General features: G+C 60.1%; 11 protein-coding genes and 1 long non-coding RNA gene across 15 annotated transcripts in view; 6 read left to right on the forward strand and 6 right to left on the reverse strand.

The window, feature by feature from the left end:
• Positions 1–763, forward strand: part of LOC308663394 (beta-1,3-galactosyltransferase 4-like) — a gene marked incomplete at its 5' end in the record, with an annotated part of 1,432 nt that extends 669 nt beyond the window's left edge. Inside the window, one exon of the mRNA XM_081319771.1 lies at positions 1–763. This exon is cut by the window's left edge and continues 669 nt beyond it. Coding sequence (XP_081175897.1) covers positions 1–387 — 387 coding nt within the window. The 3' untranslated portion in view covers positions 388–763.
• Positions 764–950: 187 nt separating this feature from the next.
• On the reverse strand, positions 951–6,816 carry WDR46 (WD repeat domain 46; the record flags this gene model as incomplete). The annotated part of the gene is made up of 16 exons (XM_081319228.1): positions 951–1,199; positions 1,487–1,600; positions 1,716–1,811; positions 2,028–2,122; positions 2,206–2,353; positions 2,431–2,584; positions 2,665–2,764; positions 2,857–2,992; positions 3,406–3,556; positions 3,841–3,945; positions 4,043–4,104; positions 4,213–4,300; positions 5,608–5,720; positions 5,812–5,895; positions 6,218–6,352; positions 6,595–6,816. 16 exons carry the CDS (start codon positions 6,814–6,816, stop codon positions 1,089–1,091), a joined length of 1,914 nt encoding a protein of 637 aa, XP_081175354.1. The 3' UTR covers positions 951–1,088.
• A 720-nt stretch (positions 6,817–7,536) lies between these two features.
• LOC308663397 lies at positions 7,537–9,294 on the forward strand. Its single transcript, XR_014025385.1, has 2 exons — positions 7,537–7,647; positions 8,787–9,294. It is a non-coding gene; the product is annotated as an uncharacterized lncRNA (long non-coding RNA).
• Positions 9,295–15,519: 6,225 nt separating this feature from the next.
• Positions 15,520–23,039, reverse strand: TAPBP (TAP binding protein). Its single transcript, XM_081319765.1, has 7 exons — positions 22,852–23,039; positions 22,244–22,471; positions 21,820–22,125; positions 19,401–19,733; positions 17,710–18,036; positions 17,084–17,173; positions 15,520–16,988 (listed from the first exon to the last, which is right to left on the reverse strand). Exons 1-7 carry the CDS (start codon positions 22,925–22,927, stop codon positions 16,828–16,830), a joined length of 1,521 nt encoding a protein of 506 aa, XP_081175891.1. The 5' UTR covers positions 22,928–23,039; the 3' UTR covers positions 15,520–16,827.
• Positions 23,040–26,149: 3,110 nt separating this feature from the next.
• ZBTB22 (zinc finger and BTB domain containing 22) lies at positions 26,150–27,840 on the reverse strand. Its single transcript, XM_081319763.1, has one exon. The coding sequence runs from the start codon at positions 27,829–27,831 to the stop codon at positions 26,269–26,271; it is 1,563 nt and encodes a 520-aa protein (XP_081175889.1). The 5' UTR covers positions 27,832–27,840; the 3' UTR covers positions 26,150–26,268.
• A 140-nt stretch (positions 27,841–27,980) lies between these two features.
• Positions 27,981–35,727, reverse strand: DAXX (death domain associated protein). Its single transcript, XM_081319753.1, has 7 exons — positions 35,122–35,727; positions 31,028–31,823; positions 29,834–30,069; positions 29,245–29,449; positions 28,548–28,896; positions 28,246–28,459; positions 27,981–28,134 (listed from the first exon to the last, which is right to left on the reverse strand). Exons 1-7 carry the CDS (start codon positions 35,287–35,289, stop codon positions 28,075–28,077), a joined length of 2,028 nt encoding a protein of 675 aa, XP_081175879.1. The 5' UTR covers positions 35,290–35,727; the 3' UTR covers positions 27,981–28,074.
• Positions 35,728–35,955: 228 nt separating this feature from the next.
• On the reverse strand, positions 35,956–41,013 carry KIFC1 (kinesin family member C1). The gene is made up of 16 exons (XM_081319752.1): positions 40,483–41,013; positions 40,255–40,390; positions 40,101–40,151; positions 39,960–40,001; positions 39,640–39,847; positions 39,354–39,552; positions 38,387–38,533; positions 38,144–38,272; positions 37,843–37,959; positions 37,580–37,753; positions 37,244–37,411; positions 36,935–37,073; positions 36,657–36,796; positions 36,455–36,528; positions 36,245–36,320; positions 35,956–36,140 (listed from the first exon to the last, which is right to left on the reverse strand). The coding sequence occupies exons 1-16, from the start codon at positions 41,008–41,010 to the stop codon at positions 36,096–36,098; spliced, it is 2,373 nt and encodes a 790-aa protein (XP_081175878.1). The 5' UTR covers positions 41,011–41,013; the 3' UTR covers positions 35,956–36,095.
• A 287-nt stretch (positions 41,014–41,300) lies between these two features.
• PHF1 (PHD finger protein 1) lies at positions 41,301–47,795 on the forward strand. Of its 4 annotated transcripts, XM_081319757.1 has the most exons (14): positions 41,301–41,516; positions 41,622–41,703; positions 41,825–41,920; positions 42,034–42,119; positions 42,300–42,448; positions 42,667–42,762; positions 42,851–42,919; positions 43,670–43,793; positions 44,500–44,567; positions 45,315–45,431; positions 45,579–45,717; positions 45,795–45,901; positions 46,005–46,064; positions 47,104–47,795. In XM_081319757.1, the coding sequence occupies exons 1-14, from the start codon at positions 41,322–41,324 to the stop codon at positions 47,405–47,407; spliced, it is 1,692 nt and encodes a 563-aa protein (XP_081175883.1). In that variant the 5' UTR covers positions 41,301–41,321; the 3' UTR covers positions 47,408–47,795. The 4 variants fall into 4 exon arrangements, 3 of the variants coding, with proteins under 3 accessions (XP_081175883.1, XP_081175881.1, XP_081175882.1); XR_014025384.1 differs by having other exon boundaries at positions 42,034–42,448; positions 45,590–45,717; positions 47,104–47,274; XM_081319755.1 differs by having other exon boundaries at positions 42,034–42,448.
• Positions 47,796–47,936: 141 nt separating this feature from the next.
• CUTA (cutA divalent cation tolerance homolog) lies at positions 47,937–49,404 on the reverse strand. The gene is made up of 6 exons (XM_081319773.1): positions 49,331–49,404; positions 49,041–49,222; positions 48,890–48,949; positions 48,743–48,788; positions 48,203–48,252; positions 47,937–48,110 (listed from the first exon to the last, which is right to left on the reverse strand). Exons 1-6 carry the CDS (start codon positions 49,349–49,351, stop codon positions 48,008–48,010), a joined length of 462 nt encoding a protein of 153 aa, XP_081175899.1. The 5' UTR covers positions 49,352–49,404; the 3' UTR covers positions 47,937–48,007.
• A 13,422-nt stretch (positions 49,405–62,826) lies between these two features.
• On the forward strand, positions 62,827–97,091 carry SYNGAP1 (synaptic Ras GTPase activating protein 1; the record flags this gene model as incomplete). The annotated part of the gene is made up of 19 exons (XM_081319745.1): positions 62,827–62,848; positions 70,569–70,690; positions 71,499–71,604; positions 77,056–77,153; positions 78,918–79,039; positions 79,714–79,867; positions 79,955–80,053; positions 85,406–85,960; positions 86,055–86,199; positions 86,542–86,686; positions 86,860–87,096; positions 87,973–88,174; positions 88,276–88,457; positions 88,692–88,733; positions 88,976–89,867; positions 94,195–94,368; positions 94,483–94,694; positions 95,024–95,111; positions 96,936–97,091. The coding sequence occupies 19 exons, from the start codon at positions 62,827–62,829 to the stop codon at positions 97,089–97,091; spliced, it is 3,753 nt and encodes a 1,250-aa protein (XP_081175871.1).
• A 2,029-nt stretch (positions 97,092–99,120) lies between these two features.
• ZBTB9 (zinc finger and BTB domain containing 9) lies at positions 99,121–101,373 on the forward strand. The gene has a single exon (XM_081319766.1). The coding sequence runs from the start codon at positions 99,298–99,300 to the stop codon at positions 100,735–100,737; it is 1,440 nt and encodes a 479-aa protein (XP_081175892.1). The 5' UTR covers positions 99,121–99,297; the 3' UTR covers positions 100,738–101,373.
• A 332-nt stretch (positions 101,374–101,705) lies between these two features.
• Positions 101,706–121,188, forward strand: LOC308663084 (uncharacterized protein; the record flags this gene model as incomplete). The annotated part of the gene is made up of 12 exons (XM_081319229.1): positions 101,706–101,982; positions 102,771–105,620; positions 106,565–106,658; positions 107,053–107,202; positions 107,784–107,901; positions 109,093–109,228; positions 114,796–114,852; positions 115,347–115,471; positions 116,491–116,688; positions 117,940–117,988; positions 118,379–118,540; positions 118,691–121,188. The coding sequence occupies 12 exons, from the start codon at positions 101,706–101,708 to the stop codon at positions 118,798–118,800; spliced, it is 4,326 nt and encodes a 1,441-aa protein (XP_081175355.1). The 3' UTR covers positions 118,801–121,188.
• Between the last annotated feature and the right edge of the window lie 2,769 nt (positions 121,189–123,957).

The following is a 123,957-nucleotide window of genomic DNA, read 5'->3' on the forward strand; positions in this document are numbered from 1 at the left end:
CCGGCCTCGCTCTACCCGGAGGCCGCCTACCCGCCCTACTGCAGCGGCACCGCCTACGCCCTCTCCGCCCCGGCCGCCGCCGCCGTGCTGGCCGCCGCCCGCCACCTGCCGCCGCTGCCCGTGGAGGACGTCTTCGTCGGCCTCTGCGCCCGCCGCGCCGGCATCGCCCCGCGCCACCTGGCCCGCCTGGCCGGCGCCGCCCGCTACCCGCCCGACGCCTGCTGCTACCGGGAGGTGCTGCTCAGCGCGCACCGCGTCACGCCCGCCCAGATGCTGGCCGTGGCCGCCGCCCCCGAGCCGCCCTGCGCGCCCTGGCAGCGCCTGCTGGGCCTGCTCCGCTGCAAGGCCATGGCCTGGCCGGCCCGGGAGCCCGACGGCGGCCCGTGAACTCGGACGGACTCCCCCCAGCCTCTCCGGACCACGGAACTCGAGCCGAGCGGCCGCCACGCGTGGACGGACCAGCCTCCCGGTTCGGTCTTTGGGGCTGCCCACCTAGTGCGGGGCCACCCTCTCTCGGGTCAACCAGCTCCCGAGTGGATTTTTGGAGGGCCCCCCCCCGTGGTCTGAACTGGTTTGGGGAACAGGACTTTGTGTGATGTGACGGAGGAGAGAGCGAGCGCGTCACACCAAGCCACAATACAGGGCGGTTGTGAAGGTAGCGACTCTGGCCAGGTCTGTGGGACACAAAAGGAGCCTTGCGGTCGCCCAGATCCACCTCTGCACGTTGGGGGGGAGCAGCTACAACCCTTGGGGAAGGGAGGCCCTTGGTGGCGGGGTAACCCCCCCCCCCAAAGTCCAAGGCCCAGGAATACTGTTGGGGGTGCCACTTTGGCCCTTCATCCCAAGGATGTTTTTTGGGGGGAGCCCCCATTCTTTGCCCACTGGGAGAGAGGGAAGCGGGGGCAGCCCCTCCTCCTTCACAGGGCCAGAGAGACGGTGCACAACACATCTACAAATCACAAGTGTGTATGTATTCGAAGCTCAAGAGTCCAAATGAAGCCGACAGGGGTTTCGGAGAAGGTCCACGGGGCCAGCCGTCCGGCACGTGGCAGGGGAGACCAATGTGCCCCGCCAGCCGCCTTCGCCCGCTATTTCCGGAAACGATCCAGCGCTGACCTGCCGGCCGCAGGGGCTCCGGCCTTGGGTGTGGCCGGCTGCCTCGTCTCTGCCTTGGCAGCCAAGCTCTTCCGGACCAGGGCCTGCCGGGAGGAGGGTGGGTGGGTGTGAACTGGAACTGGCAGAAACCCCCCCTCCCCCAAGGGCCCCCTTCCAAACTCCAGAGGCGGGACCCAGCCAGGTTAACAATCGGTTCAGACGCATACTCCTGAATCGAATGGGAGCTTTTTCTTGCCCTCTGATGTATTAAAGGAAACGTTTGGCAACCACCTTGTGGCTCAGCAGGATTGGGGGTGGGGGCAGGGGGGGATCCAGGGAGGAGGGGCAGAAGGAGCTGGGGAGGAGCAGTCAACCTCTGGAGGAGACTCACCCGCTGTTCCTCGGCCGCCACCTTCTTCCTTCGCTTCAGCCTGCTGCCCGCCGAGTCCCGGCCCTTCAGCCTCCGCCGTGGGGAGAAGGGCGCCTTGGCCTCCGGGTCGAAGCCCTGTGGGGAGGGGGGGCAGGGAGTCAGCGTCCTCAGACCCGGAGCCCTGCAAGGCCACACCTCGTGCCTCCTCCTCCTCCTCCTCCATCGGTGCCCACCAGCCCGGGACACCTACCAGCCTCTCCGCCCGCTCCTTCTGCTGCTGGTCCAGGGAAACGGGGTCCACCCTGCCCAGCTCTGTGGGGTCCAGGGTGATCAGCTCCGACGGGATCTGCGGGGGAGAACCGGCCGTGAGGAAAAACAAGGGGGCACGGGGTGGGGTTCCTCCCCCAGAGCGCCCACTTTGGATCCGTGGCCTCTGGGGGTGGCTGAAGGGCCAGGAAGAGCAGCCTCGGCTCTGGAGGGAGCCAGCTGCAGGCGGGGGGGGGGGTTGAGGGGGGGCTGGAGTGGGGGAAGCAGGGGCACGGTCCTGGGGGGGGGGTCTCACCTTCTCCAGGAAAGCTTTGACCTCCCACTCCTGCCTCTGCCTCCGGCTGCGGAAGGGATTGTTCTCCAGGGCATCGAAGTTCGGCTCCCCGGCACCTGTGGGGCAACCGGGCTGAGGAAAGTCCTCCCCGAAAACAGGCGTGGCCCATCCCCCCTCCGAGCCGCCCCCCTCCCCTTACCTGGGACCAGAAGGCTGGCAAAGCCCTGCTGGTGCCCCACGCCCAGCACGTCCTCAAAGGGGCAGAAACGGAGGCCGTGGGAGGGGCCGGGCAGCCCGTGGCACAGGTAGGGCTTCTGCGACGGGCGGGACGAGAGGTCCTTGTACACCTGGCGGCAGAGGCGGCAGCTCGTGAGGGGCCGAGGCGGGGGGGGGGAGAGGGCCAGGCTCAGCCCGCCTGACTCACCTGCACCACCTCCTGGCAGGCGGCCCCCAGCAGCCCCCGCTGGCTGAAATCCAGCAGCCCAGCGCCGGAGGGCAGCAGCAGTGAGTGGAGGCGCCGGTACGCCCGGAGGTCGTAGATGTGCAGCTTGTGGTCCAGTCCTGAGGTGGCCATGTAGCTGCGGGAGAAGGCAGGGAAGGGTCCCTTCTGCGCTTCTGCACGTGCCCTCCCCCCCCTCCCGGCTGCCCCTCTGCTCACCTCCCGGAGGGGTCGACTGCCACGGCCCTCACGGCCCCCTGGTGACACAGCAGCCGGACCAGCGGGGCCTGGGCGCTGGGGCTCCAGAGGGTCACCGTCCCTGCAGCGGAGGAGGCAAAGGGGGAGGGGGGCGGTGGGTGGAGGCGCTCCGGACGAGGGCAAGGGGATGTCCATGTGGCCGGCCCCACTCACCATTGCTGTGCCCCAGGTGGACGATGGCGTTGGAGGGGTTGTGGGTCATCACCGCCAGCCTGCCGGCCTTGGTGCGGATGGTGGCCACCTCCTTCCCCACCGAGATGTCCAGGTACTGCAGGAACCCTGACTCACTCTGGGGGGAGGGGGGAGCAGAGAACAGTTTCAGGGGGAGGTGGAGAAAAGTGACCCCTGACACACACACACACACACACACACACAGACTGGGCTTTGAAACCTCGCTGCTCTCCGTCCCACCTGACTTCGGTGGATGGCTTAGGGGCTCTGGGTTTGGCAAGGGGTCAGTCTAGATGAGCATGGGGTTCCCCCCAACCCTCAAATTCAGGAACTCACCGGTTGCCCCTTTGGTGTCGGGGTGGGGTGGGGTGGGCTTCTCTGCCCAGTTGAGCCCAAGCCGTGAAATCAGACAGACTGGGTGTGTGCATCCGGTGTGTGTGTGTGTCCGTCCCACCCACCCCCGGTCAATGCCCCCAGGTAACTCCCCCTTCAGAGAGGTGGCCTGGCCTGTGGGGCCTGGTGCCCGCTCACCGCTGTGGCCAGGAGGAAGTGGTAGGGCAGGAACTCCATCCGCTGGACGCCGTGAAAGCGCTTCAGGCAGTTGAGCTCCACGCCCTGGTTGTCATACACGTACAGCCACTTGCGCTGGGCCACGGCAAACATGGTCTCCGTGTGCAGCCACCTGCAATGCGCAGGGTGGAAAGTGTGCCCGCCTGCCCCCCCAGAGCACGGCGGTTCCTTCAGCGTGTGTGTGGGGGGAGTGAGAGGACACAGACACCCCAGCCAAACCAAGGTGGGTGGGCCGGAACACTCGCAAGTTGCGATTGTCGCAGTGGAACCATCCTGTCAGGGCTTGGCCGATAGCTGCAGCCCCTGCTGCTGGGTGGGGGGACCTTCGGGCTTCCCCCCCCATCCCTCATTCCCACCCGAGAGGTGCAGCGTAGAGCCGCTCCGTGTGGGACTCACGTCAGGTCCGTGACGGTCTCCATGACGTTCATCTCGCACATCAGGGCCTTCGTCTGCCAGTCCAGAGCGGCCACGTGGCCCCGGCGCCCCCCCAGGAGGAGATGCCTGAAGTGGGAGCAAGGCAGGGGTGAGGGGGCAGCACGTGGGAAGACGCCCCCCCTCCAACCTCAGCGGTCCAAGACCCTCCACAAAGCCCGCTCACCGGCCATTCCGTGTGTAACTGAGCCGGTAAGGGCCAAAACGGTCCAGCCGCAGCTCAAAGTGCTGTGGGAAAAGAGACAACACGGCAATAAGAGTTGGGGGCCCCAACCTCCCCCTCCCAAACCAGCAACTGCCAGTGCACCCCAGTCCGGAGCGGGGCCCCCCTTCCACCTTGGCACCGGCTGCGAGGTCCACGGCAGCAGCGATGTCGGCCTGGGCGACGGTGCAGGTGTCCTCCTCCTCACTCCCCTCCAAAAACCTGGCACAGGGAAGAGAAATTGGGGTGAGGGTGGGGAAGGGTCAGCGTTGCCCTCCAGCCTCCTTGTCGTCGAAAGAGCAACACGAGACCCCTGAAAAGTTAGTCCTTGCAACGAAAACAATATTCCGTTTTCGAGGCCACTTTGAAAGGCGTCGAGATGTCGGACGTTGGGGCTCCAAACCCCCAACGGGGGAAAAAGACCTCTCCCCGCACCCCCCTGTTCCTTCCCCTTTTGGGCTGGCCCTGCAAGTGTGCAGAGGCCCCTGCAAGTGTGCATGCCCACCCTGTCAATCAGCATCACAGAAGACAAGAAGACCCGGGAATTGGGGCGCGGCGGCGGCATCAGCCTGTCGTAACACGTCTGCAGGGTGGCGCCCCAGGTGGGGAGAAGGTGCTGCCGGCTGGCGCCTCCCCCACTTCCTCCCCCCAGGCGGAGGACCAAATTATGTGTGAGGAAGGGGATCGGCTGAGGGGGAGAGCGGAAGCCTCACCCGGGGCAGGAGCCCTCCCGGGGCCCCACAAGAGAGGCGGAGGGGGCCCCGGGGACTGGAGGGCCGCCCCCTTCCCCTCCGCTCTGGGCAGGTCTCCGGCAGACGACCTAGGGCTGCAGCCGCTGCGAAGGGGTGGAAGCTGGGCCTGCAGCAGGGAGGCTGCGCCGGAGCGCCTCCCCAAGGGCTGAAAAGCTCAGCAAGCAGCAGTGCAGGGCGACCCTCCTCAACACAAGAGCACCAGGATGCAGCTGCCCAAAAGACAAAGGGGGGGTCGGGGGAGGGGCCTCCCGTTCCACCCAGACCAGATCTCCCCCCCCCTTGAAGGGTCCGGTTCTGTTCCTCCCAATCAGGAGGCACCGGGGGGGGGGGGGCAGCGGAACAGCCTGCCACAGGATGCGTTCGCAGGTGGGTGGGGTATATAGGTAGATGATAGATTAGAGATAATAAAGATACAGATAGATAAGTAGAGATAGTGACAGAGATGATATATCTACATCTATATACATACATATGTAAATTAAAGATATGATTAGGCAGTGATAGATGACAGACACAGAGAGAGAGAAAAACGGGCTCCTTGGCGCCCTCTTGAGGAGGTTGGTTCTCCTGTAGATGTTTCCTGACCCAACTAGGCAGCCTCATCAGGGCTGAGACTGGCAGGACCAGCACAGATGGCGTTCCCCAGTTTGGGCTCTGGAGCGTCTGGGAGGGGACCTACTGGCTCAAGAGGGCACCAAGGGCCCCTCCCGCCAGAGACTATCCTCCGCAGGTGGGGGGGCGCTCTGCGAGCAGGGCCGGGGGAGGGGAGGGGCTCACCCGGGTTCCTCCAGCAGCAGCAGCTCCATCCGGGCTGCCTGGCGAGCCGCCGCTCGGGCCTTCTCCTCCTGCGAGGCCAGCCGGTGCTTCAGCCGCTCGCTGGACACGGCCTCCTGCGGGAGACGGACGCAGCATGAGAGGGGCAGCGGGGCAGCAGCCCAGGGGCAACTGGGGGGTGTGGGGAGGGGTCCCCAGAAAGCTCACCAGCTCCTGCGGGTCTCCGCGCTGGAACCTCTGCACCCGCTCCGGTGGGACTGGGTCGCCGGCTCCAGGGAAGGGGTCGGTTTTCTGCAGGGGGGGGGAAGAGAAGCCCAGAGCACCATGGGTGGGCGGCCTGCCCACCAGCCCCTCCCCCCTCTGCCCCTCCCTCTCCCCTCCCCCACCCCCTTCCCTATCCTCCCCTCCCCACTCTGCCCCTCCCTCTCCCCTCCCCTCCCCCACCCTCTTCCCTATCCTCCCCTCCCCACTCTGCCCCTCCCTCCCTCTCCCCTCCCTGCCAGGTCCTCCCCCTCCCTGCCCACCACCCGTTCCCGCCCGCTCCGCCCTCCCTCCCTCCCTCCCCCAACCTGCCTGCCCCCCCCTTCCACCCCTCCCCCGCGAGGCCACTCACCCCGGAGATCCGCTTCTTGCCGGCCGGCTCCGTCCTCCGCGGCCGCCGGGCCCTCTTGGCCTTCGGAGGGGCTGCCCGCTCGCCTTCGCCCGGGCCCGGCTCCCCGTCCCAGTAGCGCCGCTGCCTCCGCCCGGCCTGGGAAGGAGGGAAGGGAGGTCGAGAGGCAGGCGGGGAGGAAGGGGTCGGGGGTGGGGGGGTGGGCGCTCCCCCTCCCCGCAGGCTTCCAAGCAGTGGCCGGAGCGGCAATTGATGGGGGGGTTTCCCCCGCTCGGGCAGGGGGGTTGGTCTAGATGACCTCCAGGGTCCCCCTCCCAGCTCCGTGAGCCCTGCCAGCGCCCCCTCCAGCCCAGGGAGGGGGGGAGGGAGCAGCGCCTCACCTTCCTCCTGGCGGGAGGGGCGGCCGCCCCCCGGGACCCCCCCGCCGCGCCCCCCGCGCCCCCCGCCATGTCCCTCGGCCGCCGCCCCACGTGGAGGAGCCGCCGGACGCCGCTTCCGGGATGCGCTCGGCTCTCCGCCGGAAGTGACGCACTGGGAGGCGGGAGGCAGCCGCCGCCGTTCGCGGAGCGGGTGGGGGGAGGGCAAGGGGCGGCGGCGGCCATTTTTGAGAAGGGCAGGGCCTCCCGCCCGCGTCCCTTCGTCCGCCCGGGTGAATTTCGGGCCGTGAATGCCGTCAGGCGGTTCCCCGGCGCGGCTTCTCGGCCCGGCCGGCACTGCGATACCGCGCCGAGGATAAAATAAGAAGCGGTAGAAGAACAGGAATCGTTGGCTGCCCTCGAATGCCCCAACCTAAGATGGCTGCGGCACCCTCCTCTGCCCTCTCGCCCTGCCTTAAGATGGCCCCCGATGGGCGGGGCTCCGCCCGCCTTTGAAAGCAGCCCTTTAATGCCGGGTGAGGAGGGGGATTCTGGGAGTTGAAGTCCACCCACCTCAAAGTTTCAAAAGAAAAAAAAACCTGCTTTAACATAACCAGGAAGAGAGAGAGAGAGAGAGAGAAAACGCAGGGATCCAACTGTAGGATCCCGAAGAGAGAAAACCAGATAAAAAGGCAGAAATCGTAGGAGCTCCTCCAAGGTCCCTTCCAGCTCCTATTCTATTCTATTCTGTTCTTCCATTCCTATTCCTATTCTATTCTATTCTATTCTATTCTATTCTATTCTATTCTATTCTATTCTGTATTTTCTTATTCTATTCTATTCTTGTATTGTATTACATTACAAATATTATATATTATATTATTATATTATATTGTATTATATTTATATTATATTATTAGATTAGATTAGATTATTAGATTAGATTAGATCATTCCATTTTCTATTCTACATTTCTATTCTCTTCTAAGTAGCAAGTTGCTCCATGGTGAACAGGTGCCAGCTTGTCGTGATGCAACAACCGAGGTCAGAAAAACAGCTGCCTGCCAGCAGAAAACGGTAATGTTAACCACACATAAGAATTAGCCCAGATGTGTGCTGGAAAATGTTGCGGGCAGAGACCACAGAACGGTTGTCTGTCTGAGGAGCCGATGTGGCTGGGGGACGTTTCAAAGAAATGTTATTGGAAGGAAGGAAGGGGCAACGTGACGCGCAACTTCAGCTTCCTGCTGCAGGCTGTGAAAACATTGAGCATTATAAAAATAACAGAAGCAAAGGCAGAATATAAGGAAAAACAGCTGGATGACAGATTAAATAGATGGAAAACCAAAGCTTTGCATGGACAGCAGCTGAAAAACATTGAAGGAAAATTTGATAACAACTTTACAGGGGCATGGCTTAAGATGGGAACCATCAAGAAAGAAACGGAAGGCTTAATGCTGGCTGCTCAAGAACAAGCACTAGAAACTAATGCCATGAAAGCAAAGATACAAAAATCCACTGACAATCCAAATTGCTGACTTTGCAAGGACAAAGTTGAAACTGTTTCACATCCAGTATGTGAGTGCAGCAAAATTGTGCAGACTGATTACAAAGCTAGACATGATTGAGTTGCTAAAGTAATCCACTGGGCATTGTGTAAAAATACGACTTGCCTGTGTCCGAAAAGTCGTGGGAACATAGGGTGGAAAAAGTTGTCAAGAATGAGAGGGTGAAGATCTTGTGGGACTTTCGAATACAAACAGATCGCCATTTAATAATAATAATAATTTGGAAGGGACCTTGGAGGTCATCTAGTCCAACCCCCTGCTCAGGCAGGAAACCCTATACCATTTCAGACAAATGGCTGTCCAGTCTCTTCTTAAAAACTTCCAGTGTCAGAGCATTCACCACTTCAGGAGGCAGGTTGTTCCACTGGTTAATTGTTCTGTCAGGAAGTTTCTCCTTAGTTCTAGGTTGCTTCTCTCCTTGACTAGTTTCCATCCGTTGCTTCTTGTCCTGCTTTCAGGTGCTTTGGAGAATAGCTTGGCTCCCTCTTCTTTGTGGTAGCCCCTGAGATATTGGAACACTGCTATCATGTCACCCCTCACCCTTCTCTTCGTTAAACTACACATACCCAATTCCAGCAACCGTTCCCTATATGTTTTAGCCTCCAGCCCCCTAATCATCTTTGTTGCTCTTCTCTGTACTCTTTCTAGAGTGTCGACATCTTTTTTACATCGTGGTGACACAATTTGGAACACAAAACACCAGATATCACAGTCGTAGAGAACCAGGAGATGCCAGAGTCGAAGAAAAAGAACTGGAAAAAATTACGAAATATCTCAACCTGGCCATCAAAACTGCACGAATATGGATGAAACGGGTTATAGTGATACCCATTGTCATCGGGGCACTGGGAACTATGTCCAAAAACTTTGCAAAATACATCAAGAAATTGCAGCTTCCTGCAATAACTCCAGCAAAGCTACAAAAAACTACACTACTCGGAATACCTTATATTTTATTTATTTATTTATTTATTTTATTTTTATTACATTTATATCCCACCCTTCTCCGAAGACTCAGGGCGGCTTACAAGCTTAGCAGTAAGGAGATACCTGGTTGATACCTAGGATGCTGGCAGCAACCCGTGTCAACCATCAGCACCAGTCGATTTGAATGTTCAGTTGACTGAGGTTCATGTCTAATAAATTATTATTATTATTATTATTATTATTATTATTATTATTATTATTATTATTATTATTATTATTATTATTACCTTGGAGGCCATCTAGTCCAACCCCCTGATCAGGCAGGAAACCCTATAGTACCATTTCAGGCAAATGGCTGTCCAATTCTCTTCTTAAAAACTTCCAGTGTTGGAGCCTTCACCGCTTCTGGAGGCAGGTTGTTCCACTGGTTAATTGTTCTAACTGTCAGGAAGCTTCTCCTTAGTTCTAGGTTGCTTCTCTTTTTTCTCTCTTTCTTATTGACAGTTCTTAAGTCCGGAGTGTTATGTGGCTGGGGCCTCTTCGTTTTGGATTCTAAAGTTGCAGAGCAATTTAATTTAATTTGGTAGGACTTCCTCTATTTCATGGCCCCGCCAGTTCTTGCTTGCAGGCAAATTTCATTTCTTCTGTAGCGCAACCCCCTCGGTGGCCGCCATAAGCCCAGGCCCTCCTAGCCCCCCCCCCCCGCTTCCAGCACTCTCAAGGCGTTGTTAGGGTGTCCCTTTTAGCGGGAACTCAGGCGGAGCGAAGGGGTGGCAGCTTCTGGTCAAAGGGGTTGATGGGAACCAAGATGGCCAACCTCTAGCCACGGCAGTCCGTGTGTGACAGTGTTTATTTATCAACTCCCTGGCAGTCGTGACAATAATAGTCAATGGCTTGCATAGCAGCCGCGTGGAAAAACGGGGAGGGGAGGGGGGAGGCCCTCCGGCTCCAGGCAGCCCCGCTACACTTGCATCACATCTTCCTGAATAGAACAGAACAGAACAGAGAAAGAATAGAATAGAGAAAGAATAGAACAGAACAGAATAGAGAAAGAATAGAACAGAACAGAATAGAGAAAGAATAGAACAGAACAGAGAAAGAATAGAATAGAACAGAACTGGATAGGAAGAGAACAGAACAGAACAGAACAGAGAAAGAATAGAACAGAACAGAGAAATAATAGAATAGAACAGAACAGAGAAAGAATAGAATAGAGAAAGAATAGAATAGAACAGAACAGAATAGAGAAAGAATAGAATAATAGAATAGATTAGAAAAAGGAATAGAATAGAATAGAATAGAATAGAATAGAATAGAATAGAATAGAATAGAATAGAATAGAATAGAATAGAATAGAATAGAAGCTGGAAGGGACCTTGGAGGTCTTCTAGTCCAGCCCCCCACTCAAGCAGGAGGACCTATACCGTCTCAGAAATCTTCCTCCTCTTTTCTCCAAAACAACAACCCTGTAAGGTAGGTTGCGCTGAAAGAGAATGACTGACCAAAGTCACCCAGCCGGCTTTCATGGCCAAGATGAGACTTGAACTCAGGGTCTGTGGCCTTCTAGCTTGGGGGCCCTTAACCACTAGACCAGCCTGGCTCTCTTTATTTATTTGGGGGGGGGGGCTTGTGCTTTTAGTGTGCTAATGGTGAACCTTGTTTCCCCTGCCTGGACCCACAGCTGAAGTTGCGCGTCACGTTGCCCCTTCCTTCCTTCCAATAACATTTCTTTGAAACGTCCCCCAGCCACATCGGCTCCTCAGACAGACAACCGTTCTGTGGTCTCTGCCCGCAACATTTTCCAGCACACATCTGGGCTAATTCTTATGTGTGGTTAATATTACCGGTTTCTGCTGGCAGGCAGCTGTTTATCTGACCTCGGTTGTTGCATCACAACAAGCTGGCACCTGTTCACCATGGAGCAACTTGCTACTTAGCTCTGACTGGAATAGAGTAGAGTAGAGTAGAGTAGAATAAAGTAGAATAGAACAGAATAGAATATTGAAAAAATAGAATAGAACAGAAGAGAAACAGAGAAGAGAAGAGAAGAGAAGAGAAGAGAAGAGAAGAGAAGAGAAGAGAAGAGAAGCTGGAAGGGACCTTGGAGGTCTTCTAGTCCAGCCCCCTGCTTAAGCAGGAGAACCTATATACCATCTCAGACAAGTGACTGTCTAGTCTCTTCTTAAAAATCTCCAGTGATGGAGCGCCCACGATTTCTGGTGACAAGCTGTTCCACTGGCTGATTGTCCTCCCTGTCAGGAAGTTTCTCCTTCATTCCACGTGCGCAGCCTGTTAAGGACACCTGTCCTATTTCCATTCATTAAAAAAAGCCTATTTATAGGATGATTTTCTCAAAGGGTCCCTTTCTCACAGACTCTGGTAAGCATCTGCCCAGTCTAGCACATTTCACCCCAAAAACGTCCTTGAACAAAATTGTTGGAAAATGGGATTGTTTGCTACCGTAGATTAGACCAGCTCTTTTGTAGGTCTATCAGGAACCCCGTTTTAATAGAATAACAAGAGTTGGAAGGCACCTCAGAGGTCATCTAGTCCAACCCCCTGCTCAGGCAGGAAACCCTGTACCATTTCAGACAAATGGCTGTCCAGTCTCTTCTTAAAAACCTCCAGTGTTGGAGCATTCACCCCCTCTGGAGGCAGGTTGTTCCACTGGTTAATTGTTCTGACTGTCAGGAAATTTCTCCTTAGTTCCAGGTTGCTTCTCTCCTTGATTGGTTTCCATCCGTTGCTTCTTGTCCTGCCTTCGGGCGATTTGGGAGGATAGCTTGACCCCCTTTCCTCTGTGGCAGCCCCTCAAATGTTGGGACACTGGCTATCATGTCACCCCGTTCCTTCTCTTCATTAGACTACTCCAGGGGTAGGCAAACTTGGCCCTTTTATGGCTCGTGGACTTCAACTCCCAGAATTCCTGAGCCGGCATGGCTCAGCTTGGAAACCTCTCCCATTCCCCTCAGCGTGGCTGGCTCAGGAATTCTGGGAGTTGAAGTCCACCAGTCATAAAGCGGCCTAGGCCTAGGCCAGGGGTAGGCAAGCTTGGCTCTTTTACGACTCGTGGACTTCAACTCCCAGAATTCCTGAGCCGGCATGGCTCAGCTTGGAAACCTCTCCCTTTCCCCTCAGCATGGCTGGCTCAGGAATTCTGGGAGTTGAAGTCCACCAGTCATAAAAGAGCCAAGCTTGCCTACCCCTGGACTAGACAGACCTTATTCCAGCAAACGTTCTATGTTTTGAGGTTCTCCTTAGCTGTGCCCGGGCTTTTGGGTGCATGTGTGTATAAAAAGCTCATTGGTTGGGTCACCACGATGGTTCCTGGCTAGCCAGGATCCTTGTGTGTGTGTGGGGGTGTTTCCCGGCTCAGAAAAGGCCTTGGGAGACCCCTGGCAGGGAAATAATGCCAGCTGGGGGGAGGGAGGGAGGGAACAAGGACCCCAGCCCCACCGAACCACCCCCCCACCCCCAGTATGGGAAAGGGCAGCCACGTGGTCTCCCTCCCGCCCTGGGTGGCCAGGGGTCTGCCCTCTTCCCCCAGGCTCGGTTGCAGCAGCCTTCAGCCCAGCGCTCTCTGCACGGAGTGCGTAATAAGGCTTCCCGCCTCGGGCAGGAAGGCGGGTGGGCTAGAAGGCCTCTGGGGACCCCTTCCGTCCACGTCTCGCAATACCCAGAATGCTGAGCCAGGCAGGGCATCCCTGGCGCCGCCTTCCAAGCCTGCCAGAGGCCAAAAGCTTGTGTGTGGGGGAGGGTGTCCCCCCTCCATGCTGGCTCAGGAATTCTGGGAATTGAAGTCCACCGGTCGTAAAAGAGCCAAGGTTCCCCACCCCCTGGTCTGTCTAGCCAGAGTTACCACCTTTGCAGCATCTCCAGGGTCACGTGATCAAAATTCGGAGGCTTGGTGACTGGTTCTTACGACGGAGGTCACGTGACCCCCTTTTGCGACCTTTGGAGCGGCAAAGTCAGTGGGGAAGCCTTTTAGCAACCAGGTTTCTAACTTAAAACAACTGCAGCGATTCACTTAGCAACCGTGGCGAGGAAGGTCGTAAAGCGGGGCAAAACCCACTTCGCAAATGTCTCACTTAACGACGGAAACGTCGGGCTCGTTTGGGGTCATAAGCCGCCTGTACGTTCCTTTTCCTCTCTGGGGCCTCTCCTCCTTAGTTGCTCCGCCCCCCCATCTTTTACGGGAAGGGGCCCCCAATGGCTATTTTTTTTTCGTTTGATCTTGGTCACCTCCTAAAGTTTCAGAACCGAGGCCGTAACACCCCCGTTAATCAAAATGGCCCCCCCAGTGATTACCCTCTTGGTTCCATCCTCTCGACCACCTCACGGGGAGATTGTTCCCCCCCCAACAAAAACATCTGCTGGCCGGGGTCTCCTTGACGTGGGAACTGGAGCGATGGTTTGGCACCTGCCCGCCCACCCGGCTACATCTGGCACCTGCCGGCACTCGGGGCGCTTCTTCCCACAGCCCACCAGTGAAGGGCAGACGTCTACACCCAAGTGGGGAGGGGCAGCCAGCGGCCCTTCAGCCCCCCCCAAGAGGGCCACTCCTGGCACCCATGGCCACGGCTGCCCCTGGCAGAAGCCCGGGGAGGACCCTGGAGGGGGGTGCAACCCAACCCAGAGGGGGCTTTCAAGGAGCCTCCACAATTTGCAGGATTCAGCACAGCCTCTCTGGACCCCCCCCCCCTGACGATTCAAACCACCACCGGTGTGTCCCCCCCCAAAAAACAGGCAGCTTGGGGATGGTGGGGGCGCCCCCTGGGGAGGAGAAGCTCCCTGTCTCGAGGAACACGCCGGGGTCAGCAGGCAGGGAGGGGCCATGCCGAGCCAGGCTACCCTCGTGCCAAGTCCTCGGCTGCCACAGAGCTGACCAACACAAAAGCTTTGCTCCAGGGATTTGACTCCCCCCCCTCCTGCCCCTCAGCGCTGGGTAGTGCCAGCAATAAAGGGCTCTCACCGTCTGCCAAGGAGCGAACCCCAAGTTTCCGTCTGAGGGTGGTACGGTAGAGGCACCCCCTCATCCTGCAAGGCCCCCTCCCCCCGTTCTCCTCCCACACCCCAAAGACCTCCATTCACACGACACGTACAAAAGGAAACCTTTATAAGCCGATGCGCAGAGCAAGGGAAGCAGCCGACAATCTTCAGCAGGCGAACCCTGACAGGCCTCAGGGGTGGGGTGGGTGGGCCAACAGCGCCCCATGGCCCAGGGGGCAGCGGCCAGGAGCCCCACCACCTCGGGAGGGAGGATGGTCTGTGGGTGGTCACACCGCAGGGGGGTGTCCGTCTCCTTCCGGCCAGGGTCTCCTCCAAGCCTGGCAGCCTGGAACTGGGGGGGGCTGCTTACCCCCTCTGCCAGAGCCTCTTCCTGGGCCCAATCAGCACGCCCAGCTCCCCGAGGACAGGGAGCCAGACACTTCGGTTGTGTGACCACCTGTTGTGATTCCGTGCCAGCCAGTGGACCTGGCAGCTGAGTCCGGGGAATCAGAGGAGGAGGAGGAGAAGAGGCCTGGAGAGCCATCGGAGGAAGGCTCTGATGAGCTTCAGGACTTACAATCTGATGAAGAGCCTGGCCCCTCCACTCGTGCTCAGGCTGAGACCCAGCTGTGCTGGGAAGCTGAGTCAGACTCTGAGGACTCACCACTGGAAGACATCATAGACGCAAACGCCAAAAGGCAACAAGAGCATAACAGAGGGAGGCAATGGGGCGGCTCCAAGGGAGGAGGAGAAGGCATTGAGAAGCCACGCCTTGGGGCTGCATAATAAAAAGGGAAGGTGTGTGTTGGAATAACCATGATCTCTGTTCCTATACATGTAGCTGGCTAGTACTTTTCTGGCTAGTACTTTTCTACCATGGAAAGTCTTCAGTGAACCATGTGTAAGGAAGTAAGCCATAAACCCAGAAAACAAAGAAACCTAGGAGAGAGGCCATTTGGCTACAGCCAGATAAGGGCATAATCACAGTATTCCTCCACACCATTGGCTATTCCATTTAAGGCAAATTCTGACGCCTCCTGCAAATGATTGGTCATTACTGTATTTGAATCTACCTCTAACACCTATGTCCATTTAGGATAGTTTAGAAGAACACATGTGTAACCATGATTGGTCAATTTGAATAATAATAAAATGTGATTGGTTGCTTTTGCTATAAATAAACAAGGTCCACTGCTCCTCGTGGTTCAGGGTCCAGTGTTCAGTGTGCATCCCAGGAGCAGCGGGGCCCTTCCCCCGAGAGATCTCTGTGTCCTTCTTTCATGGGCGCCAACCCTGGGCAGGAGCAGCCTCTGCCCAGCTTCACCAGCAGCTAATTTCTCAACCCGGCTGCAGCAGCAGCAGCATCCCAGCAACAGCAGCTTCCCAGCATCCCTGCAGGTGTGGGACCATCCCAGATTGCTTCTAGGACTACCCCTTTATTCTTTTTAAATCAATAGGCTGGAAAAAACCAACCCAAATTTATTTACAGTTCCACATCGTAAAGTCCTTCAAACAAAAAAGAAGCAGCATATTTTCCTTAACAAAAATAAATGATTCAGGCATCAAACAGGAGTCAAACAGGAAGATCAGCAACAGGAGGCCAGGATTTTCTTTGGATTTCTATGAACGGCTGCCTTCAGCAACCACCACTGCCCACACCTTCCCCTTTTATTAGCAGCCCCAAGGCCTGGCTTCTCAACGCCTTCTCCTCCTTTCGCTGAGTTGCCTCATAGACTTCCTCTGCTCTGCTCTGCTCCACTGCCTTCTGCTTCTAGCCCCTCTGAACAGATTCAGCTGTGACTCCTCTGAGTCTGAACCCTCCTCCTCACACAGCTGAGCCTCATAACGAACACAACTGGAGGGGCCCGGCTCAGAGTCCTGCGATGCATCAGAGCCCCCCTCAGACACCAAAGTCTCTCCAAACCCCCCCTCCTCCTCCTCCTCCTCAGATCCCTCGGACTCAGCTGCTGGGAGCACAGGCTGACACGGAATCACAACAGCCGTTTGCAAAGGACTTAAGTTTCATGGGATCACGTTCGCATCGCCTTGCCTGCGAACAATTCTCCGTTTGAATCGTGTTTTGTTTGCCTTTTGCTTTGGGGCATTTTGCAGGTCTGGAAATACTATTAAAAAGGGGGTTTGTTTTTCCTGCATTTCCAGCCCACTTGTTGAAAGAGGGGTTGGTCCTTGTGAGTTAACAGGGACAGAAAACACCCACCCACCCCCGGCCAAGTCGGTCTTGCAGTTCTTGGGGGCGGGGGTGTCAGGCAGAAAAGCCCCCCAGCCCAACTAAGGGAACCCCTTCAGCACTTGGAAAGCAAAACGACTCATGCTGCAGGGGGAACCAACATATGCGGGGGGGGCCTTGGCTGGCGTTTCAAGGCCTCCCCCCTGGGGGCCCAGAGCAGGCCAGGCTGGCTCCCTTCTTCTAAGAGCTGCCCTGGATCCAGCATGTGGTGGGGGTCTGCACGAGGCCAGCTGCACGGGACCCTGCTCTGAAAAGCCGTCTAGGGTGGGGGGGAGAAGTGAGGGCAGGGGCCTGACCACCCCAGGGGCCCCGGGCACAGGGGGGTGGGACGGAGAGGGAACGGGGACCCTCGCTTCCTACGGGTGGGAAGGACAGACAGACACTCTAAGCAAATTCAGCACCCCCTCCCCACATTGCCAACTAAGATCCGCAGGGGGGAGGGGGGTCTCCCAACACCAACACCCCCATTCACATGCAGCCCTTCCTGGAGGATCCAGAGTGAGGCTCCACCGCCCAGGAGGACGGTCACTTCGGGGCGGGGTCCGGCGATGAGGACCCGGCTCCAGAGAGCTTCCGCTTGCCGTCACCCTGGCCCTGCTCGGGCGGAGACGCACCAGCCGGTGACTCTTCAGGCAGAGGAGAACCCTGGGCGCTCGGCTCGGCCTTCGCCGCCTTCTCTCCGAAGACTGCCAGGGAGAAAGCCGGTGGGTCAGAGAAGACATGGGGGGAGGGCTGCCCTTCCGGGGGGGCGGGGCTAGGGGGGCAGCCGTGGCTGACTCACCTCGCTGGGAGAGCACCTGAAAGAAGCCCAGCAGCGCGAAAGTGACCAGGAAGAGGCCAATCACATCCTCCATGGCGGGGAGCGAGGACCCTGCAAAGAGAGGGAGGTGGAGCAGTCCCGGAAACGGACATTGGCTCCCCCGGCCCTTTGCAGGGGGGGAGGTTCCCCCAAACACCCCCTCCCCTCAATGCCGGCCCGTTGACTCCAGGGTTCGGTCTGACACACACACACACACACACACACACACACACACACACACACACACCGGCAGATCATGTTCTCACAAACGCTGCTGCAGGCAGGCCAATGCTGGCACCCCCTCACGTTTCGGGGCGCACCCGAGATTCATGGCCTGCCTCTGGTGCCAAGAGGGGAGCAGTGCCACCAACACCCAAGCCACTTTTGCTACTTGTGGGCGAGTTGCTGTTCTACCCCCCCCTCCGGATTGGGGGCGGTGGGCCCCGGGGCTGTTTGTCTGACCCTGGGTCCCCCCTCCCCTTGCTTTGGGTGGGGGCCCGGAGTTGCAGTCGGCCCTTGTGCTCTTTTTCCAAGGGGGGGGAGGATACCCTCCACACACACTCCATGCAGCCCCCCCCCACGTGGCCGCGCCCCTCCCCTGCGCCTACCTGCCACATTCAGCTTCATGGTCTTCTGGATCCCCCCCTGGCCCAGCCCCACGTGGCTCACGTGGCAGCTGTACGAACCCCCCTGGTCCCCCGGCTGGACGGCGGGCAGGCGGGCAAAGCTGGTGAAGCTGTAGGTGCCGTCCGGCGCCTGCCGATGACCCGATTCCCAGGTGTCCAGGAGGGTCTGGTGGGGCGCACCGGGCCCACGCCACTTCCAGGCCACGGAGATGCGCTGCGGATAATAGCCGGTGACCTCACAGGCCAGGTCCGTGTGGGTGTTGAGGGGCACCGGGAAGGGGACCGGGCGGAGGGTCACTTTGGGCGGCTCTGGGGGGGGACAGAGAGAGGAGAAGGGTCAAGAGGATCAGAAACAGAAACAGGAATGGAATAGAATAAAATAGAACAGAACAGAATAGAGCTGGAAGGGACCTTGGAGGTCTTCTAGTCCAGCCCCCCGCTTGAGCAGGAGAACCTATACCATCTCAGATAAGTGAATGTCCGGTTTCAGCCATGAAGCGCCCACAACTTCTGGTGGCAAGCGGTTCCACTGGTCCATTGTCCTCACTGCCAGGAAGTTTCCCCTTAATTCCAGGCTGCTTCTCTCTTTGATCCGTTTCCAACCACGGTTTCTCCTCCTTCCCTCTGGGAAGGCCTTGGATCCTCTTAGTCGCCTGGAAACAGCAACTAAATAACTCGGAAACTGCAGCTTAGTAACTGGGAAACAGCAGCTGGAAGATTTCTAAGCGTGGCATAGCATGCAACAACAACCCTGTGAGGTAGGCTGGCCTGAGAGAGCGACAGCCTCGTGGTGCCAGGCCGAGGGCCCTTTCTCTCTCCCAGCCCCCAACATGGTCCCTGACCCCACCTGAGAACCAAGCCGGCTTCGCTTCCGAAGCGCCACCTCTCCCGGTTAAGCGCTTCCTTCAGCGGCACCGGAGCGGTTGCGAATCCCCAGAGGGAGTGGGGTCCTCCATTGGCAAGATGGTGGGGGGGACCCCTCGTGCCTCTGTTCCCAGCCATTCAATCCAGGCAGGGAGGGGCCAGGCTGCCCGGTCCTTGGGGAAGCTGCCCCCCCCCCGTATGAACAGCCCCATCGCCACCAGGGAGGGGGGGAACTGGGTACGTCCAGTTAATGAAGAGAAGGACGGGGTTGGACTAGATGACCTCCAAAGTCCCTCCCAGCATGATAGCAGTCTTCCAGTATCTCAGGGGTTGCCCCAAAGAAGAGGGAGTCAAGCTATTCTCCAAAGCGCCTGAATGCAGGACAAGAAGCAACGGATGGAAACTAGTCAAGGAGAGAAGCAACCTAGAACTAAGGAGGAATTTCCTGACAGTTAGAACAATTAACCAGTGGAACAACCTGCCTCCAGAAGTGGTGAATGCTCCAACACTGGAAGTTTTTAAGAAGAGACTGGACAGCCATTTGCCTGAAATGGTATAGGGTTTCCTGCCTGAGCAGGGGGTTGGACTAGATGACCTCCAAGGTCCCTTCCAACTTATTATTATTATTATTATTATTATTATTATTATTATTATTATTATTATTATTATTATTATTATTATTATTATTATTATTATTATTATTATTGCCATCACCCCACCACCACCACCCCAGAGACCTATGGGCCGGTCTCACCCAAACTGGGGGAGAGGCGTGCAACAAGGGGGGGGGTCGAGGGGGGTCCACTCACGCACGATCCTGAGCTCCACGGCCTGCTGGGCCTGCAGGTGGGGCAGGTAGACGGAGCAGATGTAGGTGCCCTCGTGGCGCACCTGGGCGGCCTGCAGCTGCAACGAGACGTTGCTACCCTCGGAGTCCAGGAAGAGCCGGGCGCCCTCCTCGGACACCGCGACACGCTGGGTGGCTCCGTCGTAGGCCAGGATCACCCGGCCGGCCCCGCCGTGCTGGTGGCGCCACTCAACCGAGAAGGCCGTGGGGGGAGCAGAGAAGCCGCAGTCCAGCAACACCTCCTCCCCCAGGCGGGACTGCAGGCGCGGCGTCCGGGTGAAGACGGAGAGGACGGCTGCGGAGGAGGAGGAGAGGCCCCATCAGCCAAGTACCCAGCCCTCCCCCTCCCTCCCTCCCCCCCCAGGAAAAATGGCGCCCTTCCCCCCCTCCAGACGGGACTTCAAAATTCCGTTCCGTTCCTTCCCAGGCTTTAAAATCCTTTACTGTTCGCTCGTTTTAAGCCTCTATTTATTTATTTCTGCCCTGCCTTTATTATTTCAGCAAATACAAGCAGTCCCCGACATTCAACCGCAGCCGAGCCCAAAATGTCCGTTGCTAAGCGAGTCGTTGGAGTTTTGCCCCGTTTTACGACCTTTCTTGCCACCGTTATTAAGTGAATCACCCGGCTGTTACGTGGATCTGGTTCCCCCACCGATGTTGCTCGTCAGGTGGTCACAAAAGGGGATCATGTGACCCCAAGGGAGACGCTGCAACCATCGTAAGAATTAAGTCAATCTCCAAGTGCCTCAATTTGTTTTTGGCTGTTCCTGGGGCTGCTGCAGTGATCTTAAGGGAGAAAAACGGTGGTCACAAGCGACTTTTCTGTGCCGTTGTAACTTCAAACGGTCATTAAATGAATCGCTGTAAGTCGAGGACTGCTTGTAATTGAAAGTGGTGAACGTATCCAACACGTTCTCTTCCTCCCAATTTTCCCCGCAGCAACTTTGGGAGCTGAGTATGTGTGACTGGCCGGAAGGCACCCAGTTGACTTTCGTGGCCAAGACGAGACTTGAACTCAGGGTCTCCGGCCTTCTAGCTTGGGGCCTTAACCACTAGGCCAACCTCTGGCTCTCTTCACTTACATCTGTGGTTGCTTTCGGCTCTGATTTTAATTTGCGCTCGTAAACAAGCCCCACTCCTGCAGGAAGGAAGGAAGGAAGGAAAGAAAGAAAGAAAGGAAAGAAGGAAAGATGAAAGGAAGGAAGGAAAGAAAGAAAGAAGGAAAGAAAGGAAGGAAAGAAGGAAAGATGAAAGGAAGGAAGGAGAAAGGAAAGAAGGAAAGATGAAAGGAAGGAAGGAAAGAAAGAAGGAAGGAAGGAAAGAAAGAAGGAAAGAAAAGAAGAAAGAAAGGAAAGAAGGAAAGATGAAAGGAAGGAAGGAAAGAAAGGAAGGAAAGAAGAAAGGAAGGAAGGAGAAAGGAAAGAAGGAAAGATGAAAGGAAGGAAAGAAAAGAAGGAAGGAAGGAAAGAAAGAAGGAAAGGAAAGAAGAAAGGAAAGAAGGAAAGATGAAAGGAAGGAAGGAAAGAAAGAAGGAAAGAAAGAAAGGAAAGAAGGAAAGATGAAAGGAAGGAAGGAGAAAGGAAAGAAGGAAAGATGAAAGGAAGGAAGGAAAGAAAGAAGGAATGAAGGAAAGAAAGAAGGAAAGAAAAGAAGAAAGAAAGGAAAGAGGGAAAGATGAAAGGAAGGAAGGAAGGAAAGAAGGAAGGAAAGAAAGGAAGGAAAGAAAAGAAGAAAGGAAGGAAAGAAGGAAGGAAAGGAAAGATGAAAGGAAAGAAAGAAAGGAAAGAAGGAAAGAAAGAAGGAAGGAAAGAAAGGAAGGAAAGAAGGAAGGAAAGGAAAGATGAAAGGAAAGAAAGGAAAGAAGGAAAGAAAGAAGGAAGGAAAGAAAGGAAGGAAAGAAAAGAAGAAAGGAAGGAAAGAAGGAAGGAAAGGAAAGATGAAAGGGAAGGAAGGAAGGAAGGAAGGAAGGAAGGAAGGAAGGAAGGAAGGAAGGAAGGAAGGGAAGTTTCCCCTAGCCGCGTATTCTCAGCAACCAAAGACGAAGGTTCAAGAGGGTGGGAAGGACAAGGGCGCTTTCTTCCTCGGGAGGGGCTTCGTTGGGAGACCTCGAGCGGCCTCCTCCGGCTGAGATCTTTCCCACCCACCGCAATCCACCAGATCCGTTGCACTGCAACTCCCATCCTCCCCAGCCGGCTGGGGAACGGATCTTGGGTCAGCCCCCCACCCCCCCACATCGACATCGGGGCGACCGCTTAGGACAAACCCTGCGAATCAATCCAGGGTTGCTCCGGTATTAAAAACCAAAAAACCAGGTCACTGCTAAGCCCAGATAAGGCAGCCCTCCCCCCCATCAATGCCCCCCCCAACAGGTGGGTCTGTACCTGTCGCCACGGTGACCCTGGGGACCTCCGGTGTCCCGGGCAACGGCCTCTCCTGGTGCAGGATGCTGCTGACCCCGAAGTCCGCCTCGGGGTTCTGGATGGTGGCGATGACCCAGCGGCCCTCCAGGCAGCGGGGGGAGCCCTCCCGCCCCGCCAGCCCCGCCGCCCAGGGCACGTGGGCCTCCCGCGGCTGGTACGGGTTGATCTCGCAGGCCACCTCGGCCTCTCCGGGGCCCGGCAGACGGGAGCCCTGCCAGCGGGGACGGGCGCCGGCCTCCTTGCCGCTCCAGAGGCTGCCGGACGGGTCTGCGCAGAGGGGGGAGGGAGGGAGGGAGACGGGCAGGGGGTCAGGCCGGCCGCCCCCCTCCCGGGACCCTCCCGCCCCTCCCCTCCCCGGAGAGGGCCGGTCCCCCCCCCCACCTACCCAGCAGCTGGAAGGCCAGGCCGGCGTCCACCTCGGCGGGCAGCTGGGGCTCCAGGGCGGCTTCGGACAGGCGCTGCCCCGGCGGCGGCAGGACGAGCAGAGCGCGGCGCTGGGTGAGGTCGCTGGGCATGACCGAGCCGGCCCCGCCGCGGCCGCCGCCCGCCTCCTCCACGAACCAGCAGCCCAGCCGGGCCGCGGCCGGCGGCGGGGAGGCGGCCAGGGGGGCACCTGCGGGGGAGAGGGAGGCGCTCAGCCCGACGGCCCCGCCCGCCCGAAAGTGAAAGCGGCCCCGCCCGAGCGGGAATCCCCGGGGCCGGAGCGGGAATCCCCGGGCCCCGGAGCCTGGCCGCGGAGGGGCTCCGGCCGGGCGGGCGGCGGGCTTGGAGGGACCCTCGGGGGGGGGCAGGCGCGGCAGGACCCTCTTTCCCTCCCCCCTGCGCCCCGGGACCCCACCGCCCGCCCGCACTCACCGAGGAAGAGGAGGAGGAGGAGGGGGCTCCGGCCGGGCGGCCGGCGGGCTTGGAGGGACCCTCGGGGTGGGGGGCAGGCGCGGCAGGACCCTCCTTCCCTCCCCCCCTGCGCCCCGGGACCCCACCGCCCGCACTCACCGAGGAAGAGGAGGAAGAGGAGGAGGAGGAGGGGGCTCCGCTGGCGGCGGGCGGGGGCGCGGGAGGCGGCGGCCATGGCGAGCTGAGCGGGAGCGGCTGAGCGACGCTGCGCGATCTGCTTCGGCCGGGGCCGCTTTCACTTTCGGCGGAGGAGGAAAGGGAGGCGCCCGCCAGGAGGCTCGGTCGCCTCCCCCTCCCCCCCCCCCGCCGGCCGAGGGAGGCGAACCAGCCCCGCCCGTCGTTCCACGCCCATTTACAAGGGGGGGGGCGTGCTCCTAGGGCTCATATGGTGCCAGCTAGCCTGATGGAAGAAGGACTGTGCAAAAGTTGGGTTGAAAGTAAACATTAAGAAAGCCAAGATCATGGCATCCGGCCCTCTCAATTCCTGGCAAATAGATGGGGAAGAAATGGAGGTAGTGACAGATTTTATTTTCCTGGGCTCCAAGATCACCGCAGACGGGGACTGCAGCCAAGAAATTGAAAGACGCTTGCTCCTGGGGAGGAAAGCCATGACAAATCTAGACAGAACACTAAAAAGCAGAGACATCACCTTGCCAACAAAAGTGCGTATAGTCAAGGCTATGGTCTTCCCAGTTGCAATGTATGGCTGTGAAAGCTGGACCATAAGAAAGGCTGAGCGCCAAAGAATTGAGGCCTTTGAACTCTGGTGCTGGAGAAGACTCCCGCGAGTCCCTTGGACTGCAAGGCGATCAAACCGGTCAGTCCTAGAGGAGATCAACCCTGACTGCTCTTTAGAAGGCCAGATCCTGAAGCTAAAACTCAAATACTTTGGCCACCTAATGAGAAGGAAGGACTCACTGGAGAAGAGCCTCATGCTGGGAAAGATGGAGGGCAAGAGAAGAAGGGGACGACAGAGAATGAGGTGGCTGGACGGAGTCACTGAAGCAGGAGACGTGAGCTTAAATGGACTCCAGAAGATGGTAGAGGACAGGAAGGCCTGGAGGAACGTTGTCCATGGGGTCGCGATGGGTCGGACACGACTTCGCAGCTAACAACAACAGCCTGATGGGATCTTCCGCAGAGGTCTGGAAGAAAAAAATCTAGGGCAGGGGTAGGCCAGCTTGGCTCTTTCATGACTCGTGGACTTCAACTCCCAGAATTCCTGAGCCAGCCTTGCTCAGCTTGGAAACCTCCCCCTTTTCCCTCAGCCTGGCTGGCTCAGGAATTCTGGGAGTTGAAGTCCACCAGTCATAAAAGAGCCAAGCTTGCCTACCCCTGATCTATGGAGCCGGGGTCCAGCCTCTGCCCACCCAATTTCATGCTGGCAGTGACCGCCAGAGGGCCGCGGCTGGTCCCGAGACAAGGGCAGCCAGGCCACAGGATGGGAGACCACCGGGGGATCCTGGGATTAGTATAACTAGGAAGTCAACGGAGCATGCTGGAGAAAGACGGCACAGGAGTGGACCGAGAGCGAGCCGGATGAGAATTTAACGAAGAGAAGGGTGAGGGGTGACATGATAGCAGTGTTGCAATATCTCAGGGGCTGCCACAAAGAAGAGGGAGTCAAGCTATTCTCCAAAGCCCCTGAAGGCAGGACAAGAAGCAACGGATGGAAACTAGTCAAGGAGGGAAGCAACCTAGAACTAAGGAGAAACTTCCTGACAGTTAGAACAACTAACCAGTGGAACAACCTGCCTCCAGAGGTGGTGAATGCTCCGACACTGGAAGTTTTTAAGAAGAGACTGGACAGCCATTTGTCTGAAACGGTATAGGGATCCCTGCCTGAGCAGGGGGTTGGACTAGATGACCTCCAAGGTCCCTTCCAACTTTATTATTACTACTATTTATTATTATTATTAATTATTATTGTTATTATTATATTACTATTATTATTATTGTTATTATTATTGTCAACGCTGCTAACATTGGATGTTCTTGCTTTGACAACAGATGGAAATGTAGCCATCATTTATCTTTCCCTTTTAGAGTTAGATGATGCTGGGAGGGGGGACGTGGATGAGAGTCCAGTTAGTCATAACAACAAACTCTTCCTTTGAAGAGTTTCATCTGTCAGAACCATGACATTAAGCCAGAAATTGATTTTTTTACTATTACTATTATTAACAATATTAATATTATTATTATTGCCATACTATGCGGGAAGTCCTTGACTTATGGTGGCCAACATTTCTGTCGCTAAGTGAGACAGTCAAGTGGGTTTTGTCTCATTTTACAACCTCTCTGGCTACAATTGTTAAGAGAATCTGATTTCCCCCTTGACTTTGCGCAATAATCAGAAGGTAGGAAAAGGGGGGGACCCCAAGGAGCCAGTTGCCGAGCGCCTGAACTTTGGCCCTGTAAACCCTGGGGATGCTGCAACGGTCGTAAGCCTGAAAAACGGTCATAAGGCAATTATTTCCCCAAGGACGTTGTAGGGCTGAATGAATGCACTGCCTCTATCACCCAGGAGCTAAGAATCACCCGACGCCTGGAACTTTTCCCCCTTCTGCTCTGCACCGACCGGAGCCAAGAAGGCTCCCCCAGAGGGGGGGGGGGGGCGGGGAGGCTCAGATCCCTCAAGGCCGGACGCAACCAAGACTGGAATGGGGGGGGCCTTCAGGGGCAGTTCCCCAGATCCAGCTTAAATTGAAGGCAGAGCATCCTTGGAATAGGGGGGGGGAGAGCCCCCCCCTGGACTCCACCCCACGCAGCTCACCTGCACCAGTGTGCCCCCCCCGTACCACCTCCCCTCAGCGCAAGCCACAGCCCCAGGACGGAGCCAGCACAGATCCAAGCCAAGCAGGGCCTTATACAGCAATAAATATTTATAGAGAATTCGTGGCTTCCCTTTAAAAAAAGGCCAAAAAACAAATTGAAGGACGTTTGTCATTGCGACCGAAGGAACCAATGGGGGAAGAGAGGGGGGCTTCTCCTTCTCTCCAGAAACCCCCCCCCCATCCAAGCTGTGTGTGTCTATGTCTGTTTGTGTGTCTTCTCTGGGCACACAGGCATCCAGCCATCTCGGAACTGTCCCCTGCAAAACCCCTCCTGGGGTTGGGGGAAAAGGGGGGGCTCGTGCCAAAAAGTCTGCACCCTGAAGCAAACACAAAGTGGGGAGGGGGAGAAGGAAGCAGGGGGAGAGGAAGCGGCTGTTACATCCACGAGAAGCCCCCTCCTTTGCAAATGGGTCTGGGGGGGGTCATTTAGTGTCACCCTCTTCTCCAGGGCTGCAAGGGAGGGCCTGGGGCAGCCCCCACCTGGCTGTAGAGGCAAAGAGATCCACTCCCAGGGACGGGCCCATTGCACGATGGGAAGATGGGCCAAACGGGGTGTGTGTGTGCAGGTGAGAGCATGAAGAAACCAGACATCCCCCCCCTGGGCGAGGGTTCAGGGCCCATCCAGGGAAGGAGGCTCCTCCGAGGGACGGAGCCGTGGAACTTCCGTGAGTTCCACGGCTCACAGCTTGCCGCCGCTGGCCGCGAAGCCCAGTTCGCTGCGGGGGGATCGGCCCGTGGCCCACTCGGCCTCCCCGGGCACGCGGGAGGGGGACGCCTCCTCCTCCTCCTTCCGGGCCCCACCACCGCAGAGGACGGCAGCGGGGGGCCCTCCTCCTCCTCCTCCTCCGCTCAGGCGGTGGCGCCGCTCGCAGTGGCCCTTGTGGCGCATGAAGCTGTCGCGCCACATGAACTTCTTGGCGCAAACGTGGCACTCGTAGGGCTTCAGGCCGGTGTGGGTCTTCATGTGCTCCGTCAGGTGGTGCTTCATCTTGAACTTCTTGTTGCAGACGGGGCAGTCGAAGGGGCGCAGGTTCAGGTGCATGTTGACGTGCCGGTCGCGCATGCTCTTGTGGGAGAAGGCCTTGCCGCAGTGGCAGAGGAAGATCTTGCTGCCCTCGCCGGAGGCCCCCGACAGCTGCACCGCCCCGTGCTCCACCGACGGCGGGGCCACGCCGCCCGACGGGCCCCCCGACGCCGCCGCCGCCCCCGGGAAGAGCAGCAGCGACGGGCCCCGCACGTCCAGCGGCAGGAGCGGGCGGGGGGGCGGCGGCGGCGGCGGGAAGGGCTCCTCGAAGGCGGCCGCCACGTCCTGCGAGGACTCGCAGAAGTTCACTTGTTCCTCCGGCGGCGGCGGCCCCGCGCTCAGCGTGCGGACGTCGCTGATGCTCAGGGCGGCGGCGGGCTCGGGCGGCTCCTCGTCCTCCTCGCACGTCAGCACCAGGTCCTCCTCTTCCTCCTCGTCTTCCTCCTCCTCCTCCTCCTCCAGCCCGCCGCGCTCCTTCTTCACCGGCAGCCACTGGCGCTGCGGGAGGGCGCCGGGCCGCAGGGAGGACGGGCGGCGGGCCTCGCTGCTGCCGGGCTCGCCGCCGCCGCCGTCGTCCGGCTCGGGCGCGCTCCTGCCGGCGCGGGCGACGGGCTCGGGCGGGCGACGTCGGGGGGCGGCCCGGCAGAGCCCCTCCTCGTCCCGCTCGCCGCCGCCGCCTCCCCGGGGCTGCTCGGGCCCGTCGCGGCGGGGGCTGAAGTAGCTGCTGCTGCTGGGCGACTGGCTCTCGCCCCCCCCGCGGCCGCCGGAGCCCTTGCAGGAGGAGGAGGAGGAGGAGGAGGCGGCGGCGGCCTGGGCGGCGCGGCCCGGGCGGCGCTGGCGCTCCTTGAGCAGCTGCGTGCAGGTGTCGACGATGTGCCACATCTGCAGGACGCTGCCCACCGTCAGGAAGTTGACGATCTCGTCGCGGGCCATGCGGAGCCGGCCGGTGTAGGCCGAGCCCAGCACCAGCTCGAAGGCGGCCGGGTCCATCACGCTGGGCAGCACCACGCGGCTCATGTCCTTCAGCAGCACCTGGTCGTGGAAGTAGGGCGAGCAGGCGGCCAGCACCGCCCGGTGGGCGCGGAAGACCCGGCCCTGCACGTGGATGGCCAGGTCGCACAGCTGCCCCTCCAGCCGCTGCTGGTTCAGCGCCTCCAGCAGCGCGCTCGTCGCCTCCGGGAAGGCCACCTGCACCGCCCCGGACTCCGCCGCCGCCATGCCGCCCGCCCGCCCCGCTCGCTCGCCGCGCCTCCTGCGCACGCGCGGCCCCGCCCCCGCGCGGCTCAGACGGGAGGCGCCGAGCCCCCCCTCCTTCCCCCCCTCCCCTCCTCCCCCCCGCGGGCAAAGAAGGCTCCGGGCGGGCTCCGTGCAGAAAAATAGTCGCGTTTATTCTCCGTCCGCTTCCCGCCCCTCCCCCTCCCCTCCCCTCCCCCAGTAGAAAGTTCCGCCGGCCGCCCGCGGCTACTCCGAGTCGGAGAGGACGATGATCTCCTCCGGGTCGCACTGGGTGGCCACGCTGGTCTGGAGGGGGGGGAGAAGAGAGGGAGAGCGGTCAGCGGGGTCCCCCCCCGCAAGGGGGTCCTCCCCGCGCCCCCCCCCCGCTTGCAGCCCCTCCCCCAGCCCGGCACCCACCCTGGCGAGCGGCGGCGGCGGCTCCTCCTTCTCCGGCGGCGGTGGCGGCGGGGGGGCCGGGCTGCTGCTGGAGACCAGGCCCAGGCCGGGGGAGTCCGGGCGGGTGGAGTCGGCCAGGGGGGCCGGGCTGGGCGGCCAGGCCTCCTCCTCCCCCTCCGAGCCGGAGCTGGGCACTCGGATGCAGCCCTGACCGCTGCTGCTGCTGCCGCCGGTGCTGCGGCCAGGGAGAGAGGCCGGCGTGAGAGGGGGGGGCGGAACACCCCCCCCCCGCCCTTCCCTACCCCCTCCCAGCCCCCCCATACCTGCTGGAGACCGGGGGCTGCCCCCCTGCGCGGCTTTTCTTGCTGGGCGGCTGCCCGTTGAGCCCCCCGTTCTCCAGCCAGCGGCTGTGCTTGGGGGGCAGGGGGGCCCCGGGGCCCGGGCGGCCGGCCTCCCACTCCTCCTCCTCCTCCTCCTCCTCCTCCGGAAGCGGGGAGGGGGCTGGGCTGCTCTCCCCCTCCAGCAGCCCGGCCGCCTTGATCTGCAGGAGCAGCTGCCGGGGAGGGGAGTCTTCCTCCTCCTCTTCCTCCTCCTCGGAGGACAGGACCACCTGGGGCACCTCCAGGTCCATGTGCTGGTCAGCGTCCGCGTCCGCAGCAGGGGGCTCCTCGCCTGCCAAGGGGGGGGAGAGGAGGGCAGGGGCGGGCGAGGTCAACTCCCCGACAGGAGCGACCCCCTCCCAACCCCCTCGCCTGGGGCAGCCAGGTTGGGGAAAAGGGCATCAAAAGGAATTTGGGGGGGGGTTCCCTAAATGTCAGGAAGAGGACGGCTGGAAGGCCAGCAGGAGTTTCCCCCCCCCCCTTCTGCCCGGGAACGGTGGGGCTGGCAGAAGACACTTCCAGGCCATTAATGCGGATTGAACCTGCAGAACTCATGGCCACAAGAAGGAAGCAGGAGTCTGCGAGAGGAGGCAGCCCCCCCCCCGGGGCCGCTTTACCCCACCCACCCCCAAAAGGGTACCTGCCGCTGCAGCCGCTTCCTCTTCCTCCTCCTCTTCCTCCTCCTCCTCTCCACCAACCAGGCAGTGGGCCAGCTCTGCGTCCAGGTCTGACTCCGAGGAGTCATCGTCGTCTTCCTCCTCCTCCTCCTCCTCCTCTTCCTCCTCCTCGTCTTCCTCTTCACACGACTCCTTTTGCTTACTGGCCTCCTTGGGGCCTGCGCTGTCCTAGTGCAGAGGTCGGGTGGGTTCGCACTGAGCCCGGATGACCCCTGGCGACCAGAGGGGCTCCCCCTCCCCCACAGAACAAGGGAATTGGATCCGTTAGCCCTGCGAGGCGGGCAGGCCGAGGGGTCTGGGAAGAGCCAGACTCATCCCCTTTCTTCACACCATCTCTACCCTTTGCAGCCATTTTGTGAGTGTTCCCCGGGCTAAAGAGGACTGGGATACTGGGCCGGACCCAAGAGCCCCCCCCTTGATTTGACCCCTCTGGTGAGCTCTGCTGGCCCCTCAAAGGGATGGGGGGGCGGGTCCCCCACCCACACCGAGCTGCCCGGCCCTCTGGATGCCTCCAGGTCCCCACAGGGGCCGCAGAGGGCTCCCCCCCATTACCTCTCTGGCGGCTGCCCCCGAGACGGACTCATTCGGGGAGGCCGGCTCCCCCTCCGCGGCACTGCTGGGCTGGGCCCCCCCTCCGCCGTCCTGCCGGGGGGGCCTCCCCGCCTGCTGCTCCTCCTCCTGCAGCTGAGCGAACTGGGAGATCACCTCCTCCAGGCGCTGCAGCCCCAGCGCGTGGTTGCGTTGCAGGCACCGGGCCAACTCCACGTCCCCCAGCGCCGGGTCCGTGTCTGCCGGGCAGGAGAAGGACAGGTGCTGAGGGGGAAGCCCGCCCACCCTGGGACACGGTGCTCCCCTCCGTGGAGGATCACGGCGATGCCCTTGGAAAATGGCGGGTGGGGGAGCGTCAAAGCCCCCCCCCAGAAGGCTGGATTCCCTCAAGCCCCTGGAGACTTGGCCCCAATCAAAGGGCCCGGGCCAGCAAAGCGAAGCCGGAAAACCAGCCCTTCCCTCACCTGACGGGCTCCTGCCCGCTCTCTGCCCGAACCTCACCCGCTGAGGTCTGTCCCAGCCTCTGCCCACCCACCCACCCCACAGCCAAGGTGCCTTGGTGGGGCATGGCTGGGTGCCTCCTATGCCCACTTTTGTGGGAAACGGCTGCAAAGGCCCCACCCGGGATCTTGCCAGAAGCCGCCAGGTGAAGCACAGCACCGCTGTACCTCCCCTCCCAGACACGATGGGCAGGGTGGTGGTGTCTAAGAGGGAGAGGTGGGTGTGTGGGCCCAAGCTCCTGTGGGGCAGGGATTGTGGGCCCCCCTGCCTGGGATTATCAGCCAAGGGCAGGCTGCCCTACGGTCAAAGGCCCAGCTTTTGCAGCCTTAGCCTGAACGAACGTGAGGTGCTCGTGCAGCCCTTGTTTCATCCAGGGCTTGTTTTGGCAGAGTGGGTGAGCCCGGAAAACAGGTTTAGGCAGAACCCACGGCAGCCCCAGGCAGGAGTCTAGCCTTTTTTTCCTTCCCGACAGCCGAAGGAACCAGGAACCAGAGCTGTGGGGTGCCTCCTTTGTGTGCCCAAACTGGGGGCTCCCAGAAACTGCCTTAAACAAGATCGGGATTGGCATCATCCAAGGCACCAAAATAGTCCTCACAGGGTTGAATTTGGGAGCGACAACGGGGTCACCCTGGGTGGAACCAGGGGCCGCCAAGAGTCCCCTCGGGCCCCCGGCACCCTTCCCTCCCCAGCACTCACTACGCCGGTACTGATCGGTGAGGTGGCATCCGAAGTTGTAGACCAGGTCGAGGTGACGCCGCTCTTGCAGCCGGGGGCCTACGTCGCGGAAGGCGTCGGATGCCATGACCTCCATCTGGCGCTTGGGCAGCCCCAGGCTGTGACGGGCGCTGGCCTTCTGCACCGCCTTGAGGATGTCGGCCCAGTTCGGGAAGGCCTCCGGCTGGTTGATCAGCCGCTCGATGCTCCGGTTGACCTCCGGGTAGCGCGTACCGCGGTAGGGGATGCGCTGCTCTATGACGCGGCCCGTCAGGCTGCTGCAGTCCTTCAGCTGGCAGAGGCGCTTGAAGACGTGCATCAGGCGGCGCTTGAGGCGGCTCTCCTGCAAGTAGGCCGAATCCTGGCTGTCCAGCTCCGTCAGGTCCAGCTCCTGTTCCTGCAGCCGCTGGATCTTATTGGCGTAAACCCGCAGCAGGTTCTCCAGGTAGCGGATCTGCCGCTTGGAGCCCGGGCAGGGCTTGGCGGGCTCGGAGGGTGCCTGGGAGGCAGGGGCGGTAGCCGGGGCATCCTGGGCGTCTGCGGGGCTGGTGGCCGCGGCCCTTTTCCTTTGCGAATGGGCCCGGAAGATAGTGCAGAGTTCATTAATGTAGACATAGATTTTGTTTCTCCTGGCTTGCACCCGGGTCAGGCAGCGGCTCAGAACGTTGTGGAACTCCACGGAGGCCAGGTACTCCGGGCTGGTCTTCTGGTGCCGGCCAGACAGGTAGGAGATGACCTCCGGGTGGTCCTCGGTGTGCCTGGAGCAGAAGGCCACGAACTGCAGGGGGAAAAGGGGCAGGATAGGCATCGCTCAAGGAAGAGCCGGGCTGGCCTCCGCCTGCTCCGCAGCTTGCCACCCGGAAGGAAATGGGAGCTGGGCTGGAGCTGGAAGCTCCATGAGGAGAAGTCTGCTCGTCAGGATGCTAAATTGAGTTGCGGTCGATTGGTTGGAGACCGCTGGCTCCTGCCTGTGGCAATTTGCACTGTGATTGGTTGCTGCGGGTGTAAGGGGGGTGGTTTTTTCCCGCCTTTTTTTTGTATGTGTGCTCTGTACGCTGCTTGAGATTTACCTCAGGACGTTTCTGTGTTCCTGAATATCTTTTGCCTGCTGTAAATGTTAAATTCACCTAACCATACAATACGCGTTCGTGTCGTTGTCTCCGGCTTCATTCGGGCAGCTGCTGCCCAACACCCTGACAGAGTGAAAGGGCGCAGAAGCCCCTGTACCCTGCTAGGGAAGGACAGCGGCCATCGGGGGTGGTGGGGAAGGTGGTCAAAATCCCACAGGGAGAAATTTGGAAGAGACACCAACAGAGAAAGGAGGCTCTAAAGTGGGGGTGCGCCTCCGGAGCTGGTGGAGTGCTGAGGACGGAGGAGACCTCCCTGTCAGGAGGCGCCATTTAGTCGCCGAAAGAGCAAAGCGTATCACAGGCCCGAACCACACGCCACGGCAGTTGATGGGTTGGAGGGTGGCTGGCTGGCTCTCGCCTGAGGCACCTGGTTCCGTGGAGAGGGGCTTTGCCATGGATCTCAGGTGTGTGTGTGTGTGTGTCTGTGTCTGTGTGTGGCTGGTTTCAGGCACTGCCTGCATCCCGCAGGAGTGGGATGCTCTGCTTGTGCGGACTGGTTCCTGGCTGTGCTGCCGGTCCGCGGACTGGGGTGGTGGTGGCCAGGGACCCCTGATCTGCACTATGATTGGTCGCTGCGGGTGTAAAGGGGGCCCCCCACCTTTTCCCTCTGCTGCGTGTTACGTGTGCCATCCGACACCTCCCTCGTGGTGTTCTTCAAGAAAAAGAAAGCAAAAAAAAACAGACCCAGGAAACTGCAGACCGATCAGTTTTACTTCAATACCTGGGAAGATCTTGGAAAAGATAACCCAAAAACAGGTCTGCGAACAACTAGAAGCAAATAAAGTCATAACTAGTAGCCAGCACGGGCTTGTCGAAAACAGATCGTGCCAGACCAATCTTATCTCATTCTTTGATAAAGTGGGTAAACTAGTAGAGCAGCGAAATGCATTGGATGTAGTATGCTTAGACTTCAGCCAGGCAGCCGACAGAGGAGACCACGACCTCCTTCTTGGGAAGAGAGAAACAGGTGGGATAGACAACATCCCCACCAGGTGGATTTGCAGCTGGCTGAGAAGCCTTACTCATGGAGTAGCCCTCAATGGCGCCACATCTGCACGGAGGGGAGTGAGCAGTGGGGAACCACAAGGCTCTGTCTGAGGCCCAGGAAACTCCCCAACATCTCCATCCATGAGTCAGAGGAGGGAATTTATTTATTTATTTATTATTTTATTTTATTTTAATTCCATTTATATCCCGCCCTTCTCCGAAGACTCAGGGTGGCTTACAAGCTTAGCATTGAAGGGAAACTCATCAAATCCGCAGAGGACAGACACCAAACTGGCCGGAGCAACCAACACCCCAGAAGACAAGCTCAGGATCCAAAAAGATCTCCACAGACTTCAACAAAGGACCCCATCCAACAAAATGAGTTTCAAGGTGGAGAAAAGCAAAGTTTTACATTTAGGCAGGAAAAACCAAAGATAGAAGTACAGGCTGGGCAGGACCTGGCTCAAAATCCAGCCACTGTGAGAGGGACCTCGGAGTCCTAGTGGACGATCGCTTGACCGTGAGCTGACCGTGTGCAGCAGCCGCCAAAAAAGCTAACACAATCTTGGCTTGTATAAACAAAGGTATAGAATCAACATCACACGAGGTATTAGTACCGCTTTATAAAACCCTAGTAAGGCCACAACAGGGACGCGGTGGCTCAGTGGGTTAGGACGCTGAGCTTGTCGATCAGAAGGTCGGCAGTTTGGCAGGTCGAATCCCGAGTGCCACGTAGCAGAGTGAGCGCCTGTTACTCGTCCCAGCTTCTGCCAACCTAGCACTTCGAAAGCACGTAAAAATGCAAGTAGAAAAATAGGGACCACTATGTTGGGAAGGTAACAGCGTTCCGTGCGCCTTTGGCGTCTAGTCATGCTGGCCACATGACCACGGAGACGTCCTCAGACAAGCACTGGCCCTTCGGCTTTGAAACGGAGATAAGCACTGGCCCCTAGAGTCGGAAACGACTAGCACGCATGTGCGGGGAAACCTTTACCTTTTACTAAGGCCGCAACAGGAATGCTACAGCCAATTTTGGTCACCTTATCACAAAAAAGAGCTTGAGTGTTTGGAAAAAATTCAGAGAAGAGCAACTAAGATGATCAAAGCCCTGGAGACTAAAACATACAAAGAATGGCTGCAGGAATTGGATTTAGCTAAAGAAAAGAAGGAATAGGGGAGACATGATAGCAGCGTTCCAGTATTTGAGGGACTGCCACAAAGAAGAGGCACGTTGTTCACCAAAGCAACAGAGGGCAGGACAAGAAACATTGGTTGGAAACCGATCAAAGAGAGAAGCAACCTGGAATTAAGGAGAAACTTCCTGACAGTGAGGACAATTAACCAGTGGAACCGCTTGCCAGCAGAAATTGCGAGGGCTCCATCGCTGGAGATTTTTAAGAAGAGGTGTCTGAAACGGTATAAGAGGTTCTCCTGCTGGAGCAGGGGGCTGGACTAGAAGACCTCCAAGGTCCCTTCCAGCTCTATTCTATTCCTGCATTCCTATTTTGTCTGCTGGGAATATAAACGTTATATGTATATTAAACTACAAAAGTTGGCCTCTCTGACTTCCATTCAGACAGCTGCCCTGGAGTTCCCTGACCAGAACAGGCCGAGTGCCGTGCATGTGTGTGTGTGTCTTTGTGTGTGTCTGTGTTTTCTGGGAAATGGTGGGGAAGAGAGGAGGGAGTGTTGGGAGGGTGGTGTCACCTCCCAGGGAAGCCCCCAACCCCTCCACCCACCGGCTGTTCTGGGGGGGGGCAGCTCTCCCTCCCTCCAAAAAGTGGGGGGGTGGGTGGGTGGCGGAAGAGAAGAGATTCCCGAGCGACCCTCCGGTGGGTCTGCCTCCCTGACGGAGGGAGCTGGACTGGATGACCTTTGAGGTGCCCCCGGAGGAGCAGCCACGGGAGGGGGAGGGACCCCGGACGGGGCCTCCCTCCCTCCCTCCCCCCCACATCTCACCTCCCGGAAGAGCCGCTGGTTCTCGTCGCGGAGCCCCTTCTCCCCGGCGCTGCCGTTCAGGGGTCCCGCGGAGGGCTCGCCTGCGGGGGCGGGGGCGGCGGCGGGCGGAGGGGACGGGCCGCTGTCCTCGTCCAGGACGATGATGCAGGCGGGCGGCGGGGAGCTCATGGCCGGCGGGGCGGGAGGGCGGCGGGCATCGCCGGGCGGGGGGCGGCGAGGCGGGAAGCGTCCTAGAGCGGCGGCCCGTCCGGTCTCCTCCTCCCCCTCCTCCTCCTGGCGGGGCGCGAGCGCGGCGGCCGCTCCTCCCGCGCCTCGACTTTCGATTCCGCTCGCCTCGCCCCGAATCGCCTCCTGACGCCGCGCCCACTGCGCAGGACCGGAAGCGGGCGACCCGCGCCGCCATGTTCTTGTACGGATCCGGGAGGAGGCGGCGGCGGCGTCCTCCTCCTCCCCGCGCGCGTCTCCTCGCCGGGAGGCCGTCGGCCCCGGCCTCCCGCTCGGTCCCCGCCGCGATGGGGTGTCGCCATCTTCCCGTAAGGAGAGGGGAAGGGGGGGGAGAAAAAGCGCCGCCCGGCGTCCCCCGGCACGTGACCGGATGTCGACGGCTGAACCTCGGAAGCCCCGCCCCCTGGAGGGGCTGCGCTCTCCGTACTCTTCAAGCACGCCGGGGGGGGGGAACAAACAGCGCCGCAGCCGAGCACTGCGCATGCGCCTCCTTTCCCGCCTGGCCGCGGGAGCCGAGAGTCCGGCGCTTCGCCGCTCTTCCCCTCCCCCCACCCCCCCCGGTGCCCCCCCGCCCCCCCACCCCGGGAAGGAAAGGCGGAAGCGCCGGGCTGGGGCTTGGGCAGCGCGCCCGTTTTTATTCAAGAAAGTCACAGAAGACACACAAAACACACAGACACGCGCGGGACGTAAAAGCGGCGCAACAATTAAAAACACGAACACGGGTGGCCGGGAGGGGCGCGCAGGGACCCTCACTTCCGGTTGCTGGAGGCCGTGCCGATGACGCACTCGTTCACCTGCAAGGGAGGGGGGGGAAAAAGGGGGTGGGTGTCCTCAGCCGCTTCTGCCCCTCCCCCATCCAGCCCCCCCCTCCCCCCCCACGCAGCCCCCCCCCACTCACTTTCCTGGCGAAGCGGAGGGAGTTCAGGGACTCGGCAAAGTTCTCCTCCAGAGGGGAGACGTTCACAAACATCAGCCTGGGGGGGGGAGGGGGGGAGACTGTGAGTGTGTCTGTGCGCCTGTGTGTTGGGGGGGGGGGTCCCAGGACAGCCCCCTCCCTCCTGGCAGGGGTGGCAAGAGCCCTCCCCTCCCCCCCACCAAAGCCACTCACATTTTGGAGCTGCCGCCCAGCGAGTTCTGGAGCAGGTAAGTCAGCTTGCTGTTGCGGTAAGGGATGTGGGCCTCCTGCATGGGGGGGGGGGAGAGGGGAGGGGCAGGCATGAGGGAGGACCCTCTGGACCCCCAGCCGCTCCCTTTACACACACACACACACCCCACACAGAGAGAGGGGGGGGTGTCCGCGGGGTTGCTACCTTGTTGCTGAGGGCGGTGATGACCAGGCCCAGGCTGGAGAGGCTGGTGTTGATGGCCTGGGTCTCCTTCAGCCGCTCCCCCGTGGAGAGAGACTTGTCCAGCCGCTCGCTGCCCGCCAGGTCCACCAAGCTCAGCATGGCTGCAGGCCCAAGGAGAGCAGGAGATCAGGGATCCGAAGCCATGCATGCGTGCCTCCGTGCGTGCGTGGGTGGGTGGCCCCACCACGGGGCCCGGACCTCTTGGCATCTGCCCTCTCCCCGCCCCGCCCGCCACTCACAGGAGGTGTGCAGCCCCCGCCTGGCGTTGCTGCCCTCCACGCGGAGCTGGAAGAGGCTGTGGCTGCGGGAGGAGCGCTCGTTCAGGTGGGTCCTGGCCACGGAGCGGTGGGCCTGGGCCGTCAGCAGCAGCTTCTGGACCTGACAGAAAAGGGGGGGGGGGAAGGTGCAAGGGTGAGGGGTGCTGGGCTGGTTGCAGAGGCCTTGCCGGGGAGTGGGGGAAGGAGAAAGAGGCACAGGAGAGACCCCCCCCAGAGCCCGCCTTCTGTCTCCTTTGAGGGGAGAGTGTGTGCGCGTGTGTGTGATGGTACCTCCTCCTCAGAAGAGACGGCCACGTAGGACAGGTTGGGGACGTGCAGCTCCTCCGTGAACTGGCTCACTCTTCGGATCTCCAGCTCCCCGTTCTGCTCTGGCCGCAGCGACAAAAGATCCCGCAGCGTCTCATTGTAGATCTCCAGGAAGTTGGCTGTGAACTGGTACTGGCGGGAGAGAGAGTGGACGGGGAGTGGGCCCAGCCCAGCAAACTCGGGGTTCGTTTTCTGATTTTGTTGGCTGGGGGGGGCGAGGATTTGGATGCGAGAGACCCCCGTAAATCAGACAGACACAGACCCCCCCTACACACACAAACACACGCTTGCCCCCCTCACCTTCCACCCCTTGGTCTCCATCTCACGGGAGGTGGCGAAGATCTGTCGCACGGCCCGAGGAATCACGCCTGCCGCCTCGGGGCCCAGGTCGCTGCGGCCCTCCATCGTGTACGTCTTGCCGCTGCCCGTTTGCCCGTAGGCGAAAATGCAGACGTGATACCCGTCCAAGGCAGACTGGCGGAGGAGGAGAGCACCCAGGAGGGTGAGTGCCTGGCCAAGAGCTGGGGGAGGCCCCCCCTACCCCCCTGTGACGCCCCCCCCACCTGAACAAGCAGGGAGATCTCCTCAAAGACGCTCTCTTGAGAGCTGGACGGGGGAAACACCCGGTCAAAGCTGAACTCGTAGCTGATGTCCTCCTTGCGCTCGCGGCCAACGTGGGACTGCGGGGGGGGGGGGGGAGAAAGGGGCCGAGTCGTGAGAGATGCCCCCCCACAAAGCATTTCTTGAGAAACTCAGCTGCTCGTTTCTCCCCCAAATGCCACCCCTGCCTCCCTCCCATGACATTCTCGCTCTCTGTGGTGGGCCTCTACATACACCCGTGTGTTGGGGGGGGCGCAAACTGACCTCTTCCGCCCTGGAGAGCACAAGGCCCTTGTTGTTGTCGGCCGGGAAGCGCAGGTGGCTGGGGGGCTTCTGAGCCTGCCTCTCGCTGGCCAGCAAGGGCCGCACTCGGCAGAAGACCCGGATATTGCCCTGGAACAGAGCGAGAGTGTGTGTGTGTGTGTGTGTGTGTCTCAGGCAGCCCTTAGGGACAAAAGGAACACCCCCCCTTCCCCAATGCTCACAGGGGGCTGCCTGCCTCCCCACCTTCAGCTCCTGCAGGGCGTTGTGCAGGCCGCGTCGCTCCATCTCGCCCGTGTGCAGCTGCTCCTCCAGCACCGCCAGGCGGGCCGTCAGCGTCTCGTTCAGCTGCCGATGCTCGGCCAGGCCCTCTTCGGCCAGCAGCAGCTCCCCCTGGGCAGGCGGGAGGGGAAGAGTGAGGGTGCGCTGAGCCTCGCCGCACCCCTCATGAAAAGGGTGGGGGGGACCTTCACACCACCAGCCTCGGCCAGAGGGAGGGAAAAGTGACCCAGCGGCGGGCAGAGTGCAGGCCAGCGGAGCCGGGCAGAAAAGGGGCACAGACTCTGGCTTTAAACCTGGATCTGAGGCAACTGGCCGGCTTCCGCCCCCCCACCCCCCAGTGCCAATCTGGGCCACTTTGCAGCATTAACCAATGCCTGAAGCCAGCCAGCTGACCGGGCCAGAGGGAGGAGAGGATGAAAACATTGCGCCCATCGCCAAGGCTTGCTTGGCCCAGGAAAGGCAGTGAGCAGCAACGAGGCTCAAGAGGGGTGGCGAGAGGAAGAGGAGGAGGAGGAGCACCGAGGGCCAAACGGGAAGCGGGTTCAGGAAAGGGCAGCCCTGCGTGCAGCGTCTGCCTCCCTATCCTTCCCACCTGTCACTGCTTGCTAGCAAAGGGCCTGGCGAGTTCTGCGCATTGACGGCGCTTGAGCAAAACCCGGCTGCCTCGTGCTCCGTAAAGCCAGAGCAGCGAACAAACACAACTGCCCTCGATTCTGTCATCTGGCTGAAGGACGCGGATATGGTGTGTGTGTGTGGGGGGGGGAGTTCCTGGCTGACGACCGGGGCACCTCTCCACCGTCTCAGCCCCCCCCCGACTTTGCCAGGCATCGAGAGGGGTGTCCTCGTGCCTTGATAGGGGGGGCAAAGGGCAGCCGCGGACAGTAAGCGGGGCGCCAGGAGTGGCCGGGTAAGGCCCAGCCCGTCCTCTTACCTCTCGGGCCTCCAGCCGGACGGCCAGCTCCCGGCTGCCCTCCGTGGCCTCCCGGTTGAGGGCCTCCAGCTGCCCGATCCTCTGGGCCTGGCCCCGGCACGTCTCTTCCAGCCGCCGCTCCTCCTCCAGCAGCTCTGAGACTTTCTGGTTGCTCTCCCTGGCCTGGTCTCGGCAGGCCTGCAGCTCCGAAGCCAGCTGGCTGCAAAAGGCCGTGAGGAGGGTCAAGAGCGGCGGCCGGGCCCCTTCAAAGCCCCCTCGGCCGCCGCCGCCTCCTCCTCCTCCTCACCTGGCCCGGCCGCTGAGCTCCGCATTCTGGGCGGTCGCCTCCTTCAGCTCCTGCTGCAGCCCCCCCAGCTGGCTCTTCAGGGCCTCGTTCTCCCCCAGCAGCCCCTGGAGCCGCTCCTTGTAGGCGCCCACCTTGGCATGCAGGTCGCTGATCTGCCCCTTCAGGTCCCAGGGGGCTCGCCTCTTCTCCTGCCCGCTGGCCGGGGGGCCTGGGCAGAGGGGGGGGGGTGAGGGAGAAAGACCGGGTCAGGAGGAGAAGGGGGGGCCTCAGCCCCTTCCTCCCCCCTCCCCGAGAGGGAAGCGGAGGGGGGGTTGCCCTACCTTGTCTGGGCGGCGCTCCAGGAGCCGTCCGGCCGTTCAGCCCTGCGGAGGGAGAGGGGGGGGAGAGAGCGCAGGGTGAGACCCTCCGAAGGGGTCCCGGGGGAGTCTCCCCCTCGCCCTCCCCTCACTCAAAAGCCCCACCTGCTGTCGGGAGGGCGGCGATGGTGGCCCTGGCCGAGGACCCGCGTCGTCCTGCGGGGGGAGAGAGACGGAGCGCCGTTCAGGGACCGGATCCAGCGATGCCGCCCCCCCTCCCTCCCTCCCTCCCGGGCTTGGCGCCTGAGCTGCTTCTTACCGGAGACGCGGAGGAGGAGGCCGCGGGGCGCGGCGGGGGCCGCTCGGGGCCGGGAAGACCCTCCCGGGGGGGCCGCGCTCGCCGCCTGGGACGCCGCGACCTTCGATGCCGGCGCCGGCCCGGTGCGCGCCCGTTTCTGCGGAGGGAGGAGGAGGAGGAGGAGGAGGAAGGGGGTGAAGAGACGGGGCGGCGACCCTCCCCCTCCTCCCCTCCCCCCGCGAGGCTGACCTGGGGCTCCGGAGGCGCGTTCTCGTCGGCGGCCGCGCGCTTGCCCCGCAGTCCGGGCCGGGGCAGGCGGGAGTCTCCGGCGCCCGCGGCGAGGGGCTGCCGGGGAGCCGCCCGGTCCGTGGCCCGAGTCTCCGAGTGGCGCATCGGGGCCGCGCTCTGCACACGCTCAGAGGACTCCCGCCTCTCCTCCTCCTCCGCCTCCTCCGCCTCCTCCTCCTCCTCTCGCCGCCCGGCAACGTCTGGGCGATTCGAACGGGCTCCCGTCCGGCCCCGCGCGCGCCGCAGCCAATGGGCTGGCCGGAGCCGCCTTCGGGCCCCGCCCCGCCCGCCGACCAACCGCGTTGAGGGAGCCGTCGCCCCGCCCCCGAGACCCCGCCCCTTCGAAGGCGGGGACCTGACGGGCTCGCGCGCGGGCGGGCGGGCGCGCCCCCGCCTTCCCCGGAGGAAGCCCCGCCCTCTCCGCACGGGCGCCAGGCAAGCCGGGACGGAGGGGCGGGGCCCGCCCGGGGGCGGGGCCGGAGGGCTCATTCCCCGGGGCTCCGCCCTCTCGACCGAAGAGGGGCGGGGCCGGCGGCGTTTGCGCGCAGCTCAGCCAGCAGCCCCACCGGTGCAGCCCGGGCGCGCCCCCCCATCGCACCCCCCCCCGCGCAGAGCAGCAGCAGCGGCCCCTCCCCCCGGGGCGCCCCCCGACGGCTGGCCCGGCCGCCCGAAGGTCCCTGCAGGGGGCGCCGGCGGAGCTCCGGCAGCTGCGTCACCCGCGCCGGGCCTCCCTCCGCCGCCCTCCGGAGCCCCTCGGGGCTCCCCCGCCCTCCCTCGGGCCCGGCGGAGGGGGCGATGCGATGGCGAGCGCGCCCCCCGCCGCCCTCCCGCGCGGCACCCGCAGCGCCCGCCTGACCTCCGGGCCCGGGAAGCGCCCGGCCCGCCCCGCCGCCCCGCCGCCCAGCGCCGCCGCCGGCTGGCCCCGCTTCTGGGAAGGGCAGGACGTGCTGGCGCGCTGGACCGACGGGCTGCTCTACCTGGGCACCATCAAGAAGGTGGGCGGGGGCGGCCCGGGAGGGGGGAGGCGGGAGGGGGAGGAGGCGCCCCCGGCCCGGCCGGAGCCCGCTGACCCCGCCGCTGACCCCCCCCCCCCGCCGCAGGTGGACGCCCTCCGGCAGGTGTGCCTGGTGCAGTTTGAGGACGACTCGCAGTTCCTGGTCCTGTGGAAGGACATTAACCCGGGTTGGTGCTGCTTCGCCCCCCCACCCGCCCCAGAAGGAGCTGCCTCGGCTGGCCGGGGAGGCCGAGGGTCCGTGTGCCCCCCCCTCCCGCCCGGCGCCCCCTGACCCTTTTCCCTCCGCAGCGGCCGTCCCGGGCCAGGAGCCCTCCTGCTGCGTCTGCCGCTCGGAGGCCGCCGGGCCGGAGAACCGCCTGGTCCGCTGCGAGAAATGCAGCCACGGTGAGTCCCCCCCCCTCCCGGGCGGGGGGAGGAGGGAGCAACAGCCGGGCGGGGGGGTGGGGGTCGGGCAACCTTCAGCTCCCCCCCTTTAACCGCCCGGTGCCCCCCTGCAGCCTACCACCAGGAGTGCCACCTGCCCCGCGTGCTCAGCGACGCCGCCTGGACGTGCCGGCAGTGCGTCTTCGCCGTGGCCACCAAGGTGAGGAGGGGGTGTCCAGCCTGGTCCGCTCGCCCCCCCAAAGCAGGGGCTCCTCGGGGGTCTTCGGGGGTCTCCTTGGCCCCGGACGCTCCTGCTCGCTCTTGTGTGTGGGGGGGGCTCCCGCTTCTCCCTCTCCCCCCCCCGGAACTGCCCCCCCTGCTTCCCTCTCTCTTCCTGCAGCGCGGGGGGGCTCTGAAGAAGGGGCCGTACGCCAAGGCCATGCTGGGCATGAAGCTGGTGCTGCCCTACCAGCTGACGTCGCTCGAGTGGGACGCCGAGCACCTCACCAACCGGCAGCAGTGCTACTGCTACTGCGGGGGCCCCGGCGAGTGAGTGCGTGCCCGGCTGGGGGGGGGCGGCGGAGGGCAGGGGGAGGAAGGGGGACTGGGGGGGGGGTCTGGGCGATCCAGGAAGGCTCAGTGGAAGTGGGACGGGGCCCCCCCGATGGGGGAGCGCCCTGGGCTGGGGGCTGGGAAGGGGTGGGGGGAGGCGATTCCCCCCCCACGCCCTGGTCTGACCCCCCCGTTCTTCCCTCCTGCCGGCCCAGGTGGAACCTGAAAATGCTGCAGTGCAGCCGCTGTGGGCAGTGGTTCCACGAGGCCTGCACCCAGTGTCTGAGCAAGCCCCTCCTCTACGGGGACAGGTGAGACCCCGGCCTGAGAGACCCCGGGGGGAGGGGTGCAGTGGGAGGGGGGCAACCGGGCACTGCTGACCTCTTGAACCCTGGGCAGGTTCTACATCTTTGAGTGCTGCGTCTGCACCGGGGGGCCCGAGAGCGTTCAGCGCCTGCCCTTGCGTTGGTGAGTCTCGGGGGGGGGACTGGCTGGGAGGGGCTCCTCGGCTAAGGTGAGGGCAGGGGAGCCCCTGGCCCTCCCCACTGCAGCGTGTGGGGCTCCCACCTGGCCGGGGGAGGCATTGAAGCCCCCCGGCGAAAGAGGTGGGGACCCCAAAAGCCCCTCAAGAGGGTTTTAAGGTCCCCGACATGAGCGGCTGCTCTGCCTCGGTGCAAAGTGAGGGCCTGTGTTGGGGGGGGCGTTCCTGGGCTTGTCCCAAGGGGGGCTCTGGGCTTTTGCACTCTTGTAGACCCTCCCCAGGTGCTGCCCTTCCGGCAGCCTCGTTTGCCTCCTTTGCGGTCAAAGTCTGCCTGGGACGGGGCCCTTTTTTCGGGCTCCGGGGCCACAGGCTGATGGCAGCTGTTCTCCTCCCCGGCCAGCAGAGGGCGCTTCTGTCCGCCACGTTCGCAGCTTTGGGGGTGCCCCCTCTGGACATCGGCCTCTGGGTGACCCTCTCCGGCCTGGGGAGAGAAATTGAGCCACATGGTGCAGGGGAGGCCGAGGCCGGGCCCTGACCACAGCGGGGCTGCTGGCCTGCAGAGGAGTTTTAAGCCTGGGGGTGGTGTGTGTGGGGGGGGATTCCTCTGGTGGGGGTCGCAGAGGGCAAAGGCTGGCCCCACGTGTCCTTCAGCTCCTTGCCGGGGGGTGGGCTGGTGCCGCTACGGCCTTGGCCCTGGCCCGGCGGGCGTCTTTCAGGCTGGCATTTGCGCCTTGCAGGGTGGACGTGGCCCACCTCATCCTCTACCACCTCAGCATCTGCTGCAAGAAGAAATATTTCGACTTTGAGCGAGAAATCCTGCCTTTCGCCAGCGAGAACTGGGACAGCCTCCTGTTGGGAGAGGTCAGAGCAGGGCGGTGGCCGGGGGGGGGCACAAAGGGGCACCCCTCGGCTTTCCTGGCTGGTTTGCGTCGTGCTGGGGGTGGACATGTAGCAGATCTCCCTGCTCCTGACCCTTTTGAAGAAAGGAGGGCAGCGACTTCCTGCGTCCTCGTGGGCATTATGCAGGGGGGAGGGGCTAAATGGAGGGGGGGGGCGCTGAGAAGCGGATGGGTGTTGCTAGCTACCCCTGCCCCAAATTACGTCCCTGGCTCGGGCCCTTTCCCTGTGGGAAAACACGGAGCAACTGACAGCGTGCTGGGCAGCAGTCATTCGTGGTATAAGCACGGCTGCTTGGAGAAGCCTCTCCTTCGGTCCCCGGTGACCTTTGACCCCAGCGGCCACTCCTTTGGAAGCACGGATTTCATACCTGCCGTATATCCACCCCGGGGACCTCAGCCAGGCCAGGGATGAGCGTAGCCTTCGTGGCCGAGGTTTTTCCCTCTGGCTGACCGGGGTCTTCCCGCCGATTCCGCAAGGCGTCCACCCTGGGTGGTGGGGAAGGGCAGCCCGAGGGAGGCCGTCATCTTACGGGGGCCCCTTGGCTAAACCTGACCCTTTTCTTCGGCTGCGGAATAGCTCCGTTTTTTGGGGAAAGGAGGCTGCGTTTCGCCTCAGGTGGTTGAGCAGGGCTGTGGCTTATTGTCTTTGTCCTCCTTGGCCCCTGCAGCTCTCCGAGACGCCCAAAGGGGAACGCTACAGTCAGCTGCTGAGCGCCCTGACCAGCCACAAGGACAGGTAGGCCTTGATCAGGGCTGCTGGGCGCCAACAGCTGGAATTTTAGCAGTCCTACTTTGTTGCTCCGTGCCCGTTTTGCAGGAATCTTCCCAGACCGGCAGAACCCCCTGGGAGGGAAAGGCCTTCAAGGCAACTCGGATCTTGTGCCTGCGTAGACTCCGGGCTAATTCCCCGTTTGACCCCCCTCCTCCCCGATTGGGATTGTTGCTCCCCAACAGGGTTGACCCTCCCAGCTCAGATGAAACCCCCCCCCCGTTTGCACAGCATCCCGAGGGAGCTGCTCTTTTGGGGGGGGGGATATGTTCAGCCTGGTGTACAAATGCAGCCCCTTTGTTTTCACTGAGGTTTTGTTCTGCGATTTGAGCCCCAAAAAACGGGCAGCTTGTTTAATTGCCTTGTGCAACTTACTCCATTTTTGCACCTGATTCTGTTTGGTCTGCTATAAATTTAGGGGGGGGGGTTAAGAGAAACGGTTTAGGGGTGTTTCAGGGCCCTGTGGGTGCCTCAGGCTGGGCCGGATTAGTAACCGAGTGGGGCAAATGTAGAGGAGGTGGTTGTTTTGGCGAAGGGGGCCCAGAGGGGGGGGGGCGAGGCAGGTGGTGGGCTTCTAAACCCTCAGGTACAAAGCCACCCACCCCATTCAGGGGTGTGGAGGGGGGGTGCCACCCACAGCATTTGGGACCGTGGCCCTGATGGTGGCCTGGGCTGCCGGCGGGCTCCCCATCCCTTCCCTCCTCTGCCCCACAGATTCATCTCCGGGAAGGAAATCAAGAAGCGCAAGGGGCTCTTTGGGCTGCACCTGCGAGTGCCCCCCCCTGCCCCGGAGACCCCCGGGCCGCCCCTCCTCCTCCTCTCCGAGAGCAGGTGAGCAGCAGCCCTCCCCTCTGCCCCACCCACCGGCCTCCCGAGCTCCGGGCCTGGGGAGAGAAGGAAGCTGCCCCTGCCCCGCCCCCCAGCTCCTTCCCCCCCAGCCCCCCTCCATGCTGCACAGATAAGGAGGGCCCCTTACAGCTTGCTTTCAGGGCAGGGCAGGCGTGGGCCGGGGCCCAGGAGGGACAGGCACCGTCGCCCGAGGGCCCCGGGGGCAGCCTTCAGCACGGAGCAACACAGCGCCGGGCAGAGGGAGCGGCTGGTCAGGGTGCTCACTCAGGTAGGTGGAGGGGGGAGGGAGGGGGGGTGAGGAGGGGGGGTTTGTGCTGCTCCTGAAGGGGCCCTCCTTTCTCGCAGGAGCTGGCGCAGAGCCCCCCAGTCAGCCCTAACCAGAGCTACGGCGGCTACGGCGGCGCCTGCAGCACGTACAACTTCCGCCACACCGATGCCCGTTGCCAGGACAGGTGAGGCTGTGGCCGAGGGGGGGGGGCGTAGAGGGCAGGCGGCCGTCACCAGGGCGGCTCCCTCTTGATGCTCTGCTTTCTTCCCACCCCTACTCCTCTGCAGCACCCCGATCCGGATGTTCGCCTCCTTCCATCCCTCGGCCAACACCGCAGGGACCTTGAGGTGAGCAGGGCAGCACAGAGCGGCGTGGGGCTCCCCACAGTGTCCCTCTGGCGCCAGATCCCACTGGGGGGTGGCATCTGGCCTAGAGGGGCTCCCGTGGCTGGTGCTTCTACAGAACTGAGGTTCTCCGATGGGTGCCGGGCCCCTGCTGCCGTGGTGTGACGAGATGTGGATCGGCAGGGCCCCTTCCCCATTCAGGCGACCCCCCCAAATGATTTTTGGCAGGCCAGTCTGAGGGACGGCTGGCCGTTGGCCTCTGTTCCCAAGGGCCGAGGTCAGGGGGCATCGCAGGGGCGATGGGCAAAGACACCCCTCCCCCCGTTGAGGGAAGCTAATGGGCTGGGCAGGAGCCCCAATGGGCCAAGTCTGTGGGCAACCCACTGGAGCTTCTGGGCCTCCCGTGGGGCTTCCTTTGCCCCCAAAGCAGGGTGCCCCCTCTGTGCACAAAGAGGGGTGCAGAAGAAGTAGCTTTTCCCAGGGGTGCAGGGCCCAATCCCCACACTGGCCTCCTCCCTGGTCTGAGCCGGTCAGGTGACACCCCCCCCCGGGTTAGTGCTTCTGCAAAAGCAGCGCGCAGAGCTGGGGGGGGGGCATTCCGGAAGTCAAACAGGCCAGAACTGCCCGGCCTGCTGGTGGTCTCTTCCACGGGCTTCTTCCCCAAGTCCACTCAGAGGACCCGCACCCCATCTGGGCAGGAAGGTCCCCAAAGCATCTTGGGTGCCCACCGCCACTTGCCCCGGTCCTGGCAATGCCACGCAGGGCACAGAAGCTGCCACAGGATGGCTGTGGAGCTGGGCCACCCGTGTTCTGGACGGGATGCACCCCGACGGCTGACGGGGTCTCCGAGGTAGATCAGAGATCAGCCAGACACCCCCCCCCCATCTCCTTCTCTTCCAGGTTGGGAAACCTCCAAAGGAGGGGGGAGGCCTCCAGGTGGGATTTGCCCATCAGGGGCCACACCACCGGCCCTCGGTGGTGGGGGGCAGGGTTCTTGGCCTGGGGGAGGGGCCAGCACTAATTGCTCCCTCTTCTCTTGCAGCAGAAGCGGTGAGCCCCCCCTCGACCCCTGCGTGGCAGCCACCCCCGCCGCAGAGCAGCAGAGTCCGGAGTGCCCCGCCCCTGCCTTCCTGCCCTGCCCAGCGCCCCCCCTCAAACGCCAAGCCACGCCTCCGCCCCCGCCCCCCACCCTGCCCTCCTCCCTCTGCGCCCCAGCCAGCACCAGCTATTTTGGGGTGATGGGCCGGCTGGCGCGGGGGGAGGCGGTCCGCATCCTGGCCCGTCGCATCGCCACGGACGGCAGCGTCCAGTACCTGGTGGAGTGGGACGGGCGAGGCATGTTCTAGGCTGGGGGGGGGCAGAGCGCGGGCCCTCCCCCCGCCTGCAGCCGTGAGCCCTCCCTCCCGATTTCCACAGAAGGAAGGGCAGCAGGGGGAGCTGGGAAAGGGACCCCCGGCCGGAGGACCCCACCGCCTCGCCGCCTGCACTCACCCCCTCCCGCCCCACACCAGCCGGCCCACCTCGCCGCCCCCCCTTCGGAGCAAAGGCTGAGTTCGTTTATTTTTGTACTGTTTCTGAGTAAAGTTTTTAGGGAGACTCCCTAAGAGGGACAGGATGTGGCTTCCTGGGGGGGGGGCGCCTGCCTCCTCCCCCCCCACTGCTGACTGTTCAAGATGCCGCTGTCCCCCCCCTGCCTGTTCACAGCCAGAGGCCGAATAAAGAGCTTCATTGAGACTCGGCTGCCGCAGTTTCTTCCAGGGTGGGCTCCCAGGCACGGGGACAGCAGCTGCCAGGGGGGGGGGAGGAGTCCGGCCCTACACAACCCCCAGGATCTGAGGAGCCCCCCCCAGGACAAATGCAGACAGAAGCGAGAGCCTCGCGGCCTGGGCCTCCCCTTCAGGCCTGGGGTGGGGCTTTATTTGGGACACAGGCTGCTCAAGGGCCCCTCATTCGGGGGGGACGGCCTCTTCCACCCACCGCAAGTACGGGGGGTTTCCCTGCTGGATGGGGACGGCGATCACCTCGGCCACTTCGTAGGGGTGCACCGACCTGCAAGGCAAAGAGCGGGGGGGGGGTGATGTAGATGCTGTTGACCCTCCCCCATCATCCACTGCCAAGGGAAAGGGGGGGGTCTGCCTTACCGGACATACTCTGCCAGCGCGGAGACCCGGGAACTGCGTGTTTTGATCATCTGGGGGGGGGGAAGAGAGCAGCAGTGAGGGAGCCCCAAATCGACGAGCAGGGCTCTTGTGTGAGGCTGGCCAGAGGGGAGGGGAAGCCCCCCTCCCCAATTCCTTGGCCAAACTGTCCCTTTTGCAGCTGGTGCGGCAGGAAACAGCCTGGCATGCTCGGGGTTCGCCGAGTCGGGGTTCGAGTCCCCTCCAGCGTGCGAGGGATCCGGTCCAACTGGAGAGTTCAGGATGTGGATCCACAACTGGGTTGTGAGGGGGGGGTAAAGGGGGGTCTTCCACAGCCCTCTTAGGGGGGGACCTCCAGAGTTGCAACCGGGTCCTCCAGAGTTGCAACCGGTTGCAGTGCCGGGGTGGGGGGGAGGTGCAAGGCTGGTCCCCCCCTTCGAGCAGCCACCGGGCAAGAGTGAGGGGGGCAGGTGGAGCTTGGGGGAAACGACCCCCCCCAGGAAAGGCCCACCCCCTCTGCTCCCCCCGCGGCGCCCCACTCACCAGCAGCACCTCTGCGTCCTCCTCGACGGCGCCCTTCCACCGGTAGCTGCAAGGGAGGCGGAGGGGGGGGTAGGCTGAGCCCGGGACGCCGCCGCCCCCTCCCCTCCGAGCCACCGCCCCCTCCTCCGCCCCCCCCGGGAGACTCACATGGAGGTGACGCCGGGCAGGACGTTCACGCAGGCCGCCAGCCGCTGCTCCACCAGGGCCCTGCGGAGACCGGCCGAGGGGGGGCGCTCAGCAAACGCCCCCCCCGCGGAGACCACCCCCGTCCCCCCCCCGCCGGACGCCCCCCGCCCACCTGGCCAGGTCCTTGGCCACCGTCTGGTTGGGGCAGGTGACGAAGGCGGCCGAGAGGCTGCTGCCCGCCGCGGGAGGAAGAGGAGGCTCGGCTGCCATGGAGGAAGAGGAGAAGAGGCGCCCGGGAAGCCGCTGCAGCGCCGGGAGCATCAGCAGCAGCGCCGCCGCCGCCACCGCCGCCACCTGCGGGGGAGGCAGAGACGGGGCGGTCGGGGGGGGGGCGAAAAGGGGGGCACCCTTCGGACCGCGGCAGCGCCCCCCCCCCCCACACACACACATGGCCGCCCTTACCCCGAAGGCGGCCGCGGGCATCTGCCCCCGGCAGGGGGCGCCCCTCCGGACGGGCACGGAGCCCGCCCGCCCCCCCGACGTGATACCCCCTCCGGACCCGCGCCCGCCTCTCCCACGCCGAGTGTGTGTGTGGGGGGGGGGTGGGGCGGTGTGACTCCCCGCGCTGGCCCGTCCGGGGCAGAGGAGGCTCCGCTACCTGCTTCCTGTCGCGTCCGCCGCGCGACCCGACGGTGCCCCGCCCCGAGGTGGAGACGTCAGGCGGAAGTGCGGCCGGGGAAGGGGGCGCCGATCCGCCTCCGACGCGCCCGCCCCTTCCGTGCGCCCCCCCGCCCGCCCGCCCGCAGGCGCCGCGGAAGCCCCGGGACGGGGATTGCGGGGAGGGGGCGGGGCTCCGGCCGCTTCCCCGGTTGGACGGTTGCCTGGCTTGTGGGGGGGAGCCCCGCCCACTAAATCAGCTGAATGCGCCCCCGCCCACTGCTTCTCCGGGGCTGGGTGGGTGGGGGGCAAAGGACCCCCCCTCGTATTCCCCCCCCGAGGGGTCCGAGGCTGCCCTGGTGCCCAGGCTCCCCGGAGGCCGCCAAGGGAGGAGCCGCGTTTGGGGGTCTCTCTCCACGGGGGGGGCTGAATCAGACACCCCCCTCCCCCCCAACAGACTGGCCCTTCCAACGCGGCTGGCGGGCAGTCCGGCTCCCCGGTGATTTGGGTCGATGCCGCGGAGGGGGGAGGGCGTGTCGTGGGGATGGCGAAGGTTTTGCCTCGCTCCTTTTGTGGGGCTGTAAGGGGCAGAGGGACCCCCTCCCCCTTTGAGAACAGGGCTCCCCCGTTTCCAGGCTCCCCTGGGGGGGAGCAGCTTCTGCGCCTGCCTTCCTTCTAAAAGTGGGGCTGGTGGACGGTGCCCAATGCGGATGGTCTCAAAACAGGATTGGGGGAGCCCCCCCCCAGCAACTTCCGGGGGCAATAAGGCTTCTCCCCCCTTCTGGGCCAAGGACCCTTGTCCTGAGCAGATCTCTTCTGTGCTCAGGGCGGCTGGTGGGGGCTGGCTTGAAACCCCCCTGTGGGGAGGGGGTCTCCTAGGAGGGCTTAGGAGCCCCCCCCATTCCTAGAACAATTTTCTCTTGGGGTTGCAGCTGGGTCTCTGTCATTTTAGGTCAGGGGTCTTCAAACTCGGCCCTTTGATGACTTGGTTCACATGGTGTGGTAGGATGGAGGGTTTGTTCTCACGGTGTGTTGGGGGGGAGAGAGCAGGGGGGTGGAGGCTCAGCTAATCTCAATGTACACATGTACTTTGACAATAAAGGTTTATTATTATTATTGTGGACTTCAACTCCCAGAATTCCTCAACCAGGCAATTCTGGCAGTTGAAGCCCGCAAGTCATAAAAGGGCCACGTTTGAAGAACCCTGTTTTGGATTGTTTTAGCTGGGCTGTGTTGGTGGTTTTACTCTGGGTTTTACTATCTATTTATGTGTCTATGTGCCTTTATTATTTTTACAATTAACTCAAGCCGGTGAACATATGCAACACTTCTTCTTCCTCTTATTTTCCCCACAACAACCCTGTGAGGTGGCTTTCCCTCAGCAGGGACTACTGGCCCAAGGTCACCCAGGGGGCTTTCCATGGCTAAGGCGGGATTTGAACTCACCGTCTCCCGCTTTTGAGCTTGGTGCCTTAACCACTAACCCAAACAGGCTCTGCTTTTATCTGTTTCTAAAGATTTTGTCCAGAGTCTATTGGAATTGGGTGGCTATAATAAAATAATAATAATAATAATAATAATAATAATAATAATAATAATAATAATAATAATAATAATAATAATAATAATAATAATAATAATAATTAATAATAATAATAATAATAATAATAATTAATAATAATAGTAGTAGTAGTAGTAGTAGTAGTAGTAATAGTTGGAAGGGACCTTGGAGGTCATCTAGTCCAACCCCCTGCTCAGGCATGAAAACCTATACCATTTCAGACAAATGCGTGTCCAGTCTCTTCTTAAAAACTTCCAGCGTTGGAGCATTCACCACATCTGGAGGCAGGTTGTTCCACTGGTTAATTGTTCTAACTGTCAGGAAGTTTCTCCTTAGTTCTAGGTTGCTTCTCTCCTTGACTAGTTTCCATCCGTTGCTTCTTGTCCTGCCTTCAGGTGGTTTGGAGAATAGCTTGACTCCCTCCCTCCCACTGCTATCATGTCACCACTCACCCTTCTCTTCATTAAACTACACATACCCAATTCCAGCAACCGTTCCCTATATGTTTTAGCCTCCAGTCCCCCAATCATCTTGGTTGCTCTTCTCTGTACCCTTTCTAGAGTCTTGACATCTTTTTTACATCGTGTATTCCAGGTGTGGCCTTACCAAGGCATTGTAAAGTGGTATTAGTACTTCACGTGATCTTGATTCTATCCCTCTGTTAATGCAGCCTAGCACTGTGTTGGCTTTTTTGGCAGCTGCAGCACACTGCTGGCTCATATTGAAGTGATTGTCTACTAGGACTCCGAGATCCCTCTCACAGTTACTACTATTGAGCAAGGTACCACCTATACTATACCTGGGCATTTGATTTTTCCTGCCTAAATGTAGAACCTTACTTTTTTCACCATTGAATTTCATTTTGTTAGATAGTGCCCAGTGTTCGAGTCTGTCCAGATCCTCCTGTATTTTAAGCCTATCTTCTGGAGTATTGGCTATTCCTGCCAGCTTGGTGTCGTCTGCAAATTTGATGAGTTCCCCATCTATCCCCTCATCCAAATCATTGATGAAGATGTTGAAGAGCACTGGGCCCAGAACGGAGCCCTGGGGCACCCCACTACACACTTCCTTCCATGTAGATGCAGTTCCATTGAGGACCACACGCTGAGTATGGCCTGTCAGCCAGCTACGAATCCACCTGGTGGTGATGCTATCTAACCCACATTTTTCAACTAGATGCTGTTGTACTGCATCAGCTACCACACCAGTTAGCAATTCGAAAATTGTTGGTAAGCAGGTAATTGGCCTGTAGTTGCCTGGTGTTGCCCCTTTTCCTAGATCTTTCATTATTAGGTAGGTTTTCCCAGTTGTTAGCCACTTTTCAATTTCTCCTCCTTGTAGTATGTTGTTGAACTGCTTGGCAATGAGTGGGTATATAACAGATGTTTCAACCAAAACCCATGCAGTTCATCTTCACCTTGTGCTGACCAATTCTTGATCTTCCTTGCTCTTTTCTGTACCATTTCTGCTGTTATTAATAGTTTTTTCATTTCAGACTTCCGGTTTGCTAACGCTGCCGCTATGGACCTCTGGAGGACGGCTCTCGTCTTCCACGTCCAGTTTTGCATCACTGGGGGGGTCCTAAAAAGGCCTAAGAGTCACCCTGGAGGGGCGACCAGCAAGAAGGGGCTTTTGCAGAAACGCGGGGGAGTCGCACCCCCCCCCCCCATTAGTGCCTGCATTCCCTGCGGACGAAAGACCGGCCATAGCAACATGGCCGGTTACTAGGCTGCAGACAGCAGAAGTCACACTTACCACCAGGCAACATTAAAGCAGTGTGGAAGAGACTGGGTAAGATTCCTCTCTTATACTCCAATCTTCTTCCTTTCACCTAAATAAGCTGCTAAGTACTTTTCCCCCCTGTGGAGAGGGAGGGGGGCAGTTCAACCTTCCCTTCAAAATAGCAGTGATCAAGCCTCCAGGGGTGTTTTTTAAAAAAAAAAGTTGAAAAAACGAATTGACCTCAACTAGAACTTTATAACCTGTGGACTAAAACCTTTTGACTACCTACTCCTTACTTCCTACTCTTATTTGAAAATTTACCTCTGCTTTCTAAAACAGAAGAAATAATTGAAAAGAGATTAACAGATTAAAAGAAAAGAATTTTCTAAGCACTTGGGGGACACCCAGTGGCTAAACCTGAAATTGCAATCTGCCACTCTTAAATAAAAAAGAGAGAGAGAGAGAGAGAGACTTGGCTGATTCCTTAGAAAAACAAGATAAGGCTAACCTTGAACACCAGATGTGAGACTCCAACATGGAAGAATTACAAAAACAAATCCATGCTATGATGAAAATAACCTACCAAAGTTATCATTTCCTGTCTACAGACAGCAAAGAAATAAGAGCTTTTGGGGGGGAAACTAGAAAGTGTCTTGGAGAAGCAAACTCAAATTGTGACTACAACTAATAATTTATCAGGACAGAACATAACAGAAGAAATTGAACAATCAAATACATTGACAGAAGAATTAACTACTCAACAAGCACAGACATTTGAAGATCAAAATGAGAAACAGATGGAAGAAAAAATACACAATCCAGGACAATTATATCAAGAGGTGAAAACAATGAGAAGATTTGGTGCTTTTATTAGACCCCTCAGCCCTTCAAAAAGGAAGATGGGACGGTCAATACGATACAATAACACAAGAATTCTTTGATGACCCTGAAGCAAAGAAGCGAAAAATGATATGGCAAAGGAAAAAAGCAAGAATCTGATTGAAGAAGGACAGATTTAAGAGGCCTGAAACGGAAAATAGTAAAATAAACAGGATTGTACTTGGATTATGAGAGATTGTTTTGATGAGTAGATAAAAATACTGGCTAATTAAATAAAAAAACTCAGTTAAATTGAAATATTGAGCTGCTTAAATGAAATTGATTTAGATGTAGGGAAGGTAGGTTAAAATCCCCCAGCACCAAAAATCTGGGGAATTCCACCGCCAACCCCGAGAGAGCGTTGAGTAGCCCGGGCAGAGCCGTTGCCACGCAGCTGGGAGAGAGGTACGTGAGCAACAGGCCCAACTGACCACCGGGGCCCCACCTTAAGAGGAGGGACTCACATCCGCCTATCTGAGGGGCAGTGGCCTCCCGCAGACAAAGGGCCTCCTTAACAACAACCGCCACCCCACTGTCCCTACCCTGAGCCCGAGGCTGATGCAGCACACGGAAACCTGGAGGGCATAAGTCAATCAGGGAGACTTCTCCCTCCGAGCCCAACCAAGTTTCCGTAATGCATGCCAGGTCTGCGTCTTCCTCCTTAATCAAATCACGGATGAGGTGAGCTTTATTCATAACAGACATGGCATTCAAATAAATCAGTGCATCTTCATTGTTGTCCTTCAGATATTCTTCCAAAGCCATTTTTTCTTCTTCAACTGTCTGATGTACTTGTAGCATTCCACGCGTACCTATTTGCCTTGGTAGATACAGAATGTCACTGCATGGATGAAGGGCATGATTCATTGTCATTATTTTTCTGGTCTTCCTATCCATTGCTTTGTTGTTGTTGTTGTTGTTGTTATCAAATGCATACAAAGCCAGAACCGAGAAGCCACAGATAACAAGTGCCACCTCTGCAAAGGAGCTGAAGAAGCAGCAGATCCTCTGGTAAAGTGCTGCGAGGAGATCACCCAGAGTGACTACGAACAACAGCAAGAAATATCATTGGCCTGAAAGCAAGAACTGGCGGGACCACAAAACAGAGAAAGTCAGAGAAAATAAAGAAGTTAAATTGCCCTGGGACTTTGGAAGTCAAACACACGGCCACCTGCCACATAACACCCTGGACTTATCAACAGCTATTGATAAGAAAGACAAAAAAGTCTGGATAGTGGATGTGGTGGTGCCTGGACACAGCAGCAGAGGAAAAACGCCACGATGTAAAAAAGAGTTTGAGACTCTAGAAAGGGTGCAGAGAAGAGCAACGAAGATGATCAGGGGATCGGAGGCTAAAACATACGAAGGAAGGTTACAGCAACTGGGCAGGGCCTTTGAACTCTGGTGCTGGAGAAGACTCCTGCGAGTCCCTTGGACTGCAAGGCCATCAAACCGGTCAGTCCTAGAGGAGATCCACCCTGACTGCTCTTTAGAAGGCCAGACCCTGAAGCTAAAACTCAAATACTTTGGCCACCTTATGAGAAGGAAGGACTCACTGGAGAAGAGCCTAATGCTGGGAAAGATTGAGGGCAAGAGAAGAAGGGGACGACAGAGAATGAGGTGGCTGGATGGAGTCACTGAAGCAGTAGGTGTGAGCTTAAATGGACTCCAGAAGATGGTAGAGGATAGGAAGGCCTGGAGGAACGTTGTCCATAGGGTCGTGATGGGTCGGACACGACTTCGCAGCTAACAACAACAAGTCTAGTGAAGAGAACGACCAGGGGAGACTTGATAGCAGTCTTCCAATATTTCTGGGCTGTCAGAGAAAGAAGGGGAATCAAGCTATTTTCCAAAGCCCCCACGGGACAGATGAGGAATAACGGATGGCAACTGATGAAGGATTCCTTCAACCTAGAAGTAAGGAGAAATTTCCTGACTGTGAGAACAGCCAACGGAACAGAAGTTGCCTTCAGAAGTTGTGGGAGCTTCATCACTGGAGGTTTTTAAGAAGAGACTGGACAGCCACATGTCAGAAATGGTGGGGTAGGCAATCTTGGCTCTTTTATGACTCGTGGACTTCCACTCCCAGAATTCCTGAGCCAGTTTAGGGGATTGGGGACCCCCTGTTCTACGGGCTGGGCGTTTGGCATGAAACGGTCATGTCTTTCGGCCTTTGGCATCTGCGCACCAACTGCGTGCCACTCTCCTTTTCAGCCAGGAACTCTCAGCGATCGGCAGAGGCTCTTTGGCCAGACTGTCTGGAGGCCATTCTTCCAGGTGCCTTCAACCAGCGAAGGCCAGAGAGAGAACTGTCCACTCGGCATCCAGCATCCAGTCTGTCATTCAGAGCCCGGAAAAGCACCCGAGACGGTGCAAGTGAAGAAGAGGTGGAAGAGGACAGGGCTTGGACACAGCCCTGTCTGACCCCACTGAAGAACTTCTACGGCGGTTCTCCGTCATGGCTGTCCCAGAGGTGCTTTTTCAAGAGGCAACTGGGCTTTCCGTTTTCTCTTTGAAGACGTTTCGCTTCTCCTCCAAGAAGCTTCTTCCGCTCTGACTGGATGGTGGGGAGCGAAAGATCAGTTCCCAGTCAGCAATCCTGGCTCAAAAACAGCAACCGTCAGAGGGACCTTGGAGGTCTTCTAGTCCAGGGCTTTTCAACCTTTTCACCCATTGCACCACTTTTAGGATATGGCGACATCCGAGTACCACCAGTCGCCTAGCAAGGTGTCAAAAACTTGATGACTAAAAAAAAAAGGGAAAAAAGTGATGAAGTACAGGTAGTCCTCGATTTACAACAGTTCACTTAGTGACTGTTCAAAGTTACAATGGCACTGAAAAAAGTGCCCCCCAAGCCACAGCCGAGCAAGACGCCTGCCTGCCTGCCCGGTGGCGCTCTTCCTCCTGTCCGAGGTTTTCATTGTTGTGAACATTTCTGTTGAGGATTGGCAGCGGGGTGGGGGTGGGGTGTTTGGTTTTTATTCCCCCCCCTCTGCTGGGGGGTTGCAGCAGGTTTTGGTCACTCCACATGACCCTGGGACACTGTGACCGTCATAAATATGAATCAGTTGCCAAGCATCTGAATGTAAATCACAAGACCCTGGAGATGCCGCAACATTCCAGCTGATCGGCGCTTCTTCTGAGCTCAGCAGAAGTGCCAGGATCAGCGCTGAGCTCCAGCTGGATCCTGGCGCTGATCCTGGCACTTCCGCTGAGCCCTGACAGCCCTGCAGCTCCAGCCGTCTCTCGCTCAGGCTTGTGCCACTGGTTCAGCTCATTCCCCTCCCCTGCTACCACTTTCCTAGGATGGTCGTGTACCACCTGCCAGGTGCCAATGTACCACAGGTGGTACCCGTACCACTGGTTGAAAAGCCCTGTCCTAGTGGACGATCACTTGACCGTGAGCCAGCCGTGTGCAGCAGCAGCCAAAAAGGCTAACACAATCCTGGGTTGTATAAACAGAGCCATAGAATCCAGATCATGTGAAGTACCGCTTTATAAAGCCCTAGTGAGGCCACAACAAGGAATACTGCAGCCAGTTTTGGTCACCACATCACAATAAAGATGTTGAATGTTTGGAAAAAAATTCAGAGAAGAGCAACTAAGACGATCCAAGGCCCGGAGACTAAAACATACGAAGAACGGCTGCAGGACTTGGGTTTGGCTAGTTTAAAGAAAAGAAGAAATAGGGGAGACATGACAGCAGTGGTCCAGTATCTGAGGGGCTGCCACAAAAAAGAGGAGGGGGTCAAAATATTCTCCAAGAGGGCAGGACAAGAAACAACGGTTGGAAAATAATCAAGGAGAGAAGCAACCTGGAATTAAGGAGAAATTTTATGCTGAGGTTAGAAAAACCAAATGCAGAGGTATAGAATAGGCCAGTGGTTTTCAACACTTTCTTGACCACGGATCCCCCTTTAAATACTTTCTGTGGCCACGGACCACAGCCACGGACCCCCAGAACTCCAGATTTAAATCCTAACAATTCTTCAAGGCTTTCCAGATCCCTTACGATGACATTGTAAGGCCACACCTGGAATATTGCATCCGGTTTTGGTTGCCACAATATAAACAAGATGCTGACATTCTGGAAAGAGTGCAGAGAAGAGCAACAAAGATGATTATGGGGCTGGAGGCTAAAACATGAGGAACATTTGCAGGAATTGGGTGTCTCCAGTTGAATGAAAAGAACGATACGATAACAGTGTTCCAGTATTTGAGGGGCTGCCACAAAGAAGGGGGGGGGTCACATTATTCACCAAAGCACCAGAGGGCAGGACGGGAAACAATAGTTGGAAACTGATCAAAGAGAGAAGCAACCAGGAATTAAGGAGAAGCTTCATGACAGTGAGGACAATTAACCAGGGGAACAGCTTTTGCCTCCAGAAATCGTGAGGGCTCCATCCCTGGAGGTTTTTAAGAAGATACTGGACAATCACCAGTCTGAGATGTTATAGGTTCTCCTGCTTGAGCAGGGGGCTGGACTAGATGACCTCCAAGGTCCCTTCCAGCTCTGTTCTGTTCTTTTCTGTTCTGTTGTTCCGTTCTGTTCTGTAACAACCTGCCTCCAGAAGCGGTGAATGCTCCAACACTGGAAGTTTTTAAGAAGAGACTGGACAGCCATTTGTCTGAAATGGTATAGGGTTTCCTGCCTGAGCAGGGGGTTGGACTAGATGACCTCCAAGGTCCCTTCCAATTATTATTATTATTATTATTATTATTATTATTATTATTATTATTATTATTATTATTATTATTATTATTATTATTATTCTCTAGAGCCGGGATCTCCAAACTTGGCAACTTTAAGACCGATGGAATTTAAACTGTGCCGACTGGGGGATTCTGGGAGCTGAAGTTCACCACTCTTAGAGTTGCCAAGTTTGGAGACCCTTGGCCTGAAAGGAGGAAGAGGGGGAACTGGGGAGACACACACTTATGGTCTACAACTCCCGTCTCTCTCTCTCTCTCTCTCTCTCTCTCTCTCTCTCTCATACACACACACACACACACACACACACACACACAAAGTGGGATCAAGCCGGAAGCAGAACTGAGGGAGAAAAATGACTTCACGGTTATTTTGAAACCGGCTTTCTCTGGGAAAGGGAGGCGAGGGAGACTTCAAAGAGAGGCTTGTGCGATCGGAAGCCGTAGTAAATCCTACTTCTTCGAAAGCTTGCCGGGAAACGGCTTCGCTTCTGCTGTAAACAGTCTGAATTTTAAGTGGGGCCAAGCCCTGGAACCCTCTCCCCGACTCATCTCTTTCGGTCGGGGTGTGATCTATAATAATAATAATAATAATAATAATAATAATAATAATAATAATAATAATAATAATAATAATAATAATATGGAGGTCATCTAGTCCAACCCCCTGCTCAGGCAGGAAACCCTATACCATTTCAGGCAAATGGCTGTCCAGTCTCTTCTTAAAAACTTCCAGTCTTGGAGCATTCACCACTTCTGGAGGCAGGTAGTTCCACTGGTTAATTGTTCTAACTGTCAGGAAGTTTCTCCTTAGTTCTAGGTTGCTTCTCTCCTTGACTAGTTTCCATCCGTTGCTTCTTGTCCTGCCTTTGGGCACTTTGGAGAATAGCTTGGCTCCCTCTTCTTTGGGGCAGCCCCTGAGATATTGGAACACTGCTATTGTGTCCCCCCTCGTCCTTCTCTTCATTGAACTACACATACCCAATTCCAGCAGTGGTTCCTTATATGTTTTAGCCTCCAGCCCCCTAATCATGTTTGTTGCTCTTCTCTGTACTCTTTCTAGAGTCTCGACATCTTTTTTACGCATGGACGGCCCCAAAGAGGGGAATTCAGGAAGTGAATTGTGGAAACTGAGGCTAAGTCTGGGGGCAAATGGGCGGAGACGCATCAGCCGGGCCAGATGCCCCCTTGTGTAACCCTGGAGGGACGTTTACACCTGTGCCCTCAATCTGAATCTGGTGGGAGAGAAGAGCTTCTGCCGATCCATCCGGAGCGTGGAGCCAGTGGTGAGGTGGGGATTTTAGAATGGAATAGAATAGAATGACAAGAGTTGGAAGGGACCCTGGAGGTCTTCTAGACCAGCCCCCTGCTCAGGCAGGAAACCCTATATCATTTCAGACAAATGGCTGTCCAGTCTCTTCTTAAAAACCTCCAGTGTTGGAGCATTCACCACTTCTGGAGGCAGGTTGTTCCACTGGTTAATTGTTCTCACGGTCAGGAAGTTTCTCCTTAGTTCTAGGTTGCTTCTCTCCTTGACTAGTTTCCATCCGTTGCTTCTTGTCCTGCCTTCATTTTCACTGAGTGCCCAAATAATCTGGACTTTTTAGGTGATTGTAGCTAAACTATATGAAGAACAGTTGCTGGAATTGGTTATGTCTAGTTTAATGAAAAGAAAGGAAAGCAGTCCTCCGATATTTGAGGGGCTGCCACGAAGCAGTGGTAGAGGACAGGAAGGCCTGGAGGAACGTTGTCCATAGGGTCGCGATGGGTCAGACACGACTTCGCAGCTAACAACAACAACAACACAACGCAGCGGGGCTCCACCTATTCTCCAGGACAAGGAAGCATGGAAACTAATCAAGGAGAGAAGCAACTGGGAACTAAGGAGGAATTTTCCTGACAGGGAGAACAATTAACCGGTGGAACAACCTGCCTGCAGAAGTTGTGGGTGCCTCCATCTCTGGAGGCTTTTAAGAAGAGCGTGTGCGGCCATCTGTCTGGAACGGTCTGGGGGGGGTGTCTCCCGCTTATGCAAGGGGTGCCAACTGTTATCTTGCAGCCACTCTGAATAAAGGACAGGGGAGAGGATGTCAGATGCATCATCATCATCATCATCATCATAATCCCTAACCCTAACCCTAAATAAAATAAATAAATTGATAGGGCTCGCAACTTGGGCGTCCTCCTGGATTCACGGCTCAATTTTGAAGATCACATAGGAGCCGTGACCAGGGGGGCTTTTGCACAGGTTCGCCTGGTGCGCCAGTTGCGTCCCTATCTGGACCGAGACGCCCTACGCACAGTCACTCATGCGCTTGTGACCTCCCGTTTGGACTACTGTAACGCTCTCTACATGGGGCTGCCCTTGAAGACCACTCGGAGGCTTCAACTGGTGCAGAATGCGGCCGCGCGAGTTGTAATGGGGGTTTCCCGATACTCCCATGTAACACCTCTGCTCCGCGAGCTGCATTGGCTTCCGGTTGCCCTCCGGGTGAAATTCAAGGTGCTGGTTATCACCTATAAAGCCCTACATGGCCTGGGTCCGGGTTATTTGAGGGAACACCTGCTGCCGGCATCAAACGCCCTTCGCCCAGTGCGCTCCCACAGGGAGGGTCTGCTCAGGGTTCCGCCGGTGAGAGATTGCCGGCGGGTGACACCCAGGGATAGGGCCTTCTCAGTGGGAGCGCCTGCCCTCTGGAACCAGCTGCCGGTAGAGCTGAGGACTGCTCCCGACCTCCGATCATTCCGCCGGGGCCTGAAGACCTGGCTCTTTGAGCTCTCGGGCCCAGGCTGAGGAGAAAATTTTAACTGGGGTTTTAATGAACAGGGTGAATTTAATGCTTTTTAAATTGGTTTTAACTTTTGTATGTTTTGATTTTTAATTCCCTGTAAACCGCCCTGAGTCCTCAGGGAAAGGGCGGTATATAAATGCAAATATTAAATTAAATTAAATATTAAATAATAATAAAAATAATAATAATAAAAAGAAGACAGCTCCATCAGCCTGGAAGAGCTGCCTCAGCTGACATGGCAGCTCGGCTCCAGTTAGGCCGCTGGGGGTCTCCAGAACTGGGGCGAAGCTCAAGAACCCCAAGAGGCAGCCTTCGCTTTGTCCACCATCCCCAAAGGGAAGGACGCCAGCCTGAGCAGTCAGTCGGAGCCCAACCTACTGGATGGGGCGCCAGCGGTGGGGTGCAAGAAAAAGGAGGGCAGGGGGCTGACTCAGCTGAGGCGTGTGGGGGGCTGCTGCGGGGGGGGGGCGAAGGCAGCAGGAACATTTCAGTTGGTGAGCCCAGCCTGGAGGGCCCCCCCCCCCCAGTGTCCTGCATCAAAAGCGCCAGCTGGGCCCTTTGAGAACCCTCTGAGCTTACCGTGGGACCTGCTGGCCCCACAGCTGCTTGGCCAAAGGCAGCTGGCAGCCCCCCTCAGAGAAAGTTGGGAAGGGGGGGTGCCTGGGTCTCTGCCTGAAGGTTTGGCGAGAGGAGGAAGAGGCTTCCCTGGTTTTCCGGGGGTGGGTGCAGATTCGGGTCCTCGGAGGCAGCAGCGGGCCAGGAGCGGGGGGGGGGGCGGGAGCCACCCTCCCGCGGCGATCTCTGCCCGAGACCCTGCAACCGCCGCCGCCGCCTTTCCACAACCCCGGCTTGCCAGGAAGGGTCTCGCGGGCGCGGCCAGGGGCGCCGGGCCCGTCCCGCCTCTCTCGATCCCCGGCTGAGCCCCGGACTGTGGCGGCGTCGGGCGGGCGCAGCGAGGGCTCCGGGGCTGCCGGACGGGATGGCGGGGGAGGCTCCCGGCGGAGCCGGTGGCCGACCGATGGACGTCGCGGGCCTCCCTTTCGCGCTTCCGGGCCCCCCCGGGGGGGCGCCCACCCCTCGTCCCCCGTTGGGGGGGCCGTCCCTCCGCGGGGCAAGGCGCCGGGCCCGGCTGGGAGAGGAGGGGCGGCGCCGGGAGCGCGCCTTCCCCGTCGCCCGCCTGCCGCGCTCCAGCGGTGGCGGCGCAGCTGGTGCCGCGGAGGCTCGGGACGGCCGGGCGGCCTGCGCTGCAGCCTCGGCTCCCGACGGCGGCGGAGGAGGAGCCGGGGCGCGGGCAGGCAGCGGCCGGCAGGGGGAGGCTCGCCAGCCGCCGCGCATCACCCGAACCGCCGCCGCCTCTTCCCCCGCTTTCCCGCCGCATCCCCAGCGCCGGAGAGGCGCAGCCGGCGGTGGCCCAGCCAGGCGCGGCGGGGGCGAGCGAGCGGCGGACGGCGGGAGGGCCGGTGCCAGGAGGCCAGCAGGCAGAACCGGCGGCTGCTCGGTCGCTCTCCCCCCTCCCGGCTTGCCCCTCTTCCCCCGCCGCCCCTGCTCCTCCTCCTCCTCCTCTTCCTCCGCAGGCCGGTCCGTGATCGGCGGCGGCGGCGGCGGCGAGGGAGCCGGCCGCGGATGAAGGCAGCGCCATGTCCTACGTCCCCTTCCGAGGTAGGGCGACCTTCCTTCCTCGGCGCGCGCGCGGCTGCCGCTGCTCGGGCGGGGGCGGCGAGAGGCGTCTTGGCTGGTGCGGCGGGCGGGGGGGGGCTCGGCGGCCAGGCCCCTCCCTCGGCCGCGGGGCAGAGCCTGCCGCCCGGAAGTCGGAGGGGCGACGCTGCCCGCCCGCCCGCCCGCCCGCCCGCTGCCGCTCTGCACAGCTCCGGCGCGGGGCGGGCTGCGGCGCAGGGCTGCGTCCGGCGGCTCCTCCCGGAGGTTTGACCCGGGCCGGGGCAGGAGATGCTGCGCTCCGCCCCGGGGATTCCGGCGCGCTCGGGCCTGGCGAGGCAGGTGGGAGCCGGCTGGGAAAGGGGTCCGCCGGCCGCCTGGGGACTGCGCCCCTTTCAACGCTCGCGGCTGGCCGGCGAGGCCGCGGGAGAGAAGCATCGTGGCGCTCGGCCAGCTGCGGCCGGATGGCGGCCTCCGGATCCCGGGAGAGATGGTGCGCTCTGGACCCCGCACCCGGTGATCGGGGCGCTCCGGCCTGCCGTCGGCCGACCGTAGCGGCAGGGGGCCGGGGGGAGGAGGAGGAGGAGGAGGAGGAGGGGGCGCCGCGGAAGCGGGAGCCACAGCTGGCCCCGGCCCTGGACGCGGGCTTGGCCGGGGGGTCGGCGCCGCGCCCGGCTGCGGCCCCGCCGAGGGCTCCCGGCTCCGCAGCGCCAGCCGCCACCAGATACTCGCCTGCCGGGCTGTAAGGAGGCGCCCGTCGGAGGAAGCGGCGCCCGGGCGGCGGTGGCGGCGGCGGGGAGGGGGGTCCCGGCTGAAGATGCTGCCTTCCCAGGCCGGGGCCTTTGGTGCCAACTCTGGCAGGGGGCGCTTCTCTGGCGGACCAGCCCCTTCCTCCCACGTGCCTCGGGTGGAGGGCGAGCGCCGTTGCCGGGAGGGGAGGGGCGCGCGCCCAGCCCGGTCCGGGGGGCTGCTGTGGGGAAAGCCGAAGCGTCCCGGTCGGGGCAGCTGAGGACGGAGACGCGGGCGGGGGGGGGGACGATCGCCCCGTTCTGCCCCACCATTACCCGCGCCTCGTCACGGGAGATTGCGGGTGTCTTCGTGCCCCAAAACGCTTCCCCTCCACCACCCCCCCGCGAAAGAGGGTCACCTTTCCCCTCCCCCACACCTTGGCTTTGCAGGAAACGGCCTGGGCGGGGGAACCGGACCCCCCCCTCCTCCTCGCAATCGGAGGCCCGCTAGCTCTCTTCGGGAAAGGGAGGGGGCGTGATGTTGCCAGGCAACCCTGCTCAAGGATGCTGGCGGGGGGGGGACAGCTCCGGCATGAAGTACATTCTACAAGATTGGCGGTGGCGCTGCACTGCAGGGACCCCCCCCCCGTTGGTTTTATTCCCAAGGCAGCGGAGCGCTGTTCTTTCTTCCCCGTTTAGTTGGGGGGGGCAAACCTCCCCTCGTCCTCAGCTGGAACAGCCGTCCAGCAGGGCAGGTGGGGTGACGGTTCTCTGCTGCACCAAGCGGCCGGAAGGAAGGAAGGAAGGCAGGCCTTTCCCAGCCCCCTCCCTCCCCAGGGCCAGCGGGCCGTGGTGATCTGCATCTCCCCCCCCTCAACCCCCCCCCCCTCGCTGGCCTGGCGGCAGCAGCCGTTTCCTCCTGGCTGGTGCACCGGTTCAGGCCCGAGGCTCCCGGGGGTCGCTCTGCACGCCCCCCCCCCCGCCCCCGGGGGTCTTTCCTGCTGGATCCCGTTAAGGAGATGCTGCGTTCGCTCCTCCCGCTGTTGCCTGGAGGCTGCCTCGGTGCACATTTGCATGGCAACAGCAGAGAGAGCGAGAGCGCGAAGCCTGGATGGGGGGGGATGGGACTCCAGCTTTGTGGGGGGGGGAAATCTTGTATTCCTTTCGGGCGTTGCAGGCTCCTGAGGCCAGGTGGTGCTTAGCAGAGGTTGGGGGGGGAGGAGCCCACGTGGGCCTGTGCTGCCCCCCCCAAGCTCCCAAACTGCCTGCCTGAGGCTTCAGGTGTGCTGGGAAGGACCCAAAGGGCCACTTCGTTCTCCTTCCCCAATGGACCGAAGGCCCCCCCCACAGGTGCCCCTTTCGGGCGGCTTCAGCAGGCCCCCTCCTGGCTCTGCCACGTCCACTCTCCGGCCAGAGATTCCGGGGAGTCAGCTTTGTCACGAGCACTGCCAGGCTGGCATGCTGGAGGGGGCCAGGGCCTTGTGCCCCCCCCCACCTGCCTGCTGGGATGGGGGTCCTGCCCGCCCCCCTGGGAGTGAAGCGACTGGCCTGCCAGTTGTGTCCAGGGACAGCCGCGCTGGAGGGAGCCTCGTCCTGAGGGGGGCTCTCCGGCAGGGCACCCCAGGGGCCCTTCCGGGGCTTGCAGCCTCTGAGGCCTGAGGAAGGAGCCCCCGCATTGGGGGGCCCCCGGCCCCCTTGGGGAGACTCTCCCTGCTGGGCCTGCTGACACCCAGTGCCGGCAGGCAGGGGATGTCTCCTCCCAGCTGGACTACAACGCCCATCCTCTGCCCCGAGCCCTTCCTGAGGCCCCAGCAGATGGAGGTCTCGCTCTCCTCCCGCCCCTTTCAGGCAGCCTAAGAAGGGACAAACACGGATCCGTGGAAGAGGGGGGGTTGGAAGCAGGAGGGAAGAGCTGCCAGAACTGCCCTCGCAACGGGGTGGGGGTGGGGGGAGCCCCAAATGGGCCCCACCGTGCCTGGCAAGGCCTCGTGCCATGGGCCGAGCTGGCAGGGTGGGGGCCGCGGGGTCCCGGGCGCCCCCTGCGCTCGTGGGTTTCCCGGCAGGCGTTTTGTTGCCCAACTAGCTGCCAACATTGGGGAAGCCACTGGGACGCTTCTTTCTCCCAGCCAAGTTGCTAGTGCTCATGGGCTGGAGAGCTTTCCAGCACTGGGGGGGAGGGGGGGGACAGGAGTTGCACCACTCCTGGCCCTCAGCTGGTGGCTGACGGGGGGGGGGCTCAAATAGAAGAGGCTCCCAGCCCCTAATCCCCAGCCAGCAGGATGATGGGAACTGGAGGCTCTCTTTTCCAATGAGAGAAACTTCCATGGGGGTCCCTCTGCCTCATCAGGATCCAGCTGGGGTTGCCTCTGGCCATCTCTCTCCCCCTCCCTCTCTCCCCCTCCCCCCACTCTCTTCCTCTCTCTCTGTGTCTTCCGCTCGCCTGATTGACAGCTTGTAGTGGGTGACCTGCTTCTTAGTGCTGCATGTGTGGACAGAGGCCCCCTCTCTGTTGTCTGCCCTCTGCCTGTCCCATAGGAGGCCCTAGGAATACAGGCAGTCCTCAGCTTACGACCGCAACAGAGCCCAAAACCTCTGTTGCTAAGTGAGACTGTCGTTAAGTGAATTTTGCCCCATTTTACAACCTTTCCCACCACCGTTAAGTGAATCGCTGCAGTTGTTGAGTTGGCAAGACAGCTGTAAAGCGAATCCAGCTTGTCAAAAGGTCGCAAAATGGAATGACACACGTGACAACCCCCCCCTCCCGGAATGCTGCGACCATCATAAATAGGAGTCGGTTGCCAAGCGCCTGAATTGTCACGTGTCCCTGGGGATGCTGCAACGGTGGGGTGAAAAACGGTCCTGTCACTTTTCCCCCCCCCCCCCGGTTCCGGTCACTAAGTGAAATATGTTGTTAAGTTGAGCACTGTCTGTAGATGGAGGGAAAGCGACGGAGAGCCAGTTGGCTTTGCTGCTGCAATGTGCTTTCTTGGGGCTGCCCTTGAAGACGGTCCAGAAACAGCAGCTGGTCCAGAACGGGCAGGCACTGAGGAGGGGGCTCTCCAGTGTGTGTGTGTGTGTGTGTGTGTGTGTGTGTGTCCGTTTTGGTTGTGAAGCTGCACCAGTGCCCAGTTGGCTTTGGATCAACTCAAGGGTCCTGTTCAAAGACCCGGCCTGGTCATACAGGGTTGGAGGGAGGGGCCCACACCAGGCAGGGCCTTAATTCCTGCCCTCTGGAATGGTCCCCCCCCCGGGATATTCCCCCCCCCCGCCCAAATTGTGCCCTTCCGGAACTGACTGAATCCTGCTTGTTTTCTTAGGACTGTTTCCTTTACTTTGTTTTTCTGTTTTTACTCCCCCCTGCCCCCCCCCCCAACCTTTTCTGGGCTGTTTTATTTTCCTTTTAACAAGTCGCCTTTCACGGTGAGCCTTGCTGAGCCGGGTTTGGGAGTGGGTGGCCCAGGCGTTAAACCTGATGAATTAATTAATCCACCAATCAGCTAAAGAAGGTGGGGGTGGTGTTTTAGGGTTGGACCCCCCCCTTCCCCCAAAGGGCTGATTCTGGCCGCCACCCCTGGCGTGGCCCGGGGAGCCCACGTGCCACAGGAACAAGGGCTGGGCCATGGCTTCAGCTAAAATGCAACCAGCCGGTTTGGGTCCGGGGGTCGGCCCGCATGTTAAGACCTGTTGAGTTTCTGTCTGTTTACAAAGAGGGTCCCCCACGCCAGCAGTCCCAAGCGGGGGCTGATTTGAGCTTTGGAAGCCCTTTGGGTTGCTCTGCAGTCAGACCCACATCTGGTGGCAAGGAGTTCCATAGGTGGGTTCTGGGCCGGGTTAATTGTTTTTGGTCGCTCGTCTTCCCTGGGGGAGCCTTTTAAGCTTCATCACCGTTGATTAAAACACAGGCTGCTCATTTTCCTCCCTCCCGTGTGAACATATCCCCGGGATGGGGGGGGGAAAGAGAAAATAATATATAGGAAAATCATAAGAATCACAGTAATAGTAATGTAAATAATTCAGAGTGATTCCCCTTCCACCCAGGAAAAAACGCCAGTACGTCTGATAGGTGCAAATCATGATGGCAAGGGAGAAAGAGAGAGAGAGAGAGAGAGAGAGAGAGAGAGAGAGAGAGAGAGAGAGAGAGAGAGAGAGAGAGAGAGAGAGAGAAAAGAGAAAAAGATGAGAGACAGAAAAGAGAAAAAGAGAAAGAAAAGAGAAAAGAGAGAAAAGAGAAAAAGAGATGAGTGAGAGAGAGAGGGGAGAGAGAGAGAGAGAGAAGAGAAAAAGATGAGAGAGAAAAGAGAAAAAGATGTGTGAGAGAGAAGAAAGAGAGAAAAGAGAAAAAGAGATGTGTCTGTGTGTGAGAGAGAAAAGAGAAAAAAAGAAGAGAGAAAAGAGAGAAGAGAAAAAGAGATGTGTGAGAGAGAAGAGAGAGAGAAAAGAAAAAATGTGTGTGTGTGTGTGTGTGTGAGAGAGAGAGAGAGAGAGAGAGAGAGAGAGAGAGAGAGAGAGAGATCCATCTGGCCACTCAGGGGCCCGGATCCCTGACCCGAGTTATGAAAGTGAGCTTAGGGTCTTGTGAACCATCCAGGGCCCCTCCGGCCTGGCTCTCCCCCCCGTCCCCCCCCCCCCCCGGTCTGGCTGGTCTGGAGAGGGGATGGCAGAAGGAAGGGAGCCTTCCTGGACCGGGGGGGGGGGCAGCATCCTGTATCTTTATATTTTATTATATTTATTAAATTTTTATACCGCCCTTCTCCCGAAGGACTCAGGGCGGTGTACAGGGCAATAAATATTAAAAACGAAGTACAAAAGTTAAAAAACAATTAAATATTATGCCCGATATGAACAGTAATTAAAACCATATTAAAAACTCAGCCCTTAACCCATCAAACCAGGCCGGATTGATCAAATAAATAAGTTTTTAGATCCCGCCGGAAGGAGCGGAGGTCGGGGGCCATCCGGAGCTCGACCGGCAAGCGGTTCCACAGGTCTGGCGCGCCCACAGAGAACGCTCTCCCCCTGGGGGCCACCAATCGACATTCTCTGATCGGAGGCACCCTGAGGAGGCCCTCTCTGTGGGAGCGCACTGGACGGAGGGAAGTTGATGCTGGCAGCAGGTGTTCCCTCAGATATCCCGGACCCAAGCCATTCAGGGCTTTATAGGTCATCACCAGCACCTTGAATCTCACCCGGAGGGCAACCGGCAGCCAATGCAGCTCGCGGAGCAAAGGTGTAACATGGGAGTATCGGGAGACTCCCAACACAACTCGCGCGGCTGCATTCTGCACCAGTTGGAGCCTCCGAGTGGTCTTCAAGGGCAGCCCCATGTAGAGAGCATTACAGTAGTCCAGACGAGAGGTCACGAGCGCATGAGTGACTGTACGCAAGGCATCCCGGTCCAGATAGGGCCGCAACTGGCGCACCAGGCGAATCTGGGCAAAGGCCCCCCTAGTCACAGCTCCAATATGCTCTTCTAAAGAGAGCTGTGAGTCTAGGAGGGCCCCCAAGTTGCGCGCCCTATCTACGGGGTGTAGTAGCTCACCCCCCATGGCAAGGGATGGAGTAATCTGAATTTCCCGGGATGCCGGCCCGAACAGCCACTCAGTCTTGTCAGGGTTGAGCCGAAGCCTGTTCCTCCCCATCCAGACCCGGACCGCCTCCAGGCAACGGGACATCACGTCGAGGGCATCACTGGGGTGGTTTGGGGTCGAAATAAAAAGCTGGGTATCATCAGCATACTGATGATACCCAACTCCAAAGCCACGAATGATCTCACCCAGCGGCTTCATATAGATGTTGAACAGGAGAGGCGAGAGGACCGATCCCTGAGGTTCTTTGCCTCCCCAGGAGATCCGGAGGGGCCAAGAAGGGGTCGCTTGTGGGTTTAGGTGCCTTCCCCAGCCTGCTTTCTGCAGCCCCCGGACACCTCCCCATTTGGGGAGGCAGAGGGTCTGGACCTAAAAGGCAAGACCCCCAGCTACCCCCCCGCCTGCAATTACCCCAAAGGCCCAGGACTGCTCTGGCCCTACAGTACTGGCCATGCCCCCCCCCCGCGGCAAAGGGGGCTGGCTGTGGCTGCATAGGTCAAGGGGGGGGCTTCTCCTGAGGATGTGGGGCAGGGAGGGCCAGGGGCTTCTGGAGAGGATGGCTATGGGGGCTCCTCCACCTGTCTCCAAGCCAGGGAGATGGGGGTGGGGTGGGGTCCTGGCCAGATCGGATCTAAATATCCCCACCCACGGCGGTGATTCCCCAGTGGGGAATCTCGGCCCCTTCCCACCACCCGGAGCCCAGCCAGGATGTCACCTGCAGGTCTCTCCGCCTGCCCCCTTGCTGGAGGCCTCAAACACCCCCCCCCGCTTTTCTTCCTGGCTGTTGGCAGCCTCTTCTTGCCACTGGGGGGCAGCACAGGGCCGGCTGAGGCCTTACACAACTCCCCCGCTGCCCCCACCCCTGCAGGCAGGCAGGCAGGCAGGCAGGCGAGCGGATGGAGGCCCCAAGGCTGTCGAAAGGCAGGTGGGGGGTGGGCAGAGGGTGGCCCCGAGGCCTGCAGAGCCCCTTCTGGCGGGGGTGGAGCCTCCCTGGTCAGAGAGCCCACCGCCCACTCCTCTGCTCCTGCCAATCTGCCGGCCTTGGGCAGGGACCCCCAGCCTGCCTGGAAGGGAGAGCTGCCTCAGTGGCCCTCAGGGAGCGAGGCGAGGCCGCCAGGTGCCAAGTGGCGGCGACTGCCGAACCCTCGTGGCCAGGAAAGGAGGCCGAGACCACGGTCTGCCCCCCCCCACAGAGACTCCCCAGTGGGGCAGAGGGCACCGCAGGGCGAGGGGACGAGGCCCACTTCTCTCTCAGAAAAACCAGAGGGAGCCGAGGGGGCTGGCATCTCCCGCTGCTTCGGGATGGGGGGGGTGTCCTGGCAGAGCCGGACCCCAGGCCCTTTTGTGGGGAGAGGGGCTGAGGGGGGGCTCCAAGCCTGGCCGGCTCTGCTTGACTCTGCCCTTCTGCCGCAGATGTGCGAGGAGCACCGGGGTCCCGGGTGCAGTATGTCCACTCTCCTTACGACCGTCCCTGGAACGCCCCCCGCTTTTGCATCATCTCTGGGAACCAGCTCCTGATGCTGGACGAGGAGGAGGTGAGCCGCGGGGCATGGGGTGGGGTTCTCCCTCCGGTCCCCCACCCCCACGGGGGGCCCAGAGCAAGGGGGAAGGGGCTGGGGTGGCCAAGCGTTGCCCCAGAGCTTGCCCCATACTGGGGCCACCCACAGGGCTGGGATCCAGCTGAAGCCCCCAGTCCAGGAGGAACAGCCAGGAAGCCCCCATGCAGCCCCCCCACCATTGTTTTGGCCCCGTGGCCTTCTGCGGCCTGAGGGCCCCCCCAACCTGAGGCCTCTCCCTGGAAGCGCCCTAAATTCTTGGGTTCAAAGGGGGGGGGTCAAGTACTGGTCCCCCTGGGCTCCAGAAAGACTGAATCGAGGGAGGGGCTAAACGGGTTCCTGCATCGGGGGGGGGCAAAGGCGGCTGGCGAACCATGGTTTGTAGCTTCCCGCGTCCAGCTAGACAGTTGCTCAACTGCGGTTAAGTAGCCGAGGCGCTTCTTTCCAAGGGGTGCAGGATTCTGCCTTTTTCTGGGCTGGGGGTGGGGCTATGGCCTGGGAGACCCCTCGGTCCGAGTTCCCACATTACGCCGGGCCCTTACGCCGGGTCTGGCTCAGCTGTCTTGCAGCCCCCGGGATGGTGCTTGTAAACCACGATCGGACTTGGTCCGCAAGCCCAGGCCAGGGAGATTAATTCCGTGGTTACCCAGGCCGGCCGTGGATTGGGGGGGATGCGGCGAGGGGGTGGTCGGAGAAGAGAGGGCTCTGGCAGTATGTGTGTGTGGGGGTGCTCTTTCTCTGCTCTACTCCCCCCTGATCTGGGCTGCTCTTCCCCCCCCCCCCTAAGATTCACCCTCTGCTCCTTCGAGAACGCCAGAGGGACGCCGGGCGGAGCAAGCTTCTGCGCCGGACGGTCAGCGTTCCCGTGGAAGGCCGGACCCAAGCTGAGCAAGGTAGGAGGGGGGGCCAGGGGGGGCCTGCAAATGGTTGGTGGCGGGGGGAACCAGGGTTGCCCCGGATCTTAGGATGGGTTTGATGGAAACAGTGTGGTTGGCCGGGGGTCAGTTGAATGAGTCTCTCTGTGTGTGTGTGTGTGTTTTTGTGTGAGTGAGTGACTTTCCCAGCACTGAAGAGGCAGTCCTGGAGGTTATGGGAAAGTTGGAGCCCGCCAGATCTTTGTGGCCAGGACCCCCTTTGGCCCCCAGAATTGGCCTCCGTTTGCAAAGGGGGTCCTGTGCTGGGGAGGGGACACCCCCTTCACGAAGGCCCACGATCGAAGGCCCGGTAGAGGGGAGGCCTGGGCTGGGCAGCTGCCATCCATGGGTTGAAGTTGCCGGTCTGGGGTTGGAGCGAAATCGCCATTGGGGGAGGAGAGGGGCGAGGCTGCGGGTGACCCCGTGTTTCACTGCCTTCTCTTCCCAGCCCCAAGAGGAAGGGGGGATGGGGACCCCAGAGGCCTTTGGGGTGCCACGGAGGGACCCCAGCTTCTCCTCCTGCCTCTTTTCGGCCTCATGAACCTGGGGTAACCAGTGTGGGAGGGAAATGATTGACAGGGAAGTAAAGCGGGTGGGGGCCAGCCCCATGGGCCTCGGTCCTCTGGGGGCCCGTCTTCCTTCAGCCCAAGCTGACCGTCTGCCTGGTCTGTATGGGGGGGGGGCTTGGCTGCTGCCCATCCCCCCAGCCTTGGCCCATGGGGGGCGATGGACCCGTGAAGGCAAAAGAGGGGAGCGGGGGGGGCTGCTCTTCAGCAGGTCAAAGGGCCAGGCGGGGCCCGGTAACCCTGAATTTGCCAGAGGCTCCCCATCAACGCCCCCACGTTGCAAGGGGTCGGAGCAGGTCTGGGGCCACCTGGATCTGCCCCCAAGGCGGCTGCCGAGGAAGGGGCGACCGCCCCCCCACTCTGAAACTGGGGGGGGGAACAACTGCGAGCTCTCTGCGCACGAGGATTCCCGCTTTGGGTCAGTGGGCCCCCAAAGGGCCCGCAGGAAGGGGGGCCGGGGCCAGCTGAGGAAGGGCCACAATGCCACAAGGCGAGTGGAACTGGGGGAGCGACTGGTGGGGGATGAGGGGGGCCTGGTGGGGGTCCGGTGCCCTCCCTCCCCCAGCTCTGAGCAGAGGAAGAGCTGCAGAGGGACCCTCGTCCCAGCAGTCTGATCAGGCGGGGGTGTTGGGGACCCCCTTCCCGTGTGCTGAGGGGAGGGGTCTCCTGGGGGGGCGATGCCGAGTGGCCGCCCTCTCCCACAAGATGCCCCTCCCTGCTGGGAGCCTGGACCAGGGCACTGCCAGGCTGGGGGGGGGGCGAGCGGAGACCGGCCCCCCTCCCTGGACCGGCCAGAAGCTCCTTCTCAGCTGTTGCCTGCAACGCCCCCCCCTCGAGTCCCAGCCCATAATAGCAAGGGCCCTTGAAAGGAGCTTGGCAATTGTTGCTATAGGGACCATCCTCCCTCCGGGTGGGGGGCTCTGCTGAGGCGGCTGCCCTCCTGGCCCGGCTGCCCCTCCCCCACCCGCTTCCCGGGCCTTTGGGCGGCTGCTGGGCCTGGGGGGGGCGTCCGTCCGCCCCTCCCCCAGCCGGGCTCACCTGCCCCGGCCCCCCCTCCCCCCTCGGGGTTTAAAAAAAGAATTTTGTCTCCCTGAGAAGTTGGCTTAAAAGGTTTCCATGGAAACCCCAAAGAAGAGAGGCAGCGAAGACTGCCTGCCTGAGCGAAGGGACGCCCCCTCCCCTTGGCCGCCGGCCAGCAGCGCCCCCTGCAGGATCCGGCGAGGGCGGCAGCGCCCCCTTCCCCCCCCCGCCCGCTTTGTGACCCCGCGTGACCCGGCCGGGGTTGAGCCGCAGCCCCGGCCCCATCGCCGCCCAGGCGGGGTGGAGCCAGCCCCGGGGAGGAGAGCCGCCTTCCCCGCCCGCCCGCCAGGCCGGACGGAGCCGCTGCCGGCGTCCCGCCCGGCCGGAGGGAGCAGCGGCAGGGCCTCCTCCGGGGCGGCCCCGGGATGCTTCCCCGCGAAGCTCCGCCCCCCGGGGCCCCCCCGCCGCTCCCCGCCAGCCCCCGCGCCGCCCTCGCGCTCTGCTGCACCGGGAGATGCCGCCGCCCCCCGCCCGCAGGTAGACCGGCCCGGCCGGCTGCACCGGGCGAGGGAGGGAGGGAGGGGGGGGTCCGGGAGGGGCCCTCCCGCCCGCCGCCGCCCCCCCGCGCACTCCGGGCGCCGATGACAGCCGCGCGTCGCCTAGCAACGGCTGCCATGCCGGGGGAGCGCGGGGCGGGCGCCGAGCGAGGCACGAGCGCAGCCAGCAGCGCGGGGACCGCAGCTCCGACGGCTGCAGCGCCGGGCGGGGGCCGCCGCCCTGCGGGCCGCGTGGAGCCCTAGGCTCCGGGCCCCCCGCCCGCCCGCCCGCCCGCCCGCCCCGGCATGGGCCGCGCCCCGTAGCCGCGGGCGGCCGGGGGGGCCTCCGGCGCCGGCAGGTAAGCGCCGCCCGTCCCGCAGCGGCGGGGCCGGGGCGGCGAGGGCGGGGGCGGGGGCGGCGGGGCGGGGGCGGGCGGGCGCGCGTGGGCAGCGCCGCGGCCGCCGCTCCGTCTTCGCGCGAGGCCGCCCCTTCGCGGCGCGCCCGGCGAGTGCGGGGGCGTCGCGGGCGTGATGCTCGGGCGCGCGCGCGGAGCCGGAGGCCGCTGCCGGCCCGGGGCGCCTGCCTTCCCCGGGGGGCGCCGCTGCCAGGCCCGGCGGGGCGCGGGGTCGTTGGCGGCGGCCTGCGCGGCTCTCCCGGGCCCCGCGCCGCTGCCCTTCCCGGCCGGCCGCCGGCCGCGATCTGCCCTCCGCCGGAGCGGCCGCTGAGCTCCGGGGCCGGGGCGACCTCGCTGGGCGGGGGTGGGAACCCGCCGGGCCTCGGAGGGGGTCCCTGCTTGCCGGCCCTGCCTTCCGCGGCCGCTCCGATCCCCTCCCCTCCCCGACCCCGGTGCTGCCCCCCGCCCTGCAGGGGACGATGGGCTTCGGGGCTCCGGCCCGGGGAGAGTCTGGCTGAACGCCGCCGCCGCTGAGGTGCGAGCGCGCGACCGGGTCCCGCCCGCGTTCCCGCGCTGGAGGAGTTCGGCCGGCTCGGCAGCTGCGTCCGTCGGTGTGTTGGCACGTGGGTGAACCCGGGGGTGGTCTTAGCGGCCGGATCGGGCCAGGCAGTCACGTGGCGCTGGGCTTGCCAGGCGGGGGTCGTCCGTATGCGGCAGCGGGGTTTGCCGAAAGGGCTTTTTTTGGGGGGGGCGCGGGTCTGTGCTCGGGGCAGACTCGGTCCCGCGTGCGGTTGGGGCACCAGGCTGAGCCCCCCCATCCCATTGCTGCAGTTGAGGAGGCTGGTGTGTTTGTGCGTGTGTGTATTTACGTGGGTTTGCGTGCGTGAGAGAGAGCAAGCATCTTAGCTGTGCAGGGGGCTGGGCCAGGCGGGCCAGGGGCCTCATCCAGCCCTTGCCTGGCTCTCCTGGGGGGGGGCTCTTTCCAGCTGACAGTTCAATGGGCCTGAAGGGGGGCCCCCTCTCTCCTTCCAGAAGGCCCCTCCCTGCCCGAAAAGGGGGCAGCAGAGAGGGGATCTGCTGGGGGGGGGCATTCGCTCCCCCTCCTTCCCCTCACACGGGAGGGAGGGGGCCTGCTCGGGCCTGGGGGGAGCACGAAGGCACAGGGCGGAGGCCGCGGCTCGCAGGGCTGGCGTGGCGGAGCGGCAGGCGGGCGGGCAAGACAGATGGTGGCAGAGCCGGTGGGTGGCTGTGCCCGGTGCCAGAGAGCTGTGGGGGGGGAGCCCTCTCTGCAGATCCTGGCAGCTGGTGCTGCTCCAGGGCCACAGGGGGGCCCCCTGCTGCACACGGGGCGGGGGGGGCAAAGGACCAGGCAAGGCGGTTTGCAGCGACCGTGCCTGCTGCATGATGGCAGGTGGCATCCTGCCAGCCCCCTGGGGGGGGCAGCTCAGCCACATGGGTTGCCTGGTCCCCTCTCGCTTCCTGAGGCCCACCGGGGTCTGGACGGGGCCACCGTTCTTGCACCCCTGTTCTTCCTGGCTGCCTGGGGGCGGTTGCGGAAGGCAAGGGGGTCCCCAGGGGTCAACGGCATGTGGGCTTTCAATGGGTGGTGTCCGTGCCCCCCCTGCAGGGAAGAGAACCTCCAATGAGGTTGGGGAGATTGCTTGCTGACCTTTTGTAGGTTGCCCCTCAGTGCCCCCCCCAGAGGGGCCTTTTGCAGTGGTGGGATTCAGCCGGTTCGCACCCCTTCGGCAGAACCGGTAGCCAATTTTTGGTTGCCCAGCCCCAGAACGGACTTCCGGAAGCGGCATCCACGCAAGAGAACCGGTTGTTCACCTATTTGAATCCCACCACTGGGCCTGCGTGACCCACGGCGTCCCTTCCTCCCCCCCCCCAGAGCAGCATCAGCACCTGGGCTTCTTGGCCAGCTGCCCCTGTCGACGCCCACACACTCACGTCCTCTCCGCTGGGCGCGTTCAGACACCCCTTCGGCAGATCCCCATCTAGGCTTCCAGGAAGGACGTCCCTGGCTGTCGGGGGTGGGGGGGGAGACGATGGGGAAGCCGCTTGTGAGTCCTTCAAACAGGAAAAAAATAAAATTTGTTTCTTAGTTTAGTGTAGGGCAAAAGTGTTAGAAAACACACACAATCGCCTTCTCGGTGAGCGAGTAGGAAGTCGCTTTGTTTAAGGGATTGCAAGGCAGACCGTTCACACAGGCAGTGCACGATGGGCTTCCACAGGGAGGGAATTGTTCCACGATGTGGAAAAATAGGCTCACGTAAAGGACGGGGGGGGGCCCACTAGAGCCTTCGTCCTCCCACTCTGGGAGAGGAAGAGGAGGGGGCAGGGTGGGGCTCCCGGTGGGCAAACCCTGCCCACGGGTGGGCTCCCTCCGAGTCAGCATGCTCATCCAGAGCCTGCTTCACGAGGGGGGGAAGAGGGATTTGGTGCCCCCCCCATCCTTGGCTGACGGAGCCTGCGATTCCTGGTTGCCGATTCGGGGATCCCCCAAAGGAGACCCAGGTCCCCACTTAAGCCCACTGGGGCTTTCCTTACTTGGGGTGAGCCCGGGCTGCGGCTCTTTGGTGGTCCTGGGGGTGCTTGGGGGTCAAGCGGGAGGCCTGGGGGGGGGAAAGGAAAGGGGGTCCTAGCTGGGGCCCAGAGGGCCGGTCATGTGCAGGACTCCTTCCCTGGGCAAGAGGGGGGGCCTGGCTGGGAGGAATCGGGGTGCCCCTCTGGCGGAGTTGGGGGGCAGGCTGGAAGGGCTGGGGGGGTCCTGCAGCCCACTGTTCATCATTGGTCGGCAGTCGCCTCCCTCCCACACGCACTCCTGGGTCTTTGCTCCTCCCCCCCACCGGAAGCCCTTCGGTGGGGGTGCCCAGGAAGTGGACGCTGCCCCTCTCTCCCCCCCTGCAGAGTACCACGCCAGCCGCTCCCGGAGGAAGAGCGTCCCTGGGGGGAAGCAGTACAGCATCAACATGGATGCCCCTCCGGCCCCTCCCTTCCGTTCCTCGGTGAGTGACACCCCCCCTCCCTGAGCCCCCCCTTTTCTTCAGTAGGGGCAAGGATCAGAGGAAGGGCTGGCCACGCCACCAGGTACCTTTCCTTAGAGGGCATCTAGTCCAGCCCCTTGCGCTGGGAGGGGCCTGTGGAAGCAAGGGGAAGCGCCCCAGACGCTAAACAGACTGCCTCATTGCCCCGTAACCTTCAGGGGGGGAGGGGACTCGAGGAGGACAAGCTGTGATGTCCCCCGTGGGTGGGGGTAGGCGACCGTGGCTCTTTTACGACTCGTGGACTTCAACTCCCAGAATTCCTGAGCCAGCCGTGCTGAGGGGAATGGGAGGGGTTTCCAAGCTGAGCCATGCCAGCTCAGGAATTCTGGGAGTTGAAGTCCACGAGTCATAAAAGAGCCAAGCTTGCCTACCCCTGGCCTAGGCCTAGGCCGCTTTATAACTCGTGGACTTCAACTCCCAGAATTCCTGAGCCAGCTGTGCTGAGGAGAAAGGGAGAGGTTTCCAAGCTGAGCCATGCCAGCTCAGGAATTCTGGGAGTTGAAGTCCACGAGCCATAAAAGAGCCAAGCTTGCCTACCCCTGGCCTAGGCCTAGGCCGCTTTATGACTCGTGGACTTCAACTCCCAGAATTCCTGAGCCAGCCACGCTGAGGGGAAAGAGAGAGGTTTCCAAGCTGAGCCATGCTGGCTCAGGAATTCTGGGAGTTGAAGTCCATGAGTCATAAAAGAGCCACAGTTGCCTACCCCTGCCCATGGGGCTGCCGGCCTGGCGTCTGGCCCCCTTCCTGCCCCCATTTGCTCACCTTGCTGGACCCAGCCCCGGCTTTGGAGAAAGGAACTGCCCACCAGTGGGGCTGGGTGGGGGGGCAGGTGGAGGGTTCAGCCACTGGGCAGGAAGGTGTTACATCTTGAGTGCTGGTTCTCCCCCCACCCCGAGAATCTGGGGTTTGGGGGGGAGGGTCAGCCTGGCAGCCCTTGGCTGTGCCTGTTTTTGGGCTCTGAGCCTGGGCCTGCAAAGGGCTGGGGGGCTGCCTCCCCCCTCTGACTTCTCCTGGGGCGGCCCTCCTGCCCCGTCCTAAGAAAAAGCGGTTAGGCCTGCCCCGGGGTGGGGGTGGGGGGGTGCATCTTGGATCCTGGGAAGCCAGAGAGGCAACTGGGCAAAAGTCAGCAAGTTTTCCATCTGTCTGCCAGGCAGCCGAGCAGGGAAAGGAGGCCACAAGGAAAGAAAGGCGGGTTCTGGGGAAAATGGGCTGGCTTCAGATCCGCTTCCCCTAAGTGGGAGGACGGTGCTGACGGCCACTGAACGGGTCGCCTTCTGGAGGGTCCTTCGTGGCTAGTGGGCCCTCCCGACCAGACGCCGGCCGAGGGTGCCAGTTCGGCCTCGGGCCTTTCAGCCGCTCCCCAGCCAAGGCGTCTGTGGGAATCTCCGGCTGCTGGGCCTGATCCAGCCAAGGTCTTTCCTGTGTGGGGGGCGTTTCTGCTGGGAAACGTGGGCCACGTGGGCGAGCCTTTCGGGGGAAATGGGCCGCTCCTGCCGGGGGTGAGCCAGGCGCACCTTCCTGAGCGCCTTTTCAGAGGGAGGGGGGAGGGAGGGAGAGGGCTGGTGGTCGCTGCCCTCCGGGCGCCAGGGGCCACCCGGCAGGCATCCTCCAGGGCCCCCTCGGCCTCCCTCCCAGGACCCCACAGCGCCTGGGGGGGTGGAGGAGGTGGCGAGCCACGGGCCCCCTGACCGCCCTCCTCTCCTGGCCCCCGCCCGCCCACAGCAACAGGGTTTCCTCAGCCGGCGCCTGAAGAGCTCCATCAAACGCACCAAGAGCCAGCCGAAGCTGGACCGCACCAGCAGTTTCCGCCAGATGCTGCCGCGCTTCCGGAGCGCCGACCACGACAGGTGAGCCCCGGCGGTTCCCCCCCCTCTGCTCAGGGAGAGGAGATGGGGACGGGGAGGGGAGGGGCCGGACCCGCCCTTGGAGCCCAGGGTGCCCTGTGGCCCTCCTGGCTCCCCTCGGACCCCCCCCCACTGCCCATTCCCCCCTCCAAGTCCTGTCCTGGGTGCCCTGGGTATTTTTAGCGCCTGCCTGCCTCCTCCCCCCCAGCTGACGGCAGCCCCGACACGCAGGGGCTGCCTCCACTTACGCTGCTGGGCTAAATATATCCAGCTGGGGGCGGCAGCTCCCAACAGAAATGCCACGGGGAAGGGAGGGGGGGAGCAGCCGCGCACGGACTCTGCCGGCTTCCTCTGGGAAGGGGGCTCCGGAGCTCGGCTGGCTGTGAGGAGGGCAGACCCGGCCCCTGGTCCTCCGCGGACCCCCCGGGGGGCCCAGAGCCCCCTCCCCATCATCCAGAGGACCCTCCTGCCCAGTGCCCTCCCCCAGCAGCCTTCCCCTCTGCTGGGGTCAACTCCCGGGTATCCTGCGGCTGCCGAGATGCCCCGTTGGAAGGCAGAGGCCAGGTACCCCCCGCTCCTCTCCCTCCCCCTCCCCGGTCCTGCCCCCCCACCAGCCGCAACTGGGGGGCCCCTCCCCCCGCTGACTGAGCTTGCTCTCTCTCCCCCCCCCCGCACAGGGCCCGCCTGATGCAGAGTTTCAAGGAGTCGCACTCCCACGAGTCCTTGCTGAGCCCCAGCAGCGCGGCCGAAGCCCTGGAGCTGAACCTGGACGAGGACTCCCTGATCAAGCCGGTCCACAGCAGCATCCTGGGCCAGGAGTTCTGCTTCGAGGTGGGGCCTCTCGGCGGAGGGAGGGGGGAGCGGCGCTCTTGGGCACGTGCAGAGGGCAGCTCACCCCTGCCCCTCTTTCCGTCCCAGGTGAGCACGTCTTCGGGCACCAAGTGCTTCGCCTGCCGCTCCGCCGCCGAGCGGGACAAGTGGATCGAGAACCTGCAGAGGGCGGTCAAGCCCAACAAGGTAGGAAACCCTCCCCCGCCTCCCCCTTGAGGTTTGGGGGTGCTTCCCCATCTGGCGCCTGGGCTCTTTCCTCCGTGGCCCTGCCGGGGCAGACTGACTTGGGCAGTGGGCTTTTCACTCCCCTGGGCACCCCGGGGCCACTTTTGGGGACCCTGAAGTGGGAGGGGCCGGGCCCCCCTAGGAAACCTGAAGGGGGGGGACATCTCAGTTTTCATCTTTTGCCTATTGAGGGTGAAAACAGTCCCCCCCTACCCCCCGCCAAGTTGAGCCAGCCCAGGAATTTCGGGGCATGAATCTGGGGTACGGGGGTTCAGACCCTTCTGGGCTCCTCCTGAAAGTCCCCCTCCATGGTGTGAAGGCCGCCGGTGGTGGCCGTGGTCGTGGGGCCAGCCGTGGGCCCTCGGGTGACCTCCAGCTTTCCAAGTCTCTCCCACCAGCTAAATAGAACTTCCAAAGGCAGGAGAAGTTCTCACCAGCCCAACGTCCCCCCCCCCCCAAAGCCTGGCTTTGTGTGCGGGGCTGGGGTCCAGGCTGTGGGGAGGGAGCTCCTGGCCTGAAGGGCTCAGCCCTGATCCCTGCCCCACTCCAGCCCCCCCAGTTGAGCTCCCACCACCCTCTGCAGCCCTTCAGAGCCGCCCCCCCCACCCCCGCTTGAAGATAAGGCCCTCAAGGTCCCTCGGCAGGCTTCAGACGAGCTGCGGAGCAACCTGGCTGGTCTCGTGAAGGGAGACGAAGGAGGCGGGAATGTGCAGCCCTGGAAAGGAGTGTGGGGGGGCATCCCCCTCTCCCCATTTCCCAGAAGGCCATGGAGATGGCCCGGGACCAGAGCACGGGACACGGAAAGTGGATTAGGGTCACGGGAAGCCTTTGGCTCTGATCCAAAAACACGGCCCAGGCCGGAGGCAGCTGTGTTGGTGCCCTGGTCCAGCAGCCCTTTCTGGGCCGTCCAGAGTTAGGGGGAGCCAGTGCGAGTTCACTCACCTCTTCCTGGAGGCCGTTTCGGAAGGGCCAAGACTTCAGAAAAGCTCCAGAATGGTTTTTTGAAGGATAACAGAAAGAAACAGCCGGTCGCTGCGCTCAGAGACTGTCGCTATGAGCAGTGAAATTGGCGGCTGGTGTTGATGGGCAGAAGGGCTGTGTGTCCCAGCTGAACTAGGCCCCACGGCAACTGCTGGGCTGGGCACCCTGGGAGGTTGACTGCTGAAGGAGGGGGGGCTGCTCCCATTCCCCCAGCAGCCCCAAGGAAGAAGGGGGCGCTGCAAGCCTCAGATGCAGGAGTTTTGAGCGTCAGCATTAGTGGGCATGGAACGGTGGCAGGGCAGGCATTTTGCCCCTCTTCAGGAGCCCAGAGGGAAGGGGGCCATGTGCATCCTGACAATATCTGCGATATCCTCCTCGTAGCTGGCCAAAGGATGTGGATCTTCTCCCACCCTGCAACCCTTTCTTGTGTTTTGCAAAATGTTTCCCAGGCTAGGGCTGAAACTAGTAAGAGATATTCCCCCCTCCCCCCCCACAGACCATATATGGCAACGTCCACCTGGGGTGTCTTACCTTCCGCCTCTGCTTCTGTGCTCGGTTCAGTTTCAGGAAAAGAAGGAAAGGGACTTTCTCAGCAATAGGTCTGCCGCTAGTTCTGTAGACCTGTCCTGTAAATCCTGTTTGCTGGAATCAAGATAAACTACTTCCACAGTGATCCCTCCATCCACTAATCCAGCAACAGGAAAATACTTTTCTGGCCAGATGTATTATGGAGAAAGCCGGGCTGCCTTCTGCTGATCAAAATGTTTGTTATCCTCCTAACCAGAGAAGTTGGACTGACTGGGGTTTATTTCCCCCAGATCTTGGCTTGTGTGAGAATACACATTACCTCATCTCCTGTGGTGACTAACAGTAGCCATACAACTCTGCTAGCAGCGATCTGTACTCACAAAACATGGATATTTTGCCAAATCAGACATCAGGTGTTGGGTCTGCTCTGGGAAGTGGTGCTGCCAGCCTGTGTGGAGTCATCCTTGTAGGTGAGCAGGATGCCCACAGAGACGCCGCTCCATTAATTTGCCAGTTAAGCCGTCCTGAGCCATCTTACCATCCTGGGTTTCTGGGGACCCTTCTCTTGGGAATCCTCGGCTGGCGGGAACTGGACTTCTAGGAAGGAAGTCTGCCGGTCTCGCGATGTGCTGCAGCTGCAGGTTGCCCCCTTTGAGGTCCACACGGAGCGAGGCCTTGAAACAGACCGTTCAGCGGTTGGTTTATAAGCTCGTGGAAGGGAAGAGAGGAGCAGCAGTGAGGGGAACGGACTCTTGTTGATAACAGTTGCACCATCGGTACAGCTGAAGAACTGTCTGAGGTGCTGCCACAAAGAAGAGGTTGGGTGTGTGTCTCAATTTATTCTCCAAAGCACCAGAAGGCAGGACAAGAAACAACGGATGGAAACTAATCAAGGAGAGAAGCAACCTGCAATTAAGGAGAAACTTCCTAACAGCGAGGACAATCAACCAGTGGAACAGCCTGTCACCAGACATTGTGGGTGCTTCATCACTGGTGGTTTTTAAAAAGAGACTGGACAGCCATTTGTCTGATGTAGTATAGGGCAGGGGTAGGCAACCTCGGCTCTTTTATGACTCATTTACTTCAACTCCCAGAATTCCTGAGTCAGCTATACTGACTCAGGAATTCTGGGAGTTGAAGTCCATGAGTCATAAAAGAGCCGAGGTTGCCTACCCCTGGTATAGGGTCTCCTGCTTGAATGGGGCTGGACTAGAAGACCTCCAAGGTCCCTTCCAGCTCTCTTCTGATTGATTGATTGATTGATTGGCCCCCTTGGGGATGAGTCCTCCTGTACGTGGTGCCCAGAGTCCACACAGACTGCTGTTAGCCCATAATAATCGTTCAGAGAAGGAAGCACGTTTTGTGGGGAGCGAGCTGCTTTCTTCAAGAATAAAAGTCTCTTGACCGGTCCACGAGGGGAATGTGGATGAAGGACCTTCGTGACTTCAGCAAAACCTCTGAAGCTTCCAGGAGGCCCTTGTGGAGAAGGTGAGAAAACCTGGGCTAGATGTTACCATTAGGTTGAGCTGGGCCTGGTTGAACCCTCGCACCCAAGAAAGGACCCCCTGGGTTTCTGGCTACGCTGGGAAGAGCAGAGAAACGCTGAGTGCTGCACCACTGGCTCTCTTCTGGGCTCTGGGCTGGTCGATGATTTTATAAGCTAGGACGGGTTGTTGGAAAATGTGGTTGCTGAAGTTGTAGAGAGTCACGGAGACCTAGGCAGAATCACACACACACACGCCCTGTAGAGCAGGGGTGTCAAACTGCCGGCCCGCAGGCCGCTTGCATCATACGGAGGCCGTGCCCACCCCAGCTCCCGCAATGCAAAAAAAGTCGCAACGCGTCACGTGATGCGGCGAGTTTGACACCTGTGCTGTAGAGGAATATCAAAATTCAGGAGGATTGTGACAAGCTGGAATGAAGGGCAGCAACTTGCCAGAGGAATTTCAACGGGGACAAATGAAAAATCAAGAACAGGAGTGCAAGATGGGGTGGCATGCCAGGCAGGGCCATCTGCAGAAAGAACGTGGGAGAATCGCAAGTGGAGCATGAGCCAAGAGTGTGATGCAACTGTAAAGAAAGCCAAGGCCGTCCTGGGCTGCATCAGCCGAGGTCAAGAAACCAAGAAAGTCCACCCCTTTTGGGAAAAGACCTTTGGAGGACGGAGAATCACCCCAGACAACAGGGGTCAAAATGTCAAGACGAAAAGATGTAATTGCTGCTCTCCCTTCATGTGGGAGAATGTGGGGTTCGGCTCTATACACACTGGGCTACCCTGGCAAACTGGACATTGTCCCAAGAACAGCTGGCAAGAGGCCAGGAAACCTTTAGCAGGCACGTCTAGAAGAGAAGAGGGAGACACAATGAACCTTTATTGTCAAAGTACCACTATGTATACATTGAGATTAGCTGAGCCTCCCTTTGTGCTCCCACCCCCCCAACACACAGTGACAACAAACCCTCCATCTTACTACACCATGTGAACCAACTACACCACACACCGGCCTCCCAAGTCAATTCTGCATAAAATTCACAAAAGTTATTTCTCATTCAAAAGCCTCACAGCCCACGGATAAAAGCTGTTTTTCAGCCTGTTGGTGCGGCTGGCTATACTCCTATATCTCCTACCCAATGGTAGGAGAGTAAAGAGATACCGACCAGGGTGCGAGTCCAGGGTCACCTCTGAGTAGCTGAAGAGCTGCCAGTAGAAGACAAGGCAGGGGTGTGTGTGTGCCCCCCCCCAAAACAGGCGGGCAGCTCTGTGTTTAATTTACAAGGAAGGAGAAGATTCCTCATGGCAGAAGTTGGTCCTGAACAGCACAGATTGTTTGGCTGGAGGCGTTTCAGAAGAAAATGGACTCTGATAGTGGTGGGTAAGAGTGTGGACTAGATGGCCTCTAAGGCTCCCTCTCCCAAGATTCTTCCAGCTCTTGGGGTGAAGCCGCTTCTGGGCCTCTTTCTGTCCAGCCTCCTTCCATGTTCCTCCTTCGTATTATTTTTAGGTCACCCCATGGCGGACATTCTCCCCACTGCTTATGAGATGGAGAATACAGGATCCCTCCCACATAGTAATAAATCAGTTATAAACCCAAAGCAGAGGAATAAAAATTAATAAAAGCTAAAATGGCTATGCCTCTGTCACTTAAAACGCTGGGGGAAATGATAGGCGCTTCCTGGCGCACCATGGAGAGCTCGCCTCTCTGGGCAGAGGGCCCCAGTCCTGCACCGGGGTTGTGGAATGTGTGTAGCTAGGTGTGCACAGCAGGGTGAAGCCAGACTGAGAGGAGGGCCTTGCCTTGGCGGAGCTGCGAACGCTGGGGTGGGGGCTCCGCCGGGCTGGAGGAGGTGTCCAGACATCTTGTGTGTATCAAAAATCCTTTGGGCGTGGGGAGAGAGGGAGGGGCTCCTGAGGGACGGAGAGCCCTCCGGCCCCTTACCTGGTTAGAATGGGGGTCTCCAAACCTGGCCACTTGTAAGACTTGTGGACTTCAGCTCCCAGAATTCCCCAGCTGATCAATGTATGTGCTGTGCTGCCTGGGGAATTTTATTTATTATTTTATTTATTATTTTATTTATTAAATTTTTATACCGCCCTTCTCCCGAAGGACTCAGGGCGGTGTACAGGGCAATAAATATTAAAATACGAAATACAAAAGTTAAAAACATTAAATAATTATGCCCGATATAATACATTAGTTAAAAGTTTGGGAGTCGAAGTCCACAAGTGGCCAAGGTTGGAGACCCCCATTTTGGAGTAACCCCTCCAGGCTCGTCATCCTCCTCCTCCTCCTCCTCTTTGCACAGGACAACAGCCGCCGTGTGGACAATGTGCTGAAACTCTGGATCATTGAGGCGCGGGACCTGCCCCCCAAAAAGCGCTACTACTGCGAGCTGTGCCTGGACGATATGCTCTACGCACGCACCACCAGCAAGATACGCACGGACAACGTCTTCTGGGGGGAGCACTTCGAGTTCAACAACCTGCCGGCCGTGCGCACCATCCGGCTGCACCTCTACAAGGACACGGACAAGAAGCGCAAGAAGGACAAGAGCAACTACGTGGGCATGGTCAGCATTCCCATCGCCAGCGTCACTGGGCGCCACTTCGCTGAGCAGTGGTACCCGCTCAGCCAGCCCAGCGCCAGCAAGAGCAAGGCCGGTTGCCCGGCCGTCCGGGTCAAGAGCCGCTTCCAGGCCATGAGCATCCTACCCATGGAGCTCTACAAGGAGTTCGCCGAGTACGTCACCAACAACTACCGCATGCTGTGCGCCGTGCTGGAGCCTGTCCTGAGTGTCAAGAGCAAGGAGGAGGTGGCCTGCGCCCTGGTGCACATCCTCCAGAGCACCGGCAAGGCCAAGGTACGCTATGGGAGGGAAGGGGGAGGCGAGTGGGGCCCCGGGAGGGCGGCAGCAGCACAGCTCCTGCAGCTTCTCTCCTGCCCCTTCCCGGCAGGACTTCCTGTCCGACATGGCCATGACGGAAGTGGACCGTTTCATGGACCGCGAACACCTCATTTTTCGGGAGAACACCCTGGCCACCAAAGCCATAGAGGAGTATCTCAAGCTGATTGGACAAAAATACCTCAAGGATGCCATTGGTAGGCGCATCGGAGGAGGGAGGGGCACGTGGTGGGAGGCCCCAGCTCTTCACAACCCTTGGTGTGGAGATGGAGGTGCAATCACGGGAATTAGATTTTGTGCTTTTTCCTGGCTCCGCTCCTGTTCTGGAGCCGGGCCTGGCATCTCAACGGGTGGGGGGAAGGCAACCGGCTTGGCTTCCTCCAGGGAGAGTCTAGAGAGGGAGGCCTTGCAGCTCCCCTGAACGTGGAGGGGCTCCTCCCTACTTAACGGGCACTTTGTGTAGGGCTGAGCCAGTGGGTGCTTGAGGGTGGGGGGGGTCTGCTGGTCCCATCGTCTGTCTGCTCTGCCCCCCTCCCCAGGTGAGTTCATCCGAGCTTTGTACGAGTCCGAGGAGAACTGCGAGGTGGACCCCATGAAGTGCTCGGCCTCCACCTTGGCGGACCACCAGGCCAACCTCCGCATGTGCTGCGAACTGGCTCTGTGCAAAGTGGTCAACTCCCACTGGTCAGTGCAGGGCTGGCACCTCCTCCCCACCTGCCCCTTTCCCTGAAGGTCTGGGGAGAGAAATTGAAGGAGGGGCAGTCATTTGGGGAGGGCAACCTGGGGGCTGTGAGGCAGCCCTGCATGGGGGGGAGATAGGCAGTGATCCTGTCTTCCCCTGCCCCCCCTCCCCCCAGCGTGTTCCCGCGGGAGCTGAAGGAGGTCTTTGCATCATGGCGGCTGCGCTGTGCCGAGCGGGGCCGGGAAGACATCGCTGACCGGCTGATCAGCGCCTCCCTCTTCCTGCGCTTCCTGTGTCCGGCCGTCATGTCCCCCAGCCTCTTCGGCCTCCTGCAGGAGTACCCAGACGAGCAGACGTCCCGCACCCTCACGCTCATCGCCAAGGTCATCCAGAACCTGGCCAACTTCTCCAAGTGAGTGTGGAGGAGGGCAGGAGGCAGGCAGCGGGTGCCAGGGGGGTGCCCTCCAGCTGGGCTACGGGGGTGGGGGTGAGTTTTCCACCCTCCGTCCAGTTCAGAGCTCCAGGGCAGAGCTCTGGAGAAGAGTCCCTCCCTGCAGTGTGGCCAGGCTCCCTCTGTCTCTGGCTCCATCTAATAGCCTGGTTTTTGTGGCCCCAGCCCTGACGGGGGGGGAGGTGTCCCATCGAGGCCCATAAGGCAGCCAGGTCCCTCTGAAAGGCAGGTGCGATGGAGGGAACCAACGGAGGCAGAGAAGGGGGACTGTGAGGGGGACCTGGCTCTCCTCTTGAAATGCCTGCCAGGGCAATGTAGGCAAGGCCGGTCCACTCTCCCTGCTGGGGATGGGGTCAAGGTTACGGGGAGATGGACCGCAGCTGAAGGTGTGGGTAAACGCTGCCTGGAAGGAGGAGGACTCGGGCAGAGGAGGCAAATGGTGGGAGCAGAGGTGGAATGGATGACCTCAGGGAACCCTTATCGCTCAGGGTGGGGGCAGAGTGGTCTCTGCCTGCATGCCACAAGGTGGAGAGGATGGAACGGGAGGGCTTCAGTCCACACAAGAGCCCAGATATGCAGTTTGGGCCCTGTACTTCTTTCAGAACAGCCCTTCTTTCTCCGTGTGCTGCTTGCAGACTGCTACCTCCGTGGCAAATCCAGGCTCCCCCTCCCCGAAGGGCTGGAGGGGGAGTCAGGCTGGCATTGTACAAAGTGACGGGCCGGTACAAGGCTTGGCGTTTCAGGCTGTGCTGGGCACTCGGGCGGGCAGGGTTGGCGAACGGAAGGGCCCCACTCGAGTGACACTGCAAGTGATGAAAAATGTGGCGCTTGCGGCAGGTTTGGCAGCAAGGAGGAGTACATGGCCTTCATGAACGAGTTCCTGGAGATGGAGTGGGCCAGCATGCAGCAGTTCCTGTATGAGATCTCCAACCTGGACACCCTCACCAACAGCAGCAGCTTTGAGGGCTACATCGACCTCGGCCGGGAGCTCTCCACGCTGCACGCTCTGCTCTGGGAGGTCCTGCCCCAGCTCAGCAAGGTGCCTGCCGGGAGTGGGTGGGGTGTAGGAAAGAGAGGGGGGGCTCATCTGCTTGCCAGCGATGGTGTTGAGCGCCTGTCTGCGGCTCCCTCCCTGCGTAGGAAGCCCTGCTCAAGCTGGGCCCGCTGCCCCGTCTGCTGAACGAAATCAGCCTCGCTCTCAGGAACCCCCACATCCATCGGCAGCCAAGCCACCAGGGCGAGCGGCTCCAGCCCAAGCCGGTCATCCTCCGCGGACCCTCGGCCGAAGTGCAGTCCTCGTACATGATGCGTGACCTCAACAGGTCAGGCTGGGATGGGGCGGGGGGAGGGGCATCGGAGGACGGGAAACGGGTGGGCATCTGGCTGCGGGTCCCACCCGAGGTGGGCTCTGCTCTGGGCCTTTGCTGGGTTTCCTTGCGAATAATGCCAAGAGGCTGCAGAGGACAACTTCTCCAGGTCACCTATGGGAGATTTGGGGTGTGAACGCGCCCCTGAAGGGCTTTCCCCTTAGGCTGACTCTGGATTTCTCCCCACAGCTCAGTTGACATGCAGCCCTACATGATGCGAGCCATGAACAGGTAAGGGCTGTGGGGTGAGGTCCAAAGGAATTTGGGATCCTGCGTAGAAATTTCCTTCCCTCTGGGCACAGGGCCCAGTCCCCACTGCCCCCTGTTCCTCGACTGGTCTCCTGGGCCAGGGGCCTTAGGCACCCTTGTGGAGGAGGACGGGAGCCCTGTGGGGTTGCCCTGCCACCCCCATCCCTTTGCAGACTGGGTTTCTTCCTGCCCTCGTCAGTTCTCCGTGCTGCCTTCCCCCGCAGCTCCATCGACATGACGCGCTTACCCTCCCCGACCAAGGAGAAGGGCTCGAAAGACATGTTCTTCGTGCCGCGGCCACCCCTGGCCCGCTCCTCCCCCGCCTACTGCACCAGCAGCTCGGACATTACCGAGCCGGACCAGAAAGTGCTGAGCGTCAACAAGAGCGTCTCCATGCTGGACCTGCAGGACAGCCGCATGAACAGCGTCTCCAACCTGCACAACGTGGGCGACCTGCTCAACAGCAGCCAGGCCTCCATCACCGCCGGCCTGGGTCTGCGGCCCAGCCGGCTCTCCCAGGGCAGCGGCTCCAGCATCGCGGCCGGCCTGCGGCTGAGCCAGATGGGCGTCACTACCGACGGGGGCGGCCCCTCCTCCGCCCAGCAGCTCCGCATCCCCCTCTCCTTCCAGAACCCCCTCTTTCACATGGCATCTGACGGGCCGGCCGGTGGCCCGCACCATGCCCCCCACCCGCACCGGCCGACGGAGGGCAACCCTGCCGACACCTTCGCCCCCTTCCACGGCTACAGCAAGAGCGAGGACCTCTCGGCCAGCAAGCACATCATGCACAGCCACAGCTACAGCGACGAGTTCACGCGCCAGGGCTCGGAGTTCACCAAGCGCCAGCTGTCCCTGCAGGAGAACCTCCAGAACATGCTCTCCCCGCCCCAGATCACCATCGGCAACCAGCCCCAGCGCTCGGCCCCGGCCCCCCAGCCGCAGCCCCCCCTGCAGCGGGGCAAGTCCCAGCAGCTGACGGTCTCTGCGGCCCAGAAGCCTCGGCCCTCCAGCGGGAACCTGCTGCAGCCCGATCCCACCTACGCCCCCACCCATGCCCGCCAGCAGTCGGTCACCAAGGAGGCCCCTTCTGCCCTCAAGCCATCCATCACCAAGCAGGTGAGTGAGCCGGGCAGCCGCCCCCCAAATACCGCACCGGGCTTGCGAATGCCAGGCACACGTTTCCGAGCGCTGAGATTTAGGGAAGGTTTCAAAACGCATTTTGTGGTCAGCTGGGAAACCTACAATTTGGCAGCTCTTGTTTCTTTTCCTGATGTGACTGAAACACGAGGTGTTTTTTTTTTTTTAAAAGCAAGGCAGCTCGGCTCTTTTACTTGTGCTTTGCAGTATAAGAAAGGAGGGGTCCTTTGGGGGAAAAGAGGGGCTGCCTCATTTGCCCAAAAGGACTCTTCACCCAGCAAGGGGCCTGTACCCTCCAGGAACCAGGAGACCTCTTAGGCCCCAGAGAGGGCAGGCCTCCCTCCCAGAGGCCTTCCAGGAAAGTCAGCGGGTCCACCCCACTGCTCCCCTCCTTATGCAGTGAAGCGTGGCTACTGGCTGGGACCCAACTCCCAGGTACCACAGCTGCTGCTGCCCCGAGGACTCGCAGAGCACACCGTGAACGGGTGGGCCTCTGCTCTTGCGTTTCTTCCAAGGTTGGGCTCGGGGCCTGCTCAGATCAGCCTTGAATTATGTAGAAGGGGACCCGTTTATTCGCCTCCTCCCCGTTTGAGATTTGGCTCTGTCTTTCATAAAGAGAGGAAAGGAGATGTCACACCTGGGCCTTTTCCCAAAGTCCCCACTCTGGCAAGGGAGAGGCCGTTGTGTGTCTGGTTTCACCAGAAGGGCTTGTGTCTTTAACGTCAAAGAGCCTGAACCAGCTCAGCTTGGAAAGCCTCCTGTTCTCATCCCCCCAAACCGGGAGGGCTTCCTGGGAGGGTGAAGGTGTCGCTCTTCTCTCTGCTGGGAGGGCAATCTGTGTGTGGTGTGCGTGTGAAGTGCCTGCAGAGTTGCCACTGTTGTGGGGGCAGGGCCTGGCAGCGGGCAGCCTCCGCAAGCAGGTTCCCTTTGGAGCAGCTGATCTTGAAGCGTCTCAAGTCCGGGACGTCCCAGGTTGCGGTTCCTGTGGCAACATTTACCCCCAGGTCCCTCAAAGTGTGTCAAGACAGAGAGTGGCTCCCTATTTCTGGCTTGTGCCTTTTTGAGCTAGTGTGTGTCCTTCGTCTGGTATGTCCTCCCAGCCTTCAAAGACGCAGAAGCAGCAGCGAAAGTGCTCAGGTATGGAGAATGAATGAAACGGGCCCAGAAGAGCACCTTGGGGGGATCTTCCATTAAAAGGAGGGATCAGGTCTTCCAAAGGTCTAATTCAGCGTTTGGCAACAGGATTGGCATCTGGCTCTTACGCACTTCCACGAGAGACCCCCCACTGTTTGGGAAGTCCCCTATTTCTTACAGCCTCTGGAAAAAGACCCCAACTCATTGGTCGCCTCACACTGCAATGAACCAGGACATGCACTCAATTTTGCAGCTACTATGATTGTTGGCTCAGCAGAGACAAAAATAGCCAGGGAAATAAATGATTGGAGCCTGGGAAATGGGGGCCGTGTCAGTCAACGGGTTTGCTGATTTAGCAGAATAACAGAGTCGGAAGGGACTTTGGAGGTTTTGTAGTCCAACCTCCTGCTCAACCAGGAGACTGTAGACCATTCTAGACAAGAGGTTGTTCTTAAAAGCCTCCGGAAATGGAGCCCCACAACTTCCGAAGGCAAGCTGGTTCATTTGTTTTTTTGTTCTCCCAACCAGGAAATTTTTCCTTAGTTCCAGGTTGCTTCTCTCCTTGATTAGTTTCCATCCGTTGCTTCTTGTCCTGCCTTCAGGTGCTTTGGAAAATAAGTTGATCCTCTCTTCGTGGTGGCCATTCAAATATTGGAAGACTGCTATCATGTCACCCCCGGTCCTTCTCTTCATTAGACTAGACCAAGGGTAAGGCAACCGTGGCTCTTTTATGACTTGTGGACTTCAACTCCCAGTCCATGAGTCATAAAAGAGCCACGGTTGCCTACCCCTGGACTAGACCATACCCAATTCCTGCAACTGTTCTTTGTATGTTTTACTCCAGGCCCCTAATCATCTTTGTTGCTCTTCTCTGCGCTTTTTCCAGAGAGTCAACATTTGTTTTTTATAGCGTGGTCTTACCAAGGCATTATAAAGTGGTATTAGCCCTTCACATGGTCTTGATTCTGTCCCCTATTAATGCAGCCTAGGATTGGACTGGCTTTTGTGGCTACTGCTGCACATGGCTGGCTCATATTTAAGGGATTGTCCACTAGGACTCCGAGATCCCTCTCACAGTTGCTGCTGGTTTGACCTAATTGCAGCTATACGTTTGTTTGTTTTTCTTGCCTAAGTGTAAAACCTTTACACTTCAGATACTTAGGCCCTGAGGCCGCAGCAGCACAAGGAAACAACAATCAGTGGCAATACTCAAGCATCGGCACCCTCATTAACAACTGAAAGCTACATATCACCAGGACCCATATATATACATCATGTAGAACAGCCTAGTGTACATATTCTGGAAAGAGCCCCAAAACTTGGAAGAATAAACCTTTGTCCCCATGATCTACTCAGACTGGATCTTGCAAAGCCTCTCTCTGTGCACGTGCACGTGCACGTGCACAGACACAGCCCGCACGAGGTGGGAGTAGCTGTCTTTCTGCAGAGTGTGGATGGAGAAGGAGAGGGCGTGTCCTCTTAAGAATTAACCACAATGTCGGTGTATCGGAGTCATGGAACCACCTCTACTGCACGCGATCACCACGACCGCTGGCGTTGGCACTGCCGAAGTGAGTGGTGATCCTTGTTCAGAGGACCTGGGAATCTCCAGGAAGCGTCCCCGGAGCCATTGTGACCAGAGGCACCCCTTCGAGGACTAGGCACCCAGTGTCCTGGGACAGGCATAGCTGCAGCCCACTCCTTCCAGAATGAAGGCCTGGACCATCCCAGAGGGCGACGCTCTGGTGCAGAGAAGCATTGGTTGTCAAGCAATAAGACCAGCAAACGGGAACAGCTTGAATTTTGGCAACAGCCTTCAATGCTAGTTGGGTAATCCAGAATTGGTCAACGCAGCCCTCCATTGCACTGTCTGCCTAGTGAAATCAAGTGGCCGTTTCTTGAGTTTCTTTCTCACCCTCCCCTTTAACCAGGAGTAGGGAACGTCCTTCCTGGGCCTGCACCTTGCCGGCAGGGCTTCTTCACACCCTCCCTCAGATTGTTGGGGGCAACAGGCTGACTCTGTAACTGCTCAGAGAGGGGTGTAAAGCACTGTGAAGCGGTGTATGTATGTATATGTGTGTGTGTGTGTCTGTTTGAAATGCTTATTGCTGTGACACCTGCCCTGCCCAAGAGCTCAGGGTCCCTGGGATGCGAGCCACGGAAGGAAGAACAAGGGATTGAGATGGACGCCCACTGCAAGCGTTGGTGCTTTCTTAGGCTGAGCTGGATGTCCGCATTCAGGCAAAAATGCTTGCAGTCCCTGCTCAGCAAAGGGACACAAGCTGAACTGCAGGAGGCCCAGCAGGAATCCTGACCCTCTCTTGGATCAGCAGCCCGGAAAAGAGCAGGAGCAGTGGAGGGTTGGCGAGGGAGGCTGGGACCCTTCGGGGGTGGGGCTGGAGCCCCGTCCTCTTAGTTCAGGCTGGGCAGCAGAGCCCCCCCCTCCCTGGGGATCTTCAAGCAAGGACTTGGAAGCCCCTGGGATTTTGCCGGCTAGCTACAGAAATCATTCAATCAAATCCCTGACGCAGCAGAGATGCAGAGGTGGCATTTTGGAATTTGGAAAAGGCGAGAGATTTTACTGCCTTCAACGTGGGGTGGGGGGAACACCAATAAACTTCTTGTGGGAGTATTTAGAGGAGAGGGGCTTACTTCGAGATCTCCTTGAGCAGACGATCTAGGTTGGAGGATGGCGGTCCCCCCACCCTCCCCTGCTCAAGAACAAGGTGGTGGCCTTAGGCAACCTGGGAAAACGGGGACCTTCTTTGGCAACCTGGGCTCACCAAGAGCACACACACCCCCTGCGCAGATCCTCCAGAAAAAGAAATCTGAGCAGGGCTTGGGGTCTGGGGTCCACTGGAAGAGAGGGAACTGCGGTGGTGGGGATCCCCGATCCAGATTGATCTTGTCACTGATAATGGTGAGGATGACAACGGCGGTCTAAATCTCTTGGGGTGTTGAACATTTTGCCTGGCTGCAGTTCCCGAGGATGGAAGGAGGGAATCTGAATAGCACGTTGGGGGAGGGGGAGGGAGCTGGAAAAACAAGGGGGCCCCCCTCTCACATCCTGGGGTTGGGCCCCCTGGCAAGGCGAGGGGGCTTTTGGGCACATAGCCGTTCAGGAGACTCGGGCTGAGCGTGGGCTGACTTCATCCCTCCTGCCCTGCCACAGCCCTCGCACACGCCCTCCACGCTGAACCCCATCCTGCCGGCCTCGGAGCGGACTGTGGCCTGGGTCTCCAACATGCCCCACCTCTCAGCGGACATAGAGAGCTCCCACATTGAGCGGGAGGAGTTCAAGCTGAAGGAGTACTCCAAGTCCATGGACGAGAGTCGGCTGGACCGCGTGAGCCTCCCGTCACAGGGCGCCCCTTGGGCTGGGGAGGGGGCAGGGCCGTGCCTGCTGTGAGGCACAGTGGGGTCCCTGCCTGAGGTTCCCCCCTCCCCTCCCCTGTTGCAGGTGAAGGAGTACGAGGAGGAGATCCACTCGCTGAAGGAGCGCCTGCACATGTCCAACCGGAAGCTGGAGGAGTACGAGAGGCGCCTGATGAGCCAGGAGGAGCAGACCAGCAAGATCCTGCAGCAGTACCAGCAGCGCCTGGAGCAGAGCGAGAAACGCCTCCGCCAGCAGCAGGTGGAGAAGGACTCCCAGATCAAGAGCATCATCGGCAGGTGAGCTGCAGGGCGGGGCCGCCACGGGGCCCGGGGAACCTCTGGGGGAGCGCCCGAGCCAGGGAGGGGGCGGTGACTCCCTTTGGCTTCCTCCTCCTCCTGCTTCTGTGGGGGGGCACTAGCAATGGGGGGGGAGGGAGGGCTCCTAGGCTGCCGGGGTGGGTGCGTGGGAAGGGGCGCTCCTCACCGGCGGGGCTCCAGCTGTGGTCTCTGGGGCCCCGCCGCTTTTGGGAGCCCCCGTTCCCGCAGCTGCTGGCGGCCCCGGCTCCCGCCGCCTGCCTGCCGGGTGGGGGGGCCCGGATTGACTCCAGTGAAGCTTGTCCCTGCAGGCTGATGCTAGTGGAGGAGGAGCTGCGCAGGGATCACTCGGCCGCCCTCGACACCTCCGAAGCGCGGAAGCGGCTGCTCGACGCTCAGGTGGAAATTACAATGTCATTGTCCTTTCCCATGTCTCCATCGACCATCCGCCGCCCCCCCTGTCCTCGTCTCTTCCCCCCCCCTCGCTTGCTCCCCTGGATGCGGCTGCTGCTCCTCTGTCCGTGGGGCCCCCTAGTGGTGGGATTGGAGCTCCCCGCCTCATCCCGTGCCCTGGCTCTCCCCTCCTGAGAGGGGTGTGGGTCAGCTGTGCAGAGGGGGTGGGTGGGGGGAGGAATAGGAGGGGGCGCCTGGAGACAGCAGCAAAGGGAGAGAAGTCGCCCCGGGTCTGGCTCAGATGGAAGGGGGGTGCAGGGCAGCTCCCCACTTGCCCCCTGGCCAGAACGCCATCCGGGCCCCTGGATGAACACGGGACGGCAAGGCCTCTGGCTGGGCAGAGGAGGGGGCTCCCTAGGCCCAGAGGAAGGGGTTGCGGCCCCCTCCCTGAGAAGCGCACCGGGTGCCTGTGGGTGGAGCGTGGGTCTCCATGGGTCTGGCAAGGTGTCCCACAGCAGCCCCCCCCGACCGCCTCCCTTTCCTGCGGTGCTGCGCCCCCCCTCCCCCCTCCCCCTCCTGATCCCCTGTGTTTTCTCCGTTTCATCCTAGCTGTTTACCAGGTAACTCTGTGTGGCCCTGATTTTGTCACTTGAGGGAGCAGGGGACCCCGCCATCCATGTGTAGCGACCAGGTGGGTCCTGCAGGCACTGCTTCCCCGCCCCCCCCAATACCCCGTATCTTCCCTTGGCTGGAACGCCTCCCCCTTGCCCCCCCCCCCGTTCCCTACTGGGGGTAGAAGGTGTTCAGAGGTTGCACCGAGTCAGGGGTCCTCTGTTGCGGTGCACAGCATGCACCTCCCTGCTGCTCTCCATCACACACACCCCTTTCCATCTCTCGTCTTGTCTGCCAAGAGCATGCCATGTTGGGGGTGGGGGGCTGGCAGGGGAAGCACAGGCACATGGGCCATCTGGACACTCACCTATATCTGTGCATGTGTGTGTGGGTGCAGGTGGGGGTGGGGGTGGGGGTGATGGGGGAGGGGCGCAGGAGGAACCTCCTCCTTGGAAAGGGGCCTGAGTACAGGGGGCCCGCAGCCTGTGGACCCGGAGAGGTTAGTGCCAGGGGTGTGTGTGGGGGAGGCTGCCTGGTGCCCCCCTGGTGAACGGGGGGAGCGAGGAGGGGGAAGGTCTCCCTTGGAGGGCTCTGGGATGCCTGGCTGCCCCCTCCCCTCCAAGGACAGTTGCAACAAGACCTGGCTGAGCCCTTCCCCCACAGGGCATACGTTGGGGTTCCCTCTACCTCACAGGGGGAAGCCCCATCTGACTACTCAACTGCCAGATTACTTGCTGCCTGGCCACCCCGGAAGGTTGGGGGTGCCACAGGGACCCTAATTTCAGCTGCCGGGAGAGCTCAGGTCCTGGGGGGGAGGGGTTGGCTAGGTTTTGGGAGGGGTCATGCTGGAGGAGGGAGGAGAGAATGTCTCTCCCTTGGGGGAGGCCTCTCTGTCCACAGCCCCCCCCACTAGTCCTGGGTGGGCCAGCAGCCCCCCCCTTCATTAGGGAAGGACCAGTGAGTCCGGGTTGGGGGTCCTGAAGGAGAAAGTCGGACCCTCCTGGGAAGACAGAAGCTCCGGAGCCCTCCTGCTCGGGGTGGGTGTGTGTGTGATCTTGATAGCCACGGATCCCTTAGGGAGGCTGCGGGGGGGGGGGGAGTTATGGGGAGCTGGGAGTGCAGGGAAGGGGAGTAAAGTCCCGCGGGGGCCTTGCGAGCGCCTGGGCCCCCTAACCGTAATAAATAAGGGGGCGCTCTCCCCTTCTCGCTCTCTTGCAGGAGAGGCAGCTTTCCGCCGTGGGTGCAGCAAACCTGCGTCTGAGCGGCGCTATGGTCCCGCCCTGGAACGGGATCCTACCCGGGCAACCGCCTCCGCTCCCGCGACTCCAGATCACGGAAAATGGAGAGTTTCGCAGCACCGCGTCTGAGCACTAGCGACGGCCCCCCGCCTCGTCCCGCCCCCCCACCAGCCAGCGGGCAGCCGTGGGGCGGTGGGTGGGGTGGGGGGCCAGTCTGGAATCGCACGCCGGGGGCCGGGGAAGGGTCCGGAGGCATTCAGGGTGTTTTATAGCAGGACAGAGACGACAATCTTAACCTTCCCCCCCCCCAGTGCCCGCGTGGGACCTCCCGTTCTTGGACAGAGCCGTGGACGGTGCCTCCCCTCTTTTCCCCCCGTACTTCTCAGGAGTGGCATCCCTCCCCCCCCCGACTCTCCCCCCCTCGCCCCCCCCCCCGGCAGCAATGACTCTTCTTCAGGCAGCAGCGGAAGGGGGGGTCTCCCGCCCTCCCCTCCGCCCCCAACCTCTGGGCCGATGGGGAAGGACGCGTGGCCTCGGGGGAGGGCAGGCTGGTCCCGGTTCCCCCCCCCCTTCGAGCGCTCTCCTCAGCCGGCCGCTGGGACGGTTGGGGGGGGTCCCTCCTGCACGGCCCCCTCCCCCTCACGCCTTCCCGGGTGCCACGACGGCGGGGCAGGGCCAGGGCGCCGGGGGGGGGGGGTTGGTTCGGTCCCTCCCCAAGAGCACCGCAAGGCCTGCCCCCTTCTCCCCCCTCCCTCCAAGTAATTGCGCCCCCTTCTCCGACCAAGGGCTTTGCCTCTCTGTACAGCATCTCTCACCGCCCCCCCCCCCCGCCAGGACTCCCTCGGGCTCTTTCTCTTCTTGGGGCGGGGGGGCGAGGCAGGGAGGGGGGAACTCCCTTCTTCCTTTCCTCCTCCCCCTCCTCCCGCCGCGACCCCCACCCCGCCCCCCGTTTCCCCGCCGCCCTCCCCCCCATCCAACTCTCAAAAGAAGCCATTATTTTCCGGAACTGCCCAGCTGCAGGGTGCTGCTCAGGGCGGGGATCGCGCCCCCCCCACCCCCCCCGCCGGAGAAAGCGACGGGAGGGGACCGACTCCCGACTCGACTCGTGTGGTGCTCGCTCGCGTCCGTCCGTCCGTCCGTCCGTCGTGCTCGTCCCGGGGCTGCCGCTGGGTGGAAGTGTTTGGCGCGCGCCGCTGCTTCGTCGTGGGTGTTTCTTTCTCGCTCTCCCGCTGCACCCCCGACCCCCCCCCTCCGTGTGCCCCCCCCGCCCTCCCCCGCCCCCACCTTTCTTTTCTCCCCCCCCTCCCCTCCCCTCCCCCGGACAATGACAGGGGCTCAGGCGAGCACCGTAGATATTTATACGTATTATGATGAATATGATGAATTATTATTACTCTTACGACGACGACGCAAAGTTTGTACATATGTGAATCCCCCCCACCCGCCCCCCCCACGGACTGCCCCCCTCCCTCCCTCCCCCCCTCCCGCCCCGGCTGTAATTACGCGGGATTTGTACTGTACATAGACGAGTGCGCGTCCGACCCCCCCCCTGTACAGAGACCCCTTCCCTCCCCCCCCGCGGAAGGGGGTCCAGGCCCCCTCCCTCCCTCCCCCCTCCCTCTCTCTCTCCAGCTCTCGGGGTTATTTTATGTCAAGATTTATTTATTTTTTCTCATTTTCCTTCCTGGAGTGTGTGGTGACAACAGAAGAAAATGTTTAATAAAAGCAGTTGGTCTTTTACGCCACGACTCTCGCTCGGGGAGGGGAGGGGGGGCGGCGGAGTCGTGTGGACGCAGCCGGCAACAGACCCGGGTCGGCCGGGGAGCGCGTGGCCGGCAGCTCCGCGTGGCCACGCCCACCCCACGCTCAGCCAATCAGGGGGAGGCCCGCCCCCTCCACTCTACCGTGCTGGGTCCTTATCGTGGGACTGGGGCGGGGAGGAGGGGGAAAAATAAAATAAAACACCGTTTCTGAGCGCACAGCCAATCGGCGAGCAGATGGACATCCGGGTCAGACCGCCAAGCACCGCCTCTCGGCCCCTGACCCTGGTGACGCGGTAAGGGGCGGGCAAAACCGTTCGATGCTCTCCTTCCCCCCCCCACACACACACACTTCTCTTCCCGGGCGCTCTCTTGATTGGTCTGGAAAGGAGGGGAGGTCGGGCAGCAGCCTCTTTCCGGATCCTCATTGGGCGAGGCGCTCGAGGGGGGCGGTGGCGGCGGCCCAAGAGTGGAAGCGGGGGCTGGGCTGGGGTTTTACACCCCGAGCCTGCTTCTCCTTCCTTGCGCACGCGCAGAGGAGGGCTCCGCTCCCGGGGGTGAGCGCGTGCAGAGCGCGCGGCCATGGAGCAGCCCGACGGGGCGCGCAGCGTGCAGATCGAGTTCCCGCACTACGCGGCGGGGCTGCTGGAGTCGCTGAACCGGCACCGGCTGGAGGGCAAGTTCTGCGACCTGGCCGTGCACGTGCAGGGCCGCGTCTTCCAGGCGCACAAGAGCGTCCTGGCCGCCGCCTCGCCCTACTTCCACGACAAGCTGCTGCTCCGCGACACGGGCCGCCTGGTGCTGCCGGCCGTCATCGCGCCCGAAGCCTTCGAGAACCTGCTGCAGCTCATCTACTCGGGCCGCCTCCGGCTGCTGCTCGACGCCCTGCCCGGACACCTGCTGGCGGCCAGCGGGCTGCAGATGTGGCAGGTGGTGGACCAGTGCTCGGCCGTCCTGCGGGAGCTGGAGGGGGCCGGCGGGCCGCTCTCCCGACGCCCCTGGGCCCCCCGCACGGCCGAGAGCGGCGGCGGCGCCTCCGGCCGCAACCCGGGCCTCCGGGAGGACGGAGGGGCCGCGAGGGGCTCCCGGGGACCCCGCCGGCACCGCCGCCCGCAGCTCGAGGAGCTGGGCCAGGAGGTGGTGAAGATCCGGGTCTCCCGGGAAGACGAGGAGGAGGAGGAGGAAGAGGAAGACGAGGAGGAAGCGCACCGGCAGGCCCAGATCTGCGGCGGCTCCGTGAAAGTGGTTTTGGACGAGGAGGAGGAGGAGGAGGAGGAGGAAGGCCACCGGGGCACAGACCGTCCCGGCCAGGGGTCCAGGGAGACGGGCCCTGCCTTCGCTTCGCCCCGCGAGGCCCCCAAAGTCTTCTACATCAAGCAGGAGCACTTTGACCCGGAGGAGGCCCCTTCCTCTGCGCTGGGGGGCAGCCCGGCCTCCTGTCGCTCGGAGGCCGGCTTCCTGAAATCTCTGGGCCGGCCCCCGGGCGCCTCGGAGGTGCCAGGCCTCTGCCAGGCGGAGGTGCAGGCCGGCGGGGAGCTCGGCTACCTCCTGCCCGGCGGGGGGGCCTCCTCGTCCACGGGCTCCCTGGCCGGGAAGCCCCAGCCCCTCCCCGCAGACTCCGTGGTGGCTTTCCCCGAGAGCTCGTGGAAGCCCGTGGACCTGCACGGCAACGAGATCCTGGCCCAGGCCGTGCACAGCCAGGTGGTACACGCGCCCGTCAAGCTGATGTCCGCGCCCGACGGGAAGAAGTTCGGCTGCCTGTGCGGGAAGCGCTTCGCCGTCAAGCCCAAGCGGGACCGGCACATCATGCTGACCTTCAGCCTGCGGCCCTTCGGCTGCTCCGTCTGCAACAAGAAGTTCAAGCTGAAGCACCACCTGACGGAGCACATGAAGACCCACGACGGCAACCTGCACGCCTGCGAGGACTGCGGGCGCAAGTTCCGCGTCCAGAGCTGCTTCCTGAAGCACAAGGAGCTCTGCAAGGGGCAGGGTTGGGCCACCGCCTGCTGGACCTACAAGTAGGGCTGGGGGGCGCATGGCAGGCTGGCCCTCTGCTTCCTCCTGAACTCCACCCAAGGCGGGGGGGGGCTGGGAGCAGGCCAGGTTGCCCGTCCCCTTGTGCTCTGTTGGTCTTCTGTGCGGACAGCAGCACCCCAACATCTGGAGTGCTCCCAGGCACACACACCACCCCCCAATGCGGTATGGATGCCGGAAGCAGGCTCCCCCTCCCCTCCTTTGCCGCTCTCATCCCAAAAGCGCATCTTCTGGGCGAGGAATTACTTGGAGACGCCAGGTGCATCGGTCAAGAGGCCAAATCTCCCAAGCGGCTTCGCTGCAGGACAGACCATCTTGCTGGGCGGAGCTGCCGAGTCCTCTAGCTGCAGCCTGACCTCCGGGGCCTGGAGGTCTTTCTTTTGGGTGGCTGAAAGAATGACCCGGAAGCGGGCTGGGGACCCTTGAGGGGGTCTTGCTTTAGTGGGCAAAGCCTGCACTGGGGAGTGGCATCCAGGAACAGCATTCAGCCGAGGACCGGGCTGGGTGGCGTCAGTGGATTGGTGGCTGGCTTGGAAGCCTTCCTCCAACGGTCCCTGATCCAATGGGGGAGGGGAGCGAAGGGGTGCCAGGAGGGGCCCCTCTGCCCTCCAGTCCTTTCGTGAAGGCAGGGGATGGAGAGGTGTGGGGGGGGGGCTGGGTGTGACAGCTCAGCCTGGAAGTCAGAAAGATTCCTGGAAGGAAATGAGCCGGGTGTAGCGATGATGCGGAATGGAGAATCAAGACGTCTAGGATGGTGGGGGCGAGGCCCAGGAACACTTGGGGAGATGATGGGGGTGGGATTGCTCAGGACATGATAGCCGGCTGGGTTTGGCGGCCGCAGAAACAGCAAAGGCCACTTCCGAGTGACAGTTTCCAAGTCACAAAGGATTCTTCTTACCCTCGATTTGGGCTTATGTGGACGGTTGTGTTTTGTGCACCAAGAACGACTGAGACAAATGGGGACATTTGAAGAGGAGGTGGGACGGTTCAGCTTGGATAGGCTGGGGGTGGACTGGATGGCCTCAAAGACTCTTCCCTCCGCCTTGCACCCGGACGACTCTGCAGGGATGTTCAAGCTATGCTGGGCACAGCAGACTCTCGGGGGAAGGGCTGCCTGCCACTGCAGAGCCCCCCCTCAGGAGTCGCTCCTCACCCCCCCCCGGGCCCTCTTTGGCCACCCCCCCCAAAGGAGACTCCCTCTGGAGGCCGTGCGGTGGATCCCTTCTGGGCCAGGTGAGCTGGGAGCCCAGGCCGGCCCCTTGCCTGGCCGTTTACCCAGTTGCCACCAGTCCCCTGCTGGAAATGATGCCCACGGAGGACTGGGGTTCCTGGCCAGCTCTGGGGCTCTTGGGGGGGGGGCTTGGGGCAGCAGTTTCTCAGGGAGGCCCGGCGAAGGGCGGATACCAAACACGCACGCTGTTGTGTTTTCTGACACACAATCACCAATGAAGGAAAAATGCTGAACTACGAAGGGTGAGAGATTTCATTCTGTAATGGGACTGGGCGAAGGTGGCTCCCCTTGGAAGGAGACGTGCTCACCTGTGCCAAAAAGGGGGGGGGGGGCTGGCATGGCCCGGTGTGTCACGCTGGATGCTGGGGGGGGGGGGGGGAAGCAGCCGGTCAAGGTCTGCATGCATCCAGAGAAGAGCCAAACCCCATCTGAGGGTGGTGCTTTCCTGCTCGGTGAATCCAGCTGGCAACAAATAAAATGGTGTTTGTGTGTGTGTGTGTACATATGCCAGGGCTGAGGCAGTGGTGAGTGTGTCTTTTGGGTGGGAGGGGGGCACGGGGGGGGGCGCAAGTGCGTTTTAAGGTTGCAACTACAGCAGCCGCATCTCTCTCTCTCGATATCCCTTCCAGCCCGGGTGGTGTCTGCTAGCAAGGCCACCCCGGGCCCGGAGAGCCCCCCCTGCCATTGGGGCGCCGCGGGGGAGGGGTCTCCCAGGCTCGGCCACGGAGACCCAACGCGCGCCGGTCTGCGGGTGTCTCCGTCTTTACGGGGGCTTCGTTTCCCGTCTCAGCCGCCCCCTGCCTTCCCCGCCTGACCGCCCTGCTTGAGCTTTGGGGGCCGGACCGGCCGCAGAAGGCGGGCCGGGGGGTCCGGAGCAGGGCGAGCGGAAGAGTCACTTCCGTTTCCCCAGCAGCGGCGGCGGCGGCCCGGGATCTCCTCCGGCCGGGCCGGCTTCCCCTCCTCTCCTTGGCTGAAAGGCCGGCTTCTCCTCCCGCGCCCGGGGATACGGCGCTTGCCGTCGGGACCCGCGCCTGTCCCCGCGGAGGAGCGCCGCCTCCGGCTTCGGCTGCGCGCCATCGAAGGGGTCCCCCGAGCCTTTTTTGCAGCCGCGTCCCTCCGCCGCCGCCGCCTCCTCTCCGCCGGGCTGGGCTTCCCAGCTTCTCCGCGGCCGCCTCCCTCCGCTCCGCGCGGCCTGGGGGCTCCGCCGCTGCGGCCCGGAGAAGCCCCTCCCTCCCGGCCAAGCGGCCTCCCTCTTCCAGCCGCGGGCGGCGGAGCCTCCCCTGGCCCCGCCCCGCCCTGGACCGGAAGCGCCGGCGGAGCGGGAGCGCGGGGCGCGGGAGAGCGGGGATGGCGGCGTCGGGGGGCGGCGCGCCGGCCTTCTCGCCCGAGTGGACGGCCTGCATGCTGGCCGAGGCCGAGGCGCTGCTGGCCGAGCGGGTCTCGGCGGCGGTGCGGGCGCGCTGGCGGCGGGAGGTGAAGCTGCCGCGGATGAGCCTGGAGGGCTGCCTGGAGCAGCTGAGCGAGGCGCGGCGCGGGCGGGAGGCGCTGCTGGCGCGGGACGGGCCGCTCTCGGAGGCCAAGCAGGAGCGGCTGCAGACCTTCCTGCGGCTGGAGATGGCGCTGCTGCGCGAGATGCAGGCGCTGCGCGAGCGGGCCCTGGCCTCGGCCTACGCCGTGGCCAAGAAGGGCGAGCCGCCGCCCGGCCTGGCCCGCGAGGAACCCGGCGGGGAGGCGCGGCGGCCGGGCTCGCCGGGCAAGGAGGAGGGCGCGGCGGCGGCGGCGGCGGCGGGGGGCGCCGGGGCGGCGGGCGGCGCGCGGGTGGTGTCGGCGGCCGAGGCGGCCTCGCAGGCGAAGGCGGCGGCGCAGCGGGAGGCGCTGGCCGAGGCGCTGTGGGAGCCGGGCGGCGTGGGAGACCTGATCGCCAAGGGCGGCGACCTGCAGCTGGCGCTGGAGCAGTTTCTGGGCGAGCGGCTGGGCGAGGCGCTGCGCGGGCTGGAGCGGGCGGTGCGCGGGGAGGGCCGGGCGCGGGTGCGGCAGCTGCTGGCCGTGCGCGACGCGCTGGAGCGGGAGGGCGGCTGGGCCGAGCGCGCCGGGACGCTGCGCGGGGAGGCTCGGGCGCTGCGCGAGGCCGGCCGGCCGGGGGCGCTGCGCGAGGCGGCGGCGGCGCTGCGCGACTGCCTGGCCGAGGCGCCGCTGGAGGAGCTGCGCCCCGCGCTGGAGACGGCGGTGGCGCTGCTGGAGAAGACGGACAGCTGGTGGGTGGCCTGGCTGGAGAAGGCGCTCTGGGCCGCCCCGCTGGAGGAGGCCGAGGCGGCCCGGCGGCAGGCGCAAGCCCTGAGCGCCGCCCTGGAGCAGCAGCCGCAGCCGGCCCCCCCGGAGGAGCCGGAGGAGGCCGGGGCGCCGCTGCTCCTGCGCGCCCTGGAGGGCGAGGGGGCGGCGGAGGAGGCGGCGTCCCCGTCCCCGCGCTGGGGCTCGCTGGAGGAGATGCGCGACGCCCTGCAGAGCGCGCCCTTCGACGAGGTCTTCGGCCTGCTGAAGCAGCCGCGGGCGCTGCGCGAAGCGCTGCAGGGCAGCCCCGAGGCCGAGGAGCCGGGCGAGCTGCTGGAGGCGCTGGAGGAGGCGGCGGCCTTCGGGCGGGCCCGGCCGGGCGCCTGGCGGGAGCAGCTGAGCGCCCTGCGGGGCGGCCGCTGGGAGGAGGAGGCGGCGGCGCTGCTGGAGAAGGTCTGGGCGCTCAAGACGGAGGTCTTCCTGCTCGCCTCCGACCTGGACCGCGAGGAGAAGGTGGCGGCGCTGGCCGAGGAGCTGCGGGCGCTGCGCGAGGCCGCCGCCACCGCGCCGCTCAGCGACCGGGAGGCGCTGCGGGAGAAGCTGGCGGCGTTGCGCGCGGCCCTGCGCGCCCTGCCCGTGCCGGAGGTGCTGCTGCTGCGCGCCAAGGCCAAGGCGCTGCGCAAGGCGGCCACCGACTTCTGGACGGAGCCGCTGGCCGAGGCGGACCCGCTGCTGGCCGAGGCGGACGCGCTGCGGGAGGCGCTGGCCGGGTCGCCGCTGCGGGAGGCGCTGTGGGGCAAGGCGGAGGAGCTGCGCGGGGCGCTGCGCGAGATCGCCAAGAAGAAGATCAGCGTGCTCTCCTACTACCTGTGGAACGTGCTCTGGAGCCCCCTCTGGAAGAAGGTGGGCGACATGCAGCGCGCCCTCTGGAAGACGCCGCGCAAGGAGGAGAGCGCCGTGCAGGAGAAGCTGGCCGACCTGGAGCACGCGCTGGACGAGATCCTGGAGGACAACCTCAGCGGCCTGCCCCGCATCCTCTACGCCCTGCCGGGCATCGTGACGGCGCTGCAGAAGAAGGTGCACGCGGTGCGCGAGAGCCTGCAGGAGACGCCGCCGGAGATGGCCGTGGCGCTGCAGGGGAAGGTGGTGGCCATGCAGGAGGCGCTCTGGAAGATCCCCTTCAAGGAGGCGCACCTGATGCAGGAGGACCTCAAGGCCTACTGCCTGGCCCTGCAGAGGAAAGTGGAGGCCTGGTGGGAACGCCCGTCCTCCGGGGGGGCCCCGCCCAAGCGGCGCGAGGAGCCCAAGGCGCCCCCGCCCAGGATGGAGAGGCGAGACTCCGGCTGGACCAGGAGGACTGCGCCCAAGCCAGGTAGGCCGGGCAGGGGTCCCGGGGGGGGAGGTTGGGGGCCTTGTGGGGCGTCTTCTGAGGGCAGGGGAGCCTCTGCTGCAAAGGCTAAGGGGGGGGGGGCGGGGGAGCCAAGGGAAGCCTCTGGCCCTTGAAGACCTGTGGACTTCAACTCTCTATGCCAGGGCTAGGCAACCTTGCAACTCCCAGGATTCTGGGAGTTGAAGTCCACGAGTCATCAAAGAGCCAAGGTTGCCTACCCCCCTGCTCTACGCTCTCTGCTGGCTGGGGAATTCAAGTGGCCGAGGATGGACGCTCCTGCCTGACACGTCATTGAGTTTTGTCCAAAGAGACACAGGGAACGCCACAGGACTCCCTTAGCTGAGAGAGAGAGAGAGAGAGAGAGAGAGAGACCAGCCAGGTTGGGAGGCCGGGCCTCCTACGGGCACCTCGTTGGCTGCCTCCATCCCAGGGAGCGCCTGGCTTTGCGGAGAACCAGTCCCATCTCTGTAGCTGGATCCACAAGGTCCCTCTCTACTACCACCCCCCTGGGAGGGGGGCTTCCCAGTCAGGGTCAGGCCCTGGATTCCTTCTCTTCTGGCCCTGATGGGACCCCTTCCTCCTTGGGAGGGAGGGCGGGCGGCACCCTTCCCAGGAGCCCCCATAGCTTCAGTCTGTCCCCGATCCGTGGCCCCCTTCCTTGCTTCTGGGACCTCTTCTCTCCCCCCACCTCTTCTCTGCTGCGGTCTGGCTTCAGGCCTCGCGTTCCCTCCCTCCCACCCTGTTAAGAAGAAGGCCGCGGCCTCCTCGGGCCCCGTTCCTGCTCTCCGGACGGAGGATGCAGAGAAAGGCAGGTTTTTTCTATCAGGGTTGATCAGCCCCCACCCGGCCCAGGCCTGGTGCTCGGTTCTCCGTGGCGTCCTTGTCTGTCTGTCAACCTGCTGACCGAGGAAACCTCCTCTTTTAAGGGGCCGCCGATCCAGGGGATGCTGCTGAGCTTGGAGGAAGGAGGCTGCCGGACGTTTCCTCTCCGGCTGGCCCAGCCACGCCTGGGTCTCCAAAGTAAGAGACGCTTCGAGGGGGGGAGAAGGAGGGGGGGCGCGCGAATGAGACTTCTGGGACTCTTGTGGGTTTAAGGACCATTTGCCCCCCAGAGGGCCCTTCGCCTCTATTTCCCTAAACCAGGGGTAGGCAACCTCGGCTCTTTGACGACTCGTGGACTTCAACTCCCAGAATTCCTAGGTCAGCTGACTCAGGAATTCTGGGAGTTGAAGTCCACGAGTCGTGAAAGAGCCGAGGTTGCCTACCCCTGCCCTAAACCCTGACCCACCCACCCCGGTTCTTTTTCCTCCGTGTCCATCTCTGAAATAGCCACTGGCCCTCACTGCCCGAGCCACAGCCTGGTTCAGTTTCAAATGAGAAGCTGCCAGAGGCGCCTTTTGTGGTCCTTTTTCAGCCCCGCAACCGGAGAAGCCGCAAGCGCTGCTGGGGCCGTGCGCTTCCAGTACTCTGCGCTCAAAGCCATCCCGCACTCCCACTTCCAGCAGCGGAAAGACTGGTACGAAAACACCGACCAAGACCTGCGCGATTACGTCGTGCAGAGGCTGTGAGTGTCCCCTTTGGGGCTTTTTTTTTCTCTCTCTCAAGGGGAGGGATGGGGTGGGGGGCTGAACCGCCCCGGGCTGCGGCTTGGAAGAGGCAGCGAGGAAAAGGCAAACTGAGGAGCAAAAAATGGCTTTGGCGTTCCTTGTTTTTTGACGTTTTATGGGGGAAACTATTAAAAAAGAGCGAAATGTTTGCTCGCTCTGCTTTTTATTCTCCTCCCGCATCTGAGCAGGGGGTAGGACTAGATGACCTCAAGGTCCCTTTCAACATCATCATCATCATTATTACTATTATTACTATCATTGTCCATGGGGTCGTGATGGGTCGGACACGACTTCGCAGCTAACAACAAATTATTGTTGTTATTGTTATTATTGTTGTTGTTATTGTTATTATTGTTGTTGTTGTTGTTTTCATCTGGGTTTCTAAATTCAGTATGGTTCCCCTGGCTGTTCTAAAGTTGGAGCTTCCCAAACTCCTTTGCATCATGTTGAAAAAGTGTTTTTTTTTAAAAAAATAATTTATTTATTTGACTGTACCAGTCCTGGTGAAGGCCATGGTCTTCTTTCCCTCCCCCTGCAGGGTCCACGCCATCTTTCCAGCTCCCGACTTGGCCGTGCTGAAGGACCACCAGGTGGAGAAGGTGGTCTCCTACGCCAAGAAGGTGGAAGGGGACGTCTACCAGTCGACCAACCACTGGGTAGGGGGTGCTGCCCTCCTCCCCCCCCTTTCCCCCTTCCCACCCGGGACTTGGGACTTGCGCTTCGCCTGCCCGGATCGAGACTTCGCGTGTCTCTGTCTGAAACGGATCACCAGACCCCTTTAGGTCTTTTGGGGGTCTTCTTGGTCTGCAAGCCTTGTGTGAACCTGGCCAGGGTCTCGTCGCCTCCCACCTCCCAAGCGGAGGAAGAGCCCAGTCCAGGGGTCTTCAAACTCAGCCCTTTGATGACTTGTGGACTTCAACTCCCAGAATTTGCCTGACTGAGGAATTCTGGGAGTTGAAGTCCACAAGACATAAAAGGGCCGAGTTTGAAGACCCCTGGCCTAGGTAGAGTTCCCCCCCCACCAGGATGGCTGACGAGCCAGGGGGGACCCCCATTTTGGGTGCGCCTTAAGGGCCGATCGGTTGAGACGATGAGTGACGTGACCGTTTTTCACAGTTAACGGCCGTTGCAGGATCCCCTGGGTCATGTGATCAGAGTTCAGACTCTTTGACAACTAACTCACATTGATGACGGTCGCAGTGTCTCGGGGTCGTCTGAACCCCTTTTGCGACCTTCTGATATGCGAAGTCCATGCAGAATCCAGATCCGCTGAACAACCTTGTTAGCTAACTTAACAACTGCAGTGATGCACAGCTGTGCTAGGAAAGGTCGCAAAACGAGGCAAAATTCACTGAGTCGCACTTAGGAAGAGAAATTTTGAGCTCCACTGTCATAAGTCAAGGACTGTCTGTAAGTTGCCTGGTCTGTGAAGCTCTGGGTGGGAAGGTTGGCCTGGCCTGCTTGACACATGAGAGTCCGGAGTGTCCCAGCTCCTCTTCCTCCTCTTCTTCCTCTTCTTCCTCCTCTTCTTCCTCCTCCTCCTCTTCCTCCTCCTCTTCCTCCTCCTCTTCGTCTTCCTCCTCCCCTCCGGGATGCCCCCATCCTTCAGGGATCCTTTGCGATAGCCAAGATTCCCTTGGCCAATTCCTTCCCTTGCTGTCCTCCCTCTGAGCCAGCAGACGCAGTTCCCTTCCCTCGGGGGCAGAAGAGGGGAGGACAGAGGCTCTGCCTTCCCCTCATCCTCCCTGGGGCTCAGCAGCTGAGAAGAGGGCCACTTGGCCTAAGGCTGGTGCGAGAAGTGCACACCCGCCTCTTCTACAGCCTAATAAACCTTTGCCGCTTTCTAGGACGTGTACTGCTGCCTAATTATGGTGAAGCTCTTCAGAATAGAGAAGGAGCTGAGGGAGAAGAGGGCCCTCGGGGGCCACAAGCCAGGCCTCGAGGACGGCCAGGCCTCGCCCGGGGGACGGGCCCAGCCTCTCAGTAAGTGCTTTGCCAGGGAGCCGAGGGAAACGGGAACACGAGTGGCTCGGGAACCGGGTGAACTTGCTGCCTACCCTGCCAGACATTTCCCCTCGAGACCCCCCTGCCCCCTTCCTGAGCTCTAGCCTCACTTTAGGATAGAATAGGAGCTGGAAGGGACCTCGGAGGTCCTCTAGTCCAGCCCCCCTAAGCTATCTGAGACAAGTGACTGTCCAGCCTCTTCTTAAAAATCTCCAGCGACGGAGCACCCGCGATTTCTGGTGGCCAGCTGTTCCACTGGGACCTTTCCCCGAACGACTCCTTTGAGCGTAATGGGAGAGGAGGGAGACGAGAGGGGAGAGGAGCGAGCGAGCGAGGGAACGTTAACTGCAGATTTTCAGCCCCGGCTTTGCGGCGCTGCCACACGCACCCTCGGCTTTTAGCAAAAGTGGATCGATCTCTCGCTCGAATGGACTCCAGGGTCTTGCTTTCCTAAGAACCCAAGTTGGGGGCAGCCGTGACATCAGCCCTTGGCCGCTGCTTCAGCCAAAGTCAAGAGGATGTTCTGGGCCGTGTTTCCGGAGAGGTGGGCTTCCTCTTGCAGAGGTTGGGTTAGGCCACCTTGGCTCTTTTATGGCTCCTGGACTTCAACTCCCAGAATTCCTGAGCCAGCTGGCTTAGGAATTCTGGGAGTTGAAGTCCACCAGCCATAAAAGAGCCAAGGTTTGCCTACCCCTGGGTTTTAAGGTCTCTGGGCCGCTGCTGTTCTGTTTGGCTGAAAGCTCCCTTCAAAGTTGGCGGGAAGCACAGGCTGCCTGGGGGGGAGGGAGGGTTTTGTGGTCCTGGGTGCGGAAGATGCGCCCTCCTCCTCCCTCGATGCTTTCTGGTGTTTTATATCCACCGTCTTGGGCGTAAGCGTTGGTTTTCCCTAATAAAATTGTTCTCTGGAGGGCTCTGTTGCCCCCGCGGTTGGGTTTCACTGTTTGGTCCTTCCGGTGGTCCTGGATGGCAGCTGCCTTTCAAAGGTCTTTGACGCTCAGAGATTTTGTTCCTTCAGGGATGGTTGATTGACAGGCGGGGGCAGCTCAGAGCAAGAGACGGGCGGCTGTCCTTCCGTTTCAGGTGGATGACGCCGTCCCCAGGCTGCTTTTTCACTTTTATCGTGTGTCTTTTGGGCCGTTGTGATTCCGCCAGTCTTTCTTCTCCCCTCCGGTCCCACTGGCCACGGACTCTGCCTTTTTTGACTAACAGAACTTCTTTAACAGAACTGGTCCGTTTCGGATCGTGTCTTTTCCCTTCTGTGGACTCCAGCCGGGAATCAATCGGCAGAAGCTTTTAACTTCTCCGTCGTACGTTCTGAAACTTGGTTTGCTGATCTATGATGTAGACGCGTTCCAAAATGTCTTCATTTTGTCCCAGTGGCGTTGGAAAAGTCCAGGTTGTGTTCCTGTATGTGGTGTGTGTGCGTGTGTGCGTGTGTGCACACGCGCGCCTGCCTGCCCTGCCTGCCTTTTGGCTAGCATGGGGACCACTTCAGTGCTGCGGGCTTTTTTTATATATATAAAAATAGTATTGGTTTTCTAATATTACAACTATATAATTGAAAAGCAACGTGGCGACTGAGTTACAATAATTGAACGAATGAACCTTTATTGTCAAAGTACAACCACGTATACATTGAGATTGGCTGAGCCTCCCTTCGTGCCCCCACCCCCAACTTACAGTGACAAGAAACCCTCCATCTTATTACACCATGTGAGCTAATTGCACAACACACCGGCCTCGAAAGTCAGTCATACATAAAGTTTATAAAAATTATGTCCCGTTCAAGAGCCTGACAGCCCGTGGATAAAAGCTGTTCTTCACCCTGTTGGTGCGGCTGGCTCTACTCCTGCATCTCCTCTCCTAGGAGAGTAAAGAGATACCGTCCAGGTTGTGAGTCGTCCCTGAGGATTTTCCTCACTCTTCCAAGGCAGCGGGCTCTGGCGAGGTCATCCAGTGGTGTCAGGGGACAGCCCACAATGTCTTGTGCTGTGCTCACCACCCTCTGTAATACTTTCCTGTCCGTGGCTGTCAGACCAGCATACCAAACCACGATACAGCGCGAGAGGACGCTCACTATAGCAGACCGGTAAAAGAGGGTCATTAGCCGTTGTTCTACCCTGTTCTTCCGCAAGACCCTAAGAAAGTGAAGTCTCTGTTGGGCCTTTCTGGCCACCTGGGTTGTGTTCGCTTTCCGGGTAAGATCTTCACAGAGGTAGACTCCCAGGAATTTAAATATAAATAATTCGATTGCGCACAGATATCATTGATACAAATCTCAAATTAATACAGTCAACATTTCCTCTCTTTTCCTCTTAACACACACTGTCTCATATTTGAATTAACACAATTTTTATTCTAACAGTCACACAGAAGCAAGTGTCTTACATTTTATCAATAGTTTTTAATTTATATGTATATATATCTCAAAGGGACGCGGTGGCTCAGTGGGTTAGGGCGCTGAGCTTGTCGATCAGAAGGTCGGCAGTTTGGTGGGTCGAATCCCGAGTGCCGCGTAACAGAGTGAGCGCCTGTTACTTGTCCCAGCTTCTGCCAACCTAGCAGTTTGAAAGCACGTAAAAATGCAAGTAGAAAAATAGGGACCACTCCAGTGGGAAGGTAACAGCGTTCTGTGCGCCTTTGGTGTCTAGTCATGCCAGCCACATGACTATGGAGATGTCCTCGGACAAGCGCTGGCTCTTTGGCTTTGAAACGGCCCCTAGAGTCGGAAACGACTAGCACACGTGTGGGGGAACCTTTACCTTATATCTCATATTTGAATTAACACAGTTTTTATTCTAACAATCACACGGAAGCAACTCTTACATTTTATCAATAGTTCTTAATTTATATGTATGTGTGTGTGTATATATATAGATAGATATATGTGTAAATTTTAAATTGCTAACAAAGAATTAAGGGAGACTGATATGCATTTCAAACTTATTAGTTTTCATCAGTCAGCCATACCCTTCTGAGATTCGAACCTGGGCTGATTGCACATTAGGCAGTTGTTTTCACCTCTAAGCCACAGGATTTCTCTCGCTTTGTTAGCTGAGAAGCAAGGGGAGATATATGTCAAATGCTTGTTAACTATTTTTAGATTACCTTGCTAGGCCCCAAACATGGGACAAATCTTTATTTCCTGTGTCAGCCTAACCTGAAGGCCATCGACAGGCAGTAGTCATACCGGTGACAGCTCATATTTGTGTAAATTTTAAATTGCTAACAAAGAATTAAGGGAGACTGATATGCATTTCAAACTTATTAGTTTTCATCAGTCAGCCATACCCTTCTGAGATTCGAACCTGGGCTGATTGCACATTAGTTTTCCATTGTTTAAATTTAATGTTTAGTATTTGTCATTTCCAGATGGGGGCTGGGGGCTTTTCCACCTTTCTTTGCTCCAAAAGCTAAAACCCCCAGCCTCACTTTCCAGCTTCTTAAAATAAGATTCTGTGGTCTGCCACTTTTTGTTGTGGTTTGGGTAGGAGACATTTGTGTGTGTGTGTGTGTGTGTGTGTGTTGCTGCTGTTTAGCTCAGCGTCCTAACTCAGCATGGCGGGCCCTCCCTGATCAGAGCCACCGGTCAGCTGACCGGCCTTTTCCCTGAGGGGGAGACCCTCCCCCTCTCCCCCCAGGTCCTTCGTGGAATCGACTGGTGTCTCGTCCAGGCCAGGGCCGGGTCTGGCAGATGTCCTGGGTCAGGCCTGGGTGTGTCTTGTGCTCTTTTTCCCCACCTTTGGGTTGTTTCCGGGAGCTTTTTACTTCTTCCTTTATTCCTCCATCCTCCTCGCCGTCCCTCCAAAGCCTCGCTCTCCTCCGGTCGTTCTCCTCTGCCCCGGAGGCTGCCTTGGGCAGAGGCCCCGAGGGGCCCCTCGGAGACGAAGCCCCCTTCCCAGCCGGTGTTCCCTGATCCAGCACGGCCCCCCATTTCCAGCCTTCCTTCCTTCCTTTCGGACCACATTGAAACACCGGTTGGCCTCCTTTCCTCCTCCGGGGGTGTGTGTGTCTTAAGTAGCATCTCTTCTCCTTCTCCCCCTTCATTTGGGGGAACAAATGAAACCCCGACTGCCGTTTTCAATCTGGCTCTTCTTATACGCCACCCAGAGTCGCGTTCTGTGAGATGGGCAGGTGTGTGAAAGCGACACACCGATGGACAATCAGAGGTGAAAAACCTCACTGCTGCCCACCTTTAAATGATGAAATGTCCGAGTTCTGGTACTGCATCCTTTCTCCTCCTTTGGGTAGCCTGTGTTAAGCGGGGTGGGGGGTTACGGGGCGCTGCCCCTCGTTCCGTCGGAGGTCTGGGTGTTTACAGGCCATTCGGAAGCGAACCGAGCTGGACGGCCGGCCTCTTTTCTCTCAGGGCTTCAGTGGACGTGGCTAAAATCTCTCCTGCACGCCCCCCGTACCCCCCAAGTGCTGAGGCGTGCCCAGGACGTCTTCCCACCTGCTGTCTCTGCCCCACGTAGGCCCAGCTAATTGCATCCCAAAGTTGTAGGGCCCTCTGTGGGGCTGGTCTGCAAGGAGGGGAACCCAGGGTGTCCCACACCCCGAACTGAACGTTGGTCTGGATCAGTCCCTCCGTTCACGCCTTGCTCTGGTGGGACGAGGGTCAGAGTGCAGCACTGCAAGCTAATTCTGCTGACTGCCAGCAGTTCGCCAGTTCGATCAAGGTTGACTCAGCCTTTCATCCTTCCGAGGTCGGTAAAATGAGGGCCCAGATTGTTGGGGGGCCCTAGGCCGGCTCTGTAAACCGCTTAGACAGGGACCGCAAAACACCGTGGAGTGGTGTATAGGTGTAAATGCTTATTGCTTATTGCAGGGGTCTTCAAACTTGGCCCTTTGATGACTTGTGGACTTCAACTCCCAGAATCTCTCAGCCAGGCATGTGCACGCTGGCTGAGGAATTCTGGGAGTTGAAGTCCACAAGTCATCAAAGGGCCAAGCTTGAAGACCCCTGGCTTATTGCTATCGCAAGGTAATTTTCCATTAAGGGAACGTGTGTGTTGGCTTCACTCACTGCGGACGCTGCACAGAGGTTATCCCCCTCCCCACTCCCCCAGGCTCAAATACCTGTGAATGCTCCAACACTGGAAGTTTTTAAGAAGAGACTGGACAGCCATTTGTCTGAAATGGTATAGGGTTTCCTGCCTGAGCAGGGGGTTGGACTAGATGACCTCCAAGGTCCCTCCCAACTTCTTATTGTTATTGTTGTTACGTTGTTTGTTTTGTTATTGCTATTACTAATACTATTATTACTATTATTATTACTATTGTTTTTGTGCTTTGTTTTGTTGTTTGTTGTTTTGTTATTATTATTATTACTATTATTGTTATTATTATTATCTAGCCCTCAGGGGTGAAGTTGCAGGGACTAAAAGCATTTTGAGCCAGGCTGGTGAGCAAACTCTTCTGACCGTGTTTTGCAAAGATGGAATCCGCTTACATGATTCGTTTTTACTCATCCTTAGACCGCTTCGCCTTTCAGCGGAGCCGCAGAAGAGATTTTAACAGGCTTGTGTTGTTGTTGTTTTTTACAGGCAGTCAGCTGGCCGCCCCAGAAGTGCCTCCTCTGAGCCCCATCCAGGACCCCCCAGGTACTTCCTTTCACTTTCGTGATCGCCATTTTATAGCCGGCCTCTCCATCTCGGTGTCAGCTTTTCCTAACCCCGAGATCCCCAATATTTAAGCTAACTCGGACGGGAAGGCCTAAAGCGATACGGAGCCTTCATCCCACCACGACCGTTGCAGACGTCTCTGCTTCTCCTGGTCAGCCTGGCCAAAGTGGAGCCTCGGGTCGCCTGACTCACTCTGCGGAGATGCCCGGGGTTTGCGGTGTGGGGGGGGATTCAGCCGGGTTTCTCTTTGTAGGTGGCATCAAGCCAGCATCCACTTAAGCCTTGGCAGGTTTTATGTGGGCCCTGCTTGTTACCGGAGCACAGTTTTTCTACCTCGTTAAACCAGGGTGTCATCTGAACCCGTTTGTTTCACTGCCGAGGTGGATTTCATCGTTACAGAGTTGGGGCTGGGGGCAAGTCGCGTTCAGTTGCCCCCTGCGGCTCCTGAGCTGTCCTTGGGGTGCCTTTTGCAGGTGTTAGCCAGCTGAACCCCATGTCCATTTGGACCATCCAAAACTCTCCCGCTTTGATGGACGCCCCGGCAGCTTCTCCGTTGAACCCGCCTGTTCAGACGCACGACGAGGAAGCGGCTCTGATGGTTGGTTCCCTCCCCCCTTATCCTTCTCTTCACCCCACCTTCCTAACTCCCTCTTGTTTCAGAAGGTGGCCTTGCCAGGGTTTCCGCATGGGTAGCCTGGACTGTGGAAATCAGGAGTAAGGGGTGTCCTCGGTTTGCAACGTCCGTTTAGAGATCGTTCAAAGCCACAGCGGCACTGAAGAAAAGCGACTCGCCGCTGGCACCCCTTAAAACCCTTGCGGCGTCCCCATAGGGCACGTGGCCAGGACTCAGGGGCTTTTGGCAATTGCACGCGTCTGCGCATGATGGTGGCGGTGTCCCCAGTGTGTGTGTGTGTGTGTGTTTCAGCTGATTCCCAGGCAGCTTCTGATAAGCAAAGCCAGTGGGGGGAACCCAGATTTAAACCATGTGATTCTGAAACGGTGAAGGGTTTCCTGCCTGAGCAGGGGGTTGGACTAGATGGCCACCAAGGTCCCTTCCAACTTTATTATTATTATTATTAATTATTGTTATTATTATTATTATCATCATCATTATTAACATTAACATTAACTTAACTACAGTGCAGTGTTTCTGAACCTGGCCCCCTTTAAAAGGTGTGGACTTCCTTCCTTCCTTCCTTCCTTCCTTCCTTCCTTCCTTCCTTCCTTCCTTCCTCCCCTCCCTCCCTCCCCCCCTCCCTCCCTCCCTCCCTCAGGATGTGGCTCTCACCATGTTCGGAAATAGTAGTGTGACTCCAAGGCAGATGTGGCAAATACATGAAGGATGTGTGTGTGTCTGTGTGTGTGTGTGTGTCCTTCCTCCGGAATATGTTTTCAGCTCTGCCAATCTCAGCCCTGCAATGGGAGGGGGCCTTTTCTGCCACCCCCCCTTCCAGTATCAAAGAACCCCCTCCTCATTTCTGGGTGGGGAAAGCCCTCAGCTGGGGAGGTGGGGCTGCGTGCGGTGGGGGCCCCCGGCCCTCTTCTCGTGTGCCCCCCTTTCGCCTGGCATAGGTGCCCTTTGCGCCTTGCAGCCTGACGGTCCGTCTTCTTTGCTAGATGGACGCCTCTCCCCCTTGGGCGCTGCAGCCCCAAAGCGCGATGGGGGCCTCTTCGGGCACTTTCCCGGGTCCTCCCTCGGCCCCCGATGGCCAGTTCCTGCCCCCGCATCTGCTCCCTGCCCCCGTCGGAGCTCTGGAGACCAGCCCGGTCGTCCTGGAGGAATCGGCTCCGGAGGGCGGAGGAGGAGAAGTCCAGGTAGGGCCTGACGGGGGGGGAGTGGGGAAGACTGCTGCTGCAGTCTGCTCCGCTTGCCCACTTGGGGGGGGAAATGGGGAGTTTGAGGGTTGGCAAAGGTCTTCGTATTCGGGGGGGGTGTTTCCCTGCAAAGTTGCAAGTCTCTGCTGCAGTTTCCTTCACCTCCGCCCTTCCTGGGCCCTTCGTGGGCAGCAAAATCGCTGCCCTCCGTCTGGTGCCCCATGCAAGGGGTGCCGGGTCTGCCAGCCTCTGCTGATCACGTATGCCCTGTGACAGGCCCTGCAGCCCCCCTGCCCATGAAGTTGGGGGGGGGAGATTCCATCTGTTCCCCCCCTCCGGTTGGGACAGGGGCCCTTTGCAAAGAGGGGCCCTCGATGAGTTTGATGGGCTTCTGAATGCCGACGGCTCTTCCTCCCGGCAGGATCAGCATCCTGGCTCCTCGCTCTCTTTCTCCGGGGCCACCGGGCCCCTCTTCCTCCTCACGCCTTGCCAGGGGCCCAGGGTCAAAGCCCGCCCTTGGGGCCGATGGCGGCAGTGGCGCCAGGCCTGAGCCCAGAGCAGCAGCAGAAGCAGCCCCCACCGCCCTGCCCAAAGTTGGCCCCGGGCCCTGCCCCCCCTGATGAGTCCCGGGTGGGTGGGGTGGGTTTATGGGGGCTGAGTCAGCCTCCACCCCTCTCTTCTTCTTCCGCCGGGTGGGGGAAATCTTTTCCTTGGGCCCGCCCCTCTTCCCCCCCCCCCCCTTCTGCCCTTGCTCGGATCTCCGGGACGGAGGAAATGCCTTTTCCGCTTGGGCAACTGTGCAAAGGCCTCTTGGCAAAGCCCACCCTTGGCTCCTCCGGCTCTGGGGATCCTCAGGGACCCTCTGGAGGGAAGCCATCCTGGGGCGGGGTGGGGTGGGGGTCCTCAGGTGCCCGCTTGGCCTGCAGAAACTCTCAGGCCGGAGAGAGGAGGAACCCGGGTGGTGGAGTGGGGCTGCCAGTCCAAGGAGGGGCTCCACCTGCAGAGCCCAGAGGGAAGCGGGGCTGGCTGGTCTCCAGGGTGTACCCCCAAATTGCCAGGGGCTCCAGGACCCTCCTTGGGTTTCACCTCCAGAGCAGACCTGCTTCACTGTCGGCTGCGTCAGTCCAGGGGGGGCCCTTGAATTCAGAGAAAAGGGGCCGAAGGAGGTTTGGGAGGGAGACCCCCTCTTTTCTGGCAACCTCCGTCTGAACTCCTTTCCTGCCAACCGTTTCTGACTTTTGTTTCCACCAGGAGGACCCCCATTTTGGGAACAGAGAGGCCGCTTGCCACGGGCTGCTGGGTAAGCTGAGCGAGTCTGCTTCTTCCAGGCCTCCCTCCCGGGCCCCCCCTGGCCGTGCCCTCTGGGGGACACGGAGGTCCCCCTCCCCAGAGCCCTCACGGGGGAGAGCATCTCCCACCCGCTTGTCTGGGCAGTGCCAGGGGGAAGGTGCCCGGGCCAGCTGCAGCTTCACACAGGGTGTAGCGACTCGAGGTATTCCCCCCCCTGCCCCGGGGACACCAGAGGCTCTTTTCTGGGAGGGTGGGGGCCCCTGCTGACCCCCAGCCCCCCTTGTGTTTCCCTGGGTGGGAGGACCAGGGTCTTGGGGAGTCCCAAATGTGTTTTTCCAAAGCTCCTCCTCCGCCTGGCCGCAGATGCTGCCGGAGGCCTAGCAAGTGCCCTTCCTTGCAGGCAAACGGCGGAGACTGGCGGAAGTGGGCTGGAGGGCGTCCCCTGCCGGACCTTCCCCCTCAGCCCTGCCCGATGCACCAGCGCAGCCCTCCCCCTCCCCCGTGACGCTGGAGTCCCTGCACCGCTCGCTGGAGGACCTCAGGATCTCCGTCCTCCGCAATTGTGAGTCAGGCGGGCCTCTTCCGGGACCTTCCCCCCTCCCAACCTGACAGGAGAGCAGCCCCACAAGTGCCCCTTTCCCCAACCCCCCCTCCCCCTTTCCTCTCCAAAGCCCCCTCGCCTGACCCTCCCCCGCTGGCTTCCCTTCCGCAGTGGGAGCCGTGCACAGGCAGGTGGAGGCCCTGGAGAAGAGGATCAACACGCTGGAGCGCTGGCGGGCGGAGATGGAGGGGCGCCGGCAGCAGCCTCCCCCGCAGCCGTAGCCGCCGGCCGGGCTCCCTTTTGCCCCTCCTTTCCGTGTACAGACGCCCCGTTAGCAGGACGGCTCTTCCTTCTCTTCACTTTTTTATTCCTCAACGTATCAGATACGGCAGGCAATCCTCACGGTGCTCCTTGGGACGGTTTGCCAGAGACGGTTTGCCTCTCCTCAGCAAGTCCCCACCGTGGTTCGCCCGGTGCCGGGCGGCTCCGCTGCTCAGTGCTGGGGGACGGGACGGCCTCGGGAGGCTGAAGGTGGAAGGCCGTGGAGGCCAAGGTCGCTCCAGAAACTGCTCGGCCGTCACTGGGTCCTGGAGAGCGTGGGGACCCAGGAGGCCACGAGGCCAGTGAGGGGCCGTGGGACGTGCTGGGGGGGGAGCCGGGCTGCTCTGGCTGGTCCCGGTGGTGGTGGGGGGGGGATGGCAGCCGCCTCGCCTGGAAGAGGAGTCTTCCCTTCACACCCGAGAACCACGTGCCGGACTCTGGGACCGTCCCCGGACTTGGCCTCCTCCGTGAACGTCGCTGCCCCAGAAGAAGAGCCGGACACCAGCTTCACCTCTGCAAGCAGCCTCCTCTTCTGCCCTGGGCCGGCTTGTCTGCCCAGCGAGGGGTCAGTGGCAGCTCTGGATGGGACGGGAGGATACGCGGATGGCTGGACTTTGCACCCGGCCGGCAGGGAGCGACGCGCCTGGCCCTGCCTGGACCTTATCGGGAGGCCCTCCTGAGCTCTGTCCGATCCAAGTGGAGATGGGGAAGTTCGCTCAATCCGATTTATGGTTTTAGGTTTGATGGTAATTCGCAATTAAAAGATTTTGAGCAGGGACCCGCTCTGTACATTTGCTGTGAAGGCGGAGGATTGTGATGGTCAGACTCTGCCCGCCTTTGCTAAGTTGCCAAGGATGGGAGAGAACTCTTTTCAAGGGCATCATTAATGCACATCTCTGCCAGATGTTTTCAAGGATGAAAAGGTTTTGAACTTTCTTTCAGGTCATTGTAGGAGAAGATATGGGTTAGCCGAGGGGGGCCCCCCAAAACGGGGTTGCTCAAGAAAACTACTGCCTTTTAATAAAAATTGTTAGTTGGAAAAACGCTCTGGACTCCTGGTTTCTCTTAGGGCAGAGAGAGGGCGAGAGCTTGGAACGTAAGGAAAGTTGGATGAATCTATAGTTTAAAACTCGAAACAGGCCAAGATTCTCAAAACTGTTGCCCCCAAACTCATGCACCCTAAATTTGGCTTGGAGCTGATAAGAACCGGATCCCTAGATTTGAGAGAGAGAGAGAGAGTTTGACCTTTGCAAAGGGGACTATAATAATAGTAATAATAATAATAATAATAATAATAATAATAATAATAATAATAATAATAATAATAATGATGATGATGATGATGATGATGATGATGATGATGATGATGATGATGATGATGATGTTGGAAGGGACCGTGAAGGTCATCTAGTCCAACCCCTTGCTCAGGCAGGAAACCCTATACCATTTAAGACAAATGGCTGTCCAGTCTGCTTCTGGAGGCAGGTTGTTCCACTGGTTAATTGTTCTAACTGTCAGGAAGTTTCTCCTTAGTTCTAGGTTGCTTCTCTCCTTGATGAGTTTCCATCCATTGCTTCTGGTCCTGCCTTTGGGCACTTTGGAGAATAGCTTGACTCCCTCTTCTTTGGGGCAGCTCCTGAGATATTGGAACACTGCTATTGTGTCCCCCCTCGTCCTTCTCTTCAGTAAACTACACATACCCAATTCCAGCAACCATTCCCTATATGTTTTAGCCTCCAGTCCCCTAATCATCTTTGTTGCTCTTCTCTGTACTCTTTCTAGAGTCTCAACATCTTTTTTACATCGTGGTGACCAAAACTGGATGCAGTATTCCAGGTGTGGCCTTACCAAGGCATTGTAAAGTGGTATTAGTACTTCACGTGATCTTGATTCTATTCCTCTGTTAATGCAGCCTAGCACTGTGTTGGCTTTTTTGGCAGCTGCAGCACACTGCTCTCTCATATTGAAGTGATTGTCTACTAGGACTCCGAGATCCCTCTCACAGTTACTACTATTGAGTAAGGTACCCCCTATACTATATCTGTACATTTGGTTTTTCTTGCCTTACTTTTTTCACCACTGAATTTCATTTTGTTAGATAGTGCCCAGTGTTCGAGTCTGTCCAGATCCTCCTGTATCAGAGCCCTGGGGCACCCCACTACACACTTCCCTCCATGCAGATGCAGTTTCCATTGAGGACCACACACTGAGTACAGCCGGTCAGCCAGCTACGAATCCATCTGGTGGTGATGCTGTCTAACCCACATTTTTCTATCTTATCGAGTAGTAGGTTGTGATCTGCTTTATCAAATGCCTTACTGAAGTCCAAGTAAACTACATCCACAGCATTTCTCTGGTCCACTAATTTTGTCACTCGGTCAAAGAATGCAATAAGATTTATCTGGCATGATCTGTTTTTGACAAAGCCATGTTGGCTTTTAGTGATGACTTTGTTTGCCTCTAGGTGCTCACTGATTTGTTGTTTGATTATCTTTTCCAGAATCTTCCCAGGTATTGAGGTCAGGCTGATAGGTCTGTAGTTTCCTGGATCCATCTTTGCCCACCCGAAAATACGAACTCCTGAATAAATCGGGCAAAGCAAAAAGCATTTATTAAGGGAGTGTGTGTGTGTGGCGGGTGTCAAGCCCTTTCATGGGGTACAGAGACAAACAATGCACATGTTCAACAGAGTTGACAAGCCATGGTTGCAGGTGAGAACTGAAGCACAGACTCCTCCAGATCGGGGGTCCCCACCCTTGACAACTTTAAGACTTGTGGACTTCAACTCCCAGAATTCCTCAGCCTGCTTTGCTGGCTGAGGAATTCTGGGAGTTGAAGTCCACAAGTCCTAAAGTTGCCAAGGTTGAGGACCCCTGCTCCAAACAACCTTCTGCCGAAGGCAAGATTTATAGGTTGCATTACTCCTTCCCAGCTGGGTTTATATCTTTCTCAAAATGTGCAAGTGTATTCAGGGTCTTTTCAGGGTTATGGTCTCTGTTGTGTAGTTGCTGAAACAGCAAATTCTCACATGCCAAAGAAATAGTCTTGACTGAGGAAAATTTTCAAGGCCCAGCTTGCCATCTGCTTATGTACCCTGTTTTTAAAAAACGCCAACGATGAAGCATACAATTCCAGGTAATGGCTTCCTTGTGTTTTTGTGGGTGGCAGGGTTGGGCTTTCATGCGATGGACAGTAGAAAAAAATGGACTCCTGGATCTCTCCAGAAGGAGGTGGCACATGGCTTTGTGGTGATCTGGAACCGAGTTGAACCGTACCTGTTGCGACTCTTCCACGTTGGCCAAGCCTGTGAAGGGAGGCAGCCCACCCTGGGTGGGAGAATTGCAACTGCCCCCACAGATTACCTTTTCCTGATGGGTTTGCTCCCCTATGTTGTGCCAGGCATTTATGAAGTGGTTTGTCCTGGTTCCGACAGATGAAACTCTTCAAAAGAACTTCGAGGCGTTGTTTACCTCAAAGAGTCTTTTATTTGAGTAGCAGAATATCGGCACTTACATAATCGAAGCCAAAAACTGAATTTCCTTCCCCTGGGCACATGGTATCAAAGCACAATTCCCTCCTCCAATTAACAGTCATAAATCACGTTCCCCAATTAGCTTAAAGCATGGGCTTCCTCTCCAGCTCGCCAGCCTGCCAATTCTTTATCAGCTCTGGGCTCAGTAACCTTGATTCTCACGCTAGGTTTAGTGTTGCTATGTCTAGCTGGACTCTCGTTCACATCCCCCCTCCCAGCATCATCCAACTATAAAAGTGAAAGGGAGAAATGGCTACATTTCCATCTGTTGTCAACGCAAAAATTGACATGGTTGTTTTGTTTCCCCAATGTTCAGATCTGCACATGGCTCACTGCGTTGTACTTCATATACCGTGTTGCTCAGTTTATGTCTGAGAGAACAAACCCATCAAGACAAGATTCAGCCATCCATCTGCATTTAAAAGACAAAGGCCGCTCTTTCAAAGATAGCAAAGTCCACGTTTTGGACAGAGAGTACCGCTGGTTTGAAAGAGGGGTCAAAGAGGTTATCTAGGTCAAAACTGAACAGCCTTCTTTCCACAAGAGGGGGAGGGATATGACACCATCTATCTTCAAGATGGCTGCACACCCATTTGCACCACTCAGGTGACTCTGGAGACACAGATAAGCCACCAGGTGGCCTCAAGGACTTTCTAGATCAGGGGTCTTCAAACTTGGCCCTTTTATGACTTGTGGACTTCAACTCCCAGCGTGCCTGGCTGAGGAATTCTGGGAGTTGAAGTCCACAAGTCCTAAAGTTACCAAGGTTGAGGACCCCTGCTCCAAACAACCTTCTGCCAAAGGCAAGATTTATAGGTTGCATTACTCCTTCCCAGCTGGGTTTATATCTTTCTCAAAATGTGCAAGTGTATTCAGGGTCTTTTCAGGGTTATGGTCTCTGTTGTGTAGTTGCTGAAACAGCAAATTCTCACATGCCAAAGAAATAGTCTTGACTGAGGAAAACTTTCAAGGCCCAGCTTGCCATCTGCTTATGTACCCTGTTTTTAAAAAACGCCATGATGAAGCATACAATTCCAGGTAATGGCTTCCTTGTGTTTTTGTGGGTGGCAGGGTTGGGCTTTCATGCGATGGACAGTAGAAAAAAATGGACTCCTGGATCTCTCCAGAAGGAGGTGGCACATGGCTTTGTGGTGATCTGGAACCGAGTTGAACCGTACCTGTTGCGACTCTTCCACGTTGGCCAAGCCTGTGAAGGGAGGCAGCCCACCCTGGGTGGGAGAATTGCAACTGCCCCCACAGATTACCTTTTCCTGATGGGTTTGCTCCCCTATGTTGTGCCAGGCATTTATGAAGTGGTTTGTCCTGGTTCCGACAGATGAAACTCTTCAAAAGAACTTCGAGGCGTTGTTTACCTCAAAGAGTCTTTTATTTGAGTAGCAGAATATCGGCACTTACATAATCGAAGCCAAAAACTGAATTTCCTTCCCCTGGGCACATAGTATCAAAGCACAATTCCCTCCTCCAATTAACAGTCATAAATCACGTTCCCCAATTAGCTTAAAGCATGGGCTTCCTCTCCAGCTCGCCAGCCTGCCAATTCTTTATCAGCTCTGGGCTCAGTAAC

This window comes from Vipera berus (genome assembly GCF_964194415.1).
Source record: "Vipera berus genome assembly, chromosome: 2".
NCBI classification, from domain to species: Eukaryota; Metazoa; Chordata; class Lepidosauria; order Squamata; family Viperidae; genus Vipera; species Vipera berus.

What these genes read in the sequence shown, in the direction of transcription:
- TAPBP (XM_081319765.1), bottom strand. Translation starts at nt 22,927, where the DNA reads ATGGCCGCCGCCTCCCGCGCCCCCGCCCGCCGCCAGCGGAGCCCCCTC. An exon ending in CCTCTTCCTCCTCTTCCTCG is followed by an intron (nt 22,472 to 22,851) that starts GTGAGTGCGGGC and finishes TCTCCCCCGCAG; the next exon opens with GTGCCCCCCTGGCCGCCTCC. An exon ending in CATGAAGCTGAATGTGGCAG is followed by an intron (nt 17,174 to 17,709) that starts GTAGGCGCAGGG and finishes CTCTCTTTGCAG; the next exon opens with GGTCCTCGCTCCCCGCCATG.
- ZBTB22 (XM_081319763.1), bottom strand. Translation starts at nt 27,831, where the DNA reads ATGGCGGCGGCGGAGTCCGGGGCGGTGCAGGTGGCCTTCCCGGAGGCG.
- DAXX (XM_081319753.1), bottom strand. Translation starts at nt 35,289, where the DNA reads ATGAGCTCCCCGCCGCCCGCCTGCATCATCGTCCTGGACGAGGACAGC. An exon ending in CACCGATCAGTACCGGCGTA is followed by an intron (nt 30,070 to 31,027) that starts GTGAGTGCTGGG and finishes CCTGCCCGGCAG; the next exon opens with ACACGGACCCGGCGCTGGGG. An exon ending in CAGCCCCCGGTCTCCAGCAG is followed by an intron (nt 28,460 to 28,547) that starts GTATGGGGGGGC and finishes CCCTGGCCGCAG; the next exon opens with CACCGGCGGCAGCAGCAGCA.
- KIFC1 (XM_081319752.1), bottom strand. Translation starts at nt 41,010, where the DNA reads ATGAGCCCTCCGGCCCCGCCCCCGGGCGGGCCCCGCCCCTCCGTCCCG. An exon ending in CTGGGCGGCAGCTCCAAAAT is followed by an intron (nt 36,321 to 36,454) that starts GTGAGTGGCTTT and finishes TCCCCCCCCCAG; the next exon opens with GCTGATGTTTGTGAACGTCT. An exon ending in CCCTCCGCTTCGCCAGGAAA is followed by an intron (nt 36,141 to 36,244) that starts GTGAGTGGGGGG and finishes CCTCCCTTGCAG; the next exon opens with GTGAACGAGTGCGTCATCGG.
- PHF1 (XM_081319755.1), top strand. Translation starts at nt 41,322, where the DNA reads ATGGCGAGCGCGCCCCCCGCCGCCCTCCCGCGCGGCACCCGCAGCGCC. An exon ending in CAGCGCCTGCCCTTGCGTTG is followed by an intron (nt 42,920 to 43,669) that starts GTGAGTCTCGGG and finishes TGCGCCTTGCAG; the next exon opens with GGTGGACGTGGCCCACCTCA. An exon ending in CTGACCAGCCACAAGGACAG is followed by an intron (nt 44,568 to 45,314) that starts GTAGGCCTTGAT and finishes TCTGCCCCACAG; the next exon opens with ATTCATCTCCGGGAAGGAAA.
- CUTA (XM_081319773.1), bottom strand. Translation starts at nt 49,351, where the DNA reads ATGCCCGCGGCCGCCTTCGGG. An exon ending in GTGGCCAAGGACCTGGCCAG is followed by an intron (nt 48,950 to 49,040) that starts GTGGGCGGGGGG and finishes CGGTCTCCGCAG; the next exon opens with GGCCCTGGTGGAGCAGCGGC. An exon ending in GCGCTGGCAGAGTATGTCCG is followed by an intron (nt 48,111 to 48,202) that starts GTAAGGCAGACC and finishes TTTGCCTTGCAG; the next exon opens with GTCGGTGCACCCCTACGAAG.
- ZBTB9 (XM_081319766.1), top strand. Translation starts at nt 99,298, where the DNA reads ATGGAGCAGCCCGACGGGGCGCGCAGCGTGCAGATCGAGTTCCCGCAC.